At 38.2% G+C, this 144,179-nt stretch overlaps 2 protein-coding genes across 3 annotated transcripts; both read right to left on the bottom strand.

Moving 5' to 3' along the window:
• Positions 1 to 32,534: 32,534 nt before the first annotated feature.
• Positions 32,535 to 118,303, bottom strand: LOC121629977 (mediator of RNA polymerase II transcription subunit 13-like). Of its 2 annotated transcripts, none has more exons than XM_041969964.1 (31): positions 116,903 to 118,303; positions 100,369 to 100,606; positions 66,089 to 66,173; positions 60,606 to 60,689; positions 50,096 to 50,241; positions 48,457 to 48,663; positions 47,340 to 47,504; positions 46,268 to 46,424; positions 46,062 to 46,166; positions 44,529 to 45,185; positions 44,029 to 44,239; positions 43,262 to 43,340; positions 43,042 to 43,163; positions 42,648 to 42,744; positions 42,265 to 42,482; positions 41,929 to 42,107; positions 40,736 to 41,664; positions 40,300 to 40,479; positions 39,980 to 40,209; positions 39,700 to 39,898; positions 39,246 to 39,522; positions 38,900 to 39,152; positions 38,622 to 38,810; positions 38,279 to 38,502; positions 37,973 to 38,115; positions 37,513 to 37,671; positions 36,509 to 36,673; positions 36,169 to 36,332; positions 34,680 to 34,844; positions 34,400 to 34,509; positions 32,535 to 34,256 (listed from the first exon to the last, which is right to left on the bottom strand). In XM_041969964.1, exons 1-31 carry the CDS (start codon positions 116,972 to 116,974, stop codon positions 34,124 to 34,126), a joined length of 6,342 nt encoding a protein of 2,113 aa, XP_041825898.1. In that variant the 5' UTR covers positions 116,975 to 118,303; the 3' UTR covers positions 32,535 to 34,123. The 2 variants fall into 2 exon arrangements, with proteins under 2 accessions (XP_041825898.1, XP_041825899.1); XM_041969965.1 differs by having other exon boundaries at positions 42,265 to 42,479.
• A 16,773-nt stretch (positions 118,304 to 135,076) lies between these two features.
• mtfp1 (mitochondrial fission process 1) lies at positions 135,077 to 143,898 on the bottom strand. Its single transcript, XM_041970553.1, has 6 exons — positions 143,730 to 143,898; positions 139,386 to 139,513; positions 138,656 to 138,888; positions 135,663 to 137,869; positions 135,369 to 135,551; positions 135,077 to 135,258 (listed from the first exon to the last, which is right to left on the bottom strand). The coding sequence occupies exons 1-4, from the start codon at positions 143,797 to 143,799 to the stop codon at positions 137,803 to 137,805; spliced, it is 498 nt and encodes a 165-aa protein (XP_041826487.1). The 5' UTR covers positions 143,800 to 143,898; the 3' UTR covers positions 135,077 to 135,258; positions 135,369 to 135,551; positions 135,663 to 137,802.
• Positions 143,899 to 144,179: the final 281 nt, after the last annotated feature.

The following is a 144,179-nucleotide window of genomic DNA, read 5'->3' as shown; positions in this document are numbered from 1 at the left end:
ACCTGTAATGACCTAAACCTTGCTGAAAGTGAGGGATCTAAGCATAGCATTTTATGATACACACTCAAGATTCACCATATATAAGGTTCTCTGTCCTACAGACTGGATTCACACACGAACATGCCTTCTATGCACACGAACATCCTATATGCAAACTCTATGATTGGAGGATACAGGACTGAGGAATTCTCTTTGTTTAAACCATATATAAGACAGAACTGTACATCAGGTCTTGGGGTCTTCGTTCTGGTTTTAGGACCTCCAGATTTTGCTGCAGAAATCTGTTTTGATGTCTGAACTTTTGTAATAAACTTCTTTTTATTATTCAAGTCAGCGTCCAGAGACATTTTTGCCTGAGGTTCAACTTTTCCACATCTCCTTATCAAGATACATCAAAAGCGTTTGGGATAACAGTGCGTTCCAGTTGTCCTTGGAATACCAAATAATTTTTGCCAGAAATGACCCTGTGATCTCCTTTTTCTGAGTGGCAAACTCATAACTTTCAGAGAACCCTGAAATTCCAGATTTAAAGTTAGCTGTGCCCAGTCCAACTTGTAGTCTATTGTTGTTTTAAAATCCTTTATATTTTGTGACCATTTCGTTTAGTGTAAGCAGTAGTAGGTTGTTTTTATTGATAATCACGTTGTTACGGGGAGGTTCTTTGTAAAAAATCCTATATGTGTGCAATATGTGTGGTTTATTAATCATTATCACTAAAATCGGCTGGTGTTCACATTGTGCATATTTCTACAATGGCTTTGCGATGTTCTAGTTTTATACGGCTTTGTATATGGTCACAAACTGGCTGTTTTGGGGCCATCCATGTTTTCTGAGTTGGTGCAACTGGAACGGCAACTAGCTGGTAACGATGGGGCGGCATGGCTCAGTGGGTAGAGTGGTCATCCTGTAGCCCGAGGGTTGCTGGTTCAATCCTGGCCCGTCAAGCTCATGTCAAGGTGTCCCTGAGCAAGACACTGATCCCCTAATTGCTCCTTATGGGTCGTGGTGAGCATCTTGCATGGCAACTCCCGCCGTGAATATGTGAAAATGACATTTATGTTAAGCGCTATATAAGTACAGACATTTACATATTCCCTGCCACTTGGGATTCCGAGACAACTGGAAAGCATAAGTTAAACCACAGGGTTATCAGCATAAGTTGCAGTTCATTCAAGAATCTTCTTGAAGCACTGATTAAAGAATGAATCCAAATTCCTACTGGTGTAAAGTAATACACAGACAAACGTAAAGGAGCTTGATCTTCAAACTCTTGTCTCAGCTTTTTTCTCTCCTCTCCTCCTTTCCCTCTTAGTTACTCACCGTCCGGTGCACCAAACCAGTCTCGACCCCAACAAATCACTCATTTTTATACAATTACCTCCCGCTCCCTTCCTGCGCATGGCTGGCTGCAAGTGTCACCCGTCTGCCTGCCATTGTGTGCTAATTTTAGCCCCATTATTTGCTGTAACAAATGTGCAATGGGCAGAGTCACTTTCACATTAATAGTTTGCACCCAGAGGGAGAAGTCTTTCCCCTCATCATGGATCAAAGGTCTTCTCTATTGTATCTAACTTCCTGTTTCCCATTTTAACCACAGTGTGTTGATTTTTTCTCATTCTCTCAACCTCTACCAAAAGACTCAAGACCCAGTTCAGGGCTTCAAGTTAGACACTCCTGTGAGTGCCAAAAGAAAAAAAAAACCTAAGAAGATGCTCCTTTTGCTGATTGCAGAAGAACTCATGATTATTTGTGCAACTAGGTGGAGCTAAGAAGATATCACAAAGCCAGTTTGTACTACAATTGTCAAGAAAAAAATGAAGCAATCTTGACTGAATTGTTGTTGCATCAGCAAAGGTGTCTGAATATGATAAAAATGTCTCATCTGTGTACATCTGACCCAACACATGACTCCTATAAATCATCACAGACACATTTGTTGGGAAGATAAAAAGCAATAAATAACCAGTAATGAGAAAGTCACAATCAGCGTCACGTCAAAGATTAACTCAGTTTACGACCCTCTTTATTGATATTTGTGTATTTTTAGCTATAATTAATTTTATAAGTAATAATAACATGAGACACCATGCAACTAAGTCAGATGATGGAACAAAATTAACAAACTTAGAGCTAGCCAAACATTTAGCTATCAAGTCATGAGTCATTTGCTTCAACTTTGTTACGATCCATCTGTACTGAACAAGGCTTACAGTGTATACTGTTTTCCAACCTGAACCCTTGTGGCAGAAATGAATTAATTTGTTTTAATGAGCAAAGATTTCTCATGATCTGTTTACAACATGCCTCTCTTGCCCCTTTTTTATTTTTTATTTTATCATTTTTTTTTACCATCAGTGAACATAATCAGATACTGAAAGCTTTTTCCTTCAACAGACACTCTCCAATATATGGAAAATGTGGATAAACAACTTCAAGAATCTTTAATTATGCTTCACACAACAACACACGTACAGCACACACGGAGTGCAGTCATACTGTTCAATATTTGTGCCAAAAACATATCAGAATGTGCCATTCTTCACATGCTGAGTACTTCAAACAGGATTAAGCTGGAAAGTGTTACTACAAGCCTAATATCCTGTAATAAGAGGCACACAGACCATAAAAGTGATTGCCGATTGCAGACAGGGTGGCCTCTCGAGTGATGGGGGATGAATGGAAGGATGGATGTGCAAGCTGCTGCCAGTATTGCAGCTTTTGGATTTTGCCATTGTCTATCATGCAACACATCCATGTTGATCCAAAATGTACCCCTGGGGCATTTTATGTAAAATTTATATAAAAATATACAAGTTATATAAAAAAATATTCTTCTGTCAGTAGTTCAAACCAATCCAATCCACTTTATTTATAAAGCACATTTTAAAAACATGCCTCCAAAGTGCTTCACATTAAAAATCAGCAATAATGATTAATAAAAATAAACAATAACCAAGTGTTTCTTTGTTTAGCCTCAGCCCTTATTAAAACAATAAAAACAAGTGATAACATAAAAAATAATTAAGTAAAAAGATAAAATAAATAAAAGACATAGAAATCACAACAACTCATGCAGTGTTAAAAGCCAGAGAATAAAAGTGGGTCTTTAGACGAGACTTAAAGCAATCCGCTGTGGGGGCAGATCGGACATGGAGAGGCAGGGTGTTACAGAGTCTGGAGCCACTTACACAGAAGGCCCTGTCCCCTTTAGTTTTAAGTCTTGTCTTGGGTACCACAAGCTTGGACTGGTCCTCAAACCTCAGAGCGTGCACTGGAGTATAAATTTGGAGGCAGTCGGCAATGTACTGGGAGGCCACAAGCTTTAAATACAAGCAATTAGATCTTAAAATCAATCCTAAAATGTGCAGGCATCTAGTGCAAAGAAGATAAAATAGGGGTAATATTTTTGCATTTTCTGGCCCCAGTTAAAAGTTGTGCTGTGGGGTTCTCGACTAACTGCAAACAGGAAAGTGGAAAGTGTATTATTGCAGATGCCTAAGTAAAGAGCATGGTAGTAGTCCAGATAAGATTAAATAAAAGCATGCACAACCTGTTAAAAAGATGAAAAGATAAAAAGATAAAAAGATTTCACTTTCACTTTAGCTGAGACTGATGATTTCACAGCATCTGTCTTATAGTATTAAAAACTAAATTTTATAATCATATTGTTGTTCATATATCATAAGAAACCTGTATGGTGGGAATGCCTGTTACTAGATGTCAACATTGGCAATTCAATTTTAATATGTCTTTCAGTATGTTTAGCCTGAGCTTTGATGGTATGATGATGAGTGATTTTGATTCAAGACATAAAAGGAAGAATAAAAAATTGGAAGAAAATTTAAAGGGAGAAAAAAAGATGGTAATTTATGCTTCAGCCAGTGTTTTGGTTTCGAATGGATGTTTTATCCTGAACAAACATTCATGATGTTGACAATAAAGGTTAATGTCAGCTCTACTTTATCCTCTGAAATGTGTTTCTTAAGCCACTCTGCTTCACAGTCAAAGGCCAAATTACAGGTAAGGTTAAAGTAGGTAAACCATCGCTAATGCTAACAGGGATATTTCTTTGTAATAAAAACATTTCATGCGATTATTCAACACATTCTAGTTGCACTGCATGATATACGACAATGATCCTCAATACTGGTCCTTAAGGGCTGGTGTCCTGCAGATTTTAGAAGTTTCCTTGCTGCAATACACCTGATCAATGTTGTTAATAATATATATTTATATATATATATATATATATATATATATATATATATATATATATATATATATATGTGTGTGTGTGTGTGTGTGTGTGTGTGTGTGTGTGTGTGTGTGTGTGTGTGTGTGTGTGTATAGTCATTTATTCATTTTCTACAACACTTAGTCCAATTCAGGGCAGCGGGGGGCTGGACTCTATCCCAGCAATCAGAAGGCGAGAGGCAGGGTACTCCCTGGACAGTTGGCCAGTCCATCGCAGGGCCATCATATAGAGACAAACAAGGGAGAATTTAGATTGACCAGTTTATATTTATTATGTGGTAAATAGGTGTACACAGCCTCGGATGTATGTACGACTGCATTTAAATGCCATCATGTATGTACATGTGACAAACAAACAACTTGAAACTTGAAATCTTACAACCTAATATGCATGTCTTTGGATGGTGGGAGAGAACCCATGCATACACTGGGAAAACATGCAAACACCACACAGAAAGGTCACTGTTCATATCCCCCCCAGCCGAGGCTAAGCAAATACATTTCTTGAATAGGATTTATTGGTAAAACTCCAAGATGTTGTTTGTGTTTTCATTATTTTGATTTTAACCTAAACTGCAAATTAAAATCTGGTCATGTACATGTCTGATACAGCCACAGCCATGTGACCCTTCACTTGGCATTTCTCAGTACAGTGCACTGATTTTTTTATTTTTATAATAATCCACTTCATCTGGCATATTGCAGACAGTGGTTACCGTGCTTGATACTATTTCTTGAGCCTCAGTTCTGCAGCCAGCATGTCTTTCACTGTTACCCCTCACAAGATAAGTTGTTATAACCCCACCGAGCTCTGCCTGGAATGAGCACACACAAATTGACTTTGTTCTTTCCATAAAGTTCAGGGGTCTGACAAACAGACAGACACACACAGATGGGGAAGAATATCTCTGAGCATCTGTATGTCACAGTGTCATGGGGCATCTTCAGAGAGTACAGAGTGGGGTTAGATGAGAGAGGGTTAGTGCTTTGTGGAACAGAGCAGACTGAAAGGGGGCAGGTCACTGTGCCTTCGGGCAGGTGGGGGAGGGCTCAGGAGTTAATTGGTAGTTTGGGGTTTGATGATAAATGGTGGTGACAAGTCTGTGTGGCCAGGCTCCGTGAGTTCCAGCTGCATATTCACTGTGTCGCAGAACATCGCGGCAACTGTCACAGCTCACCATGCCAGAGAGACAGAAGAAGTCAAAGAGGCAGTAAGGGGAGGAGTGAGGACCACTAGGATTAAGACTGACTGACCCCGCTTTACTCTTTATTCCTTTTTGGTTCAAAGCTATGTGCCGCCATCTAGTTAATTCAAAGTATGAAGTGTTCTCTTGCCTAAAGAGAAGAGAAAGATGTGACAGTTTCTAGCCAACAAGTAAGCGGGGGCGGGCTAAAATGAGCCTCTATAGAGCATGACGCTGGGGTGACTCACTGAAGCCTTGGTCCTAATTGTAGCCCAGGGAGAATATTGTAGCCAGGGTGCAGGTCACCCCAGGCCCCAGGAAGGTTACACTGGCCCTCCTAAACCTGTTGTTGCCTGGCGCTCACATAAAAATTACACCTCGTAAATATGGGTAGCTAGCGAGTGTGTGAGGCAGGACAGGGTCACTTACTTTCCTGAACCCTGCCCTTTAAACTCCCAGTTACCTTGGTCGTGATAGTTACTGCCTGTTAGCTTGTTCACTCACAGCCTGCGTGGCAGTACAGGAGAAAAGCAGCTGCATATTTTGGCACCTCAACTTGCTCTTTAGCCGAACAGCACTACATTTGAACTTGATTTATATGTGTTTTGGCCAAAAGCCCTTCCTTTGACCCTCAGCTGTCTGTGCTTTCAGATTTCAGATTTATTGTCATTGTCATAGGTACAGCAAAATTTTGTTGAAGCATCAACATTGTGTAGTGCAAAAGGTGCAATACAAAGCTTTACATAAAAATGATCCTGACATGTTTTCACTGAGCTTAAATAATAGTGATTTCTTGTCCATTTTTCACAGGCATAATCTAACCCTAATACTTGCTTTCTTTTTGTAATTCTTTGTTATTTTTGTTTTCAAGTCATCTTTAGGCATAAAGTCAAGAACCTTAATTTTACCATCATGAACAGCAACTTAAATTTAGTCTTTTATTTCAAGATAGCTTTGTAGATGCAAGTAGGTGGCCTTAAGGGAAGAAAGATTACTAAGCACTGATATAAGATGTTTTTATCTTCCACTGTGCTCATTAAGGGCTGGGATATATTTGCTGTGAACACAAATGTACATGTCAACGTTTCGCTATGCTGCAAAAGATGGAAGCACGACACGGCTGAAATACTGGATGTCACTGCTAGGGGCAGTGCACAGCACTTGCACTCTGAAAAAGTTAAAAGGTCAAGCTACTGGTCACCTTGTATTTCCAGGGCTTCTATCCCCAAAACAATTCCAATATGTTGCCAGCTATCAAATCACAAGTGTTTATCACTGTGCAATGGGGAGGAAAAATCATACAGATGCTGGTAGTTGCGGTCAAGGTCCAAGAGATGGTCTTAAGACCTATCTACCATTGTGTTTACCTCGGACCTGTCGTGTTCATGCTCTTGTTTGCATGAGAGTCTCTAGCGTTCAAGTCAATATTGCAACACGTTACCTCTCATCAACGCGAGTCCCTAACGGCAAGTATATCCCAGCTCTAAGTTGTACATAAGACTTTTTGGCACTCTGAATGGAAAGAGAGCTGATGGAAAGACATGGTGACATAAAAAAAGGCTGATAAATGAAAGAAAATAAGATTGAATCTCAATGTTTCAAATTTCCTTTTTAGTTTTTAAAAAGAAGCACCAAGATGTTCTATATGACTCTGAGGTCAGAATTTAATCTCAGAAACACACAAGCGCCAGCAGCTCCCTGTGTAAATATTATGCCCTATTCTGAAGCACAGTATGCATGGTGTACCCAGTTTATCTGCACTACAGAACAAATCTGTTCTAATGGTGATGGGGTACAGATATAGTTATCCCAAAGGCACCTATGTTGGTGTGATCTTGTTTTAAAACATGTTCATTCAGCTTCATCAACCCCCATTCTCTCTTTGACCTGTTTCTCCTTCTTTGGTTTCCCAGGAACCTTTGTAGGAACAATAGATGTACAATTAACGTGAAACAGGCACAGAAGAGTAAGCGTTTGATGTCGTTGTTGAGTGGCCTCCTTGCTGAGTGTAGAAAAGCCATGTTTGTCTGTTGCACTCAGGCTTCCATGTGTGTTTTCCTTCTTTCTGAAGTATATCAGCTTCCACATTATTAAAATTCAGGCCATAAATAATAGCTCATTGCTGCAGCAGTATGCCAGAAATAATGTTTACAAAGCCAAGCCTCATTATCTCCCCACAGCCTAAAGTAGGGAGACAAGTAGTGGGACAAAAAACGAAACATGCTTTTAGCTTCCTGTTTGCCCACTTTTACTCTGCTCTTCCTCACACTCATTTCCTCATACGCCACCCCCTCTTCAAGATTGAGGGAGGAGAGAGGCAGAGCAAGTTAGAGTCATGTTAATACCTGACTAATGGGAGCAGTAGTAATGGAGATTCACTCCACTTGTTCTCCTCAAATTGCCGGAAGCAAAAAATAAATTTAGATAGTTCTTTAATCTTTAGAGACTTTATTCTTAAAAAAAAATGTGCAGCACTTGTGGTGCTTTTATGAAATAGCAGTCAGAGGCTACAAATGCTGCGACAGACTGGTGACCTGTCCAGGGTGTACCCTGCCTCTCACCTGTTACAATGCTGGGATAGGCTCCAGCTCACCCGCGACCCGAAATGGAATAAGCGGTCAAGATAATGGATGGATGGATGGATGGAGGCTACAAATGGTCTCCTCTAATAGTAATGCTAAGTCCAACAAAATTATCATTACTGTTACCAAAAATATAGGTTTCTGTATTTGATGCTACCTTGCAATGTTCAGTTTGTGAGATATGAGGTGGGACTATGTGCTATATGGTTGTACTGTGACTGTGACTCAGAATCAAAAGCTAGATGTATAGTGTACCAGCATATATTGGGGAAGAAGGAGTTTTAACACCTCATAATTCCCTTTGTAAGGCTACAGTTGAAGTCATTAGAGACTTGATGCTTTCCTTACACTTGCTTTTATTTAGCACAACGGGGCTCGTTTATTTTGTAAATACTGATTGGATAATACAGTGAAAACTTCCAAATTCAAGGATAAGATTTTAACCCAAGATGCCTTGAAGATGGATACCACTTTGTCCATCCATCAAACCATACATCTATTTTCTAGACTGAAACTCATTCAGGACAGTTTTAACTCTTATGAGGAACATATTATAAGTGTGCTTATAATACAAAATATTTCACCATTTTATTTTTGACAGCAGAAAGCCTACCTGCCTGCTACTTGTCTTCAATTTTCTGTTGTCAAAACAGTTTTTTCTGGCCTCAGATTGTTGGAGGATTTCCACAGACATTGCCACTATAGAACAACATAATAATACAGCAATAGCAGGCTTCTATCCATTGGAGTGGGTCTACCAAATAAACCCACGGACATGAGGAGTACAACCAATTCATCTTAAAATGTGGTCATGATGAGAAAGGACATTCAATTCCATGCACGCTTTGTGATTGCACAATAGCGACTGCGGGAAAAGAAATATCAGGGAGCCATGAATTTGTTTCAGTTGGCTGCCCCTGGCAACCCAAAATATTAGCTGTAGCACTTATGGCATTGGAGGCCTAAATCCATAGGACCTTTGCCTTAAAAGTGTGACATATTTGAAATAACACATTAACATGATTATGCTATTATGGTTTATCCAAAAGAAACTTGCAAAATAAATAAAAGCCTGAAATGTGGCATCAATTTCCAAACCTTCCGCTCCCGCAACAATAAATAGATGCAACTTGACACAATGATGGTGTGCATTACGGTTTATGTTTCTGTGTAGGAATAAGTGCAAATAAAAAGGTTTACTATACACAAGCAAATGGACAAACCAGTGGCAAACACACCCTCATACACATGCCAAACACAAACAAAATATTGCATGCACTTTCAGCACAGTGGTGGCAGGTGCTTGTTCTAAATTTATTTGTAATGTCAGTGTCTTTGATCAGTGGGATTGCTGATGGAGGATGGTGAGGGTCAGAGTGTGTTTTCGTAAGAGATGAGGGAGGATGATGTGGACATTGTGAACAGATAAGTGTGTCACAAAAAAAAGCTTGTTCTGTTTGTAAAGCAGATTGAAGGAAGTCTGTATGGAAGTGTAAAATAATGAGAGGGGTGTTGAATACCCCCCACCCACAAAAAGCAAATTTGACCCTGTCGGCACCCCAGAGACATGACCACATAAGTAATTTGTGCAACCTCTGATTATGATCTGGATTTGTAGCAAACTCTGTGCAAACAGTTGCATGTAAAATGTGATTAAGTTAACAACCTGATAACATAAAAAACCGTCATACTGCGTGCAAAGATACTTACACATGTTACTGCAGATCTGACAGGGGGATACTTACATCTGTTGCTTCTACTCTGAATAAATAAATGTAAAAAGGGTGTGTTTTGATACAAACCATAATATTGTCCTCTAAACTGCTTTATAAAAGATGGGCAAAGCCTATACAGAAGTAGTTTAAACCTTTATTCTTTCTAATGGTTAACAGGAGGTGATCATGTCTGTTTGTATGGAAGTGAAAAGTGAGAAGACAGAAAACACAAACATTCTCTTTATATGAGTATATCTGATTGCTAATTTCACTTCTTATTTCAGAAAGCATGGATGAAATAAACGATAAAGCAGCATGCATTAAATTAAATGTGACTGACACCACAGTGATTTTTGGTCAGATGCAGTACTTACTTTTAATTTCAGAAATGAAATTAATAGATTACCACTGCCAAAATTCCAAATTCAAGTTTGAACAAGTCTATTTCATAGCATTTATATCATGGTCTGGGCAAATATTTTATTCTGCTGGATGTCCATAAGTTGTACAAGTTCCATGCTAGTTCAGACAGTGTCTTTTCCACTAGCTGGATGTAGACACTGCCTGTTGAAAAAGACTTGAATTTATTATCTATAGATCCTCATTCACAACAATTATATTTAAAAGTAATATGTAATTCAGTTATTTAACTTCTGAACATCCCTGGATTTCAGCTTGAATGAAAGAATTGCATCATGAAAGTGGTCACCTCACATCCTACTTACTGATTAACTCAGCTAACTAAGCAAATCAAGGCAAACTTGCATTTTTGTCACAATGTTAATCAGACTTTTTAACTTCCTAAAATTCCAGATTATGGAGACCTTGCTTTTTCTTACAAATTGTAGCTTCATTAAGAAACTCTGCATGCATTAGTCTTTGCCTTGGTTGACTCACTGTTGAGCCACAGAGAAATACAGAAATGTTCCAAAAACTAAACTAAGGAAAAGACTTTTCTGCTGTTGTACAGTTAATTGTTTGTCCTTCTTCAATGGCTCAACTCCTCAGTCAAAAGCACTGCTTTGCCGACGTCATATATCAACCTCTTGTCAAAATTCACCAACATTACAATAGACCGGTTTGCATTGCTGTTCCTTGGTACACATTTAGAAGATGTGAATAAGAAAATGTCAGTGGCTAAAAATCACTAAAACTTCAACTGATGTACAAAAGATATACAAGAATTTTCTTCCTTTTTCAAAGATGACTTGATGTGTATAAGGATGAATAGAAATCTCTTTCCATATAGTACCTGACTTGGCAAAAATGAAAATGACATGGCTCACCAGATGTTTCTGGCCTTATCTGACAAACAAACTACTGTGACTGACCGGAATCCACCCAGATGTAATTTATTATCCAAATATTCTTAGATGAAAGTAAAGAAGCACTTTGGCTACTTTCTCTGTGGATATCCACCCCAGTTTTTTAACTACTACTTCTACTGTTCAGTTAAAACTACAAACAACATAGCCAACACCACAGACCAGTCTAGAAATTTTTCACACCTATGCCTGATTCATATTTCTTTATTTTAGGTTTTCAAAAGGATTGCTTAAAATTTATTTTACTACTAAACAGTAATCTAGCAAAACAAAAAACTTAGCTGTAAACACAAATAACCAAAAGTAAATGATCATTTAGGTTGGGGATTTTGTTTGCAATACTCATTTTTCCCTAAACCCATCATGACTTGCTGTTTTCACAAGGAAGTGTAACATTGCTGTTTTGCAGAAGAGTTGCTGTGATAGCGGCACAGATATGTGGTTGGTTTACTTCTGTGATCTGAGGAAAACAATTTTTTTTTCTCAGCATCACATTAAACCATTAAAAACTGACCTTTCAGTTTTGTATTTATGTATTTATGTGAAAGCTGGGTTATGAGTTTATTTCTTCATGTTTATTTCATTGTACACCCAGAAAGTGTCCACAAAGAAAAGAGATGCTCCACAAAAGAAGTTCCTAAAAAAATGCCCCTCTAGAAACGGAAGTCCATTGTAAACTTATTGTTCTTGTTTTTCTTACTTGTCCTTGATGTGGTTCATCTTTTGAAGTGTGTCTAGAGTTTTCCATTTGGCTGTCGCTTTGCATCTACTACAAACCCATCAGCTCCTTTTGGCAAATAATGGAAGCGGTGTGGAGGTGTGGCACTCAGATGTCATATAGGTAAGAGGGATGTGGTCTCACCAATAAAAAAGATAACCAGTTTTTTCTTTGACAATCTTTCCTTTTGTTATACAAGAAAAAAGCAGTATTGCTCATTAAACCTTTTTTTGACAGAGAGTGAGAGAAAGAGAACAGGAGAATGCACCTTTTTTTTCCTTTGGGCCAAAACAATGTGACAAAGTGGGAAAAAAAATGTTTGCAATATTTAACTACTCATTCTATCACAGCCAGCAACCACACTCCATTTACAGGTGAGAGTCGAGAGAATAGATTAGAATTCAAAAGCCAAAACGCTATCGGTCAAATCTATCAATGAAATATAAGAGTAATCATATTTGGAGGTGCATTTTTAGTAGCACAAGCTCTGGGGAAAAGCACCTGGTGATGACAAGCTTAACAAATGGGACTAGGAACACTTTTTCCTGACGGGCAGTTCCTCACTAGGTTTCTAGGGGCAAAGTCAGGGTCTCATCTGCAGACATGATTCTCCAGCAGCTCAATAAAGAAAAAAGACACTGCATAGGAAAAATGAAGTTCTTTGTATAAGACCCGAGGATCCGTAAAGGTGAAAGAAACTAAGAGGCTGACAGATGAATTAGTCTTGCAGTTTTTGTTTTATCCCATTTTCACAAGCTTGTTTTCTTCTGTTTTTGTGCAGTCAGCTGAATGTGTTTGCTGACATTATTTCTTTTGCTGTTGTAGCCTATGTTTATTCATATGCATAACTGAGTTATTTCACTTACTGTGAAGTAGGTGAAGTGTGTATATATATATATATATATATATATATATATATATATATATATATATATATATATATATATAATGGAAAATTTGTTACATTTGCACAGATAACTGTCTTTATCACAAACTTGTCATCACTTGAATCTGCCAGTGCATACATTTTACAAAGGGACATATTTATCTTTATAGGCTTAATGAAACGTGAGATTTCCTCTAAATGGGGTTGAAGCAACAATGTGATTCATTCATCAAATGCAGAACATGTTCGGACTGGAGAGTTTGTAATTCCAGTTATAATTCTCTTAAGTCATTTAGTTAAATGCAAGTATCCACAAAAACCTTTGATCCACATATTAATTTAAGCTTTTTATTTTTTTTTTATTTATTGTTTTTTTGTTTGTTTGTTTGTTTGTTGTTGTTGTTTTGTTTTGGTTTTTTGTTGTTTTTTTTGTTTGTTTGTTTGTTTGTTTTTTCTGAAGGCTTCCATAAAATATTACAGATTTGTTATCAGCTAATTTGGTAGATTAAGGTAGTGTGTTTTCTTTCTTTCTTTTTCATAAACAAGAATAGTCACTGAATGGTTATGTCTTTGCTTGTCAAATGAAACAAAGTTTCTATTATTATATTTTATAAGTTAAAATCTGTTGCCTTTAACTAAATCTCTTTTTTCTTTTTCTTTTTTTTTTTTTTTTCCTTTTTTTTCGTATTTAAATGAAGGTTGCTGTATCTTCTTGTACTTCTTGTGCTGCCATTTAATGATAGGCACATTGGTCTGCCGTCTAAAACTGATACAAACAAACCGCAGCACGGGCTTCAGATGATGTCAACGGGCCAGCTGTGACATACTGATGCAAATTGTTCTGCAAATAGTGAGACGGGACTTACCACTGCTGCTGCTGGGAGCAGGCTACTGTGATGTGGAGGAGACCGGTTGCAGACAGAGACCTCAGTTTGCCGCTCTGACTGTCTTGCCTTTCAGCCTCCAGTCGTAGCAGCACATTGATGTTCATTTTGCTCTGGTATTTGGAGTAGCAAAGTGTAGCTTGACTGTCTCGTGTGTGTGTGTGTGTGTGTGTGTGTGTGTGTGTGTGTGTGTGTGTGTGTGTGTGTGTGTGTGTGTGTGTGTGTGTGCGTGAGAGAATTCGGAGCCGCGCTCTGCTGTGAGCATGCTGCAACAACGCCAGGTAGACAGCGAGTGTGCACACTGTTTCTCCGTGGATCAGAGAGCAGGCCGAAGTCCGCTAGAGTAAGATCATTTGAACTGACCCAAGACAAGACAGCAGGCACGTATTTTATTTATTTTTTTTATTTATTTATTTATTTATTTAACTTCATTTTAATGCTTTGGGAAAATAACCCAAAAATAAAGTAATAATAATAATAATAATAATAATAATAAGAAGAAGAAATTATTTATCTAATAGAGAATCTAATGCACGTAACTGTCATTTACTTGAACTGGCTTGTCGGCATTTTTTAAAGAAGAACAATAATAATAAAAAACAATTATTATTATTATTATTATTATTATTATTATTATTATTATTATTATCATCATTATTATTATTATTATTGGCACTGAGTATCTTGTCATACTAGAGAAAGCGCGCTGTGTCCTGCAGTTCCTGAGCGCCATGCAGTGGCAGTAGAATGTGTGGGTCAAGCCTCAAAACCGTATCTTTGTGAAATTCTTTTGAATATCATAACATTATTTTACCCAATCAAATGCAACTGACAAGTCTTTAAAAAAAATAGTAATCCATCTATTTTTAGCTCATGAAAAGCGATTTAAGACTACTTACTTCTCCAGATATTTAGGTAGTTAAAATAGTGCCCGAAACAAGAAATTATCCTCTGACTTTAAAAGTCTGAATCTATTTTGTCAGAAATCAAAATAAACTTTAGCTTGACTCGACTATCATGTCAAGAATCAAACGCGTTTTGGCACTAAAACCGTTTCAGGACGAAGAGCCTAAACAGCCTAATTGGGTCGATCAAGTAAAATTGATACAATAACATCCCTCCGCTCGCTTCAAAGAATTCCCAAAGAAAACTGTGACACTTTTTACCTTCGTTCTTCTTTATTTCTCTTCTTTTTTTCAGGCTAATAACCCCTGCAATTTTCTTCCACCCGGACACATTTGCGGCACAAGAAGAGGAGGAAACCGTACATGGGACCATTTGAGGAGATGGTTTTTCTTTGAAACAGTTTTCTTCAGGTCGCTTAAGGGAAGTTTGAAAACATGTCAACCTCAATTAGCGCTTCAAACATCACACACGAGTCCGGGAGTTTTCCTGTTTGGGATTTGACATCAGAGCAGTCTATTTAGAAAGAAGTGAAACATTCAAAATACAAAAAAGGCATTTATTATTATTATAATTATTATTGCACCCCATGTAAAATAATATAGGCTAAATACGGTATTGTCTTAAAAGGAATCATTTTTGAATAATAAATATCAGTCCTGGTTTTCAGCTCTTACAGATTATACGAAATTATTTTTAGTTATTTTATGACAGTATACAAAATATTTTGACTCTATTTAGCATGAAATGTTGAAAAATATTAAACGAGTTCCGCCATTAAATCACCATCGTTCTTTCTTTCTGTCTTTCTTTCTGTCGTTCTTTCTTTCTTTCTTTTTCATTCGTTTAACAACTGTTTAGTCTCACCACATGTAAATGCAGCAGTCCCTCTTTAAATTTAATAAGAACATAATGCACTTTATGCTAAATGATATAAGAAGACAGAGTGATAATGTGCATCATGACCCTTTCAATCACACTGCATCAGTGATGATATCAGTATCACAGCAGTCATTTATCCCATTGCCTATTAATCACCTTCCATTAGCATCTTTTATCAGGCTTTCAGAGAGGTTCCAGGATCCCAGTTTATGTTTCAGGATAAATTAGTCATCAACCCAGCTACAAAAATACAGTAACCAACTGCCTTTTGTTTCAGTGTGTCACTCCAGTAGACTTTTCATTAGGGTGTGGAACACAAACACTGGCATCGATTAAAATATGTTTTCCCACTATCTGGAGCAGAGTCCCGAGAGATCATAAAGGTTGGTGAAGGAAAGCAGAGAAGAGGATTCATGTGCAACAATTTAAAGAGGGGGGTTCTCCATCTTGCTTTGTCAGGGTGCCTGCTGACATGGGGAAACATCTGCTGTGTAGAAATAGAGACTGATGACTCAAATTATATGCCGTCAGAGGGGCTTTCAGCCTATGGAGAATGAAATGGCACAAAGTATGAAAAGACAGCATCCGCTCAACCCATGACCCTAAGGTACAAGTTCAGAGCCTCTGAGACACAACTTTCACTTGTTCATAGACTGTAAAATGGATCTAACACATCAAGGTGTGTCTGCCAGTGTGTAAGGATGAAACTTCAAAGGATAGGCTGGTATGTGCTCACCCAAAGTGGATCCATATTATGTCGAAGCGTAGCTCACCCTGCATGCTCACTAGGACGACCACAACAAAACACATATAAGCAGAGCTGTTTGTTGTCTGTCTCTAATAATGAACCTCTCTGCCATTTGATCTGGCAGCTGAGAAGTCTGTCTGCGTCTACCGCATGTTCCTTGTGTTGGTCCACTTGAGTGAAAATGGAATTTTTAGGGCCACGTTTCACCTCTTGGTTTACTTTGCAACAGCAGCTCGCTGATGCTTTTATGATTAGAACGACTAAATTAGAACCAGAAAAGGCAAAGCAGGAGAAAGACACAGAGCAGGAGAGAAAACACCGGAGCAACCAAGTGAGGGTCACCTTTGACTGTGAGCTTTTCCAATACTGATGTACAGAACCAATAAAGCCTTTGTTTGAAAAAGCTGAATGTTGTCATTGTTGTAATGATAATCGCTGTATGTAGAGCTCATGGAGGAAGCACGCTGTTCCTTGACAGCATGTCACTGTTGTGACCATGAAGACAAACAGGCACAGCACTGGCTCTAACAATGTTTCATCAAAAACCTCCACTATCATAGTGTTGATTTACGTGCAATTTTGAGTCCTCCACGTGAATAATAAAAGGAAGCTGAAAAGCAGTAAAGGGGGAACATGTGCTTATGTTTTCGACATAGTAAGATGATTTATCCTCCCAAAAGAGGCAGATCATGACAAAATACAAGTAGAGAAAGCTAATGGATCATTATTATGTGTTCCTCAATCCCTATCTTCTAATGACTGCAGGGCTTTGCAATTCTGGCTTTGATTTGGAGCCATTTTTCCAATGTGACCGGAGTGGACTAGCTGAGCTAAGACACGATCTCAGGAAGATTGCACAGTAAGTGCCTCTGGCAAGACCTTTTTATTTATGTGGCACTTGACTTTATTCCCCTTCTCTTGTTTGGGGAAACCGAGAGCAAGGCTGAGATATCTTTTTCTTTCTTTTTTTAATGTTTTGATTGGTTATAAAGGGTAAAAATCACTTTGATATTGAGCATCATAATAAATATTAATATCCAGCTTTCCTTAACGATCCTTTTAAAGAAAAAAGGTTTCTATTTAGTCCTGAATATTTTGATGTCATTTAAGATGTGGTTGCATGTAATTGTTTGTTTGTATGATAGATAGATAGATAGATAGATAGATAGATAGATAGATAGATAGATAGATAGATAGATAGATAGATAGATAGATAGATAGATAGATAGATAGATAGATAGATAGATAGATACAGTAGATAGATAGATAGATAGATAGATAGATGTGTTTTTGAATAAAATTTTCACCACTGTCTGCTTTGTAATGATTTACTCTAATCATTTTGAGTGCATGCTTGTTTTTGTTTCTCACACATGAATGTCCTAAATGCATTGTGATTACAGTCATTACAGAATCCTGTAAATCTAAACTTTAAATAAATTCCTCATATTCAACCAGCTGGTATTTGTTTAAACAAAAACAGTTCATCTCTTGACTTACAACTCTCCCTTGTGGGCACGGAGGACATTGCATGAGAAATAAAAGCACATTAAAACACATGCACCTTTTGTCACACACAGTGTGCTAGTTTAATCCTCTAAGCAAAATCTGTCGCATCGCTTGACTCTTAATATGTTCATGGAATTTAATGCTATTGCCATAATAGTGAAGAGACATACACCATTCACCGAAAACAAAAATTTTATTTTTTTTTTTACTTTATCAGAAGGTCAGATAGCTCAAACTGTTTCATTTAGTGCACCTATTCATTTATCCATTTTCCACACAGCGCTGCAGAGGATGCTTGAGCCTCTCCCAGCTGCTATCAGGAAAGAGGCAGGGTACATGCAGGTCATAAATCCATCATAGGGCCAACACAAAGAGACAAACAACCACTCATGCTTACAAATACTCTTATAGGGAGAATTTAGAAACACTAAGTAACCTCACATGCATGTTTTAGGACTGTGTGAGGATGCCGAGGTACCTGGAGAGAAGCAATGCATGTATAGGGAGAACATGCAAACTCAACACACAAAGGCCATAAATAAGATTCAAACCATGAACAGCTTTCTGTGGCAATGTTACAAACACACTCAGCATAGTATAAGAATGAATAGTTCTAATGACAACTACTGCAATGTATGGTGCTTTTTAAAATCAAATAATTAAATTCTATAACAAGATACAGCAACAAGCAGTACAATAACAAATAGGTTATTGTGCAGAAAACTGCTGTTGCTTGGCAACATAAGCAGGAGTGTATAATTACTAGTGTTAGCAGCAGTTTTTCATCAGTGTATGAAACATTGAAATTCACAGTGGTTCAGTCACAGGTGTGCTGTTGTTACTTGTTTTGTATTTTTTTGTTTTTTGGGGGGGGGTGTTAACAGCAACTTCAAGCTTGTCTCAGCCAATCATAGCTGCCGAGTGGGACCTCCTCTCAATAATTAGGTCAAATAATTAATGAAATAATGAAACAATGAGCCTGGAGAGGCCATGTTTTACATCTCAGAGGCGTTGATAGGCCTCATCGTAATGCCAAGTGGGGGATTGAAGTGTCCAATGGCTTATTGGTTTTAAGAATCAGCCAAACACTGTACTTTTTTGTTAAAAAGAAAAGAAATTTGGGAAAAAAGTACATTGTTATTAAAGATGTAACGATAATTTAAAGATTATTAATAAGCATTGTGGATTGATTATTAATAAGCCTTTTGTATGTTTGTGATGTGTTAATGTGACAAATGTGTTACAAGCTTATGGCTGTGACTATGACTGTCAGCAGTAAAGTGAAAATGTAGCAGAAAAAAAATGATCATTGTCTTTTCATCTTCAGTTTTTTTTTTTTTTTTTTTTTTTTACAGGGAATGGGTTGTTTGTTTATGGAATTTTTACATTTTTAATTGAATCCATGCATTTCCTGCACAGCAGAACAGTGCATCACTCCAGATTGTATTAAATCATGCAAACTGCACTTTGCAGAAAGATGCTCAAAATGAGCTTTTCTAAAGAATTTCACAAGTTGTTTTTTTTTTTTTTTTTTACTGTTCAGCTAAGATCTGAAAAGATATTTAAAGTTTACTCTTTATATTCCTTTGCATGTGATGCACTATTCTTTCTTAGAATGCTAAAAGAAGTGTTTCATTTGTTCACCTCATGCCATCAGTTCGTCCTGTTTAACCTCTCTAAGTTTGAAAGCCTCTTATTAAAGATGTCCAAAGTTTTGCATGCAGCTGTTTGTAGGAGAAATCTTATTAAACAGGAAGTTAATCTCATAAATCTATTTTTACAAACTGAATGCATTACTGATTACAATTCACCAGAGTGAAAAACAGTCATTTGGTTTTATTCCCACTGAATTTTTGTCAAATTTCTTTCCCCATCTCTGGTTTTCTTGTGGCCCTAAATTCTCCACTCAGCCTTCCCGAGCCACTTGTGGCGTACAGTCATCAAGAGGATTAATGTCCTTTCAAACTTTTATATCTGACATAAATGACAGATTGTTTTCTCCTCATCGTTTTGATGTCTCCAAGAGAGGATCACACAGGGTCTGCTTTGAAGTCTGCAGAGCTTTTATCTTCCTCTATTTACATTAGCTAAAGTGTTAAGTGGAGCTTTTATTTGACTTGAAGGATGTAATATGCAGCAATGAGAGATTTATAGAAAGAAAAATCTGAAACTCTGTGGGCTCCTTGTGCGCCCCCCCCCCCCCCCCCAAAAAAAAAAAACTATTTATGCAAATGGAAAGGCGAGAGATGGAAAGCACTCCCAGACAAAATCAGATGTTATCAAACCGGCAGCCGTGCTGAGTTGGCAGATGTTCTGTCACTGCAGCGGAGACCCTTTTAACAAAAGCTGTCGATGGCTCTCTGCATTGAGTGTAAGCAGCGCCAAGAGCTGCATTTCCTCGGAGCCATCTGGGTGATGGCTGAGGATTTGCTTGGCTGGAGCTGATTTACCACAAGAGCACTGGAAAGTGAGGCCACTAATTAAAATTAACACTGATGGCATAATAATAACCAATGAACTCCTCTGCTGACGTGAATGGAAGAGATATTGACATCTGGTCATTTCCTCTTATTATCAAAATATAAATAGATACCAGTACTGATGGACTTAATTTAAAATGAGGAGTTACAGATATTTAAAGGCCATGCTATCTAATACAAAAAAAATGCATACATTATATCATCTGTCAAATTTTTTAAAGTCAGAGAATTTAGGGAGATATGTTAACAGAAAGGAAATGTTACTAAATGTTATTAAATCATGAACTTCCTTAAAGGTCATTTCATTGTGCTTTGTTCACTAAATAAATGTTTCACCCTAATTTTTCTGAGCTGATGTCCAAGGTTTATAATGATATAGAATAAAATGCATTGAGTCATTGTTGTCATACATGTGTATAAATGTTTAGTTTACACCTCAGACTTCTGTTACAACTCAGAGCTGTGTCACATCCAGAAGTTTGCAGATGACACAGCTATCGTGGGGTGTATCAGGGATGATGGAGAGGACGAGTACAGGAATCTGGTCAGTGACTTTGTCACTGGAGTCAGATGAACCATCTCCAGCTTAACACCTCAAAGACTAAGGAGCTGGTTATTGACTTCAGGAAGTCCAGCCCACAACCACGTCCAGTGACCATCAGGGACGACAAGGTGGAGATTGTAGACAACTACAGGTACCTCTGGTTGTGGCTGGATAACAAGCTGGACTGGACATGCTGTACAGATCACCTGTACAAGAAGGGCCAAAGCCGTCTGTACTTCCTGCGAAGACTGAGATCTTTTAACATCTGCAGGAAACTCCTGTGGATGTTCTATCAGTCTGTGGTGGCTAGTACGCTTTTTTATGCTGTTGTCTGCTGGGGGGGTAACATGACAAAAAGGTGTGCTAACAGGCTGGAAAAACTCATCAGGCGGGCGGGCTCTGTGGTTGGCATGAAGCTGGACTCCCTGGTGAAAGTGGCAGAGAGGAGAACACTAAAAAAACTACTGGCTATTGTGAATGATGCTAGTCACCCTCTGCACACTGTCATCAGTGCACAGAGAAGCCTGACCAGTAACAGGCTGCTCCTCCCCAAGAGTAGGACCAACCGGCTCAGAGACTCCTTTTTCCCCCGAGCCATCAAACTGTACAACTCTGCATTAGGCAGGAGGGGGAGAAGGAGGGGGGAGAGGGAGGTGTGCAGTCCCCCTGATAGAACACATGCACAATAACCCATACAAACAGTTGCAATAACTTATACGTGCAATAGTGAACTGGGAATCTGTACCACCTCTACTGTGTGCAATGCTTGTTTATATTGTTTTATTTAACTTATCTTATTGTTATTATTGTTATATTTATTGCATTCTATTTGCCTCTATTTTGCTTTGTACCTGTATATATTGTGTCTTGTGCTTGTCCTGCTTTACTGTTGGTGTTGTATTGCTGCTGGTACCCAAATTTCCCTGAGGGCTCTCCGAAGGGATTAATAAAGTATTTCTATTCTATTCTATTCTATTCTAGTCTATTAGGAAATTATAGAAAAGTTAATTAAATGTATGTGAAAATCTTTTTAGAAACACACTGTCCCATCATTTTCCTCATGTTAAAAAAAGGCCCAACTAGTTTTGCAACCAAGAAAGTTGAGGTCATCTTCGTTACTGTGGGACATTTTCTTCGAACATATTGTGACCATGGAAAACAGCCGCTGAAAAATCTTTCAAACAACAGGAAAAACATCATAGAAAGCATACAAAAACAACTTGAAAGATTTATTTTTTACCAACTACACAGCTGAACATCAAACTTATGCACAACATTGACACAAAGCAAATGACAGCACAACAAAAGAAACAATAAATAGTCGGGTCCACTGACTGTGACCAGTCCTTTCCTCTGCTTCCAATTCACTCATGACTGCAAACCTGTACATGGCTCCAACAATCATCAAGTTTGCAGATGACACCACAGTGATCAGCGTCATCAAGGACAATGATGAGTCTACCTACAGGAAGGAGGTGAACCGTCTGGCAGAGTGGTGCTACAACTATAACTTGCTCCTGAACACCAAGAAAACAAAAGAGCTCATTGTGGACTTCAGGAGAAAAGCTGACACTCATCCACCCATCCACATCAACAGTATAGCTGTGGAGCATCCAGCTTTAAGTTCCTTGGGACCCACATCTCTCAGGACCTCTCCTGGACCATAAACTGTTCCAGTCTAGTCAAGAAGACTCACCAGCATCTCTTCGTCCTGAGAAATCTGTACCATCAAGAGCATCCTCTCTAACTGCATTGCAGTGTCTTATGAGAACTGCTCTGCTGCTGACTGAAAGGCTCTTCAGAAGGTGGTAAAGACATCCCAGCAGATCAGCTTCACTTCCTGCTATTGATGACATCTACAGGAAGCGTTGCCTCAGCATAGTGAGCAACATGTGCAGGGACTACCATCATCATGCACATAAACTGTTTGCCCTCCTGCCCTATAGTAGGTGCTACAGGAGTCTCCAGTCTAGGACTACAACGCTTAGGGACAGTTTCTCCCCTTCTGCAGTCTCCCTTAAGAACTCTGGCCCCACACATATATGTCACCCCTAATCTGTATTTAATTTAATTAACCAAACTCAATCTCTATACATTTGCCGCCTACATTATTTGTGGGTGATATCAGTGGTAAATATATGTTAACTGATTCATATTGTCCCACTGTCCCATGTTCATTCTTGTTTTAGCAAAAACATATCTATCTATCTATCTGTCTATCTGTCTATCTGTCTATCTATCTATCTGTCTATCTATCTATCTATCTATCTATCTATCTATCTATCTATCTATCTATCTATCTATCTATCTATCTATCTATCTATCTATCTATCTATCTATCTATCTATCTATCTATTATTTAACCATGCAGGTTGCTGGCACAGTTGTTCCAGTAATGATCTTTAGGAAGCTACAATACAGGAAACGAGGAGAATCTCACCTGAAATGATCAACCATTTTCCGATTTCTTCTAGTAAACAATGGTACTTTAGGAGAAGTCGAATGTATACAATATGATTTTAAAAAATATATATATATATTTTAATATGAACTTTTTTTAGGAAATGAAAGCTCCTATAATTTTGATGGAAAAGAGGTCATATTTGTCTAAATTGCTACTGTTCACGCATTAGATGGTGTGAAAACTGACCTGTACCACCCACAGCTCTTGCGTAGCCCTGAACCCTCTCTGACCTTGCTGGCATACCAAGGATCACGCAGATAGAGGACCTACCGCGTTGTCCACCCCCCACATGACTGCTGGCTAAAGACTGTCATGACAGACACCAGACAGACAGCAAGTAATCCAAAGAGTGTGAGTGTGTGTGTCTGCCTTTCACTTTAACTCTTAGAAAATCAGAAGTGGTATGCCTCTCTACAAAGCAGTGTGATGCTACAACCTTCAGCTGCCTCCACTTCAGAAGGAGGGTGCATGTCAAAACAGCACAAGGCTCTGTCCTGCCAAAGTTTTGCCTGCGAAGTGGAGCAACATTATGGGTCATGTGTAGTGGCGAAATGGCTGCAACACCGCCCTTTCATCCAGCTCCTCCCTGTTTACTTAACCTCCTGAAACCCAAGCTTTTTTATTTTTGTGCATTTTTAATGTTTTATGATGTTTGAAAAGATTTGGTCATAATAACAATATAAATAAATTTTGTTTTGGTAGAAGTAGTTTCTGGGAAAAAATTGTCCTCATATGTGGACAATGAGTCAATGTTAATAGATAAAAGTAAGAAGTCACCAGAGTGCAACAAACTACAAAGCTCCTGTTTATTGCCACAAAAAGACTTTAAAAACAAAAGATACTTTAAAACTAGATACTGTTGGTTCAGGAAAACGTATTACACACTGCACACGAGACTTTCCTGCACAGCCCTTTCCATTACATCGCATTACACAAAACCTTCTTTAAACTCTCCAGTGTATGTTTTTGTGTTTTTATGTTACGAGTCATTTTTGTATTAGGAGAACAAACGTTAGTCCTTTTGTTCTCTTTTATTTGGATTTAGATGTATTCCCTTTTTTTTTTTCTTTTTTGCAATTATTCTTGGATTTCCAGTTTGGCTCTCCACTAAGGATTTCACAAATGTTTGTGTTTGTTTGTTTGTTTGTTTGTTTGTTTGTTTGTTTGTTTGTTTGTTTTACAACCAGAAGAAAGTGTTTTGCAAATATTTTGCACACTGTGACTTAGACATTTTGTTCATTTTTTTTAATGGCCCATCTTCTTAAACTACATCATCACTGTTACACTAAAATTACCTGTAACCCCATCATGTAAAATTCAAGGAGATGCACGACAGTCCTGCTTGGAGTACAACATTCAGTTTTGTTTTGGTAAAATAGTAGCCAGCTATTGGGTAAGCAAGATTCAATAAAGCATGATTACTTAAATTGTCCACTTCTTAGTTTGGATGTTCATTCAGTAGGAGCCCACTATGGTATCTACCAAGTCAACACTGTCCATTTTTGAGTTGTAGTAGCACACATGCAGTCGTGTGATGCTCATATATTGTTTGTCTTCCTTGGATCACTGCAGGCAGATGTCTTCAGATTGTTCAGCATGAACAGCAGAAAGCATCATAACTGGTTTGTTGTCAAACCATATTTCTTTACCCATCTTTCCAAATTACCTCTGATTATTGATGCCAGTGTTCCTTTTCCACGTAGTTTCATGATTTTGCCACTAGGCAGCTTTTCGAGGGCATTGGTGATCCAGTATAGCTTTATTAAATGTAACTAACATCCAATGTTATGTAGAAACCTATAATTGATCTTATAAGTAGATGGTCTGTCCTTAATAATCCACTAATTTTACTTACCTTTACTCTGTGTGTATGGTAATATATCATAAAGTATGTCCTACTGTCTTCGTACAAGTACATTACATTTAACTTAGTCTTGGAAAGTTATTACTATACAAATGTTTGAAATGTGCATACCACATGCAACTATTGACATTACTTTCTATCAATAAACACATTTTAGCACAAACATTACTGTTATCACTCAGATTTTTTATTTTTCTTGTAAAAAGTGAAATTGCAGCTAATCGCTTATTTAAGCGCCCTCTTGTGGCTTGAGAGATTAGTGCATTGGGATGAATGCATCCACTAGGTGGAAGCAAAAAAGTCCACTTTCAGGCCAACAGGGTTAAGTCATGCAGAATGAAGCATATGGTGAAGGAAGGTAAAAATGTAAAGTCCTCACATGTGCACACAGTGTCTCATGTTTTCTGATTACCTAGAAACAAACAAATTTTCCAGATACCTCATTGAATCCTACTGTACGTTGGCACTAATCTGTATCAGTTTGACAGACAAATCTCACAACATCTTAGCTTGGTTTTCATTCAGACTCAGACCATCGGTTGGGAGATCTTGTATACATGGGTAAGTGCCTTCTTCATTATGCTCAATTAACACTAGAAGTCCCAGAGAGGGGTCAATGGACCTTTCTACCTTTACAACCCAGAGATGGGTCGATTGACCAGTAGGATTTTAGCTAAAATCCTGTCTTAAGCTGCGAACAGCTTCTTTTGTTTGTAGACGAGTCAATTACTGGCACACCCCAGGAGGGCGCATACTTAGGGGAGACACTGTAGACTCTTGAAACCGGACTGTCAACTTTTGCCCAAAGCTTGGCTTGAGACACTGCTTGGTCCCCTGAGTATGAGATTGGAGTAGACCTCAAACAGATTCAGAAAGGTTTTCCTGCATTCTAGTATATTTCAAATAATTAAAAATATATTTGATATGATATATGATATATACCTCCTCGACACATTTGTGTGCTTTTAGAAGAAAAAAAAAAGATAATCATTGTGGGCCTTCAATAAAAAAGCAAACAATTTAGAATGATAGGACAAAATGATGAATTCATATTTTTTTTAAAAATCACTTTAAAAGGTCCAGCTCTCCTCTTTTCATACAAATGAAAAAATACAAATTTTTCAGAATTTTTGACCAATTTTTCAAACTTTCTAACCCAATGTTCATGTACCTTATGTCCAAAAAGCCCAAGCAATGAACAATTTTGAATATTTAAAATGAACATTTTTTGATTGTGGTGGTACAGGCAGGGTCTGTGAGTAAAATGTCCAGAAGCATTAGTGTCTAAGTCAAGAGGGCATAAATGTCAACATGACAAAGATATAAAAGAACAACTGTGAATTTTTTCCAATGCTTTTTATTTTTGTCATAAAAAAAACAACAAAACAGTTAAAATAATGCAAGTAATGAAACAATTTCACAAATATTTACACAAGGCTACAGTGGCATGCCCTTGTGTGAATGGCTTTTCTGCTCTTTCAGCAGTCCGTCTGTGCTAAGTCCAAACATGCTTGGCACTTCCATGGTATCTCCATCCTGCATTTGCCACATGTGTATTTGTAGCAGTCAACACATCTTACAGTTGCGCAATTGTTCTTGCATCGATGGTTGACCTGACATTTTGCCCTTTTCCCAGGGCTAGGTGTGGGAGGTTGCTGCTGAAGCAGTTGCTCCTTATGTGCCTTCTTCTGACTCACATGAGAGTTGGCCAACTCTTTCGCGAGCTCAACCAGGAAGTCCACTCTTCTCTCCTGCACTCCGGTGCATTCCTTATGAAGAACATGAGCGTTCAGTGCCGCCATGTCGATCATGTTGTAGAACACGGCGACTGGCCATCTCCGTGTTCCTGCACGCACGCTGTACTCCCGCACCATCTGGTCCATCACATCCACACCACACTTTGTGGTGTTGTATTGTGTGACAGTGTTTGGCTTCCTTTTGGTGGTATTCTCAGTCTCAACCACATTGTGCATGCTGCTGAGAAGATAGACAGTCTTTTTCCGTTTCGGCGCATATACTGTGAGTGTTGCACCAGTGGTGGAAAACACTCGAGTGGTGAATTTAGTGTGGTCCTTCTGTCTAGTTGACTGAGGAATTTCCCGGCGAATCTTGTTGACTGTGCCAAGGATGGTGGTTTTCCGGCTAAGCAGTCGTTGCGCAAGGGACAGCGATGTAAAAAAATTGTCTGTTGTTACAGTTCTGCCCTTATCCATGAACGGCTCCATCAGCCTCATCACTACACTCTCAGAGAGTCTCTCTCCACTGGGACTACTGGGGTCCTTGCCAAGATATGGCAGGATATTGCAAATGTACTTTGATTTCAAGTCACAAGCCAGCCAAAACTTAATGCCAAATTTGTCCGGTTTTATGCCAAATTTGTCCGGTTTTGTTGCAATGTACTGCAGAAAACTGCAGCGAGTCTTTGTCGGGAAAAGCTGTTCATCAATAGTGATGTGTCGACCAGGGTTATAAGATCTGATGCAGTTATTGACAAAAGATTCCCACAGATTAGAAATTGCAGCAAACTTATTTGTCTCCACTCGCTCACTGCGTGTGAACATGTTATCAAAGCGTAGGTGTTGCATGATGTTTTGGAAGCGGTTTCGGGCCATAGTAGCAATGATTCGTGGGTTTCCCAGCTCTGCTGACCAATTGTCACGTAGTGATGGAACTTTCTTCACCCCCCGCAAGATAATAATTGCAATAAATGCCATTAGTTCTGGGAGGTTCATGAACCATTCTGCCTGCTCCTTTTGCCGTGCATGCTGAATGGTCCATTCTTGAATGCTACGAAGCATTTCAAGTGTTATAAAACAGAAGAAGCTTTGAAGACGAGTCCGGATACTTCTTCTGGCCTTAGCAGTTGGCTCTCCATCTGTGCCGTATGGTTCTATTGGGGTGAAATTGAGACATGTCCCCAGCTGTTCTTCATGCCACACTGTGCCATCTTTAGCCATCTCTGTCCTCTCACTTCCCAACCGAGCCCTCTTTTCTGGCAGTGGAGCAGTCTCATCATCTGCAAGGTAAACAATTTCACAATTTCAGAGGACGAAAATAGGATGTTTTGGAAATAAGATTAAAAAAATCCTTTATTTGTACAAAAATGGAGAAATTCCAGTGTTGCAACTCACAGTACAGGACAAAGCAGAAAGAAAGAAATTTGTCATACCAAAAAGTTCAATAATAGTTTCAAATCTTACCTGAAGACTGCTCAGAGTCAGAGTCCGAATCCAGCTGAATTTGTATCTCTTCTCCATCTGAGTCACAAGGGTTTGTATCGTTGAGGATCAGGTCCAATGCCTGCTGAGTTGTAAGCCGCCTCTGCATTTTGCTTCCTTCTATTTGTTGGAGGTGAAGCTAGCTACTATTTATCCCCCTCAGCCCACCATCCCCCACTGCCACAGAATTTACCAGACGTTTCAAGGTAACAAGGAGGGGCTGGATGCAATGGGTGCATTCCTCAGGTAATGGCTGCATTTACAAATGAAGAGATGCTAATTTTTGCCAGCAGAGTCGTCAGTTTGGACTAAAGGTCTTTCGACCCTTCTCTGGGACTTTAGGGAGATATCAAAATTCCTGGGACTTCTAGTGTTAATTCAACAAGGCAAGGTTAATAAATTTAAAAAAAAAGTTGTGCTTTTGAGACCTTTCAAAACATTGCAGTCGGGTAGAACTCTTAGGATGCTTTACAAAACATGGATTACACTTTTGCTATGCACTGAATTACATTATTGACAAAGATTTGAACCTCTTGATTTTAGATTGCCTAAATATTAGCCTAAAATGTTTTCATCACATGTATTCAGTAAATAATGCCCTTTTTAATGTTTCATGGCAAAACAACATGGAGCTTTTCTGAACAACCTTGTCATCTCTTTCTCTGCACAGTTGGTAGCATAGCGACATAAAAAGTAATTGACTTCTAATTGTATTTACACTAATGCTATGTCAAGGTAGACCATGGCTTAAATTGTCCAGTCTGTAGGCTATTTGGCTGTAAAAAAGAAAAAAAAAAAAAGCTTTTGGCAAGCCACATAAGAGTTGAATGGCCATGGTCTAATAGGCCATCTGTGGAAAACACATTGCAGTCAATTAAGAGTCCACTTCCTCCAGTTGTGATGGCCATTAGACAGGCCCACCATCACAAGTGACTCTTCAGTGGCTTTTATTCTTCAGCTACCCACTCATTTTCATTCATGGTGTCCTCGAGCTGCCCGCTCCCTCAAAGATGTGCTTTTTGTCTGGTGTTATTGTCACTAAGTTTTTCCCAGTGCTTTGGAGATGTAGTTTTCCACTCAATTATTTTTTGTGGCCCTGATGGTGAAATCAAACCACCTTCACGAGCACTTTTTTTTTCTCGTTTCAAATTCTCCTCCACTGCATCCTACAAAAAGAAGAAAGCTCCTTCTCATTCTTTAGAATCAATAAATGTACACAACAGACTACTTTGTGTAATATGTGTTAAATAAATGCATTTAATTTTTTTTGTGTTGTAAGTAGTTTTTCTCAAACACAAACTTCCCAACAGCTCCCCAGCTACACCTTCACACACATTGAGAACATTTACTCTCAGCTGTCCCTTTGTTTGTACTAATTCTGAAATCACCAAAGACAGACAGCTTGCTGTAAGTTTAAAAAGTCACACCAAAGTATTTTTGTCTTCTTTTTTTGATGGGTAAGGTAAGCGCAGAGAGCGCGTTCTTCTTAAAGGTGACAATATTTTAATTCTGTTTTGTGTTTTCGTTGTATGTCCTAAAGGAATGGAATCAGTTCTTGTGGTTACAGCCATGACGCTGAAACATGCTTTAAAACTGGACTATCCTGTTGAACAGGAGGGGCAGACAGGCCTTGAATCACTCAGCAGCAACAATAATTGTAATCATTCGCTCTGATGAAGCAGTCAGGAAACATCGGTCTCCCTCAAAGGTTATTTCCACATGCAATCTTACTCATAAAAGGCACTGAAGTGCTGATTGTTATAGCAAAGCCTTAGATTTAATCTCTTTAGATGTAATGTGGAAGGTTACAAAACCAGTGATTCACATATCTTAAGAACTGCATAATGAGAGGTTTGCCCACCTTATTGCACAGCTTGTTGTGCAGCTTTAGTATAGCTTTAGTAAATATCCTTGTATCATGTTTTAACATACAGAAGCAACATCCAGTTGTCAAGTTTTGAGAAAGATGTTATACATCTTAGTGATCTATTTTGCAACATATTGAATGTAAGAATATTGAATTATGGGCATTTTGTTGTCTGCAATGCACTAAATGTTAAAGTCTAACAAGAAAATATTAGAGTATGTTAAAGGTACAAACATATTATGACATAATTCTGTGGCATAAAGTAGGATAAAATCATAACCCAGAATGTTAAAATAACTCAACTCTAACATACATACATATATATATATATATATATATATATATATATATATATATGTACCATCACCATTCACACCTATGCCTGAAATGTATTATCAGAATGAGCCAATGCTACAAATCTTTACTGTAAAATGACCTTCCCTTGGGTAAATGTCAGATGTCCGAGGGTCAGTAAATGCAGCATGTAATGTACTTCTATATGTTGTTCTAAATCATCTCTACCATGTTCTAGATCATAATTCAGAATTCATTTATCATCATTTTACCAATCATCTCCATGATGATAATATCTGTCATAAAATCACCAGATGTAACGATTGAAGTTAAACAGATGATCTTAAACAAATGATCTGGCTAAAAACATATTTTCCTTTTATCATTGAAGTGTAGGTGTTTGTGCAGCAGGGATAAAAGTCCTACAGCAGCATCACCCAAAGTAAACACCTGTTGAGAAAATAGATCATTGCTGTTTGTTTTTGTTTTTCTTCACTTTTTCTTTACATTAGATGATCACTTTAGTTGTAATAATCAGTTCAATTGTTCATAAAATCTAGACCTAAAAAAGGTCTCATTCATGCCTCTCTTTTCCTGGTCAGTGCTCCTGCACGGCCCCCCATCAAAACTTTCCTAGACCTGCCCCTGCATATCTGAAGTATAAACCCTGCCTATCCCCAGCCATCTACTGTGTTATAAAAGGGTCCTGCCAAAAGCAACAATTTTTGGTAGATATGTGTTGGTGTGAACCATGAACCGCTAGTTTCCTCCTTCTCAGTTGAACGATAAACAAATGCAACAAGAGAGAAAAGCCAATCACCTGATCTGACAGCCATCATGATTCACAGAACAGCATGAGAGGAGAGGGAGGAAACAACTGTGCTGCTTGTGTTTGAATACAAGATGACCAGGAAGCCACTAGCGCAGACATGTTGGTGCAGGTAAGTTTTAAAAAAGAATGCAGGAAAAGTGCGGGTGGGGCTCATCTTTCCCATTTCATCTCTCCACGTTTCGCCAACATCACAGAGAAATGACGGATGTATGGGGCTTGTCATGCTGTACAATTGCATTAAATTGCAGTTATGTATCAATGATAAAAGGCCTATATCTATATATATATATATATATATATATATATATATATATATATATATATATATATATATATATATATATATATATATATATGTATATATATATATAACTACAACTACTTCTGGTTCAGGCTCCATGTGGATTCTGAGTGGGCTCGAAGAGTTGATCTCCAGAGCTTCAAACCAGCTAAGCCGAGGTCTCTTGTGCTAAAGAAAGGGAAGGTGAAAGGCAAGTTCTGCTTCTCACTCAGCACCACCAAGATACCAGCACTCACCGAAGAACCGGTGAAGAGCCTGGGAAAGATGTTCAACTGCAACCTAAGAGATGCATCCTCCATACAAGAAACCAACCAAGAGCTGGAGACATGGCTAGCTGTAGTGGACAAGTCTAGCCTCCCTGGCAAGTTCAAGGCCTGGATCGACCAGCATGTTATCCTCCCTTGGATCCTCTGGCCCCTTTTGGTCTACAAAGTCCCCATTTCAACAACGGAAAGCTTCAAGATGAGGGTCAGCAGATTTCTCCACAGGTGGCTGGGGCTGCTGCGAAGCCTGAGCAGCATCGCCCTGTATGGGCAGACCAACAAGCTGAAGCTCCCCATCAGCTGCCTGAGCAAAGAGTTCATGGTCACTCGGTCGAGGGAGCTGCTTCAATACCTGGAGTCCAGTGACCCAAAGGCAGTAAGGAGCAGAGAGCCTGGACTAGATGGGAGCAATTGTTTGGGTCTGATTGTTGAAACACCTGAAACCCTCTGTGATCCCAGGTGACATGACTAATGATGTGTCCAGTGGCACCATAAGGTATATCTAAGAACTATATGAGAGAGGGAGATATGTATATAAATATATATCGCTACCCACGCCACCTTCTTGTTTTCTAACTGTGGATGTTATCAACTTGTGTCACTGCTACCAAGACTGACAGATAGAGATAAAAACATATTCAAGTCCATCACAGGATCACAGGGCCAACACAGATACAGACAACCACTCATGCTCACACTCACTCTTTAACTTACTTAACCTAAAATTCATGCCTTTGGATGGTGGGAGGAAGCCAGAGTACCTGGCGAGAAACAATACATACATGGGGAGACAGAGAAACTGAACTTGAACACAACATCATTTTTAAGAGTTTTAATAATTTACTAAAAAAGAGTGTAAAAGTAACAGATCACTCACATTTAAGTGGATCTGTTTAATATTCAAAGTGATGACAGATGTAACAAATTTTTGCACTTGTCTGTACATTTGTGTATACTCATTTGGCAGAACAACCTCTTGGCTGTAATTAAATTAAATTTGCACTGTGTGTATACTGCATATCAAAAAAAGGTTAAATTGAGAAGAAAAAAACTGATATGAATTACTTTCAAATAAACCAGCATGAAATGTACAGCTCTAAGAAATACCAAAAGAACACATCTGGAAAGTGTATATACAAACATGCTAGGATTCTAATAAGAGCAGACTGAGGGAGGCTGAAGAAACAGGCCTTTCTATTGGTTTGCTTGACATCATTTAGGAAAGCCAATGAAATAAAGCATCATTCTTAAATATTTGATAACCTTGAAATATGCTTTTAAATTTTTTATTTCAACATTATTTTTTAGCAGAATAGTAATACTTTATAAATACACAGTATACTGTATCTTCTGCATCAATTTAATTTAAATTCATTAAATAAAAAGGTAAGATTTGCTGTATGTATAGAAAATAAAGAAACAAAGAAAAATGCATTTTCTTTGATAAATGTTCATTATGAGTCCACCATTCAAGAGTTGGCTTTGCCCATCCCCCTTATCAATAAGTGCCTGCCTGGAAGAGGTAATATATATTTATGTATATACATTTATATATATATTTAAATTCAAATATATCAAATTCTATGACATGATATAATTTCTATAAATATTGCAAATTTACAATTGCATTAAATTGACTAATTTTATTTAATATCCCCAGACGAATAACATCAGTTGGGAAAAAAGACTTTTTTCTTCTTCTTCTTCTTGTTTTAAATATTAAAAAATAAGTCTCAATTTTTTGTAAATGTATGCCTTACACTATAAACAAAAGATCTTCTCTGGTCAAATATTTTCCATTGTGTTCATATCTACAACACTTTGGAAGGTAGGGGAAAAATTGCCATTATCAAATACTCCCCTTAATAAAAAGTTTGAGCAACAGGCTGCAAATCCAGAGAAGCTCGACACCGCAGTTCTATACAAAAATGTAGAAACATCCTTGATGTAACAAAGCCGTGTGTTTGTGTTGTCATGCTGTTTTGCTGGTTGCACAATATGGAGTCACATGGTCCTGCACAAATGTCCCTTTTCACAGGTGTAAAAAGAATCATACAGAGCTTCTCTGTTGATGTCATCCACAGATGCTTCAAATGCCACTAAGAAGAGCTGGCCATGTGGGATATGGTGGACATTGCTAGATCTGTCTGTTTCCCGCTCACATGCACCACAGCAGGCACAAAATCAGTTTAAACGTACACACTGCGCCTGGGTATCCATGATGTTGCAGTTGACTGATGTCGCTTCTCTTATTCATTACATTCCAGCCGTGGGAATAGTCCCTGTACATCTGTACGGTGTTTGGCCATTAAATCCATTTCTGCTCCAAACAACAGGAGAGCTCTGGTGCTCTCTGGTGGTCAGAAAGAGGCACAGAATAAGATGTGGGTAACTCAGTCCCTACAGCTAAAGCATGTTCAGAACAGCATTGTACATTTGTGTCAGTACAGCCAGGTGGACAGGAAGGCAGGACTGTCGATCTTGTGTGGCAGGTGTACACGTCAGCCAAGACAGGGCATTGTACTGCTCCAATACAAACCTGTGCGTAAGAAAAATATTTTTAAAATAAATGTGTGCAAGAAAATCTGATATAAATATGTTGTAATCCATGTCGTTTTTCTTTACTACAGTAACTAACGATTCTCAGTATTAATTGTGTGCTGGTTAATAAAATATATTTACCTGAGCACATCAGAAGTGGTCTTTGAGTCTAAGGGGTGAGGGGTCCTCTTAGTCTTATCCGACACCATCTCATCTGAGTGTGCTATGGAGATGTGGTGGTGGAGAGAGGCCTGAAGAAAAGAAAAAAAAAAAAACCACAGGACAGTGTCAAATTACTAAAGCTTTTAAAATGAAGAAAAGATTAGCACCTTATTTCTCAACAAATTCTAGATATAATCAATAAACTTCTGACTTTTTCTTTCTGATCCTTACAAGAACCTGCTCACACAGTGCTGAGTACCTTGAGGAAGAGTGGACACTGGCTCTCTGCTTGTGGACAGGAGGCCCAGAACCAGTGAGGAAGTCCATTTGCTTTTGCAGTTGAGACATAGTAGCCCAAAGCCAGCGGCTGTTGCTTTAGCTCCTCTGGGGGATTGTCCCGGGACAATAAGCGCTCTCCTTGGCTCTGCAAACACAGGATAAAGTCACAAAAATGGCATTTCATTGTAATCCTGGGTTATGGTCTCCATCATTCATTCATCATTATGTAGCTTATATTTAAAGAGTATATTCACTGCTGTTTGTCTTTCCAAAATAAAATTACCCAGAGCTTTAATGCTCATATTAATAAGTGACAGGATGAAATAATAGTAAAAACAGTTGTTTTATTGCACAAGTTCACCATCCAGAAAGAGATTGCCTGTAGATTTAGTTCAGTAACTGCCACAGCAGATCTACACATTATCATCCCAAGCTTTCATGGAACCACCTTGAAGGTTAAATAAAAATTGTCACAATGAACAGCAATCTTTGAACAGCTGACCTTTGACATGAAAACAAAGACTACATTAGGCTTAGTTTAATTTTGCATTGATTTTCTTTTCTTTCATGAAATGGAAATTAAGTTAACAGTGAACGACAGTAGTTAAAAGAAAAATTTCTTTTGTCTTAGGTTTAATTTTTTAAAATGAACTGAGATCTCTTTAAGTCTACAAGTGTGATGCACATCTTTTTTATTCATTTATTTATTCATTCATTCATTCATTCATTCATTCATTCATTCATTCATTCATTCATTCATTCATTCTCTACCATTTTGAAACTTCTATTATTTGCCCATAAATTCCTCTAAATAGTTTTAATGTTTATATACTGCCAATTTATTTATTCCCTACAGGTGGAAGTGACAAAAATGTGCAAGTCAGCTCTGTGCTAAGTTAATGTTGTCCGTGCAGATTACTGCTGCAGGTTGTCAGCATTATATAAAATGTTATGCAGCATAAGATGTCAACACTTCTCTTCAGTGCCTTCAAGACAAATTTTTTTTGGCATCTATTATATATACTACGAAATGCAGTGTGAAGAGTCAGTAAAGATTGCAGAAATCAAATTCCCATGTTTCAAAGTACAAAATCAAATCTGGAGTTGTGATGGTATTTGGAGGCATTTTTATCTTAATAATTTGTAGTAATGCTTAGGGTCTATTGGTCACATGTTCACTTCTAAATCATAGCAACATGTCATTACAAGCACTTTAAAGCAGTTCGAATAGTTTATTTAGACATATCAAACAATACAAAGGAAATAATTGTAACTGTAATTGTTTACAGAGCATCACAATAGATAAATTACTTTTCAAAAACATGAGAAGAAATGCAATCAGCAAGTGTGTGGACATTGAGGCATATTTTGACATAATTAACAATTTAGGATATGTAAAATTTTCCCTGTTGCAACAGGTAGTCATTTATTTCAAAACACTATAGGATGATTTCTTTCCTCTGACTTACCCTGGTGTGCTGGAAATGTGATCCCATTCCCATCCCAGACGGCGAGCCAGGCGAGGGCACAGGAGAAGTGTTGGGGGAAGGGTGAAGGTTTCCTGTGATCAGCATCATGTCATGGCCAATGTCATTCTCCAGTTCATCAGGAAAGGGAAGATCAAACATGTCATCTGAAGAAAAAAACAGAAGAGGAACAGAGTTCAAAATCTGAACACTCTCAGGGTTCAATACATTTATCAATAATAACACTTTTTGGGATTATCACTTTTTTGGGCCAGGGATATTTTTTTGTACTTGTATTATATTTACAAAAAGGCTTGATGTTATCTATATCTAGAGTTGTTACCATTATTGTCCTCTGTAGGGTAGGAGCTGGGTGCCAGCTGGGTAGTTGCCGAAGTTGGGAAGACTAAAATGTGTGTACAGGAAGCGTCCTGGGGTGTGTTTAGCTGCGATGTTTGCAAGTTCAAAGCTGTACTGCGTCCAAACACGGAGCCCATGGTCACTGCATCTGGACACAGAAAGTTCAAACACAGAAAAGATCATTTGTATATTCATGCTACAATGTACACCAATATTTGTGGTCCCATTCTGTTTTCTTTAATGTGCAAAATATAGCTTTTAGTGGGAGTAAAATGTTTGCAAATTCACAAAGCTAAAAGTAGAAACAAAGAGAGTAGTAATTCCAGCAGAATACACTGAAATGCCTTGTTACAGCCCAGGTGTTTTGTCTTTTATTTAATGGCATAACTATTAAACTTTTACACAGGTTTTTGCAGGTTTAGACTGTTCACCTGGATCTTCTGTTCCCCATCGAGCTGGAGCTGTGTAAAACCAAACACTACACACCTTGCAATTGCACTCAACAGCCAGATGTTAGTGGGTGTTACTGTTGTTTTTGACCGATGTAAAACAGGTTTGTGAGATATATCTGGACAACAAAGAATATTTTACATAAAAGGCAAGAAAAAGTTTTGTTGGATTTTATAATATAACAAAAAAAATATATATATATGTATATATACATATATATATATATATATATATATATTTTTTTTTTTTTTTTTTACATATAAGTATGTGAAAATCTTAAAAAAATGTCCCCCACCAAATTAAAATTCTGAACCAACAAGTATTATATGGAGTGTTCAGAATAGCAATAATATAAAAAATGTTAATCATGTATGTGTGCACACTGTAGTTGATTTAAATTTCTTTATCTGCTTGATAGTGTAATACATATTCTTTGTTAGTTTTTCAGTGTGAAACAAAACCATTTTACATCTGTGATCTCTTATATCCAGAACTGTTAAAAACTATAACCATAGATACAATGGACTTGCTACGTACCAGGCATGATTACAAAAGAGCCCTGCGGCTCCATGGCAACCAGGCAGGCACTGAGGATGGTGGGAGAGTCAGCTGCTGAGATACCACACATGCGGCAAACCTCTTTCAGCTGCCGTCCTACTGAATGAAGGGAGTGTTCCCCAAGGAGTGAGCTCCAGTCTAGTTGAGACAGAAAAGGGTAAAAAGGTATATGAAAGCGTGAAAAAAAAAGCAAGGCAAAAATCTAAATAAATCAAATTAGTCTTTTTTCGTTAACTCACGTATAGTGCTACATTAATCATTGCTGGATTGGATAGACATATGGAGAATGAAGAACAAGAGGCTACCAAAGTTTTACATAAAATTAATACCACTTTCAGTAAATGCAGTTGGAAAGGCAACATGATTATAGGGGTTTAAAAGTACTTTAGATTGGTTTTATTCAGCCAGACAAATCCACTTTTCTTCAGCGCTTACTCACCTTTTAGCTCCCCATGGCCCAGTCTGCCTAATCGACCAATAACAATCCTCCATGGCAGTGAAGTCATCTGAATGATGCCAACACACCACTCCCACAGTTTCTGTAGTCCAATTTTCCTTGCTGACACCTTGGGACGCCTTGCTCTGAATTGAGAAAAATGGTGAACATCATACAAATCAAGTCATTTTTTTTAGAAAAGCCATGTCCTTTTCACATTTAACAAGAGAGCCATTATTATGATGAAGCCTCTATCAATACCAGTCACTTTTATTTGTTTGTTTATTTTACCAAAGAACCATTTCTCACCTGTTGGGAACATCAATGTTGATAATGCATGTCTCCAGGAGCTCCCCCTGCTGGTCGGTGCAGGACACTAAGATCCAGCGCTGGTCATGTGAAAGGCAGTATCCAACAAAGAGTACATTGACTTTGGGAGGGAGTTCTGCCCATATCTCTCCTGGCTCTGGCTGCTTGGGACGGGTTGGACCAAGAATAAATGGTGGGGAGTATAGCTGCAGGGGGCTGGGATGCTGAACGAGTTAAACAATGAGTAATATAGACATGAGAGAGGATAAAAGAACAGATCTTTGAGTTAGAATATGGTGAAAGTTGCTTAAAATCAAGAAGTTCATTAAATTGACATGTTTACCTCTGGACTTTTAAGTACTGAAATGACACTGGACACTGGGCCAAAGCCAGTCAGAGATTTAATATGTGTTTGCTGGGGTAGCAGTCGTCTGCACTGGGAATAACAAGAGAAAGCCAGGGAGCGAAGGTGTTGAAGGTACAAATGGCTCTCTCCACTCGCTAGCTGGAGAAGATACTGGCATGGCACAACCTAAAACAGATACAAGACAGAAAAAAGACAAAATGATGACAATAAAATTCTGTTTTACTATTTTAGTTGACTATGTGACATTTTCTTACCTGTAGCACCAGTGCAGGTCTCATCACCTCAGGCAAAGTTTGTAGCATCTCTGTGTAGCAGCGAAGAAGCCCTAGGAGCCAAACACTACCTGACTCGACCTCCTCCCCCTCTTCCTCATCCCCACTTTCATTTCTCATTCCACTCGGGCTGAGAAAAGCATCCACAATGTAAATAACAATAGCTGGCGGGTTGGCAATGCTGTCTGCTGAGTCAGCCACAGTGGGGATGCCAATTCTTGACTGCTCAGAAGAGCTGAAAAAGAGCAAAAAAAGAGGTTGTTCTTTGTTTGCACTGGTTTAAACCACTTTTGAAATGTACTAATTTCCCAATGGGATTTGGTCTTACAGTTCAGGGTTTTCTGCTGGTGTGTTCGGCGTGGGATTAGGAGGTCCTTTGGAATCGCCAGATCCCCCTTGAGTTGTCTCCCCTGTCTGGCCTGAACTGGTACCAGTTGGGGTTGAAGCATTTGTTGCATTACTAGCACCTGAAGCTGGTTCTCCATCAGCAGTCCAAATCTGACCAGAAGATGCAGGTTGAGCTGAAGATGTGTTGTTAGCGGGAGCCTGGGGTTTGGGAGGCAACAGAAGACTGCTGTCCAAAGGCTGGGCTGAGAGCTGGGGACCTGAGAGAAAGAATAATTGTTTGTGTTTCTCTTTGTACACAGATAATAAAAGAAACAATAGAATATATATATATATATATATATATATATATATATATATATATATATATATATATATATGTATGTGTGTGTGTGTATATATATATATATTGGATAAATCTGTTTACTTATTCTTACCTAACTGGTGCTTGCAGGCATAAGCATAGAGTTTAAGTTTGCTGAGGTTGTCAGTGTGCTGCTGTCCAGCCCAGGGTCCAGTCAACCACTGGTCCACATCCAGCTCTTCCAGCTTTTCTGGCTCCACTTCCTCCCCAACACGCACAAGGCCATCTCTGGACACCTTGGCTAGAGGGCGGTGTTTCCCAAGGCGACATGTCTGGAAAAGAAGTCATAACAGTTCATAGTTTTTGAGAAGTTTATAAGTTTGATTAAGATGTGCTTTTAACTCTTATCCTACCTCATAAACAGCGCTGAGCTCCAGGAAGAAGGCCCGGGCTGCAGCCAGCAGAGAGGGGCTATTCGGACACACCACCACATAAGCAACATCCCGCTGTCCTCCGTAAGGTTCCAGTAGCAACTTTTCCCAAAAAGGTAAAGCCAAAGGGGACAATGCCAAGAAGTCCCGCTCTCGGTCATAGCCTAGTAAGACTGTAGGGATGGGGAGGGGTTCTGGAGACTCTTCCGAGCCTTAGAAATATAGAGATTGTGATGTCTTTAGTTTGTGTATAGTTTTTATATCTACACTATCTACAAGTTGTATGAAATGTGTGAACTCACCATAGGAGCCTCTTCCAGCCATCTTGTGAAACTGCTGCCAGGTGAGTGGACCCTGAACATGCTGGATGTTGTCCCAGGTCCTCCCTGTCCTTTTCTTCTGGATGGCATCCTGCAAGAAAGGCTGCAAAGACAGCAGCATACGAACCATGTCCTGCGACGACAACATGCTCATATCCACCACTTTGGAAATTGCCAGACACACACACACACATACACAAAAAAGGGCAAATAAAAAGATGTGCAAATGTTACCAAGTTTGTAAACATCAACAAAACAAATAAAACCCACAGAAAACACATTATTAATTAGCTTTTTTATGATAAGAAATAGGCTATGCATGCATAAAAAGACTTCCTTGCAAAAATATGAATCTTTTTTACATATTAGCTCTAATGTGTCCATAAGAATAAATTAATAAACTATTCAAACTCCTTACCATTATTGTGAGGCCAGGAATGAAGAGCACTACTTCTGACAACAGCTAAATCCACTTTCCCTCCTGTGGGGTTGTCCACATACTGCAGTCCCTGCTCCAAAGCATTAAAGCAGTCCACACAGGCATCACTCTCATCTGCCCACTGCTTTTCTGACATCCAGCTTTGGAGGAGTGCCCCCTTGCGGCCATGACAGGAACAGCTGAGAGGGAAATGTAGCGAAGCCAAGGAGGAAATGGGTTGGGAGCACTGTTCTTGTAAAACGATCATGACTGACGGTGAGGCAGAGGCTGCATCTTGCACCTGCTTGGTCCTGGAGTCCCCCATAGTTGGGTCCCACCGACACAGAGCTAACCTCCTCTCAGCTGCTCGTCCTATTTCAGAAGTCCGACCAAATATATCCAGCTCATCTTCCAGGAAGAGCCCTGTGCCATGAGCCAGGCACCTGTTTACAATGGCACTGAAGCCACACATACAACGGTACTGATCTTCACAGGTGGAATCTGGGATGTATACCCCAACATCTGCTCCTTTAACATTCATATTGCAAGCACAGATGCAGCAGCTGTCAAAGTTGCGATCTTTGAAGACACTAAGGACAGAGTCGGAGAGCAAAAGGACAACATACAGGCTGTGGGCTTCAGGGAGCGAAGGTCCTGGCCGAGCTAGAGGCTCCACTGAGCTAAGAGGCAGGCTAGTGGAGGGGGTGGAGACTGGTGAGCTGAGCTCAGTACCATCCTGCTTCACTGAACCATGCCCTGAGCTTGCCGCGTTAATCCCTCTTGGAGTACGTGGGGTTCGTGGGGTGGGCACAGAAAAGCGTGGCGTGGCAGGAGATGGCAATATGCCAGTAGTTGTGCTCACAGAGGCAGTGGTGGCGCTCATCTGGCCATAGTCTTGTTCTGTGAAGGTGTTGACACTGGGAATGTTCCTGAAAAAGACATGCATGGAAGGAAACAAAAACATAGTGAGATAAACAAGATACGTCTGACTATCTAGAGAGTAGTGACTCTTTACTCTGACAAGTCCTTTGACTGATTGACCATGTGACAATACAATCTCAAGGCAACCCACTTCATACTTCATATTGCACATTAAATTTCTGGGCACAGCATGCTCTTTGCACCAGTCATTAAAACTTCATTTCAATGTGTCACCCTTTAGACACAAAAGGTAGTCATGGTTGACTACTCACGTGTATCCATCCTTGGTGAAACCAGTATTTAATGGATGCATAATGGGGGTGAAATGCTCCATTTTGGGCATCAGAGCCCAGGACGGTCTGTAGTAACACTGCTCAGGAATCTTGAGTGGTGGTAGACTCTGGCTGGGAAGGCAGGATAATGGAGCAAACATGGAGGAGCCTATCTGTGGCTAGACAAAGAGGAGCATATATGACTCTTAGTCATAGTTTTCATAGAGCATCATCCACTATTTGTGCTTTAATGAGTGGTTTAATGAGATCTAATAATTTAAAAATACAACACCCTTATTCTCCATATTGAAGTAACTAGCTCCAACTTCTCCTCACCTTGATATCATCCTGCCTGGGACTGGCCATACCATCCTCCATTTCCATCTTGTACTCGGTGATCTGGGTGGAGGCCAATGACGGCAGGTGATCAGCCACTCCAGTGGGTACAGGAGGCTCTTGACACGGGGTGTCACGATGCGGCGTGATAGGGGAAAAAGCTGGGTGTGGATCTTGAGAGGGTGGAGTGGGGTACATCCGCTGGAGATCTGCTACTGCTAATAGGAGACAGACGTGCAGAAAGAGATCAAGACAGGAGAAGGGGAGAGTTATTCAAATATGTTTAATGGAGATACCAAATTCTAAACAGCTAGCAATGTATAAAGTGTGCATAGACTATTTTTAAACATTTCAGAAGGTCTTTTTATTCAGACGTTACTCACTTGATGGATAAGTTACATTAACTCTCCCTTCTTTCCCAACAGGACGATCGTCTGTTGACACCAGTAGTTTGGTTGATTGTTGGTTTGGGTAAACGGTCTGCCAATTATTACAAAGATCAGTTTCTATAAGGTACAACATTTTCAGTAACAGAGCAGTCAAGAACACAATGCAACGAAACATGATAGACACAATTAAATTAAATTAAATTAAAAATATTTTAAAAAATACTTAATTAATCCAAGAATGAAATTACAATATTAGTGATATAAAAACACCAAATTCATGTTGGTGTTTCTAACCATGTTTAACTAAATCACAAATATATCTTCAATAACCAGTGAAATAAATAAATAAAACAGGCTAAATTTAAACAGAGAGATTACTATGCCTCACCCCCAACTCTTCTTCATCCTCATCAAAAATGTTGTCAAGATCAGAGATGTTGACCACTAGATCTTTCTCTCTGGTCAGAGAAGGATTGGCTTTAGCAGCAGCATCATCTTGAGCCGCGTCATCTAAACCACACAAACAACATCACACCAACAATTAAAGGAAATGTGTAAGCAAATGCAAATGTAGAATATGTGCATAATGCTAGTGATTAGATCCCAACCTGATTTTGGAGCTGAGTTAAAAATTGACATAGCATCTTTTCCATCAGGTAGTGAACCATTGCTGGTGATTTCTTCTCCCTTGTGGATGAATTAGAAGGAAAAAAACAATATTTTCCATCAAATCTCAGTCTAATTTCTACAGAAAAATAATGATAATAATAAAGCCAAAGGCCATTTTTTTAATATGTGCTTCTAAATATGCAAAATGTGTCATAACTGATATTTTTTACAAGAAAACTTGTGAATCTTTGTACTTTTGTCCTAAGAATCATAATGTGCGTCTGAGTGTCAAGCCATATAGTTTGAACGGGCAGGACATTTTTTTACCACTTGGGGGAAGCAAAGACAAGCTGTGATTATGACCCTGACATAATGCTTTTTAAAAGATTTAGGGACCGATTTACTCATCCAGCTTGCACATATCATTACCATTCATTTGGCACATGATCCAGTATCTATTTATTTATCATCATTCAACACAACCTCTAAATGTAAATGTCTGTCTCAAGTTTAATTCCCACAAGCATGTTCAGAAACTAGTTCATTAACTTTCTTTTTCTACTATTTGATGCTGGACAGGAAGGGTTTTAGCAAGTTTATGAGATTATTGTCCTGAAAATTATGTTTGCTGCAAAACAGTTGATGACAGTAATTGTTGAGAGGATAAACGAAACAGAACGCCTCCTTTCAGATAAACTGTAGCTATTGTCTTTTAGCTGTCACTGCATTTAATGACATCTTTATGTACTTAAACTGTGAGTTTTACCTTGACCTTCTTGCTGGTTTCTCGCTGTGAACCCTTTAACCTCTTAGAAGAGAAAGTGTACTCAATGTCTCCTTCTTTAAATTCATAGGGATCATCTCCAGTCTCCCGTAGTACCTCCACGCCTGGCTGATCGAACAGGCCCAAAGTGTGGATGTGGTCCCTCACTCTCTCTTCTGAGATTTTAAATCTCTTGTGAGTTTGTGTGTAAAGTCTGGAGGAGACAACGAAACAAACAAATATAGCAGAAGTTTATTATTTTTCTTGCTCTTTTGTGTCCTTATATGTCACATTTTCCTAAAATAAGTCACATAGTTTTATTGGATGTGTCAGATATCATAACACCAGCACAACTTGACAGCAAATCCTCACTTGAAGTTGTTTATGTTTTATAACCCATAGGATTTTGGCTCAGGTAGCTTTTTCCCCCATGATAAAAAAGTACCTTCATCTGTACTCTTTGCCCTTTCCACACCAAATACAACTGTTTGCAGCCCTCCTACCTTTTAAGTGGAGCTCCTTCAGCTATTGCTTCTGTTTTCGTTTCCTCTTGTTTATCAGTGGGAAGTTCAGGGGGTCTAAAGTCAGTCTTATCAGTCCTGGGAGTCCTGAAGCCTCTCCACCATCCAACCCCATTCCCCCTCTCCCTCAGGAGAGTTGTATACACAGCTGTCTCACTGGTAATCACTCCCAATACTGAAGCCTCATCTGAACACACAGGCATATCCACAGGGACATCCGGAATTTCATGGTCCTGTATCCTGGGGTGTGGGCTGAGAGTGGGTGGAAGTGGAGACATTGGTGAATGAAGAAGGGCTTCAGGCGGTTTTCTGCCATTAGAAAGAGGCTTGGAGTACTTGCAATCTGGCAGAGAAGCAAGGGGCTCCATGGGTGGCTCGAGTGCAACAAGGCCTCCTAGCTGGGGCCCCCCAGATGAGTCTTGTTCCAAGGGGGTCTCCTGTGTGACAGACAGACGATGGTGGAAGGGAATCACAGCTGGTCGCTTGGACTGTTTGTCAGCTTTTTCTGTTTTGTCACTAATCTTGTGTTTGGGCAGGGTGGGAGGGTATAATGATGGACCAGAAGACTGTGTGGGGTTGGCACTAGTCTGAAGGTTTGCAGCGGATGTGTTGGTCATATTCAGCTTCTGCTGCTTTAACCTGCAATACAGAAAAAGAATTATTTACATCAAATCAATTTTTATTTATAAAGTGATTTCATGCCAAAGAAGCCTTCACACAACAAAATATAACAGAGAAATTTCAAAATATTCTAGTTTCTCTTTCACACATGCGTACACACACACACACACACACATACAAACAGATCGCCCATTTCTCCCTCACTCGCTATTCTACCCAAACAGGAACTCCAACCCCTATTTTCTGTCTCTTAACCAAATGTAGGTATAAAAATACTAATAAAAATAAACATGAACCATCCCGATCATAGCAGGCCAGGGTCCAAAAAAATTTAAAAACAAAAATCAAATAAACCTCAAATAAACCTAAAAACAGCAACAGATAAAAGCAGAACTAAAACAAACAAACTAAAAACATAAAAACAATGCATTAAATAGGACAAAATAAAATAAAATACTAAAAAACAAATAAATTGATAAAATAACTACATAAATGAAAAATAAATTAAAGCAAAAAGCACAAATAAATAACAACAATAAAGATTCAGGTAAAAGCCAAAGCTGGTCATCGTGGTGGAATGAGGCCTCGCCATAGGTTTTGTCCTGACTTTAAGAACAGTTACAAGACCAGCACCAGAGGACCTCATACACATAAAACCATCCATGTAGTAAAATACTCATGGCTCATACATTCAACAGTAAGACTGAATTATTTCACAAACAAATGCAAAGAAACTGAACAGTCAGCGTGTTTATAGATGTAAAGGAACACAAAAAGTAAAACTATAACTAGGTAAAATCTTCATCAGACCATCCATAGACGTGACAAAGTAATTAACATACTTCACACAAAAATTCATTAGCTGAACACAGCTTGGTTGTGGTTCTGTGGTACCTGGAGCAACTGCAGGGTGCTCTCGCTCCCAGATCGTTGAAGTTCCACGTAGCAACTCCATTTGGCACTTCCTTCCTCTGCGTCACGTCGCTTTGCTGATTTGATCTGCAAGGAAGAAACAGATTTAAAAGGACACTGGCTCAGCTGCACTAATGCACTATTATGAACATATTTTTTTTTTACACCAAACTCAGGAAATAAATTACATGTGCTGAGGCTGGTTGAGATAACACTCCCTCCAGGCCTGATGGACCACTTGACAAGTCAGCTTCTTCCCAGAATGCTTTGGGCTGATACTGGGAATCCCCATGCTGCTGTCTGGTGTAGGAACACTGGAGACTGAGGTCACAAAGCCACTGTCCGCTGAAAAAGTAAAAGATGGAGCAAAGGTCATGATAGAGGAGAATAAATTAATTTCAGCTATGATATTTTGGGGGGGATCCAAGGGAAACACATGAAAGCAGCAAGACATTTTCTTTTTCAGCACTAGTTCTCTTTCAATCACAACACAGAGAACTCATGAGTTTATACCACTACTGAATTTTTTGTGGCAAATCAAATTATGCCTGTCACAAGCATATTGTTATGATATCAGGGAGCTGGGGAACACCATGGTCCCCCTTTTCTAGTGCTGTGCATAGACAGGCAGGGTGATATCTGCAGACCCACCAGCTGATCCAATCTAGCATTCAATGTGCCTCACGGGAAAAGGAAGAAGAAGTGTGACAATAGGAAATGTTTCCACAGAAAGTCTCAAAACCAATTATGTTGTGATTCAATACTCTCAGTAATGTTTTTTAAGAAGTGTTGCTCACTAACTAATCGTAAGGTAAAATAGCTTTAGCAACATAACTGGGATGAAAAGTTGATCTTTAAAAGAATAAATATTTATAAACATGTAATGCCTGAGAGCTTTACACCTATATTTAATCAAATTCTGAATTGTCACATGATGGCTGAATTTTGTGTTGTGTTTAAATAACCCTATACCCACCACAACAGATGCAGGAAAAAATACAAACTGGGGCCTAGTTATAGTGTAGTGCTAACTTCCAGGTGCAAGACCTCCGACCTCCACCCTTCCTGTTTATATGCATAAAATTTCACTGAATTTTATAACAAGCATGTTAGGAGAGTTAAATTAAGTTTAGTACACTTTCAGTTCTATATTGATACCGATTGTGGCTTTTGATGTTTCAATGTTTCTGTGGCTTTATCACATGTATGTGCTGTATAATCTACCGGTCAGCAGGAGGTTTGTGTGTGTGCAGCTGTTACCGGAGCAGGGCTGTTCTGGTGATGTTGGTGGAGTCAGCGCCACACTGCAGTGGTTTGGCTCCTTGCTGAAGCCCTGAGCTGCAGGAACAGGTGGAGGCTGCTCTACTGGTAGGTCCCCCTGAGCAATCAGCACAAAAGCAGCCGGGTAGGTCATCCTCACTCCACCTACAAAGGCAAAAAAGAAAGAAGAGGATTCACTGTTATAAGCTTACAGGATGGCTGCTGCCCACATTTAACTGCAACGCTCAGTCAGTAAAAATGTTGTAACACAGATTGTTTTTACTATTTATTATTTTTCCTAAACGCCTTTATCCACAAAAGCCTCTCTATTAACAAATATATGCTGTATTTATAATATATTTGATATGTTTTGCACATTAATCATAACTGGTTAAATACAGTAGCTATATGTGATCCTATGCTCCACATCCAGTAATGTAATCACACACTTTCTGGAGCAATGCTCAGATGAAACATAATCAAATTAAACAAAAAAACCCTCCACACTCCATCTTTTTGTATCATTTCAGGCTTTTCTCTTAAGATGTAAAAGCCACTGGTATCCAATGGAGTTTTAATTGTAATCAGGTCAAGCCGGCGCTGCGGGATCAGACTGATTAGATTGTTAGAAAAACTCCCCGGAGTTTATACCTCACCTTCTCGACTTCTCTTCTTTGTCTTACACTCTCCTCTCCTGCCTAGTCATTTCCTGTTTTCCCCACTCATATGTGTTATGATCACTTTGAGGATGATCACAGTCAAGGCAGCACATCCAGTAGTGCCTCTGCTCAAACTGCTGAGGAGTCTACATAGAGGCTGAGGGTAATCAATGAAATGTTGACTTCTCACTGTTTGCTTTAGTAGAGCAACATAGCTGTGTCCTAATATAATTATTCATTGTCCCTCCGTACTGAAAGGTCTGCAGTGCTCTCCACTGTGTGCTGCTTTGTGGTAATATACAGCAATACGCTGAATGTAGATTTCATTGTGGACTAACTCCACAGAACATGCTTGATTATAGCATTTTTTTTTCAATGCAGTGGGGCTTTTAAACTTTGTGCTCGGCTTTCATTACAGCAAAAATGTTATTTACTCGTTTGCATGATTTTTACCATACCTACAATGACCTCCACCGCCACGTGACTGCTGTGTTCATTCGCCTGGCTCGCTCCCTCTTTCTCTTTCTCACTACTTCCTTCTTTATGCTGAAGCACCATGGGATAGAAGTAGCTCCACTCCTCCATCAGCTTCCGTGTTGCTGGGTCACTCATCTTGTAAGCTTGACCTGTTAGAGTACCATTTAGTCCGTACGGACTCAGGACCACTGGACAGAGCAAAGAAACCAATGAAAAGTAAATCCAAAGGGAGAAGGATGTAAAGCAGGACAAGACGGTTTTCTGAAATTGAATATTAAATCATGACTTTATGAAAGGTTCCCTTAACTTTCAATTAACTGTCAACTATTACACAATATTGAAATTGCACGATATAAATATATTACCATATATGACCCAACTAAAGCAGAAATGTTATGACTGATCTTTAGAAGTAGAGCTAAGCACTGAACTCCAGTGAGGAAGAGCTAACTCAAAATATAGAACTGTTTTATAATATATTTTAAATTAATATAGATTAAACACACAATGGAAAAATAAATCTAAAACATGCTAATAACAAGTAAGTAAACTTTGATTAAAAAAACAGCAGCTACAGTTCTGATTATGTATTGAATCAGTAAAATTTTACAAGGTAACAAATAACTAAACCAACACTGTCAAATCTGATTTAGATTCTTTTTGTTTGTTTGTTTTCTTCATGTTGAACAGGTGTGCACGGCAGTTAAATTAAATATTACATTTACGTTACAGTCATTTAGCATATTAAAAACACATAAGGAGCCAAAGTGTCGCACAGACGTTCAAGATCTTTAATTAAGATAAATACGAGCACTTCTCTTCTTGCATTATGGATAACTCAGTGCTGTAATCATGTCTAAATTGAAATAAAATCATCATCATGGCCTTTTAACAGATTGCAACATCATCATCATCATGCACTTTATCTCGAACACAACTCAAACCTATACAGAATAAAATAAAAAGGACAAAACAAAGTGTCTGAAAAGGAGTGGGTAAAAGTAAAGAAACTTATTTTTCCTTTTAAACAATCACATAATAAACTACGGTATCAGTTTGACACGTTTTTTTGTTCCTAATTCTGATTATACCAAATGCTACCAACACACTTTGTGAACACATATCTCCTGGATTACTAGATTAATACAGACCTTACTTCTAGCCAGTGATTGGTTTGAGCAAATTAATATTTACAATTACTACAACTTTTCCTTGACCATGTATTTCCCAATCATTTCGTTTTTTGTATTGCTTTGTAAATTTACACTTTGCTTTAGCTCCTCATTCGATCCATTCCATAGATCCACACCACACAATGATATATATATTCTCCTCTGTGTGGAACACACAATGTCTTTAAAAATTGTTTAGTAGATTGATTCTAGTTCTATAAACCTCTTTTCATTTTGACCATGTCCCCTATTTTTAGTGCATTTGCTTTAAAAAAAATGGTGTGTACCATAGGACCCACATTATAATTAACTATTCTAATTAGTCTCTTTTGATTTGCTATTATTCTGTATAATAAGAGTTGCATCTTCATCTAATTCTAGGATTTAAACTCTGCTTCTCTTTTTGTGTGCCTTTGAGCATAGATGAGCAATGGGATAGTGGTGTTACCCTGTACAGGTGAGGTGGAGGTCTGTGCGAGACGGATGTGGTGCTCTGTGATGTGGTACGCAGGCTGGTGCTGGACAATCTCCACACTTGTGCAAACGTTACTCTCCCCATGGAGGAAGAAGGAGAAGGAACAAGATAGGTGTTCACTGGGGACAGAAGACAGAACAGATTTAGAAAATAAAAAGAAAATGCTGATCACAGAAGCACTTGGGGTTCAGCCTGACTCTGAGCTTCAGATTGTACACAACCTAAAAACTAACCACCAATATAAGTTTGCAATGTAAAACAGATACAACTCTCAGTCTATTTTAATTAGATTTTATATTACCACACACACGTCTGTATGAGATGTGCTGAAAAGATAAATATGCATATGACTTCCTTTCAGGCTGTGGCATGACAGATGATGAGATCTTTTCTTCGAACAGCAATTCAGAGAGAAAAAACTGAGTTTCTTTGTTAAAGCCTGGCTAACTCAACTGTTATTGATCTTCTTCAGCTCCCACATATGCTTCTTATTGCAGGTATAAATTCTCATTTTCTTATGACTGATTGTAGTGGCTACATGTTTACATATCCAATGCTTGCTTTATTACACATCCTCGGCATAGTTCATCATGCATTGCTCTTTTTTTAATCATGGAGGAGTAATTGTTGGGGTTTATTGCAATCTATAAAGTGGTGGGTGGCCTGGATGTCATTAACCACCTCGGCAGCTTCACTGATGTATATTTTTAATCTACAAACCTTTACCAATCTACAATCCTTACTATATACCATGAATATATATATATATATATATATATACATATATATGACAATAAAGTCAGCAGTACTGTAATCACCATGTGATTACCCTGCTGCCTATGCAATATCCCCTTTGCCCCCGGGGGAAGTGGACCTCCATTTGAGCTATAATGGATCATCAAATTCAATAAAATGGCCAGTTCCACACTTGTGGCCACAACACTTTGAGCCAGATATCTCAGTGTTGACCATGACAGCCTCCAGATGGTGCTTAATGCACCCAAAGGGAGAAGAGGCCAATTTTTCTGCTCCATAAACATTCCTGATGCTCCCAGAGAAAAACATACCCACAAGACAGCAGGTGGTTTGAACACAGGTCTGCACAATCACAGGTGGAGGAGCACAGCTAAAATGCATACCTATGCATGCCTGCGACAAGCTGGCGCTCAAGCACATGATGCCTTCACACCTACTAGCTCTACCCCCCACCCACGCCCACAAATACACACACACATACACGCACCACACACACAAACACAGCAGCAGTCCATCATCTCTGCAGTACACATCATTACAACACATGAGTCAAAATGCTTTCAATGTCACTGCCCTCCAACCTTGTCTTAAGCGCATCATTCCACCATATGAAGAGCTATATATAGCTGCATGGGGAAACAGCTGCAAGTCAAGGGTACTAGTCTCCTTTGTACAAATACACACACACAGCCACAATTACCATTTAGGGATGCTCGGCATCTCTGATGTCATATGCATTAATTCATTCTGAAAGTGTTAAATCCTCAGTGCAGTCATCTGCCTGCATGCATTGACGCTGCTTCAACAACCCAATCTCCCAACAGAGCATGAAACAGCAATGTTGGTCTACACAGCATAAAATACTGCAGTTTAACCATGAAAGCACAAAAATTGTACAGTGGCCATATTTTTCTGACTCATTTCACTTAAAAAAACAAACAAGCATGGCAACAATGAAGCACGTGTGGACTTTACATTCGCTGCTGGTCACAAATTTCAGTTTGGTTACAAAGGTTAAGGTGAAGGAGGGATGATTCAAGGTGTTAGCCTGCTGACTTCAATGCTAAAAGCCTTGAGCACAAGATCTATACCACGTTTTCTACAATTCTTTCAGTTTTCACACTCAGGAATAGTTACGGTAAGTTAAAAATGCATTTGAAATAACAAACATGGTTAGGGTTTAATGTTGTGAAATGTGGTTAGGGTCAGAAAATTAGACTTGTTTAGGGCTTACATGTTTTACTGTTTATGATTAGTGGTTCCGGTCAAGTCACATTGATGCAGTCCTCCACAAAACACCCAAGGGATATATTGCCACCTCAGGATTTCAAACCACAAATTGTGAAACTTCAACAATACTAGAGGTGTGAACAGATGCAATTGCTACATGTTATATGGAGAAAATGATCTAGCATTGAGATAAATAAGCAAGCCTTAAACATTTTTTTTTTTTTTTTTTTACATTTTCTACAGCTTTTTGTCTGTTTTTACATGGTAATCCGAGTGCTGATCACAACTGATAAAAACATGACTCCACTAAACATACCAGGCCAAATGGCACATGATCACAGTTCATCTTTTAACTCTGTGTCTGCCAACTATAACATAAGATCTATAGTAACTGCAATAAAGTACAACCACATGCAAGTCAGGAAAAAGCAGAGCATAAAAAAAGAGCATCAAACTGCAGTCTGACCCAGCTGGGAGATTGATGCTCCCTGTCCTTTTGCAAAGGGCATTTTCCTGCACAGTAAGCTGCTGTGACTGTGTGAACACACTGGGCTTCTTGCATCCTCTGGGGTTTTTGTGCAGTTGGCAGGCATAAGTGCATGTGTGTGAGAACGGCAGACGGATATGTGAGGTGGCCCCGTATGTGTGTGTGTGTGTGTGTGTGTGTGTGTGTGTGTGTGTGTGTGTGTGTGTGTGTGTGTGTGTGTGTGTGTGTGTGTGTGCTCGGCTGTATGAGTACAGGTATTAATAAATGAAGAGGAGTGATGGCTGAGACATGCCTGAGGGCTGACAGAACAGGAGACGAAAAAAAACAGAACCGACTATGAAGAGGGGGGGAAAGGAAAGTCAGCAAGAGAAGAAGATGGAGACATAGAGAATTAAGGACATGCCTGAGTAAGATTGAGACAAAATGAGAAAGTAGAAGGATAGAGAGGAAATTAGGCAGACAAGGAATGAAAGACTGTGTTAAAAAAGAGAAATGAAAGCAAAGCCAGTATGAGAGAAGGAAGGGGAGGTGAATAATTCAGCGCCACACACTGCAATTGCTGCACACATATCGATGAGATCAGAGTTTTAATGGGTGGCTACTGAGCATGATTTTATGGTGAAATCAATCAGGTAATGTAGAGCCAAAGAATACACACATATATCAAATAACATCTGTATTAGTGTGTCACATTTATGTGGCTTCAGCTGCACATGTGACTTAACTCTTACAGCCGAATAGATTCAGCTTAATTTAGTGTATCATACAGAATGTTTATTAGATTTGGCAAAAGCCAATGCATGTTAGTACACTGTAAAAAACACACACACACACATGCATGCACATAAAGGCACACATATGACAGATTGTGAACATGTACAGTACACTGCATGCATGTTTAACCGTCACAGGCAATTCTGTGTTAGTTTGATGTAACAACATGTGTCTTTTCAACCCATCACAGCATTAGCAGTCAGCCAGACAGCCAGCAGGGGAGCTGATTAATGTCGGACATGCATCATCAATATAGCAAACACACATTTGCACAGAAAATAGTAATAGTTCCCATCACTGGATTGCTCCCATGTCTAATTCAGTAGGAAAAAATTATATGACAGATTAATATAGCACTGATTAATAAAACAAAAACAAATCTTTTATCTACACTAAATAGGATGGTGTGATTACAGTCTTTACTAACAACAGCAGGTATGACTGTATTTTCTAGAGATTCTCTCAAATCTGGGAGATTATCAGCTTAATCTGCACCATAATGTTCTGTCTGCCACCGGAGAAGTACCATTATTAGTTATCCTCTTCCCCCTAGCTAACTCTTCCCATACAATAACACAGGAGAAGACACTCCTCTGGTGCATGTGGACCAATGCGGAGGATGTTTACACTCTTGCATGCTCTTGAGAGCACCATGTATATACATCCTCCAAAGAGAGTTCCTCTTCACAGCCACAATTGCTAACTTTATTCCATGCAAACAAATCCTACCAAACCACCAAACATGCATAATAATGCTTGGACTTATGCGGGTGCATGTAAATGGTGCTGCATGTACACATACAGCAGTACACAGCACTATTAAAAGTAACATAAGGCGGATGCACCAAGTTTGATGTATTATTCAGTGGCCCCCTGTGGGTGTCTTTAACCGGTGCTGCTATCACAATGTTTGTGCTCAAATGTTGTTTGTATGAGGACAATGAAAAGGTGCCATGCTCAAGGACACAAGCTGCACACACTCTGCATAAGTATAAGATCCAAGGAAAAATTGTGAGTCCATCAAATATTTTATATGTGCCATTACCTCACAAATGATGCCAAGTGGAGAAGCCTAAGTCACTAACCACATTAGGAGCATCAATGAAAGCTACCACAGTCTTTAGCTTCATATCAGTTGTTCTAATTAAAAAACAGGAAAGGGATCCAGTGGCAGGGTACTGCTGTGATGTATCACCACCCTCTCCATTGATCAGTATGTGCTTCTCTCCTCCTGCTGTATTTTATCTACATATTCTTCCTGCTAATGGGAAAAATCTGGAGGATACTGAATCAGTTCTCTGCTGTTTGCTGCACACACAGTACATATTTCAAAGGAGAAAAAACTAATAACTCAATAATGCAAATATTTACCAAGCTTTTTATGACTGAGAGAGAAGTTTGTTGAGTTTTTGTCTTGGACTTTTCTCATGCAGTTGAAAGATGGAATAACAGTGTATACTATTAGTTTAATTCCCCTTTAGCGCATTAATATTTTATGACCCGCGGTATGTGTAGTCAGTCAATGAGCCACGTTTAGCACAATTAACTAACCAAATTCATCAGTTTATGTTTAATAGTATTATGATTTCTATTTTCATTTTTATCTACACGCACATACATTATATTCTGTCAGTCACCACTTTTACATTTATTCAGCCAGGAATTACTTATCCAGCTGGGCTGGCTATCAGCGCAACAACCTGCTACTCTAGGGAGTATTTTTCTTGTCAGTCACCTTTATAACCTGTCAAAATCTTCTGGCCCCTCATTTTGCCATCTCCCGATTTTTCCTCTTTTTTAAAAAAAAAAAAAAAAAAAAAAAAACCATTGGCAATTTCCTTTTCTCTTTCCCTTCTGTTTTTCCAAAGAATTCCCTCCTACCCTTGATCACAAATGCCAAGTCTGTTATAATGTGAGCCTAAAAGGTCTTACATTTTATCAGTTTAGAAGATAAAGAATGTGTGACTGTCTTTCTCACTTTCATTTCAACTGGGACTGGTTTTAAGTCCCTGAAAGCACAAGAGGAAAAATAAAAATTCCAACATGAGAAAATTAGGTCAACTGGCAAATTTCTTTTCTAACCTTTCATTCTTTTATATATTTGGAGCGACTGAACGAGCCCCCTCTGGCTTCATTGCTCTGCTGCCAATATCCATTTGCCATGGCATCTGAATTGTGCAAATACATAAAAGCAAGCAAACAGACTTGACATTGGTAAATTTTTTGCACATATCTAATCAGTCTCCAGTATTTGGGGTGTAGTTAAAATGAAGAAATCGAGCAATTATGGTAATATTAAAGAAAGGGTTGTATAAATACATTTAATAATTTTACAACACATAATTAATTTATTCGTTAATTTATTTGTTTATGTACATATTCATTTATTTATTGTGTATAAAAGGCTATTATTTTGAAGGGCGTCTGTAAGTCTCCTTCCTGTCGCTGGGGGAAGTGACATAATTACTTCTGAGACTATAAACTAGTTAGAGCCTCCAGCAAAGCTAACAGACTGTTTTATATCCTTATTCTTCCACCTGCAGGAAATTTAGCCCTCCTTTGATCAAGGTGTGCCTTTATTGTGATGCTCCAAGTGTCCAGTAGATGACAAGAAAACTGTTACAATACTGAGTCTTCACAATAAAGTGCCTGGCCATTGAAGCCTATGGAAAGAAGATACCTGATCTCTTCGTCATTAGTCCCATGTCCTGACTGACATAGCATCTTGTTTTCTGCAAACCACCACATGAATTAGCATCCAAGCCTTACTTCATTATCACATTGTGATTCTGTGACCTTATTTTGTGGCCTAAGACCAAATGTCTGTTGCTAGGAGATGGCTAATGTCTCACCATCATTTATCCCTAAGGAGAGAAGAAAAGGAGAGGACTGGATTTTGAAAATCTGCTCCTTACTCAGCCAGGTTAAGCAGGAATCATGAGGTTTAAAAAGAAAAGGAAAAAAAAGAACTATTTAAGCAAGAAACGCTGGTTATTTTTTTTTGTTTCAAATGGTAAATTATATATTATATAATTATATATATTTTTTTCTTTTTTTCATACTGTGTAATATACTTGCCACACAGAGAATTGACTGAACTAATGAGACAGACTGATACATCTATTCAGCCGTCTTTGGTAATGATTAATTTACGACCCCCCACCTTCTCTGATCCCCATCACACCACCACCCACATTGAGCCTCCTCCCTGCGCTTCCTCTCTCTGATGCCTTGTCTTCACTGCTCACTCTGCATCCCTGTAACTCTCTCACACACACTCCCCTCAGCATCTGATGCAATGCGTTACCAACCCAGAGTGCTTTCCTCCCATTCAGACACAAAGAGAGCAGGAGTGTTGGGTTGAGAGGGGAGGGGGGGCAGAGGAGGAGGATGGCTGGGGAATCATCTCTTGGATGTACCAATCCCTGCTGTGCTCCAGGGACACATACCAGATAAACACCAGATAAGCCTGACAAAGGCGGTGGTGCCAATGTGCAGGAGTTGGCATGAGTGTGGAAGCATGGCATGGATATTAACTCCAAAGCGCCCCCTGTTGGGGATAAAAGACACAACATGGAAGTGAGGATGAGACAAAGGAGGTGTTGAGAGAGGAGGTCATTGTATGCCTAACTGAGCAAATGTTTCCTCATGGTATAAAACACTGATGGCCACAGATCTGTACGGGTTCTCAAGACTCATACTGTCAACTGTGGGGGCAACATAGCAATCAATGGTAGAAATAACTCACGGCATTTATGTGAGAGGGTAAGAGAGGAGGGTGTTTAGGACATCTTGTGTGCTGTGTAGATTCATTGAAATAACAACTGCTATGCTACACAATATGATCAGTGCAAAAGCAGTAGACTACAGGCACAAAAATCAATCTACATTAGATTTGTATTTGTTTGCAAGTGGATGTTCAAGAAAATTTCTCTGTCTCTCTGTCTCCTTTTCAATCTTTGCCTTCAGTATGTTCAATAATTCACAGAAAGAACAAGTCTGGGTTGGCTCAGCAGGGGGCGTAGAACAAATTCCAACAGAGCTTTTGAAATGAAGAGGAATTAACATGATGAACAGAAGTCTCACTGCCATGCACACACACACACACACACACACACACACACACACACACACACACATATATAAAGCACTGCACACATTAAAAATCTGGGTGTAACTTTCAAAAGAGAATTTCTGCACTCATGTTTATATATGCAGTGTCTTCACACCTCCCTGTTTTCCATACTACTGTATCCATTGTTCTTTCTTTAGACAAACTTTTCTCCAATTTCTAAACAATCTGTAGTCACATCTGCTTTACTATCATTTTCAAATTTCTTAACTAGGTTTGGTCATTTATGCTTTATATCAATTTTAAACTCCCTTCAGAGACAATGCAATACCTTTCTTTTTCTCTTTTTTTTTTTTAATGGCAAACCCACTGATGGCCAAAATAAATGCACAAAAAAGGAAAAAATGACAGTAATTAAAGCTGGGGTCACCTTGTGTGGTTAATAAACGGTAAAAATTTGCTAAATGCAGAATATAACGTGTTACATGTTTATAAGTTTTAGGACACTTGAGTTCCACCTAGTCTAGTAAATAATCTTTATAAAGCCTACAGTTTAATAAAAAAGCTTAAATCATTTCAACAGTGTACATTTTATTGAAATGAGCAAAGCAGTTGCTATGCAACAGTAAACATTTCAGTCCTTCAGGCTTTCATATTAACGAGCCACTGCCTACAAATAATAAAACCGACAAACATAACCTCACCTCCAGAAGACCTGTGCTGAGTGTATCTCACCGACCATTCTCTTTTCCAGACCTATTTAACCTTCTGCTTTTGTTTTTCTTGCTGCAAAGGTTTTGGTAATGTTACAGCAAGTTGTTACACAACAGTAGCCTCTGTGATGATTAAATGTGTTTCCCCATGAGTTCACAGGAGGGGGTACATTGTTTCCTGATTTTTTTCCTTTGTCTCAAAATAATTTAAAGCTCCCATGAAAGGGCTAATGCAGGTCTTTTTTTTAGAAAAATCTCCCTGTGTTAATGTTTTTCCAGTAAAACAGATGCAATGGAGGCCAGCTCTGTCCTAATACAGCTAGTTTGCTCTAATTGGTCAGCCCCCCTGGCTAGAGCAGGCCTTGGCTGTCATTCTGCATCAGATCTGCTAATATTCATTGTTGGCCCTCATATAGCATTTATGTTATGTATAGTGCAATATATTTATACATATAAAAAAAACCTTAAAGGCTCAATAAAACATATTTCAAACCTGAATTGGATAGCAATTAACAATTTGTAACATGAGTAAATTGAGGCATAATGATGCTTGTGATCAGTGAGCTCAGTCTGTCTCTGTTTGTCATGTAATTCCTCCCCATGAGTTCTGTACTGTGGCAGCTGACTCAACTGTTCATCTGTTCATACATGTTAGTGCATGTGAGTGCATATTAAATTTTTATAAATGACTAAGCAAACTGAATAAACAAAAAATCTTCCTACAATGCAGGTCCGAGACAAGACTCGACTTAGCCCAAGTTTCTGATGGTAGCTCAAAACATTAAATAAAAATCTTGACAGTAGGTTAAGAAATTATGGATGAAATGATGAGTATATAGTCCATACTTATGTACAGCACTTTGAATTGTCTTGTACACAAAATGTGCTATACAAATAAGCTTGCCTTGCCATATTTGAATCATATTCAACTGACCTGGACAAAAAGGTGAAAAAATAGTAAGCATTTAAAGGAACAGACATGTTGCAAACTCTTCAAGCAGTGTTGCAAAAGATAGTTTTCAGCTGCTGAATGAGCCATACATTTTCTAAATCATTAAAAAAAGAAAAAGAAAAAAAAAAACACAAGTTATTTTATATAAGAATAGGGAGCCCCATTCTGACTCCAGCAGTTCTGCTTACTCCTGAGGGATCCACAATAATTCCCAGGCCAGCTGGTGGATATAATCTCTCCAGCGAGACCTGTGTCTGCCATGGGGCTCCCTCTTTAATGCAAAGGATATTACAGCAACTGCATCATTGCATCATTTTCTCTTCATTCATGAAGTTTAAAGATGCAGTCTTCTACAGGGATGAAATGAAATCTGCCTTTTAAAAGCTATTCCCTCATTTATGATGGTAGTGAAGAGCACTATGAATCACATCCTTGCCACTCACATCAAAACCATTCAATGATCCCCATGCACTAATTAAAGCATCTGCATTCACCGTTATATTTTATTCAGGTTTTTTCCTTTATTTAATCACCATGGCCTTTCTATATATTTCAACATAAGAGTGCTTTTAGGCACAAACATGTCATAGTCACATCAGCTCTCCTCACACTATTCCCCAGATACGAGCAGGGCAAGTGACAAACACACTCTCTTAACGTGTCAGACAGTGTGCCTCACTGAGGGACTTCCACCTGCTCTCAACAGCTACACTTTGTTGCACATCACAGCAGACTGCACTAGTGTCAGCAACTTTCTAGAGCCAGTTTCCTGTGCATCGCTTAATTTGTGTCACATTTGAATGACAAAGCAATTTATAGCGTTTTTTTTTTTTTTTTAAACAACTACAAAAGAAATTCAAATAAATGGATGATTTTTGCACTTGCTGCCTTTGAGTGTTATAAAGCAGATTTTCTAAATGAGCTATTTGACAGCTAAGTGGTTTCCTAGGAGGCAGTTACTTAAGAGCTTAGCATTTGAACATTGCTATGTTAAAGATGTGAGGAATGTTGCATCCTCACCAACAAGACAAGCTGAAGTGGGCAGACTGAGCCGTGTGATGGAACTTTAATGGCTGAAGCAACGAGTTGAAGTGCCATCGCACCCACCCCTCTTTATGCTATGTTTCTGTGTCTCTGTCCGTCTCCCACGCTGCCAACGCAGTTACACAGCATGTAATACACACACACACACACATTCACAGCCTCCTCTTCACCCAGGAAGAAGCTGTGTGAGCTCAGCTACACCTCTGGATACCATTCACTGCTCTGGTTTTTAACAGTCTCACGCCACTGGCCAGCTGCTGGAACGTCAAGAAGACTTAAATACTGAATCACATGAAAGCCAGTCACGCTGCCTCACTGTGTCACACTCTGAAAAGCTCACATGGTCACACACATTTTTTATGAGCCCCACATGTCAAAATGAGAGCCAAAACATAGCAAAGTAGCATAGTACAATAATTACAGAAAGCATGAGTTTCTTCTGGTTTTGTGGTTACCTGTTGCCCAAAGACTTTCCTTCCAGTTCAGTTGGCTTGAAGAACCATTTCCCAATCCTCACAAATCCTTTATCCATTAAACATCTGTAGATGGAATAGCAGAAGAAACGAAAGCCAACATTAGATATCATGAGTCATGTCATGAGCTTCAGCACAAAACTAACACAACAACTTAAAGCTGAGCAATTTAAGATTTAGAGAAAAGAAGAAATGAAAAACACTTTATTTCAACTCTTTGTTAGAATTCTTTACAACGTTATCTGTTATCTCCACTTATACAGTCTGTCGTAGAGACTGATCTTTAGGTGATTCTGAGTAAAGTCTCAGATATGAACTTTCTGACAAATGCACAGGAAAAGGCAAGGTAATCTGCTAATCTACTTCCCTACAAATGGTTTGCACTTTCACACATATCTTTCCAAAGCTCCCCTTTCATCAGATCAAAATGTGAACACATCAAAGTTCAGTGCAGTCATCATATTTTCTGTTTGGCTATCCCACCATCATTTCAGATTCCTCTTGCAGACAAAAACAGCCCTCTCAGAAGTTTGACTTGCCTCTGTGTGCAGGTGCCAGTGAATTCCCTCCTGAATCCTCTGACCTCGGTCACGAAATTACAAAATGACTTTATGTAGTCATCTCTGCTCAGCCGAGTGCAGCTATCTAAAGCTTTCAGTCTCCAGCTCTGCCATCTTTAGTAGATTCTTATCAGCGTATTTTGCTTTCTGACCACGGCTGCTGAGTATCAGAGCCATCTTAATTTGTTAATGTCATTTAAAAAAGAATGGCTGTTTAATAAGATTTGTACTGCCCTCCTATTGCAATTGTGTGTATTGTATCAGTGCAATGTACAATATTGTTATAATATTGCACATACACAGAATAATAAATAACTCTCTGTCAGTTATTCATGAGTTTACATTCAGGGATCATTTATGTCTCCATCCTGCTATGCTAATTTGTCAAAAAGGACAAAGTGCACAACAAAGAAATGCAAATATAAGCTTGACTAATAAGAGTGGAAAATTTTTCACATTTACTAGAGATATCCTAATAATATTCTTATACTTTGTATTTAGCTATCATGGCAGCTTTATCACTGTATGTTAAATACAGTCAAGGCAGCATTATTTTTACATTACTTTAGATGTAACTATTGTGCATCGTTAAAATGCATTTTCTTAACAGATATTCAGTACTGATCTTTCAAGTGCTATCTCCATAATATCAATTCTCAAAGAAATAGCTATCACTTTAATGTTAACTTATTTTTTTAAAAGATAAATAATGTGATAGTTCAGTTGTTTTATTCATTTTCTAAATATTTAGATATTATAGTGTTCTGTTTTATTTCTGCACACTGACACAATGTTTATCATACATTCTTAAAATATTTCAGTTAGAAAAATTTTTCAATTTCATATGTTTATCATAACAGCATCATAATCATAATTTTTGACAATATACTATATCAGAAAAAAAAATCTGATAGTAATATTGTGTGTATTGCAATGCAATTGTTGCTAAAAGTAATGTTGTTCAAGACAATTTTGCTTCGTTCTACATTTCTAATTAGAATATCTGAAAGTATGTACACTCATGCAATGAATAATTGTGCAGTTTGCCTGCAGAATACCTGTTGTTACAATTTTTTGAGGGAATAATAATATCAAAACACATGGTGATCGTATTTAAAATTAACACCACATCATGTACACATTTGCATTTTCTACATACAGCAAACTTTGCCTGTTTTCCGGACGTGTATTCCTTTCCATTCATTTAGGAGTAGCTGAATGTGATACCTTCACATGTGCAGACCCCAGGAAGAAAATCTGCTGCTATGCAAAAGCTAACGGGGATCTTAAACAAACAAACAAACAAGCAAGCGGGAGAAACCTGGTAATTTTTTTTTTTTCTGTGAAAGCTGAGATGGCACTTTGACTAGGTCTGTGTCAGTAATATACAGTATATTCATCACCTCCAGCATGGTTCAAGTTTGAATTACATATGGCAGCATTAACAGTTAGGCTTGCACAGTAGAGGTAGGTCTTAATCTGACATATGATCTGCTGTTCAAAGGAACAGATTGCATCACAAAAAGTCTTGAACAGCCCTGTTCAAACTGTTGTGCTCCATGTTCTTTTCTGTCATTATTAGGTGCAGCCCCTGAGAGATTTTCCACAAAGCCATTTGAACTGAAAAAGCCCATGGTGAATATTCTCTTAATGTTTTATTTTAGTTATTTATTTATTTATTTTGTATTTGTTTTTGTTTGTTTGCTTGTTTGTTTGTTTTTTGTATGTTGTTGTTTTTTTTTATGTGGTTGTACTGCTAAGATAAGATAAGATAAGATAAGATAAGATAAGATAAGATAAGATAAGATAAGATAAGATAAGATGTACTTTATTAATCCCGAAGGAAATTTTGAACACCAGTTGCTCATGCGCCATACAAAAGCTTACATATATTATCAATAAATAAAGTTAAGAATTCTATTACTAAAAATCAATCAATAAAAGCAGCAGGTTGGCAGCCCTCCTGCAACGGCGGCACCATCTCCTCTCTGACTGACATACATGTAAATGGGAATCAAAGATTTTCTGGAGCTGTCTACAACTATTGCTTTAGCAGTGCAAAATGAAGCCATCACAAGCAAGAGGCTAATGAAATAATGAAATCACGTCACCTGTTACATAAGCTGAAGCATAGAACAGTGGTGAACCTAATTATGTTATATATCCAGTGTTTGGAAAAGCTATTAAACAATACTTTTTTCCATTTGAAGTTTTCTCTGCTCTGTTTTGGTTTCCACATCTTCTTGGGGAGGCATCCATCTTTTTAGCTGCTAAATGCTCTGCTGGTCATCTGCTTTGTCTGTATAGAATATGGTAATTCTGACTTTCTGTCATGAAAACAGCTGCATTCAGCTGGAAATGATGACAGCAAAACAGTGAAGCTCAACACCAAAAAACCAAAACAAGGAGCAGAATGACCCTGAAATCAAATACAGCATAGAGAACTGAAGGGTCATTTTTATTTCTATTTATTTTTTTTGCTATTATGAATATTTTAACAATATCCATCATGTGAATAACTGACAACAAGCAGTCATGCCTGAATGACACATGCATAAAACCACATTACTATGTGAGGAGTTCAAGTTTGGAGACACCTAAGCTCCATTTAAGCATAATTTCATTTAATAAATGTTGACTCTAAAAATCAGTAAACTTACAAATAAATTGGACATATTTAGCATTTACCACTAACACTTCTCTTACTCTAAAATCCACAATAATAATGCTTTGCTAATCTCTGAGGAGATTAAGGATATGAAGATAATTTATATCCACTAATAAATTCTAATACACTTAATTGCAGCTATTTGAAAGGCTGCAGCAGTGGGCTATAAATCTATCACTATAAATCTGATCAGCATAAAGCATAAAGATATTTATAAATTATTTATTTGGGCCTTTTTTACCAAACTAAGAAGTTGGCTTTATCTATACATTATGAAAGAGGAAGCAAAAGTGATCCCTCTGGTGTTAAAACAGTGCGCTATAAAAGGAGTCAGCTTCAAGGTAATAGGAAGGTTAATTCTGCCTGCCCCCCTATGATGATCACTGATGCTTAACTTAATATAGAGCAAATATGTGCTGCTTCATTTAACAGATGGCTTCGACTCAGAACGGAGAGCTTTGGGTACTTGAGCAAGTGATTCAGCACTCAGATTATAATTTCATTACAGTGAATCTTATGACAGAAAAAAGACACTGTACATCAGTTAAAGTTGTTTTGTTTGATGATTTCTTTGTTGGACCTTAAAAATACTCTAACTCATCTAAGTCAGTGGTAGAGATGTCCTTTATATAAACAACAAATCTTATAAAACTGATTTATTTAATACCTTTATTAGCATTTTTACATATTTCACATACTGTACATTTTCACATGTTCTTCCTTTTATTTAATACGTTTACTGGAATAGGTTTAAGGCCTTTAATGTTCAAGATATTCAATATTTTTTATTGTTCTGCATATTTCTATAACATCTATTGTCACCTATTCAGAAGCACTTCATTTTAGCTCCTGTCTCTTTAAGGCTCCCCTTTTCAAAAGCTAAGTCTTCTTCGACTGGTCTACTAAGAGTACAGGGCAAACACGCCACTCAGCAATTACTGGGTCTGCACGTTTTTCTTTTCAGCTGCTCTATGCAGCGAAGTTATGTTCCAATCCAATTAATTAATTGTCCTCATATGTTAAGATGCCTCCAATGGAGACTGTTACACTTTGCGGACTACAACCTGAAAGAAATGCGTACAAAATTATGGCCATATAATTAACTTTTTATTATTTTTATGATCAATTTCACCCTAAAATATCCATGCCTTTTTTTATTTTGGTAAAACATCTCTCCACTACTACAGAAAAGGTGTTTCAGGTACTTCAGGTGCATGGGAAGAGAGTACCTCGTTTGTGATGCAAACTTTATGTGGTATTCTTGACTTTGCAAATTAACATCACAACACGAGATGCATCTCATTTCAGTCAGATGTGCACCAAATGAATTTTATAACCTGCCGTGTAAAACGTGACAGACCCGTTTGAAAAACAGAATAAACTGCGAGCTATGAGCAGGTCAGTTTCTACAGGCATCTCTACCACCCATAAAAACCCAAGACATTTGTAAGGGTTGTTACATTGCAAATTTAACAAAAACATCAAATATTGCTTAAAATAAACAAAAATGTTTTAACAGTGTATTTATGCTCATGTATGCATGATGTGCTTCCTTGACAACTTGTGGGAGGAAGCCTCCACTGACTGAAGTTACTAATGTAAACACTTAGTGCTGCATTGACTTCACCGTTTACTTGTATAGAAACTAATGCAGCAACCATGACAGCAGCTTGACTTTGCAAACATTTTTTTTACACAAACACAGAGCTAATTACGATAGCCAGGAACTGCAAAACAATATTACATCCAGTGAAACACTTTTACAAGTTTACCGAAACACAGTTACAAAGATAGGTGTAATTTGTGACTGCAGGGAGCCCTCTGCACGTACGTCTTAGAAGACAAATAAAGTCTTGAAAACACTTTTATTGAAGTCTGAGTTCAGTATAATGCAGGTACAGTAAAGTAACACATTCTGATAGCTATCAGAAATGCATTTTCAATAACAATGCTCAAGAAATGTAAGCAGAGAAATGTACACTATGGCCTCACTGTGGTCACAGATTCTGATAGATCACAGATTTTGGTTGAACATCTATCTTTGTAATTGTGTTTCGTTAAACTTGTAAAGGAGTTTCACTAGATGTAATATTGTTTTGCACTTCCCGGCTACGTAGCTAATAGCCATTATAAGAAAAGAATTTTAGACATTTTTAATAACGTGTTTTCTGTCTGTCATTTGATTCCTGGCAGGAACTCTTAATGATATTGACTCTGTTTAGCAGCGATAGTTTTACCTTTCCAGCAGGTTGTGTATGGCCTTGAACAGAAGGGTCCTGCACTCATAGGACAGCCCACACTCCCAAAAGCCCTCCTCAGCCACTGAAAGAGAAGGGAAAAAAAGTTACTTTTTCCAAAGTATAGTTTTCTGTGACAGTAAAACATACATGTTAGTGGAAAACCTGCTGCAAGTGCTGATGAGAATATTTATAAAAATAAAGATGATGTTTATGCATGTGTATGTGTGTGTACAGAGGTTGCTTGGCTGTACAACTGTCACATTGGCTGCAGCTACAGCCCAGTTAAACCCCATGCAGTTGTCAGCCCCTGTTAGCAGGAGAATGAGAGTGTGTCTGAATCTAAGTGTTCAGGTTTTCACATGCACACACTCTTTTAGTTCAACACTGTTTTCCTTTGAAATTTTGCAATTTAAATGTCTGAGGACAAATGTGTTGAAATCAACTTTGCCCAATCCTCTGACATGTTAGCAGCTGCTGCACAAATGTGTCAAAAATGTTGTGAAAAATTCTGCTGCCTCCAGATTTCTTAAACCCCTCCCTAAAACTACCCTGGCACCAACCCCCATTGCCTTCCTCACAAAAGGGAAACATACAGACAAATGCAAACACAATGGCTAGTTAGCTGTGTTTTTCTTTGTTCTTTGCCATATACCTGCAGGGCTGTTGGAAGAACTGGAGGATTGTGGGTGGGTGTTGTATTTGCTTATAGGGTGGTGGCAAACAGACCAAGTATCACAAATAATACAAAAAAAAAAAAGAAGAAGAAATGAGAAACAGAGGTAGAGGCAAATCGTCTGGGGGATGGGTGGCATAAACCATAGTAGATGTTTCCTCTTTCTTCCAGATTTTCTTCTGTCTCCTTCAATCTCCTTCCATTTTTTCTGTTTAATTCTGTATATATATATAAATATTTTTGTGTGTGTGGGTGGGTGGGTGGGGGGGGGGGGGGGGGGGGGGGGGGTGCATGAGTCCTCCATTGCTTTGTTAATATTTTCCTCCTGTTTTTTTTTTCTTCTTCTTCTTCATTATACCAGAGTGAATGAAATTTCCTTACTCGCCAGAATTACCCTGTAACCATGGAAACGCTGGCGGTGAGAACATGGCGCCCTGGCATTCAATTTCAACACTGGTCGCTCCCGCCCCTCAGCCTCCTTCTTCTCCTCCTTCCTCTGTTCCAACACCCCTCCACCACAACCCCCGTCCCCTCCTCCCACCCACCCCTCATTTACTCCTGCTTCAGGGCTCAGACAGGAAGCTCACTCCAGCCAGCTCTTCTACAGAGGAGAGAGATACAGCGAGCACCATGAGCAGAATGCCAAGTCTCCAGAAAATCCAGCTCATTAGCTCTCACTGTCTATACATCTCCTTCTCTCTGCTGCTGCTCTTAAAAATCACCCAACTTTTTTTTTTTTCCTCACTACCTCCCTCAGCTCTCTACAAGCCATCTTAATTTATTCTCCTCACTGGCAGCTCTGCAGAATGCTCCTGACCCCTATTACTCCAAAACTATGTGACTGACTCCTCACCCCTGCATCCTTCAAGCTCTTCCTCCCAAAAGTCGACAAAACTTAACCGCATGACCTTCAGGAGACTTGAAGAAACCTTTCCAACATTTGTGCTGTTGATTCCTACAACGCACAGTGTGTTTTAAACTAATCAAAATAGTGACAGTGGCATATTTTTAGTAGCATAAAAAAACATGCAATCCACATTAGACACTCATGTTTATAGTGTAGTTGTCAAAGAGCCAGCTCACTGCACCATATCAACACAAGGTGTGACAAATCGCTGTAGCGAGAAATCAAGGTCAGGCATCCACATGAGTGTCTGCACACAAACGCCACACAATTATTGTAAATATAGAAAAATAGAGTGTGAAATAAAACATTTATCAGATATTTTAAAGCACTAATATCCCAAAGGGGTGTGAGACGAACCATGAAACTGACGTTTTTACCAACAGTCAGCCAGAAACCACCACATTTTGAGTGGTTTTTTTTTGCTGCCGGTTAATCAGAGGAAGAACACAGATGGCCCAAGGGAGAAGCATGCTGTAAACACTAAATGCCCTGCTAAGTGCGGTAGGTCTTTACAGCATCATGATCCATCAATCTTAACAGCCAGAGCAGCAAGGGAAAGCACCATATCTATAATATTTTAAAGAAACAGGACGTAATTAACCCTGTTTTCTTTTACATGATTACATCCTGTACACATGATCTCCTCATTTAGTTTTGCTAAATCATTGATTAATCATATTTTTTAGGAGGCAGGTCTATATGCATCATTGCAACACTGTGTTATTTGTATGTCAAAAAACCCTTTAGTTCCCAACAGTCTGTGGCAAGTGTGCAAAACTATGAATTCTGTTTTTTCTCTGAGAAATTTGTCATATTTCAGGCATGTTTTAGTCTTAAGCTGACTTAAAAGTTTTGGATTCTTTGAGTTTGCAATTCTAGCACCAAGAGCTTTAATTGTCAGAAGCAAAAATATTTGGCCAATGGAAAATTATCTGGTGACATACAAAAAAATTACTCGTGGCCACACATTATTTCGTCCTGGCCATGGATTACTAAAGCAAGGGAAGAAGATAATTAACTTGTAGCCATGTTAAGTGCCTATATATGGGCAATTATTTTATTTGATTGAATTTTAAAGTTAAAATGCATTTAAGTATTGTAACCCAGATTACTGGATTTGGCTAGCGAAATAGTTTAACTACAAAACAGCAAACCTAATGTGGTGTCCTATCTAACAGATTTAGACGGGACACTAGGTTCACCATTCAACAGGAGCTCCATAGTCCCAAAAACTACAAATCCAACAAAAAGTCTGCCTACACTATGGTAGACCTGGAGGATATACATTCGACTTAAAAAACCCAAAATAATATACAGTACATAGAGATGGTCTGATAAAATGATATCCTGCAATCTGTTGTGATTCATCACAGGACAGTTCAGTAAGAAATACTTAGGCTCCATTATCTGTAAAATGTAACATTGGTTTTAGTATATCTGATGGACATAACTCAGCTGTAATCTAATTGTTAAATCTAATCTAATCTAAAATAAGTTATATGCATGAAGCAAAATGTTAAAAAAATGAACATACTAAAGTTGAATCAGTGTAATTAAGATAAGTACATGAAGAATGGTGATGGTGGAGGACCAGGGATTCCCACAATGCAGTTCACCTCTATTCACAACAAATACAGGATAATTCACTAAATGAAACCTTTTACTTTTTGTTTTACTTTGGAAAATTAGTAATAGTTGAATGACACAATATTTTTATTTTATTTTTTACTTATTTTACATTAGATTGCAGGAAGAGATCAAAGACAGAAATAAATTATAATACTTTACCATCATGTCATGCTAAAATGTCTCAAAACTTCTCCTTTAGTTTTCTTTTATCTTCTTGTGTTGTATAATTTAGGAATAATAAAATGTTGAAAAAAAAATCGTCCCTCACGCGAAAGCTCCTGGTGTAAGGAAACCAGATCTCAGCTAAACAGAGAGGAAAACATGTTCCGGTCTCCATGTTGACCTCAGCAATAATCCACCTTTCACCACAGTTTTGGTGTACAGACAACATGTGCTAGACATTAAATACAGCTTAGCTGTTAGAATGATGACTGTTAATGAAAATAAAGGCTTTTGAATTAATGTTGGTAGGGTCATGTGACTGTTGCAGTCATCACTGACATGAGTTTTAGCAGAAATCCCGCCCACAACAAGGTCCCACTGTAAAGCAAGAACCATTTTTAGTCCATCAATTACTTCAAGTAAGGTGGACTTGAAACCATCATGTGTGTCGACAATTAAACCAACATTTTGTGAAGAATTTCTTCTCATTTCTGTGTAATTTATCAACTCAAGTTTCTTCCACAACCTCATGAACTTACAGTAAAATTGAATTGATCATGTTTGTAAACCTTCAACAAACTAAAACAATTTTAGTTTATTGTACTTAAGTACTCACATTAACAAAAACTTTTTAAGGTAATGAGTTTGCATACTTTTTTTTAAGTAGAGACAAACAGATTTTACAGTATTCACATTTCTAGGTCTTAAATTTCAAATCCATTTTTTTCCCATGACCATGATCTTATATGGCCACAGGATTACGTCTTGTGGGCGCATGTTAGTAACACATGGCCACAAGTCATTTTTATTTATTTATTTATTTATTTTATGTCACCAGATGGGCACCATAGATAAGAACTCATCAATCACAAAATAACCATGCAGCATAACCTGCTCGTCACTTTATGGGACAGGAATTTACAAAAAAAAAAGAAGATCATCCTGGTTTATTCAGAATTATTTAAAACAGGTCTTAGGTAGTTTTAGGATCTGAAATTGACTGTTGATTAATTTAGTCACTATTGTTCAATAAATTTCAGCCCATGAAATTTCCAATAGTAAATTTTCATTTCTTAATTTTAATAAAGTTTCAAGCTGTACAATATTTCCAAGAGTTTCAATATATCTAAATTTATCTAAATATCTAAAAAAAAAAAAAATAATGGACTTTTCAGAAACTTGACAATCAAATAAATAAAAACACACACACACACATTCGCTGTAATTCCCTGTAACACTTTGTACTTGAGAGTTAATAACATGAGAAGAACAAGATGAATGTATTTTGTCAGAATTTCACATTACTGCTACTAATGATGATCTTCACTAATTAATGACTTCAACAGATTTTTAGGGCTGATAAATTTTACCGAAGCAAAAATATAGAAAATAGAAAAAAGGTGGGAAATTCTCATATATTGCTTTTTCCATCAAAAATAGTTTAATCTAAAAATGAGGACATTAGAAGCCGCTTTAGAATCACTGTAGGCATAATTTTCCATGCATCTGCAGGGTGTGCACTGCAAAAACTTATAAGCATTTATTAAAGTGCTGCACCTGATGTTGCATTGTGCGTTCACAGTGAGGTTATGTCCTCACAAATGCACATTTCTTTCACACAACCTTCCTTCCTCCCCCATCCTTGTGCCACAATGCTCTTAACTGCAGCACCACCCCAAACACAAACAAGCAGTGATGGAACTGGGTCGCCTCTTCCACTCTTTCTATACTTCCATCTCTCTTTCTCTCTTTCCTACCCTCTGCATCTAACACAGGCTTTCCACCTCTCTCTGTTTGTCCTTCTGTCTTTTTCTCTTTTACATAATCTCAGTGTGTTGGTCTAACACCACTAGAGGGACTGACCACTCACTGATTCAACAATGTTTGAACAAATACAAAGACGGTATTGATCTGAGAACGAGGGAAGGAGTTGAGCTGTGACAACACTCCATCTCACATGATGATCCTCCTCAGCACGTTTGCTTCCTGTTCTCTCCCCTCCTTTATCATTTTTTTCATTTGTTTTGAATCAACTCACTAGTATTCATAACATCTACTTGTGGTTTTGCAAGGTGTGTGATATGAGCAAGCTCTGTATGAGATATGTGTGTGGGTGATTTCACAGAAATTCATACTGCCACTTTAAAACTTAGCTGCTGCATGTCTGAGCAGAGTTTGGTCTCTTTTGCTGTTTGTGTGTAAAGGAGAACATGCATTTAAATGCATGATCATGTAGTGGTGACTTTTGTGTTCCAGCATAGCTCAGTGTGCTCTTTAGTTATGCTCTTTATCAATAAAAGAGTGAGAACATTTAGTAGGCTACACAAATGGCTAGAGTGGGAAACAGGGTATAAGGAGACACGGGTAAAGATGGAAATTAAATGTTTCAAAGGGACTTTTTTCATGCATGACTCAAAAGGTTTTTTTTTTTAGATATCAGAGATCTACCTTTTCTAAATTGTTCCATTATTTTATTAAACTAAACTGATCACATTTGAAATATTATGATGTATATGAAATCTCACAAAAAGTAAAAAGTTACTATTTTCATTTAGAAAATCTTGTAATAATATTTCTATATCAAATACGATTTTGTTGAGTCTATAAAAAATGGCAGAAATTGTAGACAGAAACACACACCTGCACAGTGTCATAAAAAGCTCACACTACATTTTTATTGTAGTCAAACTGAAGAGTATGGGTTTTTTATGAACACCCTCAGGTTCTGGATGAGGAAAATAAACTAAAACCTATCACTCAAAATAAACTAAAAGACTATAAAAACTGACTGCTTCAAATGGAGAAAGCAAGTCTGTGGTAGGCTTTTAGATAAGGATAAATAAAAATAACCCTTTAGTTACATCAAAAATCAAATTTTTCCCATGATATACTGCAGCAGTTTAGAACAAACATTACTGCTAAACGGGCTCCGTTTTGTTTTTTATTTTACTACAAAACTGACTGAAACATACAGACAGGTTGTGGCATTTAAAAGCAGAGGCTCATTTTTGTCTTTCAGATTTATTGAGTTATTTTCTTTCTGCACACAGAGGGAATATTCAAAACAGGAACAGCTGTTTTGGTGATGCAGCAAGAGGCCGTTTATAAACAGCAAATCTCTAGAAGGGACAATTTTTTTTACATAATGCTCACATGGACATCCTAATAAAGGAAATAAGAGTGTGCAAAGAGAAACGAGGAGCCCAGGGGTGTGCTGCCATTAGTTATAACCTCATAGTTTGCTATCTTCATGTTGGCTGTTAATATGGTATTAATGTGGCACTGAGGTAATGCAGCAGGGTCATAAAAACAGAAGAAATGTCTTGTCTGTAAAAGACCATGTGCAAAGAGGGAAAGCAGTGGCCACCTAGCAGAGTAGCTTCTTTCCTACTACAGGACTTTTTTTTCCCACATTATTCAGAACATTAAAAGAACTTTTAAAGAAACATTTCTTCGTGTGGTAAGACTACTTGGTCAGGGTTAAACAACAGCAGTAGAGCTTTGGCAGGAAAAGAGATCAAAATATTTATATAGGGACTCCAGGATAGAGTCAGATAATCACAGATCACAGTGTAAGAAGATAAAGGGAAAGATTAAGATACTGAACTTTTTAAGAAGGTGGAGAGGAGCAGCCAAATCTACAGCAGTGATAACAATACAACAGCCATTTAAGAAATTGATAATGTTGTAATTTTAAATACTTTTTAATGAAGCAAATTTAACATATTTTTTTAAAGAAATTACAAAATACATTCACTTTGTAACTATAGATAAAAACTAAAATTTTATTTACCGTTTTAGAATTTGTACACAGAAAGAAAAATGGTGTTGAACAATATATGTCTGGATAAAAAGTTAGACCATTTAATTCAAATTCAAGTTAATTCTTCAAACTGCACAAATCCATTAAAACAAAAAAAAAACAATAAATCATATGATTATGTCATAACTGTGACAGGCCTATATGGAGCTGGTCAACATTTCATTTGAACCAGATTCATGCATCTAAATGATCCTGCAAATTTCTAAAGCTAAAAAAAAACTTATCACTCAATACCTTTAATCTTTACTTTCACACCAATGAAATTTTATTTAGCTTCTCCAGTCAAAGCTAATCTTTGATGTACAGTACTTGCATCTCAAATCTTTGCAATTCAAAGAGATTATAAACATTTAGGATCATGAGTTCATGTATCCTTGAGACCAAAAAAAGAGTTTACTGCACCCTACATTAAAAGCATGTCTTTCATCAGTACTGCAAATTCAAATGGTACCATTAGTCTTGCTGGTGGCTTTTTAAGCATGTTTATCCACTTTTTTAGTGTTTCTTTTCAGGATAAATTTGACACATGTAGTGAATTGCGGTGGGACACAAGGCCCAGGAAGAACATACACAAACCTAAAAAGCCATGCTTTGGAATATTATTCATCAACAAATGTCACAATTGGATTTTCAACAGATGACCAGAGGATTAGTTCTTCCTGAAAGATAGCGCTTTTATCTGCCACTATATTATTGGTTTAGGAGAAATAGCTCTGAGGAACACTCCTTACCCACAAATCTGCCAATGGAGCCATTCACAGCTGATCAACTCAAACCAAACTGCATCTTATCACTTAAGGAATTAACAAACCCTTACGTTTTACAAGGGCGTGCATACTGCATACCTAACCTCCTCCAACCCCTCCCAAAATGATCCTCATTTTAAGGTTTTCACCCCCATGTGGGATGACAGTGATGTTTGCCAGAACACCCCTTTGTATTCTTGTCCCTATCTTCTTACAAAAACTGGTCTCTTTAACTAGCATTTCATTTGTTCCTATAAAACACTGAAAAGGTTTTTTTATATTCTTATAAAAGTGAGCGAATGTTATATCTCTTGGATCAGACCTTTCTTTGAAGTTCTCAGGTCAATAACGATGAGATTGGAAGATTAGATGATTCTTCCCTAAACTTATATTACAATCTATTAATAAGACCTGGTGGAGATTTGCAGATTAGATATAAAAAAGTCAGACATCTCACTTTGCTATTAATCCACTTGTTTGCATCACTTGTAATACTGATATAGATATAGGATGCTGAAATCAAGATTTACACGATGTTTATTCAATTTAGCTGATTTCTTTATTTGGAGAACTTCTTCATTTTTATCATAATTTATAGCTTTGCTTTATAGTTACTTCTTTTTCTTGTTGTTCATCTTATTTTGTCTTGTTTGAACAACTGATGTGCATCACTGCTAACAGGTTAAACGACCTATAATTTACAGATGTGTTCACAGAGCAGAGGGTGTAAAGAAACAGAAAAGGGAGCGAAATGTATTGAAGGAAAGATGTAACGTTTTACATGTTTTTGTCTTTGTCTTTTTGCTCTGTGCATATTCGTTATGTTTCTTCAAGTTTAGCCTTCGTCATTCATGTTTATGAATTTCTCACGTAAGTAACACGCCTGTGCTCCACATTGTTGGAATCAACAATAACCATCAGCGCAACTTTATTAATACTTAACAAGTATTTTTGTAATTAGAACAACTCACAAGAGGTCTTTTCATTGTTCTGGTCCTTGCAGCTAAAATCATTTTTAATTTTTAAATCACTCTTTTTAGTGGTTGCTGGTATTTTTTCGTTCTGCCATCTTGTGGCATCAGTCGTGAGGCAGCGTATCTGGGCCAGACAGAGAGAGGAGGAACCACTGCAAACCCGACATACTGAGCTGGAGGCCTGCAAAGCAGATGACAGCTTCATGAGGAACCATCCACCCAAACTTCGCTTTCTTTGGTCACTGGAACAGCCCAACAGAATCCCCTCTCATAAGTTTGCAATGTTCATGATTGTTGTCACAAAAGATTGACGATAGTGAAATTATCCTCCTATATTAGCCATTATTCGAGGTCTAAAACAGCCCATTGAATTTAGTTTAGCCGGATTCAGAAATCCTTTCTTCATTCCCTTGAACATGAATTAACCCCACAGTTTAATTAATTCATGTTTCATTTTCTTAATACAAACATCCCATTTACATATTTACACATTTACATAAATGTTCATATCTTATCTTATATAGATTTTAGTTAAAGAAGTATATTATTTTAACTGGTCATTGTCTGTGTTTCCTTGTGTGATCCTAACGTAAACTCAAAGTAGAACGCTACAAGTAGCATGTCAGACTGATTTATTTAATGATAAAAGCTTTATATAATTTTTCCCTCTTAAGAGGGTGATGCCCAGATTTTATTCTGTATTGAATGTGTTAATGCCACACAGTACGGCTGTTATGTAACTGTACTGAGTTTTGTGCTCTTTAACAACAGCTAGTTCTTTGCCTGAACCCACTCTTTCTGGCTGCAGCTGTGCAAACCTGTAAAAATGGAAGAAACAAAACCTGGTTCATTTATATCTCTGTGAGAAATAGAAAAGAATTACAGCTTTTTCATCTGTTCTGTTCTTACATAGGAACAAGTTACAGATCCGTTAATATCAGTGTTCTGTCATATCTGTGTCTGGGATTTACATCTTTAAGCATCACACATGGAGGGGTGAAATATTTCAGAATCCATTATGTAATATGTTTGAATTGTAGCACCGGTCACAGAGATGTTTGGTAAATCAAATACTGGTCATGTCATCGTGCCTGCAGGCTCTTTTTTCTTAGACACTCTTTGCCGCTCAGGGTGATTTAAATATCCACACTAAGTGTATCTGCTCATGCAACCAAGCATATTATTTTGAATCCAAAGAAAGAAAGATACATATTTTTATTTTTCATCTCAGTTTGTGTCTCTTTGCATCCTCCAACTCCAACTGTCCATGCCTTGTCTCTTAACACACCACTGGCATTGCAAAGTTAAGGGGGTAATAAACTGGAAACATTGCGGGCTTTTGAATTTAACAGATTACAAATTTTAACAGCCTCTAAACTGCAGGCACAATGACTCCCATTCCATTTAAGTCCGCCTGGAACAGGTTATATTTACAACGTCTGGTTAAACCCTTGAAGTCAGGGCCAAGAAGTGAAGCTGTGTAGTCTAACATCCTGTTTCTATATTTTCTTGTGTTTTTCTACTATTGGAGTCTGTGATGACCCCTACAAACACATGCTGAAATACAGTATTTTGATGTTTTGTTTTGTTTTTTTTTTTGCTAATGTTAAGCTGGGACTTGAGCACAACAACACTTCCAGCAGCTCAAAGCATTTATGTACTTTTTAAAAATGATATTTTTTAGGTCTTAGTCCAAATAAAAAAATACTTTTTTTTTAGCAGAGTATAGAGTGCACTGAGACTTCTCCATTCTGGATTCAACACCAAGTTTTCGTATCTAGTTTAATCGTGCAGATTAAGAGTTAGACCAGGCCAAATAAAATAGTGTTTTTTGTTATTTTAAATGTCAAATGCATTTTTCCATCACAGCCAATCAAAATAAGTTAAAAAGCTGACTAACAAAAACCAAAAAAAAGGACAGCCATGAGCAGGAACACAATTTTCTATCAATGTTTATAGCCACTCTGTTTGTGTGAACATATCCTAATAGACGTGGCAAAAGTTTAGACAATTTTCTCTTCAAATGAAACTACTTCATAATCAGAAGAAACAATTAGTGAATACATATAGACGATGGCAAACAAGATAAAAGTATATCTGGTAGACACTGAGACCCAGAGGGCTAGAAGTGATGGAGAGAACGAAGGGCAGTGGTGATAGTGAAGAAGAGGAGGAGGAGCAGGAGGCTCAGAGAGAGTGAAAGGATGAGGGGGAAATCTGGAATCAATTAGGGGACTGAGCTGGAGTGCTTGCATAGTTGTGGGGGTGAGTCAGGCAGAGAGGCAAGAAAAAGGACCAGGTTGTCAGTGCTGTGCCATTAGTTTGTGTTTCCATATAAACACCAGATTGTAAAAATAACCATGACATATCCCTGCTCGAATTGAGCATGTGAATCTTTTAACTGTCTTAAATGGTTTGAGTAATTTCTTTCTCCTGACAACACCACTCGGGCCAGTGGAGTCAAGTTGCAGCCAGTAAAGTCCCACCTCTCCTCAGCTGAGGTCAAAGTGGAGGGTAAGAACGGATGGCTGGCACAGATCCAGGCTATGTCAACACAGCAGCTCTCACTATTCCCTTACAGAACTTCCCCTCGCTACTTCTTTGCGCTATTTTTTTTTTTTTTTTTTCGTACCATTGGCTCTTTCAATGGGGGAATTTAGACGTAGGGAGAAGGGCAAAAAAACACAAACAAGAACTCTGTAAGGTGGAATTGTAGAAAAGTTTATTTATATTTAGCAGTTTAATTCAGCTGTGATTTTCCAGGCAAATGTACAGAATATGTCAGTCACAGCTTCAAAGAGGACATAGAATTGCTTTTTTGTTTGTTTATTTTACCTTTCATCTGTGAAAGAGCTATCTTTTTTATTCACGTAAAAGCTCTGAACTGAGAGCAATTACTCATTTACAGTCAAAGCTCTTCCTCCCTAACTAAAATGTGTCTAAGCTACAAGCAAAACATGTCAGATGTTCTGTTGTCTGCAGCAAGTGTAAACACACAAGTCTTTTTCTGACATCTGATGAACTGAAGACCCAGTGGATGATATTTATTGTGGATGGCAATGGCCCCTAACCTGACACAATAGATGGTTTGCTGCACAGAACCAAAGAGACAGACACTAAAACAGTGTTTTAAACAGAAAACTACAGAAAGTGCTGCAGCAATGGACCATATGACAACACAGTAATGTGATGGTTTTTCATTAAAGGGTGAAAGCTTTCTCTTGTGTATTTCAAAAAGATCATTATGTTTAAAACAAGAATATGTGCTATTTAAACCATTAAGATTGGCACCATTTGCATTGCCTTTATTATTGTTGGTATAAAGCATGTTGTCTGCTGCAGGCAATAACTAAGTGGTAATTCTCTAATGTTCATGTGAAATTCCATAAATTGCACATTTTGTCAGGCCTATTTTGTGTGTAATTTATAGGCATTTTTAACTTTTTGTTATCATACGTATTGTTAAATTAAATTAGGTTCTTTATAATTAATGAGATCAAACTGGAATACTAGAAACCTGAAGAAACCTCTGCTAGCATGCATGAGGCATACTAATAAGAAGAGTGAGAGGATGAAGAGGCTGTGTGTTGTGTTACTGTATATATGCTTGCTTTAAAAAACAGCAAGGTTAACAGGAGATGAAAAAAAAATGCTTGGAATAACTCTCAGAGGAGTTAGCTTGTCCAAGTGCAAAGATATTTTATTGACTCAGGATGGAGGGGCAATCGTCTTGGGCACACAGGAAATAAGGGAAGAAAATTAATTATTGAAAACAACTAAGAACAGTCACAAAATGCACAAGGCTGCACCATCATGCAAACATGAACATACCAGATGCTTACAGCTCAAATTTCTCATCAAGCAAACAAAGACAAACACTGTGTCTCACTATGTGCCTGTGTTCAAATTTAATTGGTAACCAGTTTGCATATTTTTGCATTTGTCAGCTTTTTTTTTTTATTTAATTGCCGTTTTTTTCGCTTTTTTTATTGACATTTAATTCAGTAAACAAAAATGACACACACTCTGTAACTTATTTATCATCTAACCAGTTAGCCCAGCGCTAATTTGGAGTGATGCTGTTAGTGGTTCCAGTTTTTGTCATTAGGAAGAGCGTGTTGACAGTGTAATTTATAATTTACAGGATATTTACTGTATTAATGTAGAGTCAATGATTTAATCAGACAGACTGAACAGGAGCTAGCGAGGGCTATTATGCCATCATCAAAAGCTAAATGAGAATACTCTGGTCTCTAATGTAACCTGCTATAAAAATGCTGTGTGTGTGTGTGTGTACACAGTTTGGCTGTATGTGCTGGTACAGAGAGAAGATGGTGAAAAGGACTGAAAAACGTAAACATTTAAAAGAAGAGTTGCTAAGATAAATGACAAAGGTCATTAGAGGTTAAAATGATGAAAAAAAGGAGTGTTGTGTGTGTGGCTCTGAATGTATATATTGGATTCAAGCCCACCTAGCTCAAAAAAGAGCTAAATATGTAGAGAAAGTAATCAGATTATTATATTTTTATGTAGTTTATTTAGCCCAGTATACACACACACACACACATGCACACAGAAAGCAAGACAATTTTTTGATGTCTTGGATGGATGGATGCTGAGTGCTGAGTGTTTTCCCCGAGGTCACATAGAAGTAAATAAATCAACAGAACATGGAGACTGAACTGCACACACTCACAAATACTCATTTTGTATTACTGGACTCATAATTACAATTAGCTTCTTGGATTTCAGCAAAGAATAAAAGATAAAAATCAAATGAAAAATAAATCTAAATGAAGCATCTGACTCGTTGCCAAAACCTCACTGGATTTAAGAAAAGCTTATTTCCCCCAAATGCTGGATTATTCCTTTATATTCTACGACTGGCTTGAAACTAATCTTCCATCTGTCATTTAATGAACCATTGTGGAATATTTGAAAATATATAAACAACTGTGTCCTTTGCATTTCTCTAATGTCATCTGTGCAACTTGTATTGACTTTTCATATAATTATCAATTTGAATATAATGTTAGTGTGTATTACCCTCACACGTTCAGGTTTATAAAGTGTAGCATAAATAAAGTTTCAAATGATTGTGTCACTTCGAATTTGTTGAAACAGTGGCTTTCTAATACATCGTCTCAGAATTAACTCTGCTTGTCTGAACACACAGGAAGTAATAGAAACTGTTTATTTCAGCGTACATGGCTCATTGACGTGAGGAAGACTTGTATTTACCAATTCTTATTTATGTAAGCTGATGTTCATGAGCCTATCCAGTGGTGGTCTAAGTGTGTGTGAATATGGACAGACTTATCTCCACCTCCAGCCCACTTAGAGTGATTTTTAGAAACTAACTGATCATCCAAACATTTCTGACAGAGTGTGCCGTCAGCCTAAATATTCAAACATTATAAGAGACTTCTACAGAAAAACTTGAAAGTTAAATTAAAATGGCACAAGAAAATATTAAATACTATCAAAAATGGCACAGCTGAAACTCTCAAATCACTTAAAACCCACACCTTGAGCTCTACTTTTCTTGCTTTTGCAAGCTGTTTCTTTTTCTTGTGTCTCAGACATGAACATGACACTGAACTCTGCCTGTGCTTGTTCATACTTGTTCAACTCATGTACTTAAACCATAGATGGACTCATTTGGAGCTCACATTATTATTATTATTTATTTATTTATTTATTTGGCTGCGCAACCACACTGTATAAAATAATAAAAATTAAGAAAACTTTTGTGAAGTGGGAGGCTGCAAAGTGACTACGACTTGAGTTGCTTTTGTTTGTTGTAATACTGTTGTAAAGTGTGGGGTCTGCCCAGGACCTTGATGTTATGAATGAACTGCAGACTGAAAGAAGTGATGATAATTGATTCAATTAACCTGCAGATATCAAGTGTTAAGCAGCTAGTTGAGCGGGAACATGCAAATTGCAGAAGTGAAGTCAAAGAAATCTTTTAATCTTGAATAATCTTAAATACTTAACATCTTGGAAGCCAGCTACTGCGAAAGGCTTTGTCTCCTGAAAATAATTTGTAGAAAGCAGTGCAAATGATGCATATTGAACGAATCACTGGCTGATTATAATATAAGAGCATGCTATCATTAATCACTTAAGCATTTCCCAAAGTGGTAGAGCTAGCAATGTAAAAAGGAGCCATTCCTGTGTGTTGACCCTCATGTTAAGCCAGAGACACTTGAGCACCTCATTAGAAGTGAATGGGTCTCGAGGTGGGAGGCAGGGCAGCTATTGAGAGGCTTAGCAGGACTCCACAGGGCTTCCTAACTGCCACTAGAGGGGAGACGAGAGAGAGAGACTGATGGTGAAGCTTTCTCTGTCAAAGATAAGGAGAGACAGATAGTTCTTCCCTTCCCAGGCAAACCAATTGGCAGTTCATTCATGGTTGTCTGTGTTGGTCCTTGTCTGACCCTGAGAGCACTAGAGCAAGGGGACTCAACTTTTATTTAAGTCTTAAGATCAATGGTTAAATAGTCAAAACAGTCAGTCGGTAAATATAACCCCCTCTCTGATATCACACGTTCCATCTTACTGAATTTAATGTCTCATAGTAGCCAAACATGCTCTAAGAACAAAAACGTTCAAACGGCAGCCATCAATCTATTGTAATAAGCACATCAGATAAAATGGAATTGAGTCTTGATTCAATTTTGTCCATGTTTTACTTAACCAGGAGCAGCAGCTGGTTAATGTGGCGCCACCCCCATTAAATTACCCAGCAAAAGAAAGGCTATTAAAACATGATAAACATACTGTAAATGAATCTAATAATCAGGGATCACTATGAAGTAAAAACGGATGCCCCCAGCAGACGTTTTGCAACATCACTGCTACTTTGCTGCAAAGGATAAAACCCAAAGCTTCTCTGAATACACCAAATAAAATGTTTTAGTCTTTTTTTTCTGGGTTATGTTCAGAAGTTTAATGACTGCTTTAAGTGAAGTGTGAGTGAATGCACAGCAGAGGCTGCAGGAGAACAAATGGAGGTTTTCATCATATAGAAGACGTTCTCGTGGTTGCTAATTGTTTTAACAAATAGCTGCAGTCTCTGTAGGACAACAGCAACATTGATTATCTGGTTTCTACAACAAAATAATTGTTTCTATGTTTGTGATTAAGACGCTTAGAGAAAAAAAAATCTATCTGGTAATTAAATCACTTAAATCTCACCAACTGCAGATTTAAGATTGTATAGTTCTATTCTTTGATCATTTTTTTTGTAAAGGGATTTACTTTAGTCTGCATAATGCTTTTGAGATTTACAATCTGTTCAACTTACAGTATAAACTGCAATCCTTAAACCTTCAGTGCTAACACCATTACAACGGATGTATAAAACAATTACTCATATAGTCCAAAATCTATATTTTTTTCCTGTCAAAGTAATTTTGTGTGACTGACTGAACTCCATACTAGCCAACACTTTTGAGGTTTTATTGTGCATTAAGTTATTGTGGGCAAGATTGTCAGTAAAATAATGGAGTGGAAAGTGAAACAGAAGTCTGTTGTGGGTGCCAAACTGTCAGCCTGAGGAAGCATTACCATCTACCCACAATCTATATGTCTATCTCTGACATTAATCTTGCATACATGCAGACAAAGGTGGAGTCAAGCTGCTCTTGCATGAGACACAGTTGGCTTATTGCTCTTTGAAATCACCACGGTAAAAGCAGCCTTCATCAAGATTAAATAACATCTTATATGTCTGTTAGGAAGTTGTTTCTATTTTTTCTTTTTTTTTTTTTTGGCAGCATTTGGTAAGAAAATTTAATTACAAAATCAAAAACAGCCTTATAGCATGTTATTCAAATGATCATTTAGCAGCCTGATCTCATGGTAACTTGTGAAATAGTCACATACAGTAATTAAGAAATAATTGTGTAGGTGGACATAATTTATCTTCTGCACTTTCACTGATGGAAAAAATGTTACACTTGAACATACCACAATAACAACCCCCAAGCAGCCGACTACAGTGTGTAATTTGTGCTTGTTTAACAGGTTTACGCATTATTTAGAAAAAAATGTGAACAAAATCATGTTTATGTAGTCAGGTTAGAATTAGTTCAGCTTTAGTATTAAGCTTATTTCTACTTCAGTTGATTTAATGTCTTTAGACTGAAAATCCTGCTTTAGGATTTAGAATTTAGGGCAACAAATTATATAGATTGATTTAACACATGTTTTTAAGATTTATGCATCGGAAAATAGTACATTTAATATCACAGGGTTGATTTATTTCTCTAAACTTTTCAATCAGCACAATCTCTTTCTATGACAGACCTAAAACTAATTTCACTTATGAATCGGCCCAAAATATGCATTGATGGGGAGCAATAAAGCCAACGGGTTGCTACCCACAAGCAAGATAGATAGCTATTTCAATATTTCTACATATGCAACTGTTGGTGTTTATGGTCTTTATTAAAACAGAGACTAAAAGCAAAAATAAAAAACTAATTTAAACAAACATTAAGTTCAAAAGTAAAACTACACAAAGAAAAAATTAAGATCTAATTCATACATGCTACTTTTTCCACTGTGAAAAGTTATTATTTCACACTTCTGCAAACCAGGGAATACACACCTCAGCTTTAGTCATGAAAATCAACCTGAAAATCAAAATGTGCAGGCAAAATAGCGATGAAAAAATGAATACATCTGAGCCTTTATTAACCTCTCAGCCCTAAAATATTGCTGTTATTTAACAAAAAAAGAAATTTCTCTTTCCCTCATACATGCCTCTACCCTCCTCTCCATAGTTTGCTCCACCCCTCAACTGTTTCACACTTTCACTGTTGCAACTTTCAACATTTACACAGACACTCTTAGGTTCCCACCTGAACTCTCTTCTCTTTTAGAAAACTCTTTGTCCCTGTCTGTCCCTCATTTTGTCTCCTCATCTCATTTTCTCTCTCGTTTTCTTTTTAAGACACACACACACACACACACACAAAGCTCTCATTCTTTCAGTTTGTGGCTTTTCTTTCAAAACTGAAAGCTTGTGAAGGGAAAAGCGTACACTCCCACCCCTCCTCTGTGCAGCTGGGAAACCTCACCCCAACCATCAACTTTTTCTCTCACACAAGCACACACACACACACATAAAGACACAAACACACACAAATGCACACGCACAGTTTGAGGTCAGGGGGTCACAGGCCACGCCCTTACAGCCCACAAGAGGAGGAGAGAAGAAGAAGAGGAGGGAAATCAGAGATTCTCCATCCTTCCCCACAAATTTGCAGACAAGTAAACACAACTGAGGCCACATTTTCCTTCGGCGTATATCCCGTCCCGGTCTGTCAAGGAAAAGTCTGAGGATAAACTTTGTCCTCCACAAACGCGTGTTTTTTCATCTTTGCTAAATTAATTTGCAACTCCACCCAGTCAGAAGCAGTCACAGCAGAAGAACAGACTGATCCATTCGCACGGATTTAAAATGAGACACGTGAACAGGAGGTGTGAAATCATCAATTTTAAAAATATGTGTATGTTTTTGGGTTTTTTTCTGGCAACACAGCAAATATGAAACCAAGACAAAGCAACATGCAGAACACCACACCAACTGCATATCTAAGTGCCTAAAGAGAAATCGCAGATGTTCTTCTATTCCTCAGAACAAACCACCTCTTTTCTTTTCTTTGAAGCATGAATTCCCATCAAACAGATACACACTCCCTTTCTTCCTCTCTCTCACTACATGCATGTCTGCCTTGTTTTTCCCCTCCCTTCTCTTCCCACTCTTCCCGTCCCTCCTCCCCTTTTTTCTTGTTCATGTTTTTTTTATTTTTTTTATTGCTATCATCAAATTGCTGCTTTCCACATGTGACTCACTTTTTCACCAGCCTAAGCCAGACAGGGGAAAAAAAAATCTAATGCATGAGTCTTCTCTCTGCCTTTCAGCCTCTTTAAGTCCCTCTCACTAGGTGAAGCAGCATTCCTTCAGGAGGCTCTTATAACCTCCATAGGTCCCCCTCTTTCAACAAAGTTATTCCCCATTGAGACATGTGTCAGCCAGCGACCTAGTTCCCGATTCAAGCAAAATTTGGGAGGCTAATTATTCATTCCCTCTGTTTGAGTTTTGCATCTGAGAGCTGTTCCTAAGACAAACCCTGAAGGAATAAAGAGAAGGAGTAGGCCTTGATTGGCAAGCGTACACCCACACCTTTTATTTGCCAAGGAACTGAGCGTACTTGCAGACATTCACCACCCTAACATCACAGAGAGCAACCCCAAAAAACAAGGGAGGAGGAAAAAAAATAATAAAGCACAACAATGCGTGAGAAGGGGAGGAGTAACATGAGGAGGGAGAGGAGGGCTGGAAAAGGCGAGCATCAGAGGAAAGAACGAATGCCAAGTAAAATTTGTTGACATAGAAAAAAAGGTAGAGAGACATTTCAGATCAGGGCTAGATTTGAGATTTTGGTTCATTCTTTAATATTTGAAAAAGCAGCTAGAGTATTTTTCTAATAAAAGACAATAAAGGTTTAAATCTAACTTGCATTTCTTTGTCTTTTGGTTTATTTCTTTTCTTTTCAGGGAAAGGATGGATTAAAAAAAACTACACAAAAGTTAAGTATGAATGAAATAGAGCTGTGATGAATGTTAAAGCTAAAATATATTAAATGAATATTTCTCTTTGAAACCACATGACATTTACAGATATCTCTCTCACATTCATTGATCTACTTTCATTTACTTCCTGCCTGTTTTATTTTGCCCTAATTGACCTTTCTTGGCCCTGGTCTTGTTAATCTTTAACACCATTCATCCCAGTCCCATTTACCAATTTATGACTATATGCCAGAACCTTAACAGCTTTTTAACAAAACCTGTGTGGGGAGAGAAATTACCACTCTCACCCTCAATGTCTGATCAGAGACTCGTTCTCTTCTCTGCTTACTGGTGCCTTTTCTCTGCAGCACCATTCAAAAAGCATCCTGGGAAGACTGGTTCATCACGTTTGCATACAATTTATATATTTTGCTGTTCATGCAAGGATCGCAGCGAGCAATGCTCTTGAAGCATCGCCTGTGACAACTTCTCTTTTTAGGTGGTTAATTTTCTGCTCTGTAGCAACATTATGATGATGATAGCAGCAGCAACGGCTAATGAAAAAACAGGAGAGATGGAAGAGATGCAGCAATTATACCTGCCATATCTTAAAACTGTACAAACTATATATGCTTATCTCGTTACAGACAGCCCTAAAATATGAAGGATAAGCACTTTAGGATGACCAGTTTGAGTCCTGGCAGCGATAATCAGGGAGCTGAAGTGGACACCAGTCACTTACTGATGCTGAGATGCACTTCAGCAAAACACTTGATCCCTCACTGATGTGAGCAGAGCTATGAGCAGTAGACTGGCTACACTGCACAGGATGTAATAGTGTTATTAGATGAACAGGTGTGAGTCATTGCATTTCTAAGTGGAAAATGTTATCCAGTTGTCCAGTTTTGGTAGCTTACAGATAACAAAAGTGATACAATTTCTTTATTTTTGGAAGCTGCTATTAATTAAAACCCACTCTGCTGACAGCGTTGGGAAAGTTCAATTTCTACATGAACTAGTTCAAAGTTCAGTTCACACATTCTAAAATGAACTAGTTCAGTATCATAATTCAAAATTTTTAACTAAGTTCACAGTTCTAGAAATGAACTAGTTCATAGTTCTTTTTTCCCCAATATGTTGCTGCGAGCTATTACCCTCCGAATACTGGCATTTCCTATTGTTGCCACCCATTCAGTCCACACTGGTAGCCAGATGCAGCTTTCACTCCTACAGTATAAAAACATGAAGAAAAACTTGCTTGAATGGTCTTTTTAATGAGGAATTATTAAACTATCTAAGGTAGGAACCAGGCTGAGGTAGGAAACAAAGGATGTACCTCAAAGAGCAATATTTAAAGTGCAAAACATTTAAACATTATTTATCTTTTCATTAAGCCACTTTTTAATTTTTTGTGATTTTTTTTCTTTCTGACTTGTTTGTCCAAATAAAAGTTCTAGAACTTGGGTCATAAACGTGCAATATTCATTTCAAAATGAAATGCATTTGTCAAGGTTTTCCAGCTGAAGGCAACGGAGCTGCTGCTACTGTACACCATTATTTAGTTTTGGGTGGTAGAGGATCTGCTTTAGCACGCCATTCCCAAGTCTTTAGATTGTTTTTAGTGACATTTAGTTCACATACCTTGGAAGGCTAGTCGGTGTTCTGTCAGTTTAGCATACGCATCAGTGTGGCATACATTACGTTAATGTAGGTTAAGGTTAGGTGCAGTCATCAGTTTGCACTATGTGTATGCTGATCTGACAATGTATTCTAAACTGACCACCGAACACCACTGAACACCGGCTGCTTTATTTCAATCTGCCGTTTCAGGTTTGCTGTTGACGTTGTTGATGTCCGGAGTTGCATCTTGACACCCAGCGTGCAAAGTTTACTCAAAAAGGCAAGAGTTTTCCCTTCTGGATCATCACTGACCTTTTCAAAAAAATTATTTTAGGTGATCATACGAAGATGGTGCTACTGCCTTCGTTGGATTTTGCCTCCATGTTTCGCAATTTCATGACGAATGCGCGGTGCGACTCTGTGGTGGCTGGTACTGCCAGATTTGGTGTTTTTCACGTATGTATTAAGGCCTTTTACGATGTGTTTTGGCCGGGATTTTGCTTGGAAGGCTCCATGGAAATCTGGCACTCTTTTGAACAAAGTTCAACTGGGAGAGAACGCCGTTCACAAACACCAGAATGACTGCGTTCACAATAATGTTCATCTGGCAGAAATACAGTAAGTACAGTACCAAAATATGAACGAGTTCATGAACAACCGTTCAATGAACTCGTACAGGCACAACACTGTCTGCGGATTCCAGTCTCATGGCAAAACAGTCTTGTCTATTTAAACTTTTGATTTCTGTCCACATATTTTTTGTGTGTTTTCTTTTTGTGTCTGTGTGTGGGTGTGCTAATGCACACAAAAATCTCTTGGAACACAGTAACACAGAATTTTGTGACACACATTTTGACTGTTGTGTCGCATTTAATAGGGGAAAAAAGTTCACCTTCGAAGGTTGGTGAATCTGGGGAAGTAGGAGAATCAAGATGGTGTCCCATCTTGACCAGTAGTTCCTTCAAATATTTCAAGTTGTCATATCTGAACTTAGTCAAGGTTTTCCTGCACTTTTAATCACTTCTTCTTTCCTGTTCTGCACAATACAGGTTAGGAAGACTCAAGGGCTTGCATTAAAAAAACACTTGTAATAACATAACACATCAAACCTTTACCCTTGAGGGTGCCGAGTTTAATCAGACTGGACTTGATTGCTATACACAACTAAAATCCACAAATTCATATCTTGTGCTAAATAATTTTGCTCGACTGTGGAAAAAAAATATTTTGCTGTCACATTTTCTTTCTCTATATTTTTTTGTAATGCTGCAGAATAACAAGCACAAACATTTTGATTGATGCAGAGTCGCTGACAGCCAAAGCCTGCCTCTGTTTAACAAGTAAGTAGTGTCAGGTGCATATAATTAGAACAAATCAAGCACAAGCCCTTATCTGGAGTAAACATAACAACCTCTCAGCGAGATAGTACTTGAAATGTTTCTAATATCAGGAATTCATTCTGCTTCTGCACATAATAGAAAGTATCCTCTGTGAGCCAGCTTTGTGTGTAAAATGTAAATCCAGCAGAGTCAGACAGAGCTGCAAAATAAACAGGAAATTATGTATGGCACTTTAATAACTGAGCTTTCTTGCCAGCAGATCCATAACAATAATAACCTGTATTTCTGAAGCAGGTGGCAAGTGGTGAAGAGGGTTTGTCTCCACAGGCCAGATTACGAGTTGACAGCCAGACGTGGACAGATGGAGGCAGAGGTTAGCCCTCCCTCCTGCGCTCTGCTACACACACATACATTTGGCAACCTCTTATTCACAGGACAATTACCTTGTGACCTTTGCCAGCCCACACACACACACACCTTGCCAATTACTAATGCACTAAAGGAATAATACGAGTCAGTTGAGCCACTCACACAACCTGTCATAATGTGTACATAAAAACTCCACCACCCCTCTAGCTCCATGAAATATGGCAAGCAGCTCTGTTTCAAAAGGGCAGACCATCTAGATGTATCTCTTAAACACAGAAGAATGATAGAATTATTCATTTTCCTAAAAAATTTTTTCACACTCCCCATTTCTGTTCCATGAATTCTTTTATCTCTGATTATTTTCTCATCAGCATTTGTTGCTCACATATCTTTGTTGCAGCAGCCAACCATCATGCTGATAATAGACATGCATGCACAGCCATGGTTTTTAATTCATTCCTGTTGTGTCCTACTTTGAGCTCACATTTGCTGGTAAATGTAATGACAGCAGAAATATGCAGGATGATGCTGAGAGCCATTCAGAGGTACAATGATGAGGAAAAAAATTTTAACAGGTAGTGGATTTTAAAGGTCCTATATTATGCAAAATTCATTTTCTAAATGTTTTCTAACAGTTATGTATGTCCTCATAGCCTGTGTATGAGGCCCAAGGATGAGAAAATTCTGTCACCTCTCTCACTTGCTTGCTCTACTTTTTAGCGAATGTGTGCTCAAACAGGTGAGTCTGAGATATTTCCCTTTGTGACCTCACAAAGGGAAATAACCACTGCCCCAGGTAGTGGCTACTGTCAGTGGCTAGCTGAGCCTGTCCTTTAAAATCACCGAGCAGGTGCCAGCAAAAGCCGGATCTTCTCCCATAGAGTCGCATGGACAGGCACCACTCATGAACATTTAAAGGTTCAGACACAGAAACAGACCGTTTTCACTGGATCTCACTAGAGCCACATTCAGAGTGGCTGAAATTAAGGACCACGGCTGAATTTGGGGTAATACACTTTGAAAACAATGTTGTTGGACCTCTGACACCCATATGAAATTGTTGAAAAAATGTATAATGTGGGACTTTTAAGTCAATTTTGCAGTACAGAAAATAGAAGGTGTAAATGATCTCTATACTGTCTTGTGTTCATGTGTTGTTTACTATAGTCTTTAAGATACTTTTAAATTAAACATGCAAAAATATTTCCTTAATACATAGTTCAGATTATTGTTTCTGGAGCAAAATTCACTCCCAGCTACAACTGATTTTAGTCACAATGATTTTCCATACTTTGTATATTCTCAACTGTACACCAGCTTCAAGAAAGAAAAGATAAACTCAGGGTGGAAGCCCTACTCATGGTTGAAAAAAAAAGAAAAAAAAACAATATAAAAAATATATATGGTAATATAAAAGTAATGTCTAATTAGTAAGCAAGTGGTAAATAATTCAGCTGCCTTGTGAACAGCCTTGTAACTCTTCCTTGTGCTCCTGCATTCACCTTGAAAGCATGCTGTTTAGGTGGCACACAGAAGCACCACCCACAGTGTTATGAAAGTCATCAGCTCATAGTTTTCTAGAACAGAAACTCCTAACTAGATAATGTTACACTCACAATCTAAATCCCATTATAGTATTCTTCTCCCATTGTTAATTGAAAACATTTGCAGGCTTACAGAATAAACTGGCATTTCCATTTTTGTGATGAAGCTGATGCTTTTATGCAGATTGTGCGAGAGCAACTGCAGAATAATTAGAAATTCAAAATGAATCACTAGCTCACTGTTAGGGCTGCAGTGGCTGCACAGCACATGTGACACTTATTACAGAGTCCTTATTTCTTTGAAAGGCTACATGCAAATTTAATGACAGCTTGTGTTTGATCAAAAGGGACAAGAACGAAAGCTCTGTGTTGAATTAAAATGAAAAGAAAATTATTTTGATGACAAAATATAACAAAAAATGTCACCATTTGTTTTGCATCTTAAAATAAGGTTTCACTCGTGAGATTGAGAAAACCTTTTTTTTCTTTGTCTATTTTTTTAATACACAGTATGACTCATTATGAGGTTTAATAAAACAGCCCACGGCATAGATTCAGACAGATATATGACTCAGATGGAAGTTTTTAAGTTGGGATGAAGGAGATGTAATGACTCATCCTCATCAAACTCAGGTGGGAAAGTCATTCCTCCACAGGAAAGAAAGGAGATTGCAAGGCCACTGCAGGGAAGAGGATAAATAATTAGACGATTGTACCTGAAGAGAGTGCAAGGTGTCTGTGACATGACCTGAAAGTATGAGTTTTGTTTAGTCTAGCCACAAAGTTGGGGACACAAAGAGCAATTCTCACTGGCACTGGACATGAGGAGAGGGCTGGCAGTATACATGGGTGGATGTAGTCTCATTCGGGGGATGTGGCAAGTCACTGCTGTGACATTGGTCTCACAGACAGGAACACAGCTCACCAGAGAGTCATAAATCCTGCTGTCAGAGAATGGAGTGTAAGGTAGTCTGTTGTTGATTATGCAATATTAAAAAAAAAAAAAAACTGTCAGAAACTAACCCTCAGGCTACACTGAACACGGAAGTTTTGTTGGCTGACTGAATCTTTTTACTGGCTACACTTGCTGTGCAAAGACTGCACATTGTACGGTTGTGTGAGTCACAGGTAAAACAAGATGGTGAGCTTTCGTTTTACTGAATTGCTTTCCGGTTTTTCACTCTGCTTTGACACAATTTTTTAACCTCATGTTTTTCACTAAGTCTAACTGAAATAACTAATCAATCATGCAGACTACATCATATTATCTAAATTTTAAGTTACTGGAACCATTATTATATAAAACGATATAGTTTTTAGCCATAAACATGCTTTTTTTTAACCAATTTATGTGTTTAAAATAAAAAAGTTGTGCATATTTTATATATAAATATAGAAATAGAAAAATATTCTATTATAATGTTTGCAGAATACTGTATGTCTTTGCAAGATAAAGCAAATTTACAGTAGACATTTAATGCTGGATGCTCTAACTGTTCCTCATAAATTATATATTCAGTATAGCCAAAGGATAAATCAAAAGGGGAAGGGCAGGAGGTCTTATAGTGAACCAGAGGAACCCCTCTGTCAAGTTATATAAAACACAGATGAAAAATATTCATACCAAGTGCAGACCACAATGTGCATTTATTTTGGAATGCAACAACTAAAAATTGTGTTTTTATTTTCTATATTTTTTTCAAACAATACTAAATCAATATATATATTTATCTAACTGGCATCCATTATTTATGTTCAATGTTTATGCCTTTTAAAGTCTTCACAAACCTTTACCACTAAATATGAGACTAGCTTTTATTTTGGTGCTTCATATAAAATGTTAGAAGTCGGTATGACTTCTTGGCAATGCCACCGTCTCTATTCCTTTAGATGTTGGGCATATGTGTCTTAGCATGAGCCCCAAAATGTTGTTCCTAAAACTCTAAATTGCATCGTAACTTTGAAGGCTAAACGTGTCATTATTTGGTCTTGCTGTGCGTGTTTTTTGGTTGGTGTGATGTGGCCACTGACTGCATGGCTGACTGCATCCAGCTGTGACTAAAGATTTGTTTACACCGGACAGACTCAGACACATTTTCTGGCTATTTATCTCTAAATTTCTCCACAAAGGACAAATAAGGAGTTTCTCATTCTCATTCTTAATTTAAATTAGTCTTTTTTGACTGTAAATACATCAATATTTCAAAGCAGGAAAAACAGGTGTAAGTAATCACTTTAATGAAGGCTGCATTCCATTTAGGTGTATAAATGTCAAAGATCTGGCACAGGCACTGCTGGCTCACTATTATGGCTTGCTTGATTTCAGCTGATGTCATTGGTTGAACCTGTGTTTTCCCCTCGCTATATTGATACAACAAGCCAATAAACACCATAAATGACAAGTTGATTAAAATGTAGTTTCAGTGGAGCTGATAAGCCACAATTAACAAAAGCAATCTGACACTGATGAATCTTATTTTAATAACTTTTATGTAGAAAAGTCTGTCCTGTAGAATGACACCTAAGAGTGTTAATAAGTGTCATGACATGATTTTAATCATTGTACTTAATAATTACACTTTTACCCAGTCCCAAAAACACACATGAAAGAATAAGTGTGATGATGCTTCACTAGAAAGAACTTGAGTGTATCCAAAACTGCTGCAGGAGGTCATGCTCTGTGAGATGATTATTAGGTCCAGATTGCATGCTTCATCATTGAAACTATCACATGTGTTTCTATGAGCATGTGTGTTTGTGTTTGTCTGCATGATTTGCATACGAGCCTCTGTGTGTGTGCATTCATATTCATGATTCCATGTCCAAAATATGTCACGTTGTCTCTGGCTGTGGTGGCAACACACTCATGACTCAGCAAATTCAACACATTCATCTAGTTTTCTTGCCAACTTTCCTCAGCCAGCACCACACTTTAATATGCTGCATACATTTAAAACCAAGTGCTGTCTGATTTTAAGAGATCAAGTCATCATGTAGTGAACATGATGCTTTTCACTGAACCAAAGATGACATCAGAGAGCGACAAAGGAAAAGGAAAGTGGTAACACAACAACATATCCTCATTCGGCATTTAGCTGCTATAATTGACACATTACTTTCCTGGGTTACTGACTTGAATAAGCTTTTGTAATCCTTACCACAAATACTTTCAAGGAAGTTTGCCTAATCAGCCCTATTAACTCGTCAAATGAAAGTTAACCACTTAGTGCCTCTTACAAGTGGGGGCGGGGGGTGATGAAGCAGGACACAGGAGGCAAAAGAGGTCTTTGGCTTGTTAACAGAATGCTGTTGTAGCAGCAGCCAAAATACAAAAATATGAGTTGATGAAAGACTTATACCGTTTCACTTTTACTTTGTTTGCTTAAATACTCACCAAACAAATATATAATTGCATTTGCAGTTTTTATAGACTCACAGGTAATTTAAACACTATCTTAAAATCTGAGTGGCACTCATATTTCTTTCCCCTTTTCCACCACAGCAGTTCCTGTGTTGTTTCAGAGCTAGTGCCAAACCTAGAGCCAATTCTTTCTGTGCCAAGTGCTGAAAACTGGTGCGACAGTGGCACATTGTTTTTGCTCCTTCAGACTAGAAATATTCAGAAGGTTCACATTACATAAAAAATGATTGTGTTAGACTAAAAACCAAACTTTTAGAATGCCTGTATTCATGTTAGTCCAGCCAGAATTATAAAAAAGCAAAGCTCCCAAAATACACCCAAAAAAATGGGCAGAGGTGCTGCATACATGCTCCAACAAATGGTTGTCTTACTGAAGGTCCTTTAATAGGTTGAAGCTGTAGCTCGACTCTGTACATGTTACTGTGCTGATTGGTCCTGTTTTCAAGTTTTGTGTTTTTATATCATTTGTTGGCATTTGTGTCCTAACAGAGCACCACTGTCTGCTGTCTTAGAACAATAAAAAGAAATGCTCTAGAGATGTTTGCAGCATTTACTCTGGACCTCTTGAGGAGACTTTCAACCCAATCTCCTTGTTAAAGCTTTGGAAGCTCAATAGGAGAGATAATGTGCAAACATGGCAGCAAATCTTCCTGAATATTAACAACAAGTTAGTGAGTATGCAGGATGATAACAGCTACTGCTTCACAATCTTCTCTGCTGACCTGCATGTTTATCTCCACTTGATCATCAATATTGTGGATAGGGTCAGATACATGTATTTATATCAACACAAAAATAGTAATCACAGAGCCTCATCCACCATTTCAGTGTGCCGTAAAGGAAACTCATTTCTACTGTGCACTTCTTTCATCATGTTCTGCCTCATGCTATCTCTAGATAGATGCTCCCTCTCATTCCCCTCACATGTAATTGATAATGTGAGTATGCAGCTGTTTGTTTGTTTTCTCGAGCAACAAGAAATATTATTTGAATATGTTCTTTTCAAAAAGCAATCTATTTGTTTAACCCAACCCTGCATACTGGTTTCAGTTAACCCAGTCACTGTATATTTTGCATGATTTTTAGGGTTTGCTAAAGTTTTTGTACCTTCCAGTTGAAGCAATTATTGTTTGTTCATATAAAATTGTATCCTGAGTCTCTTTTTTTAGTTGTTGCGTAAGGTACCTTAGGTGACATCCTCTCACTAACCATTACAAGGCAAACATTTCATTTGAACAGGCAGTCTGCTGACGTCCACACTGCTTTCATTTTTGCTGTATGACTCAAAACATGAAAAAAACTGCTGATGATGGCAGCTGTTGCAGCGCTATCAAATATGCATAAATTAGTAATTTCTCAATAAACGTGTAAAAATTAATACACTATTTGCTATACATGGTTTGGAATATATTAGCAGCACAACTCATTTGTTTGTCGCAACTGGTTTCTCTGGTATATCAGATATATATATAACTGGTATATCAAAACTAAAATCTTTTGTCTCCATCAACAGAATACAATGAAAAGCAACTGATGCAGGTCTACACAAACACTAATGCATAATGTAAAATGGGACCATGACCCATAGAGACAGAGAGTGTGTACTTTTAAGTAATTCTTTGAATTTGGTCAGGGCATCAGGGTGGGAGTTTTTATCATTTGTAAAGGGTAGGGCTCTTGTGGTCCCCAGAGAATTTTCTTGGGTAAAGTTGGCATTTTTGCTTTCAGTAAAATGTCTCAAAAGCTTTTGGATGTATTCCTATGTGTATACGTACAGTCATTTATTATACCCAGGAGCTTAACTGTACTTCTATGCTTTTCACCAAGTACTATTATGCTTTAATTTCTGGCTGAATGCCTATAAAACTCAGCCTAAAGTTTAAATTACATGCCAATTTTCAACTACACTGCAGAACTGGAGAAGACTTCTGGGGTAGAATACAGAACTGGGCTCTATAAGCAGCTAATCTACACTCAGTGTGCAGTATTTGTACAAGGTGAACAGTTCAAGTCTTATGATATGTGATGTTTTTCAAATATGAACAGGGACACTTTCAAATCTCCAAGTCTTCTTCAGGGTAATACTTTTGACTGGATGTTACAGCCAGGAGTCATCTAACAGATACAAAAGAAAGTAGATGGATCTAATGGAGCCAGTAGAGTCATAGTGCGACCCCAAAAGTATTTCGGGTGACACTTCTTTCCAAGTCTGATCTGTATTGTAATAGATAAACATTTAAGGTAAATTTAAATTTAGAATTAAAGCTAATTATACAGCTGACCTGGTCACAATGAAGCTGGAGTGTTTAAAACCTAGATAACCTTATCTCTACTACGCTACTTGCTGAAATATTAGATGAAATCTAGCTTGGCAAAGACATCAACATTTCAGTCTCACCACCGCTAGCCCTGACTTCACATGCTTCTCAAAAGCCATACTTAAAAATTAGTCTCTCTTTCACCTTGGCCTTGATCTTGTTATTGCCTGCTCACATATTTGCCAACTTCCACTACGCAGAGCTTACAAAATTCAACAGGGAACCCAGCCTGCTGTTGCTTCAGCATCTACCTCAGAGGACAGCAAGCCATGCATTATGTCTTTCTTGTTGTTATTCTGCAGGTGCAGGTCACTTTAAGGATGTGATACTTTCCAGCATGAATCTCATTAAATTTTTAAAAGCTAACAACCAAACAAGAAAAAATAGAATATGATCTGAACTCTGGTTCAATTTTGGCACAGTACTTTAACTTAATTGTGTTTGTACCTAGTGTGTTAAAGTCTGACTCCAGACGTCCTGAAAACTCAGCTCAAAGTGACAGAAATCTAACTTCTCCCCTCAGTTCATCATATGATGTGTCTGAATGGAAGCAAAGCAAAGTACTGATGTGAACTGATTCAATATTAAAACATGTCTAAGCTACATGTCAAAAGAAAGCCTAAAGTTAGATCTCCAAGTTATGTAAAGTTTTGTTTTGTTTTGTTTTTTTATAAACTGTTTACAGTCTTAGAAAGCAGTAATATCATGGTACTTGCTGCAACATTTTGTAAAACCTAAGTCACAAAACATAATTAATAAACAGACTGGGGCAGTGATGGCCAGCAATATGTTTCAACAGAGAATTTAGTGGCAAGTTTCAGTCAGAAAAAGCCATCTGATACCACGAAAGAAAATGTGAGATTATTATAAATATAGCCTTTTGCTGCTGACAAGTTTTTGCAGTACATTCTGTAACTTGCGTGATAATATTCCTGACAGCTTCTTAACTTGTGCATATGATTTATTAAAGACAATACATGGATTTTTGGTATGGCTTGTAAATGACTCACTAAAATGAAACAGAAGTATCATTTAGCCTTTGTCATTGTGCATGTTAACATGTTAATGTTGGCATTTAGCTGAAAGCATGTCCGTGTTTAAATAGAGCATCACTAAGCTGGTTGCTGAGAAAATAAAGACTGACATATTATTGACACATCATTGTTTACATTTATATATAGTTTGCAGCTCTTTATTGAATATTTTGATGTAAATTCCACTTTTTTTTTCCTTTGTGGTTGTTGTTTTGATTTATGTTAACTGAAAAAGCCATGACAGCCAAATTTCCCAGTGAATTTCTATATGCCAATACCACAAGAAACCATCTGTCCCAAATTCATCAAAAAAAGCTAAAGACTGCGTTGTTTGTCAGCTTTTATAAAGACCCACTGGTATCCAAAGAATAGAGTAGCACTTTTAGAAAACAGCTTATCTTATAGATGAAGTAAATATAAATTTTACACAAGGTCAGATCAGCCACAGCAGAGAACAGCAAGAAACAGAGAGGTGGAAAAACACTGAAAAATCACACAAAGAGCAAATGTTTCCATGTGAGAGAGAAAAGATGAAAAAGTCACAGCAGCACAAGGGGAGTGAAACTAAACTGGAGGAGAGAGAAAGCTAACATCAAACGCTCCCAAAGCGAATAGATATTCAGGTGTTTTAGGCCTTAATAAAACACTGATATTCCCAGTGTTACAACAGATTCTAATTTATCCAGTTATATACAGCTTTGCTTTAATTAACAATTACCAAATCCTCTTCACACCCTGGGTGCTTTTTCAATACTTAATAGGAATTATAAAGAGAGACCTGTGAGATTTTGCAACATTAGTAAAGAAGTCTTATCATTATAACTGTATGTTGTGTGTGTGTGTGAGAGAGAGAGAGAGAGAGAGAGAGAGAGAGAGAGAGAGAGAGAGAGAGAGAGAGAGAGAGAGGGCATCTGTTGTGTTTTAGAGCAATCAGCCTCATGCTATCACTCTCCATGCTAACATAAGCTCTGTAACAGACTGCAAATTTACACACATGCATGAGGTACAGTGAATTGTAGCAAAGATGATGCAAAAAGCACAGATGAGCACATCTGGATGGAGATATAGTAACATAATAAATCAGTAATATTAAGCTGTAAAGTTGCATCTGTAACAAGGTGGTGCTGGTAAATATTTCATGTTGTTTGCTATACTTGCTGTAGATGTGTGTTGTGAGAAGGTTTCTGAGGCAGTAGATTATATCAAGACATTTTTGACATCTTGCTAAGTAACAACTTTATCAGTGCTGTTGCTATGCTAATGCTATGACTACATGCTCTTGTTTGAGAGTATATTTAAGTCATATTGATACATAGTGAATAATGTTCCATTTATTTATCTTATGGCATTGCCTAAATATTTAATTCAAATATGATTAAAAAACTGATTTGGGCATTAATTACTGTTACAAAGGTTGAGGTCCCTGATCATTGTTAATGTGACTTTATTGTTAAGAATTTCACCAACTGATGGGTCCAGCATCTTAAATACAAGGGCTTACTTCTTCTTATCTTAACTTTTAGGAAAATTGGGAACATCAGCAAAAATGTTTAATTTAATTTAATTTAATTTAATTTAATTTAATTTAATTTAATTTAATTTAATTTAATAATTTCATGTATAAATGCAGATCTGTTCAAAATACTGATAACATTTTCATGCTATATTTGCATAAATGGACATATATAGACACATTTTGTAAATTTGAGACACAACTGCAATAGTTACTAACCAATAGCCTGAAAATGTAACTGAATAAACAAGACTGTTATCTAGTTTATTGGATCTCCATGTGCTGCTCAAAGAGAATTGTAATCAATATCTGAGGTTGCCATTTGCAATGTACAAATGGTAATTGAAATGCTAAAATATTACACTGCTACAATCTCAGTCTGTTGCTGCAAGTAAATAAGTTTTTTGTTGTGAAAACCTAATTAACAGTAACAGTGTGTTTTTCTGATTCTTATAAACCTGTACAGATCTTTGAAAATCAATGAGCACAACAAAATGCATTATTCAGAGAGGCCATATCATATCTGAGGCAAATGATGATGTAACAATTTATATATAGGTAAACAGTTTGAAGCAGGTATAACTTGACTACACCATTTGCAGAGAGTACGAGGCTCAACCTGCATCAGCCCTAAGAACATTTGGTAAATACTTACTGAACCTGAGAGGTTTTCCCACATTAAGTCATCTTTAATATGTAACTGAAGAGTGAAACTATCCCTACTACTTTAACCCCTTCAACCAATATTCCTGTTTTTCCCTCTCCTAAATGTTGTTCTGTAAAACTAAAGCCATTATAATCCCTCTTCTGTTTCCTTCTCTCCTTGTCTTCCCGAGGCAAAGTCGATATGTTGGACATCCACACACGTGCGCAGAGAGATAATGCAAATGTCTCTATAAATAGGGACAATAGTGCTGACAGTGGCACTCTCTCAAGTGAGATATCTCAGTGTAATTTTTACTAACACACATAAGCACCCAATCATGCATCCAGTAAATACGAGCAAGAAAAATCCACTCGATTGCTCTGTGCTTCATCATTAAGATACTCCTGAAGCAGCAAATAAAGGCTTGAGTTGCAAAGCAAATGCAATTCAGATATGCACTACGTGAGGCTCAGAAGCAGGAGTGCTCTGCAGAACACAGATCAATGTGTCCAACACGTCTTAAACAAACAGCACACAGCTCGAGTGTGCAACACACTAAATAGCCTGAATATTGAACTCTTCCATACTAGCCGCTACAGCTTGTGAATAATGCACAGGCACTATCCTGCATACCCTCAAATCCATTTGGCACTTGTACAACTGAGATTTGTGTTGCATCTGCTCGTTATACCCAACATATATTTTCCTACTTCTCAGTATGTTTTTTCATAAAATCCACTTAAACCACAAGATGGCTATATTCCATGTAATAATTCCCCAGTCTATATAATCCACTGCAGCGTAATAAAGAGCTGCTCATGCAGTATGTGCAAGCCTCTAACCCAAACTTTCAGAGCACAATGGAAGCTGAAGTAAAGACCGATGGGATGAAAAAATAATTGAGATGGATAGAGTAAAGAAGCAAGCCTCATCCTTCATCTCTGTCGTCCTGTTTCTCTCTTTCTCACCTTCCAGCTCGTGATGAATGACATCAGAGAGGTTGGGCTCTTCGCCCCACCAGAAGATCCACAGCTCCTTGGCATCTGGCTTGATTTTGCGTCGCCATACACACAGCAAGTTGGACTGCACGCAGCGCATGAAGCTGCGTAGGACCGGGTCGTCCTGAGCCGGGGCTGAGATCACAGGCCCATATTCCCCACCACTGCGAAAGCTGTAGCAACGCCACTTAATGCCCGTCAGCTCCGCCTGGAAGAGGAGAGTAATGATTAAAGAGTTGCAGTAAACACTTTACCATTCAACAATTTTAAAATTAATTCTTGTTATGTATTGTGATTACTAGCCCACAGTGCCTATTTCAGACTGTCAAATTGTGGCTTGCAGCTGTGTTTCATTATAATGAACAGAAAAAATGTCTCAAATAAGCCCAAGTATTTGCATTGTGTGCATCAGAGCTGATACAGAAGGCTGTCAAGGATGTTTATTAGTGTATCGATGTCAAGAGCATATGTAAATACAGAGAACTCTCCAAATGTGCAATAAATAACCGAGTGACAGCCAGATGCTGTCACTTGTAAATTAACCGGCAAGCAGAGTCCATGCTTAGTTTGTGTCTGTTTACCAAGGGCAGGATTACGATTACAACATTTATACACCCCCTGTTTTATTGTAAACTGTGAACAAGTCCCTCAGGAAGATCTCAAGATACAGTGACTAACAAGGCCATATAATGCTGCTGAACAGTTCACATCAGGACCTTTATGCAATTGATGACTTGACATTGGGACAGCCCTGAGCACTGGGACCCAGCTGGTCTTTGCACGCACACCAGAGTGGGGCCCCTTCTAGAGACTCTGTAATATGGTAGCTAAAAGGGGCCCCACTTAGGGGAGGGGCTTGGGGCAGTGGTGGTGCACTGTATGGTGCCTTTATTGAAGGTTTTAAGGGGGTTCACAATTGTTATTGTAAAAGAAAAAAATTTAGTCAAACTTTATCAGAAAACTTCATACTTAACACTGCACTATCATCAGCAATGTACTCACAAAATTTGAAATAAAAGGATGAAAAGGTTGTAGACAGACGGATATTCTGTCCTATCTGGTTAAATGTGCAGCCACTAATGCAACATTACTGAATTCAGTCCAGATAATGGTTATTTTAAAAGCATTCGTTGTCATTAGTCAATCAGCAAACATTTAACCAGCAGCCACTGAAGAGAAAAAAAAGTTGAGGTGGACCAAAACTGGAAAATTTCCCCTCTCCAATGTGATATTTCACAGATAAAACTGACTGAAATACATTGACTGAAAAGTCTAATTTGTCTTATCATTTTAGTTTTTATACTGAAAATAAAATCAGTAGCTGCTATATTATATCTCAGTACACATTTATCTATTAACAACAACAAAAGAGTTAGTCTGATCAAGTGTTATTGTTGCAACATGAATTTTTACAGATACCCATCTGATAGTGAAAGGGTTAAATAAAACTTTCCACTGTGAAGTAGTGGTTTCATTGTGCTGGACATGTAAGAGCCCCCCAGACAACGCTGATTTCATCAATAACTGTGTAGATGCTGCTCACTTATTTCATCTTCCTGTGTACACACCTGTGATCTTTTTTTGTAAATGTTTAAGAAAATATAATGTCTCCCTGTTGTGTTGTTAGAGCCTCACTAACAACACAACTATGCATGACATGCTGCTGTCACATCTGCTGGTGTAGGGTAGAATAAAGTGTCTGTGTGTAACTACTGCCAGAGAAGAGCTTGAGACAGACAGCAAGACATAAAGGATGGCCTTGAGAGAACTACATGAATGAACCACTACCAGCACTGAGAGCCAGCACAGAAATACGCAGCTCACAAAAAATGAGGGAGACGCAAGATGAAGATATAATTACTACAGGGGTCAATGGTGGGAATCTGACCCAGCAACTTACATCTTCTTTTTCAACTTTATCTCATAAGACGATGCTTAGATAAGATGTTTCTGTTGCTTATTGTAGACTTGTAAAGGTTTTAACAATGAAACATTTCTTCTCTACCAGAGCCAGACAACAGATGTGCAGTTAGATTTTTTAGGTAAACATACAGGTAAACAATGAAAGCATAAAAACATCAGTGACACGCTGATGTTTATGTATGTTTTGGAAAGTTTTTATCATGTTTGTTTGTGTCTCTGTGTTTGCATTTGTGCATGAATGAGCCGAGTGCACAAAGGCATTGTTGAGCAGGAAAGAGATTAAGCAGGCGAAGGGGGGTGAGGAGAGGAGAGGAGAGCATTGCACTGCCCTCCTCTTCTCCCCTGTGTTCACCCAGCTGTGAGGATCATGTTTGGCACACTGGCCCGGGCACCAAGCCATCCAAGACCAACTGAGAGGAGAAAAATACTGACCCATTTTAACACAGGGGACAGGTAGAAAAGAGCAGAAGGATATTAAAGCCAGAGGTGTTTTTGAGTGGATGAAGAAAAAACTCTTCACAGTTTTGATGATTTAAGAGAGGGATTTGGGGTATTTTGCAAAATAATTGCATGAAATGTAAAAGAGAATCAGTGTCTGGACTTATTGTATGTTCTAATCAACACATCCACATTACCCTTCACCCCAGTCTTCACAGCATGCAATGTAGCATCTCAAAGAGTGTATGTTTAGGTATTCACACACCACTCACAAGCATCCTGCAGAATGCATCCATAATTACAAGCATGTCCCTCCTGTAATGACAGTGTGTGTAATGGAAGATATAAACATTGGTGCTGTGATAAGCCAAGCCCTAAAATTAGCCGTGACAAGGTCAAGGATGCTGTTTGTCCTAAAGCAAAGAAGAAGACATCTGCTTGCACTGCCTCGTCACTCCCAGTCAATGTCAAAAGTTGCTCCAGTGTTTGGCACAGCTGTCTGCTGCTTCTGAATATGGAGCAAAGATAAGCAGAAACAAGATGTCAAGTTGTGTTATAAAGCAAAGCATGCTCTCTCTCATGAACTGATTGATAAATTGGCCCTTCAAATTTGAAGGAAATTAAATGCTGACATGCTTGCATTTGATAAGATGTTTCATACATTGATCCATCCGTTCTATACCGCTTATCCAGGGTTGGATCACGGGGGCAGCTGCCTAAGCAGGCAGCCTTGGCGGAGTTCAGCCCTCACTGGAAACAAATCCGACTTATTGCTGGCAATGCGGACCAAGCTCTGGTACCAGTCATATAGGGACCGGACAGCATGTACAAGGAGGGTCCTGTACTCCATACTCCCAGAGCATCCTCCACAGGAGTCCCAGAGGGGCATAGTTAAACATGTTCTCCAATTCAACAAAACAGCAGTTTGGCGAACTCACAAGACCCTGAAGAAGGTATAGAGTTGGTCCACTGTTCCATGAGTGTGGGACGGAAACCACACTGCTCCTCCTTAATCATAGGTGTGACTATCAGACACACCCTCATCTCCAGGACCCCTGAACAGACCTCACCAGACAGACTGAGGAGTGTGATCCTCCTGTAGTTGGAGCACACCCTCCGGTCCCAAGTCTGAAAGAGGGGGACTACCACTCTAGTCTGCCAGTCCAGAGGCAGTGTCTCCAATTTCCACACATTGCTGCATAGACCTGTTACCCAACGCAAAGCCTTGAGGAACTCCTGACTTATCTCATCCACCCCCAGGACCCTGCCACGAAGGAGCTTTTTAACCACCTCCCCAACCTCAGGAGATAGAAGAGCTCACCCCTGGGTTCCACGGTCCTGCTTCTTCATTGGAAGACGTGCTGGCGGGATTGAGGAGGTCCTCGAAGTATTCCCTCCACTGACCCATAACGTCCTAAGTCGAGGTCAGCAGCCTCCCCATCCCCACTGTACACAGCGCTGATGGTGCACTGCTTCCCCCTCCTGAGCTGCAGGATGGTGGACCATAATCTCCTCAAACAAACAACAAAGCTGTTTCAATTGACTAAAAAAATACATCTAATGGTAAAATCTACTCAGAAAGGCTTACAGTGTACAGTTTCTCCCATGATTTGTATTTCCTGGTCAAATCATTGGCCAGAGGCTGTGCAAACACAGGTGTTGTATATTTATCGGCCATGTGGAAAGCACTATCCTGACGCCCTGCTGAACTCCGGTTAAGGATTATCTGTTGTACAGTTGCAGGAAGGGGAACAGAGCTGCAGTTTCATGCTCACAGGCAGATCCAAACACATGCCTGCACACACAAATACTAATGCACGCCCACATCTTGCAGAGCAGCTGTGATGATGTGCAGACCAGAAGCACTCAGAAACAGTGACATGCATCAGGGGGCAGATATATTTTCCAGCTGATGTCCAGTTATGTTTCAGAGAAGACAGCTAAGATCTGCCTGTTTGTTGGTGTTTTAAGGGTATTTCAGTTCTGTACATGTACATTAATATTATTGAACGGTTTTAGAAAAGTATGTGTGTGCTTTGAAGTTGTGAATACATTATCACTTGTAACACATAAGAGAAAACCTGTTATCATTGTGAATTCAACTGACACCATGACTGAATCAGAGTTATTATCTCTACAAGCTCAGTGATAAATCAGTGTTGGAATTTAAACCAGTAGAAATAAACTTTAATTTATTCTGTTATTGTAAGTGGAGTGCAGATTTTAATCCTGGATTAAAATAAATTGGCTGTATAAGTAGTATGTTAGGTGGTAAATTGGCAAAATTGCAAAAACATTATGAGGATAAGCTTGTTTTAGTCCCATTAATCAGAGAAAAATGAACATGACAGATCTGCCCTTTTGTGGCACCAGCAGTGGTGATAAAAGTGTTTTATTGGACTGTTTGAGCATGTGTGTGTTTGTTTGTTACTCAAGATAACAAAAAACTCATAACAAACTAATCTAAATCAGAAAATTCCTCACAATGCTTCAGCACAGCAAACTGCAAATCAAAGATTATTCTCTGTCTCTTTAAAACACTACCACAGGGCAAAAGAGTTAAGAAAAAAAAGATGGTGGATTTTGTTTCCCTGTCAATAAAACCTGCACTCCTCCAAGCCCTTTGTTCTGTAGGTTGGCTGGTTCAATCTCTGATTGAGTGCAAAACCAAAAACAAGAGCTTTTTCTTCAATTGCCAAAACGGACCAAAGCTTTGACCTCCCCATCACCTCTATTATCTTTCTCGTCTTCACTCTCCCTCTCATCTCTCCACACTCTATTGCTGTCACAAATGCCTATTGAATACACCCGGGAGTATCTCATGCTGTCTTTTAGGTGTTCTTTCATTCCTCTCTTTTATGTTCTTTTCTAACCAAACTGACCAAAGTGCATGCTTCCAGTGCACACAGGGTGTTAGAAATTACACGCTTTTTGGAGTATTCCATTAAAATTACACAGTATGAAAATCTTTCTATCTATGGGCTTGATTTCTTAACATTTTTTTTCTGTGTTTGGAAGGTGGTTTTAAATCTGAACTCTAAAGCTGAGAGGTAAAAAAAGAATTTCCTGAAAATAAGGTGAGCTGAGTCCAGGCTTGGAAAACATAATCTGTATCCCAACCAGGGTTCAACCTCAGTGCACCAGCCATGTGCTTGTAATCAAAAGAAAATATGGAAGTCAGTACTTTAATCTCTGGCATACGTTGCTCAAACAGAAAGTGCTAAATAAATCTAAAGCATGTGGCTTAAACAGAGAAGTGGATCCCATCTGAGATTGAAAATGTTTGTCATTCTGCATCTCTGAAAGGCTAGATTATCCGTGCAACACATACTGCACACTGTTTAAAGTGCAGGAGCAATTCTGTAAAAAAGAAACCTTTGACATGCACTTTCAGGATTCTTCTGCAGACTGAAAATATTTTTGCTTTTGTTGTTTTCCCTCTTGGAAACATGTGCAACCTCTTGGTTGGAGCTCTTGAACTTCTCCATATGCAGCTAAATGTATGTTTGTGTAGTACAACTGTGCAGGAAAAAAACAGATAAACACACTTGTTTTACTTCTGACTGCAGAGCTCATCACTTCACTTTCATCCCAAAAAGAGTTCAGTGCACAAAAGAGCAATCTTTAAAAATGCATGCAAGAAAAAGCTGAGAAAAATAAATTCTAGTTACATGCAACTGCAAAAGCATTATTAAAACTACTTTTCAATCAGGAAAGCAACTGATGTAATCACATCTATGTGACTATGAGGGTAATGCAGTGTCACAGCAGACAGATAGCACATGAGAGTTGTTGTCTATGAGATGTGCCACTTCTTTAGGAATCTCACATAAGCATAAGAGCCTCCCAGTCTGACAAAGAAGGCACTTTAGGCTATTGAGAGACAGCTTGTATCAGCAGTTTCACCTACTCTGGCACACACAAAACACTTACTCTGTCAAAGTGATATCACTTTCTCATCAACGCCAGATCTGTTTAGAGTCTTGAGAGGCAGCCAATATTAAGGGTGTGTTCAAATAGCTTGTAATGCCTGTGAGTCCCTAGATAAGACTTTTGTCTTTTTGTTCATCTGACACACAAAACAGCATCTATCTCTCTTTGAGTTAATGTCAAAGGACAAAGGGGAGTTTGATTCTTTTGGGAAATCATTTTTAATACTTCCGTTTCAAAATATTTTTCATAATTTAATCAGTGTTTATATTCAGTTTAACTGTCTTCATTGTTTCTGATTTCACTAGTGCCATAAACTGAACTGCCTAATTGTAATTCTAGCTGTTTACTGTTCATTCATGTCAGTTCACAATATTTGTGGATTTTTTTCTTTCTTTTTTTGTAAGGGAGACAAAAAAGAATGCAGGTATTCCTCAAAAACTCCTCTCCATCTTCAAAATCAGACAGTCTTTTTTCCTGATAGCAAATCAACTATAAACTCTGAAATCAGTCATGTGGAAACTTGCTAATTATTGTCTGTTTATTAAAGCTTGATTTTGTTTGACTGTCCTGCAGACAGATACAGTAGTATCTGTTTTTTTTTTTTGTTTGTTTCTTTTGTTTGTTTCTTTTGTACAGTAGCTACTATGCACTTGCTTTTGCAGCACTTTCTGCAAAAGAGAAATGTCAGCAATGTTAGTCTCATATTTTTCCTTAAAATAAAAATTGTGGGATATAAATATGAGGAAAACAATATAGGCTGAGTGGCTGTGATCCTAAGTCAACACTGAGAAGTCACTACTTAGAAGAGCCAGTGGCAAAAATCAGAGCAGGCTATGACTCCCCCGTCATCAATTAACCTGCTGAAATCAAATTAACCCACAAGGAGTCGTACTCCCCTCTGGCATTTTACAACACAAATGAAGAGCGATGCACATTATTGCGCTTGTGAGGTAGCAAGAGCGACACAAAAGCGCCAAACAGGTGTAAAAAGAAAGCCTCTGGGGCTGCAGACACAAAACAGATGCATTTCCTCTGCCTTCTGCCACCACCTTTACAAGTCCCTGCAAAACAAGGGACCGTCATTTGATCTGTGTTCTGCTGTAGCATCTAGCCCTGGGAGGTGAGCAAGCCAAGCGACCTAATTAGAGCAGTGAGAGTCCCAAGGGCTGAGTGACGGATAGACCTGCCAATCACGATGCTGAAAGCCTCCACCAAGCCACGACTTCTCACCTGACACAAAGAGAAGCAGAAGGTAGGATGAACAGCGGTTTGAAGACCAATAAGGACAGCGAGACACTGTGCACAGTGGCACTGCCACATCTGAAAGACGAGATCCCCGGCCATTTGCCAAGTAAAACAGCACAAAGCGGCAGCATCAGGCCCCTTTTATAGCATTGAAGGACAGGCTGAAGAAGTGGTTTTGCTTTGTCTAAATTATTCACAGGGAAATAAATAAACTGGCCTCGGCTTTGCTAGTGTCTCTGGTGCAACTTCATTAACTATAAGCCATGGGGAGGGGGGAATTTAGCAGAAGACGAAGACAAAGAAAAACTGAGAAACACAAAGAAAAAAAACAGAAGACAGGAAGAAGTGAAAACAGTTGCTAGGCAACATACAACATCTGTAGGAATCCGGAAAGGTATTTAAGATTAGAGATTTCTGTCTCCAGGGTTACAGTGGAAATACAACATTTCATGCACTTCTGTGGTTCCTTACAGTACTCTAAAAATCACAAAAGCCTGTAATGTACTTGTGTGTGATGCCCCTCCTGAGCAGAATTTCCTCTCCATTTGCTCCCTGGTAGCTGGAATTCATGAGTCAAATTTGGCTGACAATTATTGCTTCATACAGTAGGATTAGTCACTGAGAACAGTAAGAGTTATTTAACTTGTATTAAAATTATTCAGTGCACTAATTGTACAATTAGCACGGCATGGAGGCTTCTGAAATGGGCAGCAGTAGTTACTAGTCTGATTGTTCTTAAAAACCGAGCAAATGAAACATAAGCAGAATAAAAAATATCTAATTTGTCTTGTAATTTCCTGCATTTATTTTTTTTTCCTGCAGGAAAGTTGTTAGCATCATCAGTCAGCACATAGTTTTCCTTGTTTCATTGCCAGATAAACATAATACAAATAAAAGGGTGGGAAGCCATAAACAGTGTGTGTGAATCTCTGTGCGTAGGATATAAATAGAACCACGCTGTCAACTTCTCCATAAGTCACACCTGAACAGGTTCCAACATGCAACTCACCCGACTACTGTTTCAACTCTGCTGTTTGCTGACTAACTGGGAGTGGTAGCCAATCACTAGAAGTTTAACACTAGAAGTCAGTATGTAGTCACGTATTTACTATTTACAATAGATATGTTTGTATCTTTGCTAAGACCTCAGTCTTTTGCCGCCTGGCTCATTTCAGGTAAATACTCCATCTACTCTTTGCGTCTCACTATTGCACTGCAATGTCCCATTTATTCTATGAAGCAAGTCTGGACTGAAATTGAGCTGTACAAATTTTCATTAGCATCTGAAAAATCATGAGCCCCCGCCTAATTCAAGATGAGAGAGAGAGAGAGAGAGAGAGAGAGAGAGAGAGAGAGAGAGAGAGAGAGAGAGAGAGAGAGAGAGAGAGAGAGAGAGAGAGAGACCAGTTTGGAAGAGCAGTGAGAATCAATGCACCACAAACGGCTGTGAATCAACAGTCTGCACATAATGTGTTTGTTCTCATCAAGTACCCGTCTGATTGGTCCCAGATAATCTCTCAATGGAACATGAACACATGATAATTAGAATTTGCAACAGCGCAGCAGACGACATTAATGTCCCCCCCGCCTTTTGTTTTGCAGCGCTAAGAGACACCCTTTAACCTAAGTGTGCTCTAACTGCTGTTGAATCCCAGCCAACTATGATATTGGCAAAGCTGTCTGGCTTGCAGAAAATATTTGCCCAGTTACAACCAGGGCAATATCTCCCTTTAAAGAAATTCCCTTTGTCAATATGCCTACAGTCAGGTGAAGAGACTGCAAACAGATCTCCTCAAGACAGAACCCAGAGCAACTCCTGGGTGATGCACAGAAACGCTAGCTCGACACTGCCACAGTTTTTTATTGTTACAGGTTTTTATCTACAAATCTGGCAAAAGCCTTCAGGATTTGGGCTCAATCCAGAGCAACGCATATCCAAAGTGGTGTTAATCTGCAGGGAAAAACATCAGGATTATGGGGCAGGTGGAAGATAACTGGAATATTGCTACATGAGACAAAAATCCCATGCCAAAAGAGCATTATGTATTTCTGAAGCTATAAATATGTAGATTATAGAGTACATTTTCTGTTATTATCAGTAAGAAAAAATATTTTGGGGGGATTTGAGTATTAAATTTGCCTTTTTATGACAAACTTTTCCCAATAAAATATTCTAATTAACAGCTAACTAACTTTTCAGCTATCAGAGGCTCTTGATGGCACAGTTACTGCCTAGCCCTGCCAGTCCTCCTTTCCCACTCAGCCTTCTGTCGCCCTGCGCACATACTAGAACACCAGCAGGCACTAAGAATAGAACACAGCTGGCACTGCGGGGCTTACATATTTCACACTCAAGCCACCATGCTCCAAAATACTCAAGCCCATTCTGTCCCATTTCCAGCTCCAGGACCAGCGGTGGTCCTCCACCCCCCACTCCTCCCTGTCCGTCTTTGAACTGTTCTTCACCTCTGTGGCAAGCCTCTGACAAGCCTGCAGCTCAGATAAGATCCACGACTACGCTCTAGGGAATTTACCAAAAAAGAGAAGTGAGAATATCCTCGTCTTCCTGTTTCCAGCTAATACTCCACCTTTTTTCTATAACACCACAGCAATCCACACTCACACATTTTATGGCAGCAAAGTCTGTACGTCTGTGTATCGGATGTACAGAGTGTTCAGGTAAGCCTCTGTCGAGATGCGTTCTATTGTGATTACAAGGAATTCCCACAGCAGTGAAATTAGCAGATAAGTGAGTGGTGCCTCACCTAGACTCAAGGTGAACTCACTAGCTGTCTGAAATGTGAGCGAACACAGCCAAAAGTGCAGAGGGTGGACGGTTCAGTGAAAATCAACCAGATGGAGATGCTCCATGGGGCATGGAGCTGAAGACAGAGACTTAGCCTTGGAAATCTGTACTGATCATCTCCTTTATGCTGCCATAGCTTCAATGTCACCCTTAACACTGAGCACAGTGATTATTACAGTTAAACACAGCTAAAAAAAACTGAAGCATCAGCTGGCAGGCTTGAAAATAACGTATATTTCTGCTGAGTATAATGTGTAATAGAAAAATATCAATAAATGAAGCGATTTATAAGACTGCGACTGCATAGAAAATTATTCTGATTATTACGTGAGAAGGACTTACTGAATATATATCTTGGTTTTTACTGCCATACAGTTACTTCTAATACATCAGAGGAAGACCCTCTGTTCATTTTTGTCCCCTTGTGGAATTGTGACTCCTTCTCATTATTCTCTTCTGTTGAATAGAGAGGGAGTGTGATGCAGAGATCATCCTCTTCTGAAAAGCAAACTTTCAGTAGGAAAACTGGCATACGGAGAAAGGATGGGCTCAGCCACCCAGTCCTCCTCGCTATGGGACAGTCACGCTGTCTCAGTCTCGAGTGGCCTACACCCTGAGCACAAGTATAAAATAAATGAGAATAGATCTCATGGGAGGCTCTGCCAACACTCATATTAGATGAACAAACTGACTCCTCTCTTCAATATGTGAAGTCCCTTTTTGGAACCATATTTTCTTTTTTAAAATTTTCTTTTTTTTGTTTTTGTTTGTGTACACACTAATTTCTTTATGTATTTTTTTAGTCTGTATGTATGAACAACATTGTTTTGTAAGGAAAACACACATACACACAATCTCTATAATTTTTTAAATATGTAAAAATTGTTTAACAATTTTTATCAAACATAGGGTGACCTTAATATGCCTGTTGCTCATCTCTGCTACAATGAGAGGTGATACACCTCCTTTTGTTAATAAAAAGCTTATGCCAATTCATTTGGCACAATTTTAATTGGATATAGATTAATGCATATTATCTAAAAGTCTGGTTTAGGGCTCATTTATGCTCCCATTATAAACATAAATAGATATGTCCGTTTGTTCATTCAATAGACAGCGGTGGTCTGTGTTGCTATTAAAGAAACACTACTAATCTTTGGCAGATTTCCTCAGTAAACCGCCACCTAATGATGGCTAATTTGGCATCTATCTTGCAGCCTACCTCTGCTCTGAGCTCTTTTCAGCCAGTAAAAGTCAGCCCAATTTTGATCTTAACTCTTGTCTGTCCCTTTCTCGCTTTCTTTTTCTTCTTCCCGCTGATAATGTCCTCTTGCATTTGTTTGATAAAGCAGCCAACAGTGCGCATTCAAAATAGCCAGTGTGTTGATGTCTAATTGGTGGTGTGTGCTGTAAGGTTACTCAGCGCCCAGCAAAAGAAAAGCTGTGAAGTGCAGTTTCCCAGTCTCGGGACAGTGCTGGACAACAATGTCTCCAGGAATGTGTATGATAAATGTCAGTGTCACATCAAAATGAGTCAGAATCACATATTTTTAAGGTCAGAAAGTTACATAGTGCTGCTTTAAATATGCTGTAACAGCTTTTCTTCTTCCTTCCTGTCGCTGGTTGCACATAAGATGTACTTCTCAACACTGCCCCCCACAATTCCGGTGGAATTGCTCAATTTGCTAAGTTGGTTTCCGCATCCACAAACTCCCTGAAAACATATTGAAATACTCATGAAATGAATGCAGAGGACAAACAAAGGGCTCCATCCATATCTGTATGTGTATTAATCATTTAGCTACATCATAACTAGGTCAAGATATTCATTGAATAAGATATTTACATTTGAGAAATTAACAAGGTGAAAGTGACACTGTTTTATATTCCATAACTACTTTAGCTATTTCTGTTCAACATCTTGTTTCTTGTCAAGACACAGGCGTTGGGGAGGTGGGGGGGTGGGGAGGTTTTAGTTTCAACTCTCCAATAGTGCATCAAGACTAACATAACAAAAATCTCTAATGTTTCCTTGCTCTGCAATAACTCCCAATGATTCATGGCTCGGCAGACCACAGCACACATTCTGTCCGACCACTGCCTCTTTCTCATCCCTAAGCATCCTTGCACCATCCACCACCATTAATAACAAGGAAATGCAAACAGGCTGAATTAAAAAGGCACCACTCCTGATTACCTGCTTCTTCTTACAAGCCATGGCCACTCACCTGCCATAAATCATGGCACTGCTGCTATCTCCCTCAGCCTCATCTTTCAGCACTTTATTTCCACACCAGATAGTAGCATCATCGTTATACAAGCATGATGTCCTTTAGAATACAGTGTGGGCTAATGAGCACCTCTTAGTTGATCACATTAGACCTCTACTTGAGGACACTTAATTACCACTGTTACACTCCACGCGCCTCTGTGGAAGGGACAGGAGAAGTCCCTTAATTAAGGTCTCTGCATTCTACCTGTGTTTGAACAAGCCTGCATCAATGGGATGCAGGAAACATTGATAGCCCAAAAAAGGTGACAAAACATGTTGTTTCTATGTGCAACTAAATGTGGGTGTAAGATACAGTGTGTGTTGCATTTGTGATACAAATGTTTGTGTGGGCATTGGGGGGTGTTTTCCTCTCTCTAGCATAAAGGGCTTGTGATTGTGAATGCATCTGTGGGTGTATAATATGATGGCTGTTTGAAGTTTGTGTCCTGAGTCTGCGTCATTTACAATGTGCCTAGTACAAATACACAGACGTGTGCACACAGTCACACGTACACATCCACAGAGGCTTCCTGTGTTGTGAGACCTTTAACTGTCTCTTCCTTGCCTTTCATATTCAAGCTGGAACTCGGTTTTAAAGGAACCTGCCCAGTCCACAGAAAGATGTCTGTTTTCTCTCCTCGTCTCTCTTATTACATTCTCCCGCTTTATTTTTTTTCTTGTGCTCTGTCTCAATCTTTCACTCTCAGTTTCTTTCTCAAACAGGCTGAGGCTAGCAGTCAGGAAATGCACATCAGTCATAATACCTTCCTAAAATGAAAACAGATTCTGCTGCAGTCCTTCAGAGTCTTAGCTGAAAACCTCCCTCTGTTTCTCCTTTCGTCCTCCACCCTTTCCCTCCTTCACTGCCACTTCAACTCACCAGCTCGGCTCTTTTCTCCCACTTACAAGGGTCTAGTTTGCTTTCTGTCACAGATGGTTGATCACCAACACACAAGACAGTTGTTTTGTGGGTTGTGTGTTTGCAGCAATCCCAAGTATCTGACACTGGCCTTACAGAACGCTTGACAGTAATCTGCAGTGCCCCCAATAAAGTCCCATAGTTTGGGCATTTATGCTTTTTTTTTACTGTTTTGGGCTGCAATAACAGCAAGCAAATCAGTGTTGGGAACAAGGTTAATGCATGCTGGAATACTGTTTAACAGCCTGTCAGACCAGAGTGCTCAAGAGTTAGCCACAAGGCCTTTATCTTTGAGCACAGCCTTTATTGCCCACAGGAAAAGGCGAGAACATGTTCCATATTAGAGGATGTCTTTTACTAATTTACAGTCCTTTAACTGACAAGGTTTATGCTTCATAGGAACATTTCTTGAATTAAAGGGCTTTCTAACCAAAGCAATGTTATTAAAGTGGATTAATATTCAATAACTGTTCCTGCAACTGTCTTAGTGCTAAATGAAGTAACTCATGTGAATAGGTGTGGACTAAAAAATAACTGCAATTGTAAAGCTTTTAATGTCACAAATAAAATATAAATTTGGAACTATAAAGGTTTCATGCTGCCAGCAAGAAGCCTCGAGGACAGTATGGTAAAGGAAGTTGTACAGGTTAATGTGGAATAATAAAATCAACCCTCTCGCTTCAACGTGCATGCACAAGTACTCTGCAGTTTTGACTGCTGTTACTGATATAAGCAATATAATTCTATGCTATAAAGTGGTGGTGGAAAACTGAATCAACACTATCAATACTGAGACCATTGAAGTTAGCCCACCCACCCTCTGAGAAATTGATCAATTATATTTGGATTGTAATACAGAGGAGTGGCTGTAAAATTTCAGTGAGGTGTAGTGGTTAGTAGCAGGACTTTAAAGACACACACAAATGTGGGATTATGCAATTGTGGTTGCTTTAGCACGGCAGCTAGCTGCAAGTACAGTTGTGCTGCTGTAAAAAGGACGGCTGCAAATGTAGGTTAAGAAAATATTGGTTAAGAATTTACTCAAAAAAATAATAAGTGGTTATATGTGAATTAACCAATTGCTGTTTATTTTTTTGTTTTGTTTTTGTTTTTTGTAAGTAGCCATGTGGCGCTAGAAGCATGCTGGTCCAATGAAAACTGCACTGTTTAAAGATCACTCAGGTAAAGGGTAAACTGGTCATGCCTCAGGGTCGTGGGGCTTATCTTTGTGCATGATCCAGTGATTATTCCTGCAGTTTATGAACTGAGCTATGGTTTAATTTTTTTTTTTTTAAATCACAGCATTACATTGTATTATGCTTGGTTACCTTGATAGGTCGAACTGCAGGTTAGTGATAATGGGATTGTAGGTTCCTTTTTTATTTCAAACTAGCACTGCAATTTCATTTTGACAAATCTACAATGAATATATCAGCATAAATAAGTAATACATAACTTTCATTATAGCTTTTTAGTAAAAAAAATACTTTAATCTACATTTTTGTGGGTCTATATCTATCTCATTGTCAACATCAAGATTAGATTTACATTACTTTCTCTATGTGTTTGTCATACACTCTAACCAGGACACTTCAGTGTCATTAGTGTTTTGTCCTCTCTTGGACTTCCCTGTAGGAGTCCAGCTAGTGAGTAACCGCTGAGGCACTCGCCAGTCATAAATATTCTCAACAAGCCAGCTGATGGATGGTCTCTTTCACCCTCAGTTTGAAAAGGATGTTCATGATGGCCAATAAAGCCAGGGTGAGTGAATGAATGCTTTTTCTACAAGAGACTGGATGTGAATGAGACGCTGACAAAGTCACTGTTTTCTATTGTGTCACATTCAGAAAAATTAAGACGAGTTATACTGGAATGTTGATGCCTGTATTTCTGTGTCGGTGCACAGAAATTTAGACAGGATGCTTTTCAATAGTTAATCATACTGTTTTGAGAAACATTCTCCATGCAATGCTGTTTCTAAGGATTTAAGTTTTGTGAAAGCCCTCTGTTACCGGTCAAATTTATTTCTTTTCACTGTCCATCTAAAATCATCAAAAGTCATACCTTGTGGCACTTGCACTGTTGTGTATTTCTGCAGTGTAACAGGAGCTGCTGCTGGTCCACAACCTGCACGATCACCTGAAAAGCCCTCAGGACCCCTATGTTGTTGTGGTTCTCAGCAGCCCTTGCCTGAGCTCAGCCTACCACATGCCTTTCCACTTGGCTGCCTGTTGTGGTAAGACAGTTAACTCGCTGATTGCAGGATGAAAACTGTGAAAACGCGCTATTCTGTTTTTTCCACCCTCGGTACAAGTGAGTTCTGGAGAAATGCCTCTGCAAGTAAAAGTAAAAAACGATATAAACAGAAAATGCTATTTCCGTTACGTGCGCCTGTTATCAAAATCTTAGCCACTCTTTGTTTTCCTGTGAGACATATCATCAATGCTCCGTCGTAAGAATTTAATGCAGCTCTACACAAAAAGAAAAAAAAACTATTATTAGCAGAGTATGAAAAATTCTATATTTTGAGCTGAATAAATATTTGACAGAGATTTCTTTCCAAGTTAGTTATTTGGCAATGCAACTGCGTTCCAGCAAGATGTTCAGTTAAATGTTTAGGCCTATTTAAAAGGAGAGGATTGTATTGACGAGAAAAAGAAAGTGCTAGAACTGCAAATTCACCCAGTAAATAATTTGTTGTGTTATTTTAAGGTCATTGTATTTGTTTAAAGTTGACTTATTCTTGCATAACGGTATGATATGTTATTTTCACAGAGTTTAAAGGTAAGACATGGCCTTATTTTTTCCAAGACCACTAACCAGTGTTAATGATTCCCTAATAACAACACCAGCAATTGGTTCACCTTTGTACAGCAGACACATATAAGCCTGCCTCCCACAGTCTTATGACTTGTCGATTGCAACTGCCTCGCGTGTGTGTAACGAGCATGATTTATTTATACCGTACCAGAGAGAAGATGTTGGAGTGGCAGTCCTCAAGGCTTGCCCCGTTAGCCACCCAATTCGCCGTTGCAGTCATAATCGTCCGCCTTTGGGGTCGTCAGCGCAGGGCATGTCGAAATCCTACATCGGTATCAAACACCGAGCAGGGAGGGGGTGACAAATCGGTTCCAAGACAAGCAGGCTTATAATCTCACAAGAGGTCCGGATAATGGACTCAGAATGCTCGGTAAAGGAATGGGCGTATTCAAAAAGAAGTGCAGAAAGCATCCATAAAACCCGATCATATGTTGTAAATCCAAAGCGTGCGCGAGGATCACAACATTGTTACAATCCAGGTCAGGCGATTCCAAATGTGATCACTGTCAAAGGCGGGGAGCGCAGATGTATCCATATCAATCCATACACAGAGAAAAATCAGCCTGGGTCCAAACCAGTCTTTCCGCAGATAGTTTCATCATTAAATCACCATAATCCATGAGAAAACGACTCCTTTCTTCTGCGTTATGGAGCGGTCCTCAAAATGTAGTATTCGCGTCAAAACTTATATAAAAAATAATAACAATGTTCCGCCGTACTGCAAATGTATCAACTTATAATCGAGGTATTGTATGCAGGATATCTGGTTCCGTCTGCTCCACAAGCTGATGCACCACTTGTGATAGTTTTCGAGAATTGCGTGTGCTATTTATAGCCTTCTTTCTTGCCACAACCGTTCCTCTCACAATGTAACCCAGTCTGGCTCACACAAACAGGCGCTGCGAGCAGGAATGTTTAATCCCTCTGTTGCTCTTGAATCAAACGCGCCGCAGATGATCGACTCGCAGCAAAAGAAAGAAAGGGGGGGACAAAAACCCCGTTGCTCCTCCGTAACAGGGTGGACAAATTCGAGCGGGTTCCCAGTAATAAACCTGAATCATGAGTCACACCGTTCGGGCAAGAAAAAAACTACTGTAACACTCCAACGCCACCAGGAAAACGACAAGCAGGCGACTGTAGACGGAGGTTTGAAAAAAATCCTTCCTTCCTTTCAGTTTTGTATCATTACGAAACGTCCTCTCGCGGCCACAACAGCCTCAGCATTGTACAAAAATATCAGATGTTTTTTTTTTTTTTTTCCTTTTTATTATTTTTTAAAAAACGTACACTTCAAGCAAAAATGACCGTTTTCGTCTGGTACGGATTACAGACATAAAGAAAATGTTGCATCCTGCGAAATCTTTGTAATAAAGCGTATCCTTCTGTTTGACAATAATTTAATTGTTGATTTAAATCCTCAAACGTGCATGATTTCCTCAACCACTGCGATTCCTTCCTCATTGTTTATCTCTCACAGCGCGTTATTTTAGCCTACTGCTAACCAGGAGTGCGTGTAGCCTGAATGTGTCAACCCTCTGTGTGTGTGTGTGTTTGTTTTACGCGAGACGCTGTAGCTTTTTTTTTTTTTTTTTTTCCGCGCACGACCGTCCAGCCCACCACGTATTGTAATGTAATGGCGGTTGGAAGCGTACTATCGAGACTCACATTTGGCCAAGTTTGCGCTCACGTGACTAAAGTCTGAGATTATATTACTGTTGGATATATTTGATGAAAAGACTGGATGCAACGAGGGAGCGCGCGACAGTTCTTTTATTGTTCCGCCTTGTTAAACGAGTGTTGGTCATGACTGCATTTTTTGGGGGGGTGGAGGATTATTTTATTTTATTTTTTATTTTTTTTACTTTTTTTCATCACCGTGAGGTGTCATTCTGTGATGCACTAGTTACATAATGTAGGCTAACTGTTCTCACAACGCAGGGTGTGACAGAATGGAGGTCAGCGTGACTTACTGAGCTCCGTTTCATAAGAGATATCTATGTAGGTTAGTCTTACAGACAGCAAATCTTTTACATCATTTGAAAATTTTGATTTTATCTTTTAAATCACATGGGATAAATCTACAGCATTCATAGTTATAACCAAAAAAGTGGTATAATTTGGGCCAACAACAATAAATATTTAGATAATCTGAAATTAATAATTAATTAGAAAATGTAGATAAATGTGAGAATTTGGAGCATTTTAGTGTTTTTGCATAGCTCCTTTAACTATGGTTGATCTCAGAAACTTTGTTTATAGAGATCACTTCTACTCAAGTATGAGTCATTTAGTTACATTTACATATTGCAAGAGTGGGGGAAAAATCAAATCATAGTGTTAATTTGACTAATCACTCTAAAAGTGGGTTAGAATGTTAATCTTGCTAAAATTCTGTCAAATCAAACGTCATGTTTACCCATATGACATGGGTAAACGTGTAGGTAAACGTGTACCCATTTAAATTTGACCCATATGGTCAATGGGTGCAAACTACACAGGTCTCATCTTGACCTTTGGCCTGGATTTAAGAGAAGAAATTGACAGTTAAAGAAATTGGAAACAACAGAATATCCAGAAGGAGTGGAGTGAATCTCAATTTTGGAAAAAACACTGTAAAGTTGTCCAGTTCACTGCTTGATGTAGTACTAATTGCCTGCCAGCTCCACTTTTTCCTCAATTTTTTTAGTCCATGGTGGTCAACCAGATAGTCTAAAACTAACAAGCTGAAAGGAGGCAGCTATCATAGAGTTAGACGTGCCATAAACATGCTGACTGATAACTAGGAGAGGACTGTGGTGATTGTATGAGTCATGCTTGCCATTGATGTGTATCATATCCAGTTTGTTGTTTTTAAACAGCATTTTCTACCTTTTTGTTGCTGTGTCCTGCTGGCTGTCTTCCTAACCTCTTCCTGCCTGATGGCCTTACATGAACCACCCTGTTCAGTTTCAAAAGTGGTACATGTCAGTATTTTATTTGGAAAGTTCAGTTGTTGCTAACCAGCTGTCCCCTTCCTTCCTCCAGGCTGGACATGCTGCTGTTGTGATGATTCTCAATGTCATTCAGCTGCCTCTCCAGAAAGTTTCTTGTCCTGCTGACTGACAGACTCTTAACTCCAGCGGACTCTAAGTTGTCTCAGGCTGCAGCTGGAGTCAGAAGTCCTTATCTTTCTGTCCTCCAGAGGATTCTGTTTTGAGGGACAAACCAGCCAGACCTTGGAATTGGTCAAGAACTTATTTGTGGTCCAGATTTGTATTTTACATGAAATGTTCACTACAGATGCCCAGATCCTGGGCCAGTTGGGAAAATAAAACAGTTATTATTATGAAAAAGGTGTTGTAAATGTGTTATGCCCTTTTCTATCCACATGTGAAAATATTAAGTAAAATTTTACTGTAATATAACAAGACAAAAGTTTAAAAAAAGAAATGAAAAATTCAAAACACTCAAAGCTAATGAAAGTACCTTAAATAAAGCTTTGAGCTAATGATCGCCAGCTTATGCACTGACTTGTAGAATGTGTGAAAGCACATGGTGCTGTGTTGATGGTGTTACACCCCTGGACTTATAGTGGCAATGCAGAGGTCTTTGGATGGTAAACAGGCTTCCTTGCAGTAATTGGCTTCACTGGCTGCATCTGTGAAGCTGTGGTTAAAACCTGCATGGTGTGGCATTATTGAGAGAGCACTCCTTTTATAACTATTCTGTTTATTTTACTTATGGGAAAACTTTTTTACTCTTCATTGCTGTCTCATTGGAAACTTCTTACTTTGCTTAACTAATGTGTTCACTCTTCACTTTATATTAGAATCTCTGTGAGTCAGATTGCAAGATAAAAGCTTCTGATTGTACAGCTTTGTTTATTTTTTCTTACTTTCTTTTTTACCCAATGAAATTCCAAATGTATTAGTTTGGAAAAGTTAGGAGTTTATTATAAAATTCTTACACAAAGTAAAAAGCACAGCCATAACCAAAAGAAAAAGCAAGTGTGGCAGTTTGCCCAGACATGCCTTATATGCACCTTCACAGGTGCAGCCAATTTAGCTAATTAATGACGGCCATGCACCACCCACAGTCTTGGATGCTGCTGTAAAGTCAATGAGGATGCAGAGCGGGTGTATCAGTGAAAGAATGGCAGGCAAGATTTGAAATCAGTATAAATATAAAAAAGGCAAAAAAGGTCTTTTCTTTTATAATGGGTAACATGGTAACATTTATTATACAGTTAAAATAGATTAGTTGCTTTTATACCTGGGTATGTCTGAATTTCCCCATAATTTGAACCCATTATAGTGTGCCACTCGGCTAATCAGATACTTCTGTATAAACATGAATGAAATCTGGACAAACTGTTTTTCTAACAGTTTTGCCATAATGGCTTAAAAAGGCAACAGTGCTTCAGTGACATGTTCATAGATCCATGCAATACAAAAATGGGGTTTCATAAAACCTATTGGTCTAAAGACAGCAAAATCAACAGCTTCTTCTAAACAAATATCTGTAAAGTGTAACTAAAACATTGGCTGTTTCTATTTTCTTTTTTTTGTATATCAGAATTATCAGGAAGATATTTGGGAAGTATGGATTGTATAAAAATCGTTTCCCAACAAAGCTTTCTTCCTTGCTGGTTGTTTATTTTTGTTTGGCTCAAAGTAATCAAGTTTAAATTTATTAAGTCCAAGCCCTGATTAAACCTCATAAAAATATGTGCCATGAGTGGCACATATAAACAAACCCTAAGTTTGCTAAAACACACATGCTCACACACAACACACATTCACATTTCCCAGGAAAATACTGGAGACATGACCTCAGTGTCCTCAATGGCGCTACGGCCTTGGTTATATCATAATGTAACTGGATTTGATTTATGACTTGAATTATACAGTGCAAATATATTACCATAATATGCTCTATTTACTAAAGTGTCAGTGTAGCACACCAGTTACATTCATGTTATGTGCACATTGCAGGTGGTTTTGTTTACACAGACTATGAACAGAAGCTTTGGCCCTTCTGTTCTCCAACGTTATAGGTGGAGACTTTTGAGGCCGAAGAACAAAGGAGCATTAGTCCTCCTTCCTGAGGTAGACTGCAGAGGTCATTCAGGAGTCAGCTCATCAAATATTTCTGTTATTATTAATCATTTATCAGAACAGCTTATTGTATGGTACAATCACTGTATTTGTATCTATTTTCATACATTTTAATTACAAGCATAACAGACACCATTCATCTAAAAAGAAAGCATTAAAAATTGAAATCATTTATTCATTTTTTACTCTTTTTACCCCACAATCACTCTGCTCTTTACTGAAAACAAACTAAACAAAAAGACAGTGGACTGGACTTGTTTAGTCATGGATGATATTTTATTCTATATGCTCTCCTGAAATATAACATTATCTTTAATGCATCCAGGTTCAGAAAAGCCATCAGGGTGTGAGGGCTCCTATGATCCTATGAAACCATCCAAAACCTGGTCTTATCCACAAATAACCCATACAAACCCATTCCTATATGGCGTTTTAATGTTTGACTTTTAGAAAATCCTGAATTTGATAGTTATATTAAGCGAGTGGGCAAGTTCTAAAGATGAATGACTCATCTCTGGTTCTTTTGTGGTAAACAGGAAAAGCAGTACAAAGAGGGTAAAATCCTTTCATTTCTTTGTTAAAAAATAAAAAAGAAAATGAGTAAGAGTCAGAATAAAAACAAAAATAGAACTTGCAAGCACCACTTACAATAATCCAACAGAAAAACAGACAACAAATTAAGGAAATATCAAATTGAATAAAATGAAATAATTAATAAACATACTTGACTCCTGATACATAGGCTTCATCAATAGAGTTTTCATCATGGCAATACATCTGGTACCTAGCAAATCAAGAAAAATAAGGAAAAAACACATTAATCACTACTATTATGGACTCAGCAAGAAACCAGAAGAAATAAATAAATTCTTTCATGGCTTTTACAAGTAACTCTATTCATAAAAATCAACACACAAGTCAGACAGATATCAGTTCTTTTTTTCAACAATATTAATCTACCACTGCTTTACGAGCATCAAATAAACACCCTGGATTTACTAATAATGCAATTTGAACTCCATAATGCTATAAAACTCATGCCAAACAACCAATCACCAGGCCTATTTTCTTGCCATTTTACAGCTGGAAGATATATGAATCTAAACAGAAATCAAAATTTCAAGCTAACACGAACACAGCAACAATCTCACTTTTAAACCTAATAACGACCCAACAATACCAATAAGGTGTCTCCCCGTCTCACTTATTGATGTAGACATCATCACATTGTTCATTCAAATCAAACTGGGTTTATTAAAGGAAAGGCTAGCATCCAATAATACATATAGATAATTTAATATAATGCTTTAATCTTCAATCCAACAGGCAAAAAAGAAAAAAACAAAAACAAATCTGTCACACTTATTGCAATGAAAGATTTTAATACTGTTAATCAGAAATTCCTGTTTTTCACATTAGAGATGTTTGGCTTTGGGGAGTCATTCATAAACTGGGTCATAATTGTCTGCACTTCACCATCAGCCAATTGTGGACAAACATGTTGCTTCACAATGCAGCAGGGGAGAAGACAGGGATGCTCACTCTCTCCCTCTCGGTTTACAATTTTTATTACACCGTTTGTAGCAGCAATTCACCAAAATATATTGATTAAAAGAATACAAACACAAAATTTACATAATGAAAAAAGTCTTTATGCTGATGATATATTACTGTACTTGCAAGACTCCACATCATTACAAGAAATTATTAAACTCATTTTGATTGACTGACTCCTTCCCCAATATCTCTGAATACTCATTCAACAAATCCTCTATTCTACTACTATATACTTATTGTTTGGATGTGACAGCCCATACACCTATTCATTTATGCATCAATCATATTACATATTTAGGCATCAGGATTTCCTTCAGGATGACAGAGCTTTCTGGTCTTAATTTCCCAGCATTATTTAAAACTAACGACAATAATCTCTAATGCTTGATAAACCTGCCATTATCAGTCAAAGGAAGAATTTCAGTAATTCAAATGTCAGTACTCCCTAAATTAATCTATTTGTTTTCAGTTATTCTATTACATCCCCCCCACACCTGGTTTACATCTTTAGACTGAATCATCACTAAATTCTTCTGGAAAATAAAACCCCAAGATTTAAATTCTCCGCTTTATAGAAATCAAAAACAAAAAGGATTTAAAGTGACACATTTTTGCTATTATTCTCTAGCCACTCAGCTTCAATACATAAACAAATGGATCCATCCCAACAACATAACATATCATATATTGACCAAACAATTTATAAAAACATTCAAATAGCTGACTTACCCTTCCTTAGCCAGACAATGAAAACGCATACCAAAAGTCCACCAATAGAAGCAGCTCATTTCATTACGTCACAAAATCCCAACTAAACCATCTAAATTCACACCTATTTATTACAAAACACATTTAACAGCCATAAGAATCCACTCAATTTCCCCATGTGGATAAAAAGGGCATAACATATTTACAACACTTTTGTTTTTTCTTTGTTTCAATAATAACTATGTTTTATTTTCCCAAGTGGTCCAGAGGCATTGCATCCGTAGTAAGCATTTCAAAGGAATAAAAAGAATAAGGAAACCTGTATTATTCCCTTAGTGGGGAAATTGCTTTGTAGCAACCACACATGTGCACTAAGCAGAAGCACCCAGGTGATATAAAAAAAGAACACACACACAATAAGTAATGATATCTCATGCAATATCTTCGGGTGAAATCATGTATTCATCAAGATTTAATCTTCAGTCACCCAGCCTCAGTCTTCCCCCTCCAATCTAACATCACATCTACAAATAAACTGCTCTAAAGTGGATCAAATAATAGCACAATCAGATAACACATAACATTTACCATATTCCAAATGGGAATCGGATTCATCACTTCTTTTGATGCCATTTTCTGGACTCAAATCTGAAAAAAATATTTTCTTCATGACAAAAAATGCCAACACACAGCACTTTCAGTTTAAGGTAATTTCCAGGTTTCACTTCACTGGACAGAAGCTATTCAAAACAAGATTAACTTTGGAGACTTGTTCACATTGTGCACAAAATAGTTCAAACATCTATCATCTTGCATTGCACCTCAACTAAATATTTTTGGGATGCTATCACTAAATCACTATCTACTTTCATGGGCTGTCACATTCCATTCTCAGGCTTCTCTTTGTATTTTAGGTGACATATAAATGTAGACAGTACCAAGAGTATAATACTACTGATATTGCCAGGAAAACTATTTTAATTAACTAAATATCAAGAAAAAAACATTAGCACAGAACTTGAAAAGACATACTTTTTAAGTTTTAGTGCAATGGAAAATCTGTCCACATTAGTACAAAACAACTCATCCGACACACATCCATTTTGGTGGGTCCATGTTGTTGGCCTGGGCTTGTTGTTGCCTGTTGGGCGTTGGTTGGGACAAAGGTGGTAGGATCATCTTGGGGCTCATTGACTCGCGTCATTCAGACATATTTCTGCTTTGGTCCTCTGAACGGGGCTGTTTTCTGCTTTCCATGCTTATTTTAATGCATTACATACCAGCTGAAAACATAACAGATACACAGTTAAGTTAGGTGTAAGGGTAATGCTCGCATTGTAGTCCTTATTCTTTTAATGCATCTAGACATACACACATTTACCACAAACTTTATGGAGGGTAAAAGAAAAAAACAAAACAAAAAGATGGGGGGGGGGGGGGGGGGGGGGGGGGGGGGGGCAAGGCGAACCTACACTGCACACGTCACTTTTTAAATGCGCTTAGCTGAGACACTTATACTTCTCTCATTTACATCATAACAAGATTGCCCTAAGTGTGGTGTGGATGTGGGGGGCTGGTGTGAGGTTCATAGAGCAGAGGATGGCCTGGCCTTGTGCCTCTGTTCGCCATTAGTTAGTGTGGGTGGGGGCCAGCTGGGCCTAACAAAGAATGTGAGGTCGCCACAATCCATTATTGTTCTTTTTATAATGTCATATGCTCCCTTTTTATAGTCATATGTAATGTATTTATGTAATGTCAAAAGTTTGCATTCTTATAAATCCTCACTTTCTCAAGACATAAAACAGATATAAATTAGATATTCACATACTTGTTCATACTCACCCACTCTTACAGAGGCAGCCCCTCCCCACACACCCATGTGCTGAGGTAGCACAAGTGTTTCTTGCCTTATTTTCCTTTTGGATTTTATTGTTGTTGGTTGTTTGTCATTGTTAATTACTGTCAATAAAATAAAGAAATAAATGGTCATATGAAGTATCAAAACTAATGTGCAGTTGTCGAGGGTTACTGTTTTATGGGTTGTTCCAGGCTCATTGTGAGATTTTCTACATATTAAAGAGCTGTTATCTTTATATATGGGAGTCTATATTTCCAGAAAAGATTGCATACACTGACATATGTCCTCAGTGATGGAAGTTTTCACATCAGTTACTTCATGTGGTCTTGTGTATTAAGAAAACAGCTTGTAGCTGGTAAAAACTGCCACAGAGTTGTGGACTTATATCTGTGACTCCTCTTATATCTTCAAAAAGCAGGGCATGGGGAGGAGTGGGGATGGGGAAAGTGGTGTGAGAGACGTGAATCAGATGGATGAGCGAGGGCTTAGCCTAGTGGTTATTGATCTCTTTGCTCCAGGAATGATCCAGAACTCATTTGGACACTTTTGTCCTCCTTTGTTCGATACATCCTCAGAGGCTTTGAAAAGACTCGAGCACAGTTTGACACACTTCGTGTGGAGTTGATAGGATGAGATGTTATCAGTTTGAATAAATCTATTTCAATATGCTACGCATTTCCACTCATCAAACCCCTGCTGACTTGATCTGTGTGTGAGAAGAAAAGATGTATTACTGTTCTGATTAAAGATAGTGCATTTGTCTAGACCATTTGTTTAGACGTGTTGAGGTTTGAGTGGATTGACATCTGCATGTGGGGCTGTGTTTTGGTATCTGTGGGCCTTTAATTAGCGTATAAACACATTGGATGTTATTCTCTGTGAACACACAGTATACCTAAATAGATTAGGTCTTGCCAGTCTTTTTTGCAGCATTTAAGTTTATTGTCTGCCCCACAAATTTAGCACAATTTGCTTTTTCTCTGAATCTAGCAAATGTATTATGAATGAAATGAGGAGTGATGGACAACACCCAAAAGAAAAGTCAATGCATAGGTTTCTAATATAGATTAGAAAAAAAAAAAAAAAAAAAAACATTTGCCTAAACATCATCTCAGTTTTCAAGCCTGGAACTAGTTACATATTAAACACATAAACAAATTATTCTTATTTCATAGTATTTAGTGAGACTGGGCTGGATGTTTGGTCACATCTTAGAGTAATACTACATAAGTTTCTAAATATAAAACTGCAGCATCCCGATGCAGAGAAACAGCATTTCACAACTTCTTTTTCCAACCTGAGGCATCAAGTGACAACTGTGTTTTGCTTCACAGTACCACATCACACGCCAGCAATTGGATATGAACACACTGGATGTTTTTAGCAAAGAAACACAAGACATTATTGAAGGGAAGGAAAGAGAGATAGTGACAGACAATGAGATGAGACAAGATTCAATATTGGACTGACTTTTACTAGCTGGACAGAGCTCTGAGAGAAGACTGGATGCAAGACAGATGTTGAGTTAGCCTTTGATATGGGGTACCAAAGTGCAAAAATCTAGCAAATTTTTGTAGTGCTGCCTCCCTTCCTTAAGAAAATAGTGAAAGCTGTGGCCCAGTCTGTTATCAGTGTCCAGCTGTAAAGTTATTATGTTGATGTTGATGTTATGATGCACATGATGGTATTGCTTGGGGGGGTATTAATGCACATGGTTCCAGCAGCTTAATCTGTACACTATTAATGTTGACGTTTGGGGCAATTTTTAAGTCCAAAGCGACGCCAAACTACATTCAGTTCAAATAACAGCATGGTTCTCCAGTTTCCGAATATTTAGGCTGTGTCCGAATGTGCACCCTACTCCCGACATAGTGCCCTATATATGGGTCATGCCATTTTGTAGGGGTGTCCGAATGGCCAGAGAGAAAAAAAGTAGGGCACTTAAAATTATCCACAATGCATCTTGAAAAGTAGTGAGCATCGTTGGTCACTAAACGGGTCAATATAGACCACAATGCATTGTGGCAGAAGCTAAACATTGCGCAAAGAGGCGAAAAAACATTTTTTTATTCAGTAGATATGCAACAAAGAATAAAATACAACATAAGGAATAAAAATACAAATATTTACACATAGCTTTGGATTGGATTTGGAATGACATCTTGACGTGAGTTGTGGTTGCCATGGTGATAGCTGGTAGTCACATGGTTTGCGGCGAGGAAATAGGCAGTTTCGTGCCCGAATTGCCAAGAGAATGAGTCACTATGTAGTGTTCTATATAGTGCAGCCCTATGTAGTGAACAAGGGGTTAGGGAGTAGGGTGGACATTCAGACACAGCCCCTGTCCTCACATTGCTAAACATGTCCCAGTCCAATGTTTTTTATTAATGTTGTCAATATGAGTCAATTTTTTTAAAAGAAACAATAAAATTGTTTTTACTATTTTAAGTTAGAGGGTTAAATAATTAATTCCATCTATTTTTATTTTTATTTTTATTTATTTATTTAGATATGCAAGCATTGCCTTGATGTTGTTGCACAAAGACAAATCAGCAAATAGGTTCTCATTATCATTAATTCAAGATGAGCATATTGCAAGTGATGAAGGTCATCTGAGGGTGTTCATCACTCACACCCACAAAGGAATGTATTTCTCTTAAGAAAGAGCAGTGGCCTCACAGTATCTTCATTAGTGATTGATGGATTACTGCGCGCTGACTTAACACACACCTAGCAGCAAATTCTCTCCATAAAATCAGATGGGAGTCTCGCCTCTCTTCGTGGGTCCAATACCGCTCTGGCATTTCCTGGAGCGCGGAGAGTCTGGCTGAGAAGAATAGATGGTGTGCATTATAATGAACATGGGCTGACACCGCCTCATCCATCATTCCAGCCAGGAAAATTATAGCAGTGCCAGAGAGAGGGAAAGAGAGAGACTTTAAATCACAGAATGTCTGCAGGTTCCTCTCCTCCTAGACTGTCATCAGCTCATTGTTGTTATTGTTTCTAACTGCTCAGTCCACTTCTGGTTTTACTCTTAGAAACAAGACTGTCTAACTGTTTATCTCTCTGTAAGATTCCTGCACACATACAGTAAATTTCTTAGTTTATGCTGCCTTGAAAAATTGTCTTCCACTAATATGCTTGTCAAGTGTCTGTCTACCTGCCATCAATTAATCAATTAATATTTTGATTACTTTTGCAAATTATTTGACTGGCAGAGACAGTAAAAAGGGAAGGATTTACCCAGCAATAAAAACTCCAAGATAAGCAATTTATAAAGATGAATTAAAAAATACTCTCAAATTGTGTACATATGGCTTTGACAATCCCCTCATTTAATATAGTTATTTGTTTTGTTGTCTTTATAAGAAGGCAGGGGCCTGGAGGGGTGGGCATCCCTATAATCTGACTTGCCCCACAGGTGCCACCCCAAATAAAGATGACAAAATTTTAACAAATATTTAGTCTTAACTGACCTTTACTAAATAATTCTCTGTGGTCTAAATGTAAGTGAGCACTGCAATAATGCATTTATATGATGTTCTAGATCAACACTACAATGTTATTGAATATAATGTCGCATTTATATGGCTTCATCTCACCAACTGCCTACATAGATGATAATTGTCTGTTCAAACTGTTTATGTTTCATGTAAAAGTCATAAAACCAAAAGATTTGATGACAGTGCAAAGTTAAGTAGCCAAGAATGTTGAAGAAACAGGATGCAGCATCCTATCAAGCATGGCCCCAACCTAAAGCAAACTCCTCTTGTATTTTATTTTACTCTAAAACAGATACGAGTTTTTTAAATTAACATTATTCAACGTTGAAAAAGATTTTAAATTAGCAGCTGAAACCATCTTGGCAGAGGTAATCAGTAAAATGACAAGAAGAGTGGTTTTCTCTTGTGTTTTTGTAAAGGCAGACTTTGTTTTACAACTACTGGAATCAGATAGATAACAGATAAAAGTCACGTTTAAAACACTGTCACATTTGTTTCACTTCACAGAGCTGGAGGCTGCGTCTTTTTCTTTTATAAAATCTATAATCTATAAAAAAAAAAAAAAAAAAAACTCATTAGATTGAAATCCTTGAAATTTAATCCAATCCCAGTCTCCAGAGGATGAATCATAATAACTCTGACTCCAGGTTCCCTATAAAAGGTTATGTGTGCTTTGCTAACAGTTGGTCCAAACCAAACTGCTTGTGTTCAGATGCCTGTGTGTGTGTGTATTTGTCTGTCTGTGTGTGCATGCTCATCATGCTCTATGACAAATTGATTTCACAATGAGCAGACAATGCCTTAGTAAGATAACTCAGGAGATGGGAAATTAGATGCTATCTAATGACATAAAACATTGAGAATCATGTAGTATGTTGTCTGATTTTAGATTGACGTCAAATTCATCAATACAAAGATAACATGTACAGAGAGCCTCTGGTGGCGCTGACAACAATGATTACCACAGATAAAGGAATTAGTAATTGTGAACAAAATATAGATTTTAATTTAGATATCAAATATTAGTTTACACAGGGCAAGGAAGAGCCTGAGGGTTAGAGCGAGACTTTTAATCCCTAGTTGTTTCAGTAAACCTCAAGTTGCCATAACAGAAACCAGGCTGCACTGCATATTTCAACCTGCAAGTAGGAGAGTATAGCCCAAGCCGTGTGTGGTGCCTTCAAGTAGAAAGATTACCACAGATAGTGTGCTTTAAGTGACCAGCCAGCATTTCCACTTGGCTGCTCCTTCTGATGCCACCTGAACAGAATTCAGCAGGAGCCTTCAAGGTCCTCATGCATAATGTATAGCAGAAGGTCTGCTCAGTTTTCATGTCCTCCTAATTCATTTCACAAAGAAGGAGAGCTCTGCCAGGACAGAGCACACGGCCTGTATCACACTGTCGAATCAGAATTTGTCACTTGCTTTGTTGAATGTTTTAAACCTACTGATCCATTGTTTATATATTCTTAATTATTTCAATCATTTACTTATGTGTCATTTAGTGTGAAGATACTTGATAATTATGAATAAGTTTTCTTTCTTTTTTTCTGTTGGAAAATCAGTCACAAACTATACAGTTCCAATAAATGATGTCTTAATTTTTCCCCCTTCAAGAGGAAAAGCTTTGATCAAATCAGCATACCAGGTTATCCAATAGAAACCTCTCTGCTCTTTGTCTTCACATTTCAGAGACACATCGAGATATTTATTAGTTTAATGCTCAGAGACGCCGCTCTGGCCTTGCCCTTCATTTTTTATCTTGCCTTCCCTTATTTCTTTTGTGTTATGATTTGATGTGCTGTGATAGTCTTTTGTTTCACTTTCGCTCACAGCATAAAATCATTCATGGAAATCAATCCCAACATGCCCCCCCCCCCCTCTTCTGTGTTTCAAAACGTAGCCTTGTGCTGACCTCAATAAATTCACCAGCCAATGTTAAACATTTCAGTTAGTGCCCCTAAAGTGGCCTTTCCACAAACATAGTCCTTCGCTAAAGGGGGGCACTTAGAGCTCTTTGTGTGTGTGTATTTATGTGGAGGGAGAGCTCAGTAGTATCCACTACTGCAGCTTAATAGAATTATAGCTCAAAACAAATGTTCATGTAAGTTTATGGTATTTTAAAGAGAGCCATTTTGCTGTTTGCCATTTTGTCTGGGAGTCAAGTGAAAGAAATTTTCTTCTTTGGGTTTATAAAATCATAAATACCTTTTTTCTTCTTTTTAATACACAGAAGATACTTTAATGGCTAAATCTATCATGTTTGTTATCTTGTGGCAACATTCAACATCTGCTTGGATTAGAAACCAACAGAAATGTCTGGTTTCCTGATGAAAACACCATGGGGTCAGTATTTGAGACTTATTTAACGTCTCCGGTCTCTCCTTTAGGCAACAGACTGAAAATGATAGAGCAGCTCCAGATGTGCTTTGAGTTTTTATAGTTAGTAACCAGTGTTTTTACAGGTATTGGTGGCTATTTTATATGTAGTTGAAGCCTTTTTCAGCAGTTGTTTCACTTGAATTGTGGTTTTGCATCTGTTTGCACAGAGATTTCTTTTTAAAAAAAAATTTTATTATTTCTTGCTTCCCTGTGTTTTTTCTCTGGTTGGATCTCGCTGAAGTCTTCTGTTCTTTTTTGTCTTGATAAAGCTTTTTCTTTCTTATTTTCCCATTGATATTTTAATCTATTCAGGTTGTTTTGCATTTCTTACAAGTCTCTTTTGCTTTGTTTTTATTCTTTTATGTTTTTCAGTGGTCCACACAATTGTGGATGAAGTGTTTCTAAATTTACTTATTTTGGAACGTTCTTGTTATCTTTTAAACATGTTATTTTTTTAGTCATTTTAGACTTCTTTATTGTTTTGCATCTCTTTGTGTTTTGATTTGCTATTAAATTCTAACATTTTCATGTCACTGTGCACAAGTGAACATCTTTTGATGTTGGTTCAGTTGCAGTTTAAGACTGTACTGATACTGTGGAAGAGTTCCATGTGCAAGAGGAGAATCCTGCCAATTGCTTACCACATTTTCTTTAGGATAAACAGGTCTGCATCTAGTGCCATAGTGGTGTTTAGCTTAAACTGTTACCCTACTTGTAATTCCCTTACATTTATTTATTTATTTTTCCATCTCATATTTGTCTTCTTCTCTTCTTTTTAGCCCCCTGGTAACAGATATTATCTGACAAATGGTTACAATTTAATTTATTATCCACAATAGCACAAAAAAGAAATTCATTCTGTTTTCTCCATTGAATGACCTGCAAGAATCAAGAGCAGCTGCCCTGCTGTTAAAAGGACAGGTGATGGAGAAACAACATTCAAACCAAGAAGGCAGCTCATCTAGTTCACAAGTTTAAGTCTGTCTAACTATTCAAGAACAATAAAGACTTCATAAAGCATATCAACCCTGGCTTCCAAAACACACGTTTAGCACAACATTTAAGCAGCATTGCAAAGTTACATCTTAAATCTGTGACACTATGCACAGATGATTACACAAAATTTATTATCAGCTGTTTAAATCAGAACAAAGCAACTCAAACAAGAGTTCCACTTAAAGCAAAGATCTTCCACATTGTACTTACATGGACTTCATTACAGAAAGAATAAATACTTACAAAAGACATTAAAAGAATCTTCTGTGTCCAGAACATATTTTAATGTTATGGAATAATGTATGTAACCTCAGAAATGTTTATAACATGTTTGGGTTGTTACCAAACTCCAGCTGTCCCTAAAAAGCTTTTAATATAACACACTAATACTGATAAGTCATAATGCAACCCCCCAAACTGCCCATTAAATCAGTTGAGGGTGACAGATATTTACGTTTGCTTGCCTTGACTCAAGGCTTGTATTTCTGCATCTGCCTGTATGGATATTAGCAGGGGTTGTGGGGGTGCATAGGAGCAATAGAAAGGCTGAGTTTCTGAAAAAAAGGAAGAAAAGAAAAGCAGAGAGATGAATGAGAAGGGAAAAGGGAGGTCTTTTGGCCACTTGTGGCCTTCACAACGTAGGCACAAATCATAGAGGGACATGGCAATTGGAGTGACAGATGAACAATGCTCCTATTTTCCAACCCCCCTGTGAACAGGCCCATCCATCACGGCAGGGGAGATTAATTCAATTCATCAGCTTTTTGTCTCCTTGGGCCCCCTAATGCCACCTGATATTGCTCAAGGAGGACTTATAAATGTTTGTGGATTTGATCTGTGCTCACTTGCTTGACACTGAATTAAAACATTACTCTTAACTCTTAACAGCACACTGGCTATGCCAACAGCCCGACAGCCACTTCTGCCATAATTCTGCGGAAGATGAATTCATATGAGGTCAGAAACGTTTGCCAGAGGCAGCCAGCAAGTCCCTGAAGTGGAGGTTTCAAAGAAAGAGGTTTTGCAAAGGGTGGGGGTTATAAGAGAAACTACAGACTAAAGGTCTTATGAAAAGAGAATATATTAAAAAGCTGTTTTGTCACTGTTGGGAATCATTTAGATGATTTTATAAGATAACACAATGGGTATTTTATGTTACCATGTTTCACAATCCAGGATCCTTTTATTTGCTTTGCTGAGTTAACATTGTATTATATGCATGCATTCTAATCTACACAATGTAAACACAAAAGCTGCACAAAAATGTCACAACTGTCCAAAGAGCCATTCATTCAAATTTACATCCCTATTATAGAAGTATGAGTGTCAGACAAATATGGCCTAAACTATTGTCAGATGTCATGAAACTTCTCAAGGTTCAGATGTATAAAACATTTTCATATGCGTTCAGTTTTTTTTTTTTTTTTTGTATAAAACTTTTATAGGTGTAAGAGTGCATAAAATCTGACTGGAGTAACAAAAACAATGTTAGTGATGACATCTAGTGGTCATTACACCAACTACAAGATCCCACATGGAATCAAGATCCTGAACAAAAGAGATCTCTACACAGCAGGGATGCACGATATATTGGCGGCAATATCGCTGATGTCACCAACTTAACACTCAGGCCCAATAAGCAAAACTGGGCCGATACCAATATATATTTTCAGGTTTGTGTGTGTTGTGAGGAGGGTGGGGGTTTTGACCATGCATATTTGTTTGGGCTTGTGACCATGAACTCTACTTGGTCGAGGATCGAACCGGCAATCCTGGGCCACATCCTCATTTTCCTTCACTCAAGGCAGACTTGAGGCTTCATTTAATAGCTCCAAAAGAGTCACTGTCTTCTACTCTACAAAGAAGAGGTTAAACCTCCAGTTTAAAAAAAAAAAAGTTTTTAAATGCAATCTCCATGAACTTTCACACCTGCAGTGATGCAACATGCACCACTGCAACCGTCAAAGAGAAATGTGTTGGTCCAGGATATATGGGTTAAGGATGCTCACCTATGTCTAGTTTACACAAAAAGGCAGATGCGACTCTTAATTCTGTTAAATTTCAGTACCAATGATTAACCTTGCAAACCTCACCAAAAGCCAGTTGCTTCAGATAAGTGGTCTCAACCAAATGTATCCTTGCTTATCCACAAGAAAATATGGTTAACACTGGCAGACTTGTGATACCGAGTCTTCCCACACAAACAGCCCAATACAGTGAAGTTGGAGCATACGCTTTATTTACATTCAAGCATAAGTCCTCTGAGGCTGGTAGTGAATCCTGCCTCCTCTCCAGACACACAGATAATAGGCTGCACCCAGAGATCCCACTAAAGACACCAGCAGGATGGCAGTTACTAGAACAATTTTCCACACTTTTGAGTCATGAACTTCATCGGAACCTTAAAAAAATAAAATAAAATATAAAAAATAAAAAATTAAAGTTGAATTTTAAAACCTTTACAAAAAGACATGACATTGCAAGTATAAAAATAACCCATTAACAACCCACCTTGTCCTAGCAGAAGATAGGACTCTGGAGTCATCTGCAAGTTCTGATCCTCAATTGTTGGCAGTACAGCCATGGAGGAATTTTCAGGCAACATGTTATCCTCTAGTAGTGAAGATTCTCCATCTATGTCATACTGTGGATTCTCATTCAGCAGCCACTGGCCACTGGCATACTGAGGAATATCTGTAAAAGCACATATATTAGGAGTATGAAGGCAGAAGACCAATTACAATAACCCTGACTTGTCAACCTTCGGTCAACAGAAACCACACATAATGCTGCTTTAACACTCACCTGACTGACCAGCTGATATGGCCAGTTGGCCCAAAAACACAAAGTAGAACACAAACATGTCTGTCGTTGCCAGTGGTTGGCTTTCCTTTGCTTTATATTTGGACCCTTCATCATCAAAAGTGGCATCAGCTGGGACTCAATCAAGACTAATTCAGCTGGTCTCATGCGGCCCTGTTATGTAGATTAAACTGACGCTTGCATGGCACCTTTTCTCTCTAAGTCTAAGTTGGTAAAGCATAAACAAACTGAACTAAAACCAGGCAGAAAGCAATGTAAAAAATTTGTTTCTGTTAATAGACATCATTGCTGAGAGGCTGGAAATCAAAGATATTTCGGAAATATTATTTATTTATGCACAGTTTAAGTAGCCCAGAAGTTACAGAATATCATGTGAACTGCAGTAAACAAAACAGTTTGTTTTATTTAAGATCGGAAACATTACTGCACCATAGACATGTCCAAAATGTTCAAACAGCAAACAGACCCCTTTCTTTGTTTTCAGATTGATGAGGTTATGAGTAAAGTCTGACATAAAAAACTGAATAAAAGATTTTCAGGAAAAAAAAGCAATAATAAACGTTTTGATAAGGCAAATATTTGCACATCAAAACAAGAAAGGACAGATGTCATTGTGACAATAACAGTGGCCGTCTGTGCTTTGGAGATTTTTTCTTGCTATGACTAATCAAACTTCCTAAGAACTGCTGACACCAAATTTAACTGAAAACATAATACACCATGCACACAGCATGAATTTCAGTGACAAAATCCCACCAAAACAAGCACGGTTAAAGTGTTTTTTTGACAATGTTGCATCTCTTGTTCACATCTGCAATTAAACTTAATGATTCACTCCAAGTTTTCACAATGTGACACATTAAACAACAGTGAAGGCTAAACTGGTACCCTGGTGTATACTGGCACAAAAAGTGACAATATGTTCCCTGCTGCCTTACAGTGACAGCTTATTAGATTTCCCTTTCATGAAATTTACATAAATGTAAAAGTGATGCAACCACAAATTATTTTCTTTATTAAAGGAAAACAATCTCTTTTTTAAGCTTATCTACACACACAAGATTTCTTTGCATAGCTCTGCATGAAATACACCAGCTTCTTTTACTCCACACAGAAAAGATCAATTATAGGTCATCAACTTTTGTCAATTTCGCAATTAACTTAATTAATTGCTGCATAGATAACACACTGACCTTCACAAGTATTTGAGAAGTGCAACAGTAAATTTTAACTGCGTACACACTGAATTGACCCACAGGATATGGCTTTTGTGGAGGAGTCAAAGTCTAATTTCTCAGTTTAATTTTTCCTAACTCTAATTAACCGCACAGACTGTACAAATTATGCAACTTACAATCTCATTAATCGAAATCAATGAGTACAGGCTTCCTAACTATTGGTACTGGGGACTATTAGCTATACTATGTCTAAGATAACTACAACACATCACAGTATTGTACATATCGATAACTATACAGTAAGTAGAATCTATAAACTGTAACTCTATGGTGCAAAGAAGGCAAACAAAAGCAATCAAGTTAATAACTTTGATTGAGACTATGGCAAACTACTTATTTGGCCTTTTATTACAGTACCACTGACTATGGCTGATAAAAAAAATGTGGTTATTAAAAGTATAACCACTGATGTCTACACGTGAAGTGATGCTCTGGAAGTCAGAGTAATGGCTCACAACTAAGGCCCTTAAGGGCAATATTGGAGGTTTTCTCTGCCTGTAAAATCACAGGAATATGTCAAGATACCAAAACCCTGCCAAAGAAGAAGGACTTTTCTGTGTAAGGTGGAGGGGTCGTATAGTTTTATACTATCACATTCCTATTTAAGTTGTTTTTTGTGATGCAACCCAGATTGCCCTGAGAGGTTCAAATTCAGCATCTTCAGACGATATTCCATATAGCAGGATTTCACTTCCAACAAACAATATGAGTAAGTAAATATTTTAATCCTGCATTAAAAACTATGTATTATTGGTATCATTGACTGAGTATGAAATCTTGCGCCATCAAAGGCTCCTTTACACAAGCTCTGTATGGTCAGTAAAGGTTCACAGACTGGGCTGGTATATTCCCAGGTGGGATGGTCCATCTTGTATGATCCTGCCCTATTTGTGCTTCTCTTCCTCATTGTAGATCTTCCGTAGGCTCGAGTCCAAAAGGAAATCCACTGACCTACGGGGTCCAGAGAGTGGAAGAGTTAGATATACATAAGGCATCATCTCAAAATCCATTTCATAAAACAGAAGTTGTCCTGGAAACACTTTCACTTTACATGGAAGGGGACCTCCTCCCAGCAGGTATCACCAGGGATCACATTGTAGCACCAGTCTTAGGGGAGATAATTCAAATTTGGTTTATGTCTTCTTCAATTAACTTTTATAATAATTACAAACAAACACTTAAATCTAATATTGGTCCATGTTTTTCATAAACCAGGATCCAGGAAGATTTTTTTCTTTCACTTTCATATGTTTAACAGTTAAAACAAGGCAAACTGGGGAAAACTGGACTATGCTCACATAAGGAAGCAGACATGTAACATGTTTTTTTTCTTCTTTTTAACAAATACAAATACTTAAAAGGAATTTAAGTAGAAAAAGTATTCATAATAACACCCTTTGTGCATTTCCGAATAATGTCTTTGGACCCGAGTCCACCGTTACTTACTCATTTTGTCCTTTGAAAAAGAACAAAAAATCATTAACTTCTCTGTCCAATCAAAAGGGGGATAATTAAAACCAAGTTCACTAAAACTGCAGCTTGAATATGTTTTCTGATGAGCACTGTGATTAGTGCTGGTTTAAAATGCCACTACTGATCTTGTGCATGATGCAGCAGCACATGCAGCTAAAGGTATTTATCATGTTTCACTACTTACTTATTTTAAAATCTTTCATAACAGCAGCTAACATAATCTGTGTCTACAAACAACTGAGGCACAACTCAACATGTACGAACCTGTCTATTGGCGTAATGATGAAAGGGATTGTGGAGAGGCCTATAGCTGTTGTTGTCCACTTGCGAACAGGCAGGGGCCACTTGGTAGTTTTGCCAAGTAGGTACAGCGACGCAGCACACACACGGTTAATGGTGAAGCCTGGGATGATCACAGAGGCCAAAGCCTGCCACACAAAGGTGTCCACTACTGCAACTGCTACCCGTGTTGTCTTCCCTGGGTTGTCCCCATGAGCCTTGAGGAACAGATGGAGGGTCAGAGAATGAGGATTGCAAACCAGTTTGTAAACTCAGTGGATGAACAAAATAAAGAAAATAGGAATACACGACATAGTATTCTTGGCTGATATCCGATATGCCGATATTTTACAATGTTATCTTGCGAGCGTAGTTGGGGACATCTTGCAGATTGTTCTCTTGAACTTTCTCCCAGGACTCCCAGAAGTATTGTATGATTGATCAGACATCTGAGGTGGGCATGGTTAACGCGGAAAAGCGTGAAGGGGAAAGTTGTCACTTCCGCACTTTCAATGAAGTGAGGCTGAATGGATTTAATTTAGGATTATTATTATTATTAACGGATTATTTAGCTTTAATTAATAGCTGATCGAGGTGGCGAGAAAGTATGAAAATGAATACTACACGTGATATATAAAGACACGGACTGCTACAGATGAAGCTTCTCATGGTGTATGAATTGACTGGAAAACATAAATAAATAGTAATATATTACCACAGCTGCTTTCTTTCCTTTGTCCACTGCATCAGCTGTAACATACGTGGTGGCCACAGCATAGCTCCCCCATACAAAGCTCACCGGCACCAGAGCACGAAAAGCCTCACCGACTTCATTGGCATAGCCTGGGGAAATACAAAAAAAGATATGTCTTAAACTTTCTTTGTGTCTTCCAATTGTGAAATGATGCCTTTGTTAGCTATGCGGTAATCCAGGACTACTATATTTGGTCCCAGAAGGGCCACTGTCCTGCAGGTTTTTAATGTGTCCCTGCTCCAGCACACCTGACTCAAATTAAACAAATCCAACAGCATATGAAGTTCAGCACAATGACTCATTAATTTGAGTCAGCTGTGTTGGAGCAGGGACACATTGCAAACCTGCAGGGCTGCAGCCCTTGTGGGATCGAACTGAGCAGCCCTGCTGTAACAGGATGATAAGTTTCAGGTCTATAAAAGTAACCGTCAGAACCATACAATGATTAATATAATAACTTCAGGTTTACTGGCTTTCTGAGTGTCAGAGCATTAAATATTAAAAAGCCATTTTTCAGTAGCAGACCCCAGAATGACAAGGTTTGATGTGTAACTGCACTGTGTGTATTTCAAGCATTCAATTACTCATTTTTTCCTAGGATGACACACACACTAGCAGCTAATGAACCTCAGCTTTACCTTGGACAGAGTCATGGTGGGAACAGAGAGCAATGTTTGGAAAATTATGCAATGTTTACTTATTGAGACTAGAATGACTTAAATGACCTTGATCTCTTATTAAGAAGTCACCTGTGCAAAACATGGTGGTAAAATTAACTGCAGTCACATAGGGAGTGTTATTTTTGCTTCAATGACAAAAGAACCACCAGAGCATGGTGGAGTCATATTCTGCTGCTACCACATAAATCTATTGTAGGTGCTGCTGGCAAAATTCCGGCTGCTGCTCAAACACTGCACTTTAGAGAAAGATATGTTGTAAATTATCAATTTAAAATGAAGTAGACTACTGAATTTCACCTCATTTCAACCTCTTCAAAAAATGATGATTTTATGAGACATCCAATGCCAATTCAGCCGGGGATCATTTGCGTATTTCTCATATTTTTTTTATCAAAAATTTGGGACTCTTCTGAAAAGCAAACCAGTAGTTCAAAGGGACCAGTGAAAAGCAAGAGCTGGCTACTTAATGACCATACACAGCCTAAACACAGTTGCCCCACTGCATATTGTTAAAATGACAGGAGCCTTTCATTTCCTCCCCGTCGTGTAAGAAGGTAAATAATGAATTTTAGACTATTGCCTGTCAAAAATGGCAGATACATCTCCCTACCTACATCATGATGACCATTTTATTTCAAAATAAATGCCAGCATTTAAGAATATGGAGCAGTAACTCTTATAAGCACAAACCTTCCTGTGGTAAAAGCTAAATTTACACATGGCCTCACCTGGTGTGTGAAAATGGCTATAGTTTATCCAGCAGTGTAGTTAAGACTCTGCACTTTATCTGCACAAATTGCAAAGTAAATATCACAGTTTAGAACTTAGAAAAATACAGAGCTATGCAAAAAGTTTTAATTTCCTTAATTGTTTGTAGCCTGCCTGAACTTGGGAAGTGATAAAAGCTGTATTTATCTAATGCTGTATGAAAACAAAGTGAGCATGGATAAGATTTTCTAAAAGAAAGGAATCAGGCTACTGTGAAAATATGTGATGCTTGGTACAATAGATTACTGTTTACTCTTGCTTTAGAAGATAGGATAGTGTGATAAGAGTGTGGGTGTGTTTTAAAGGTGTTGCAGACAAAAAGAGCAGATAAGAAATTCAAACACTTAAACAGGGAGGAAGATCTGGATCATAAAGGAGAAATTTAGAGTATACACAGTATCTCACAAAAGTGAGTACACCCCTCACATTTCTGCAAATATTTAATTATGTCGTTTCATGGGACAACACTGCAGAAATGACACTTTGACACAATGTAGTCTGTGTACAGCTCGTTTAATCGAGTAAATCTACTTTCCCCTCAATATAACTCAGCACACAGCCATTAATGTCTAAACTGCTGCTGCTCAAAAGTGAGTACACCCCTAAGTGAAAATGTCCAAATTGGGCCCAAAGTGTCAATACTTTTTGTGGCCACCATTATTTTTCAGCTATGTTTTAACCCTCTTGGCATGGAGTTCACCTGAGCTTTACAGGCTGGAATCCTCTTCCACTCCTCCATGATGGCATCACAGATGTCAGGTCCTCCACCTTCCGTTTGAGGGGGCCCCACAGATGCTCAATAGGGTTCAGGTCTGGAGACATGCTTGGCCAGTTCATCACCTTTACCCACAGCTTCTTTAGCAAGACAGCGGTTGTCTTGAAGGTGTGTTTGAGGTCGTTATCATGTTGGAATACTGCTCTGCGGGCCAATTTCCGAAGGCAGGGGATCATGTTCTGTTTCAGTATGTCACAGTACATGGTGGCATTCATGGTTTCTTCAATGAACTGTAGCTCCCCAGTGCCGGCAGCACTCATGCAGCCCCAGACCATGACATTGCCACCACCATGCTTAACTGCAGGAAAGACACGCTTGTCTTTGTACGGCTCACCTGGTTGCCGCCACACGCACTTGAGACCATCTGAAACAAATAAGCTTACCTTGGTCTCATCAGACCATAGGACATGGTTCCAGTAATCCATGTCTTTAGTCTGTATGTCTTTAGCAAACTGTTTCAGGCTTTCTTGTGAATCATCTTTAGAAGAGGCTTCTTTCTGGGACGACAGCCATGCAGACCAATTTGATGCAGTGTGCGGCGTATGGTCTGAGCCAACGACAGGCTGACCCCCCACCAGAGATACCACCAAATGTAGCATGCTTGCTCCCCATTAACACCTGAAAACTTGTAACACTAACGAGTCACATGACACCGGGGAGGTAAATAGCTAATTGGGTCCAATTTGGAAATTTTCACTTAGGGGGTGTACTGACGTTTGTTGCCAGCAGTTTAGACATTAATGGCTGTGTGCTGAGTTTTATTGAGGGGAAAGTAGATTTACTCGATTAAACGAGCTGTACACAGACTACATTGTGTCAAAGTGTCATTTCTGCAGTGTTGTCCCATGAAACGACATAATTAAATATTTGCAGAAATGTGAGGGGTGTACTCACTTTTTTGAGATACTGTATATATGAAATTACATTAGCAAAAATACACTTTTTAGGGACACATTTTAGATTTAAGGGATTTAGGGACACATTATATCTTATGTTAGTATGTTAAAACTAACAGTCTGAATAAAACGCATGGTCTGCTCTGCTCCAAAACATGAAAAGAGTAATATTTGTGTATCTTCAAATTGGTTTAATCTAGAAAATATATGGTTAAATATTACTATTCGGATTAAGAAGTTTTTTTTATGGCATAGGGGGCCTTTGCAATAATTTCATAAAAGCATTTGAGATATTACTCTGCAATGTAATTACACATGTAACAACTTTATGTAATTACAATTCTATATTTCTACCAAATAAAGTATAAAAACAAATTTATAGAACTTGACATGTTGGTACAGTAGGCAATTTATAAGCTGAATAGCATAAACATGCTGAAAAGTAAAATTACAAAGAGATGCACAGTTTCACATTTCTGTGTACAGAATCCCAAATGTGAAAATGGAGATTATACTGAACAAGCAGGATTAAAGCTGGAAGCAAATGGATTATGATTTTATGAGGGGGGGATAAATGGATTCATTTACAAAGCATGGTTACTAAGCTATAGAAGTCCGGGAGGCATCAAGTTAAAGTAGGAACCGCTGCACTATAAATGCCCTTCAGACTGTACACTGCATGCTCTTCTTCATGGGGTAAACTAATGAAATGTTTACATTACTAATGTAAGGGAGGAATTAAATGATACCGCTTTGTATCAGCAAAACAGTCTATTTAATGTCTCAGTTTGAGTGAGATTACGGCCATGGGTGTTTCCTTTATGGTTATGAGTCACTGCCTCAACTTGCTTAACAACTATGCTTGCTAAATCAGGACTACGGGGACAAACGTGTGTACCTAGTTCACTAATGTTATATAACGCAGTAAAAATAAGCTAGGAGTAGTAGTACTAATGGTCAGTCTAAGAGACCTATTACCTCCTCTGGTGACAAAATGTCCTTCAACAGACAAGTTTTCTATAAATAGATATTTAAAAGAGTGTTAGCCAGCTATGCTACCTCCTTGCTAGCTAGCAGAAAGCTCCAGTCTCATAACCGTTCCGGTGTACTCTGCAGCTCTGTTTTGAATCGTTACAAAGAAAAAACGACGCTGCACCAAATATAACAAATAAAAATAAATACATACCAAGAAAACGGACCCATGTATCACGATAAATGTCAACCGTTTTGCCTGCGTTCCTTTCACTGGGATCCATACTTCCCTCTATTCCATCCCCCGATGATGTTCATAAACTCGGGCAGCGTATCGGAAAGAAGAAAGACAGCGGGGACCTTGAAGGAGGCGTGGTCGTCACCACAGCTTCCAACTGGCTGCAGTTCAACGCCCCAAACCTCAACCCGACACAAGACACGGGACGGTACAAACACAGCCAAACATAGCAATATACAAACCATGCAAACATATGCTATATGTGGTACCTTTATAAAGGACAAAGAAAAAAAAACATTTATATAAAAATGCTTTAAAGAAACAGTGTGGAATATTTGAAGAATCAAAAATTTTTGGAAGGATAGCCATCATGTTTGTATAATAAAAATATTAAAACAGGTTTTAATCTTGATAACTCTGTTCCAG

The sequence above is a fragment of the Melanotaenia boesemani genome, chromosome 19, assembly GCF_017639745.1.
Source record: "Melanotaenia boesemani isolate fMelBoe1 chromosome 19, fMelBoe1.pri, whole genome shotgun sequence".
In the NCBI taxonomy this organism is placed as follows: Eukaryota; Metazoa; Chordata; class Actinopteri; order Atheriniformes; family Melanotaeniidae; genus Melanotaenia; species Melanotaenia boesemani.
Note: the sequence above shows the minus strand (reverse complement) of the source record. Positions and strands in the feature narration are given on the sequence as shown.

What these genes read in the sequence shown, in the direction of transcription:
- mtfp1 (XM_041970553.1), bottom strand. Translation starts at nt 143,799, where the DNA reads ATGGATCCCAGTGAAAGGAACGCAGGCAAAACGGTTGACATTTATCGT. An exon ending in TACATGGGTCCGTTTTCTTG is followed by an intron (nt 139,514 to 143,729) that starts GTATGTATTTAT and finishes GTATTTCCCCAG; the next exon opens with GCTATGCCAATGAAGTCGGT. An exon ending in AAGGAAAGAAAGCAGCTGTG is followed by an intron (nt 138,889 to 139,385) that starts GTAATATATTAC and finishes CTGTTCCTCAAG; the next exon opens with GCTCATGGGGACAACCCAGG.
- LOC121629977 (XM_041969964.1), bottom strand. Translation starts at nt 116,974, where the DNA reads ATGACTGCAACGGCGAATTGGGTGGCTAACGGGGCAAGCCTTGAGGAC. An exon ending in CAGTACTTAAAAGTCCAGAG is followed by an intron (nt 38,503 to 38,621) that starts GTAAACATGTCA and finishes TAACTCGTTCAG; the next exon opens with CATCCCAGCCCCCTGCAGCT. An exon ending in GGGCCATGGGGAGCTAAAAG is followed by an intron (nt 37,672 to 37,972) that starts GTGAGTAAGCGC and finishes TGTCTCAACTAG; the next exon opens with ACTGGAGCTCACTCCTTGGG.